This window comes from Gallinula chloropus, assembly GCF_964237585.1.
Source record: "Gallinula chloropus genome assembly, chromosome: 10".
NCBI classification, from domain to species: domain Eukaryota; kingdom Metazoa; phylum Chordata; class Aves; order Gruiformes; family Rallidae; genus Gallinula; species Gallinula chloropus.
Window position 1 is genome coordinate 14071546 of NC_140095.1, and position 142705 is coordinate 14214250.

The window sequence follows — 142705 nt, forward strand, 5'->3', positions numbered from 1 at the left end:
AAGAGCAGCTGGCTAGGGCAACATCGTAGATGTGACCCTTGGCCCCAAGAGCATGGGAGAGTGTGATCCTGCCTGCAAGCCAGGATGCTCATCCCAGCTCCACTACTGCTGTGCCCGGGCTGGGAGCAGGCAGGTGAGTGAAAGTGGAAGCCTAAGGCAGATTGTTTCTCAAAGCAGACATTTAATAGAAGAATAAGGCTATAAAATCCCCATCTTTTGGTAACAAAATCCCCATCTTTTGGTAATGAATCCTCTGTGTAAGAGTCTTAACACTCAGACATGATGTGCCTGTGGAATTCCTGAGAGTGCTGCAAACCAAACCTTCCTTTGGCACCCTGAAATTTCACAGCAGTTTACCCCTCCAAGCCATCAGGGATCACCATTTGCACGCATGGAGCAGGGGGATCTCCCATCCCTTGTCTGTCTTCTGCAGCCTGTGGTGCTATTTTGGAAATTGTCTCATTTACTGGGTGGTTCAACTGAGTACAACTGCTCCTTTGGCTAAAATCCTCCCCTGTCTGTCATCTGGTAATTAGAAAGTGCTGAAAAGCCAGTGGTGCTTAAGGCAGCTCTGGGATAACCAAGGCAGCTTCTTCTTTTGTGGATGAAGGATTGGGCTTTGACTAGTCCATGGAAATGGAGTTTTTGTTTAAAAAGCAGGGAAGGTAACACCCAGCAGCACAGCAGCGCTGCAAGAAGGGCAAGGCTGCAACTGAACAGCATGGGGGGAAGCAAATGCCTTCTGCTTGAAAACACTACAGCTGGGAAAAAGCAAAGGTAATTTTGAGGCAGGGGAAACAAAAGGACTTTGAAAGCCTGTCCTGTCCCTCTGGGTTTGCCCAGTTTTTACTGGTGCTGCAGTTAGAGGCAGTGTGTGGACTCTCACAGTTCAGCTGGAGCTGGGGCTTCATAGATGAGTGAACTCCTGCTGCTGGAGGGCATCTTCTCCCAGATGACCCATTGCACCTCACCAGCCACTGGTCCTGCAGCTGGCAGGGCTGACACATCCCTTTCCCAGCAGGTCACTGGCATCAGGGTGTCCGTGGTGCAGGAAAAGCTCCTCTTTGAGTGCCACCCTTTCCTGTTTGCATTGCAAACTGAGTTTTTCCCTGTCTGAAAACAGCCTCACAGCCCCTGTGTCTGGCATATTGTTTCCTGGGGAAATTGCTGTGACCACATTATCTCTGCAGGCTTGCTGAGGTCTCTCTCTCCATGATGTGCAAGCTGGGGACCAGTTTCAGGCCAGCCTAATGAACGAAGACTTTGAAGATCTTGAAGTCTGGCAGTGATTGGGCAAAGAAACTCTCCTTAGATGATGTCTGATCCTTTTAGACTGCATGAAGCAGTTGTTTTTAATCCCAAATCTTTTCTACAGGCCTCTCAGAGAGCCACCCTGCAGGTCTGCTCTGTTCAGACTCAACCATCCTTCCTTGAAGTCTCCAGCCCAGCTGAAATCAGCCCAAACCCAGCTGAAACACTGAAGCAATCAATGACTGTCACAGGGTGTCACTACTCAGCTCTGGCTGCATGTTTCTGGGAAAAGTGGCCTGTTGGGAGGCACCCTGTGCTCCTGCAGCCCCACTGCTTTAGCAGTGCTGGTGCAGAGCCTCCTGCGTTCCCTGTCCCAGAGGCAGGAGCAGCAGGACATCTTCCCCAAACACCTTATCTTATCTGGAGGAAAGGAAAGCAGGCAGAGAGAGCGTGCTGCAGATTGCCTGGTCTGGTTGAAACTCCTTGTACCCCTGATTAAGCCTGCAAGGTTGATGGGGGAGCATGTCCTGCTGGGCTTTTTGGGGAGAAACAAGGAGCAGTTTGGGCACCATCCTCCATCTCTGTTCTAACAGGAGTGGTCCTGGTTCTCTGGTGTTTCCACTAAATGTGCCTGGTGTGCTGGGGTTAGGGACCATCACAGCATTTCCCTTGCTGGAGAAGGAACTCTAGCAGCTCCCTTCTCCAGGGGGCTGGGGGGAAGGAAGAGGGATGCGATGGGAGGGTCTGAGCACTGGGACCACTGAAGGAAGGTTGAAGCAGGGCTCAGGGGAGCCCTTGGTGCTTTCCCAAACTGCTCACTCACATCAGCATCCTCAGGGGCTGGCACCAGAGGTGGCCTGTGCAGAACTGGACCTTCTTGTCCCCTCTGCTCTGGGACATGAAGTGAGGAGCAGAACATCAAATGCCATGAGGTACCAGGTCAGAAAGCTCACAAATCCTGCACACAGAGTCTCCATCAGAAAGCGAGTGGCAGGGACACCTCAGGGCAGTGGCTGTGGCCAGCTCCTGCTGTGCTGCACACAAAGGGGAATTACAGGGGCTGGAATGACACAGGGTTGTCATCAAGAACTAATGGACACGTAGGGCAGCCTGGTGTTAACGCTGCCTGCTGCCAGGGACAGCTAGAAGCACATCTCAAAGCCCAGGCAAGGAGCAGGAGGGGGACCCCCCCCCAAACCTGGACATCACTGCTCTGGTGGATGGAGACCAGCTCCGGGCAGGCTTTGTGAAGGGTCGCTCCACTCCCCTCTGGGCTGTATTCCCAGCGCCCTGCAGCCAGCTCAGGGTGACCATAGCCCACCACCCCAGCCCATTTCCACCCAAAGCTGCAACAGCCTTTTTGTCATCAGCTAAGAGCTTAAAAGCAGCATCCAGCCCCTCCACCCACACCCAACGGCGGAGGAAACTGCAGCCCCACAGCTGGGTGCTGGAACTGCAGGGATCTGCAGGAACTGGTCCTGAGAAGGAACCTTTCCTTGTCTGGCTCAGAGATAAGCAGGCTTTAACCAAAACAGGCCGTTTAGCAGAGCAGGGAGAGGGGAGCAGAGCAGCTGGGGGAATGTGGATAGCATGAGCCATGGCCCAGACATCAAGGACGAGCAGCCTGGTTTGCAGCAAGCCAGACTGGGAGTTATCCTCTGTGGGCACACCATGGCCTGTCTGGCAGACAGCAAGCAGCACAAGGACTGCTGGCTCCAAGGCCAGCTGCACCACCCTCTCCACTCCAAACCTACAGCACGTGTGTTCCCCCAGCCCACTGCCACCAGAGCAGAGCCACTGGGCAACCAGTTGCTGGTGGATGCAGTGGCTGTGCCTGGGAGGGCACATGTGCTGGCAAACAGCAGCTTAGACCAGCAAGGAGGGAGCTAGGGAAAGGGATTCTGTCACCCATCCAGGAGCTCAGAAGCATCGTGCCATGTGTCTGAGCACACCAGCAGAAAGCAGAAATAGACTGTGGTTCTTGGCCATGGCTCTGGAAACTTCCTGCCACTGGGAGATTTTAATGCAAGAAAATAATGCAGTGATGTTAGGCTGCAGCCTGTTAGCTTCCCTGGAAGGAAACAGTAATAAAAAGTGTCTGCAGCACCTCCCTTGAAGTGTCTCCAGGCCCTGCACGTGCATCTACAGCAATTCCTTGTGCTTTAGATCAATAGCAAAGAAGGACTTGGGATACTAAACCTCTCTAGGAAAGAAGAAACAGCAAGTACACCAAAGGTAATCTCTGTGCTCAAGTATGAAAGATTTCTTACAGTAACCTTTTCCTTCAAACTTTACTTGGTTTTCCTCTCCACAGAACAAGTCACATTTGACCCACAGGCAAGGGAGCCACCCCTCAGGGAGGACAAGAAGCAGCAGACTGGGACACACACATGCAATCCTTTCACTAGGCTGAAAACCTGAGTTAAGAGCAAAGCAACGATAAAGCCCATAACACTGGACACTGAGCTGAGAATTAAGAGACCTGGGAGAGACTCCCACACTCCTTCCTCCACTCCTTATCAGCACATTCTTCTGCTGTGTCTGCAGGTACACACGTTTGGTTGAAATTTTGTAGGTGGGTAGGGAAAGGGACAAGTGGGACATCTGCTAGGGACTGATCCAGGTGTCCTGAGCTGGGCCCAGGATCCAGAATGATTCCTCAAATTTATGTGGTTATGCAGTGCCTTATAAAGCACTGTACTAAACCTAGGCTGAGTCTGTGTTCCCTGCTTCTACTTGCAATGTGGTTGGCCTGTGAGCTCGATGACATTGCTGGGGTCTGGTGACTCCTGCCTCGTGGCTCTGCTGGCTCAAAAAGACACTCAGTTATCCTTGACTTCCTATGAGAGTCCCTTCTTCCCAGCACCTACATCCCAAATGGGAAGTCTGTCTGCTCTGTGATGGAAAGACATCTGCCAAGACACAGATTCCCTGAATCTAAGTGACATTCAAGCTCAGCTCTCCTGAGAGATGCCCCTCAGGCAAAGATGCAATCAACCTCTAAAGATAGGTGCAATTTCCCAGGAGACCTGTCTGGCATGTGATGGGTAGTTTCCCATCCCTCAGAGCCACCTCTTGAACAGAAAACCACTTAAAGCAGTACAAAGACACACGAGACACACAGACAGGCACTGAAAGATAGAAGCAGCTCCTCGATTTACTGTGGGACTAAAAACAACACAAAACACTCTCCCCTCCTCTCCACTTTGAAAGGCAGCTGTCTCCTCCTGCCAGCCCTCTGCGTTCCGACATCTGGCAGGGCAGTAAAGTTCAAGTGACAGCAAGCTGAGAGATACGCAGAGTTAAGCTGTCTTTTTGCTGAAGTCATGTTTGAGTTCCTGCAAGACAAATAAAAGACACCAACGAACAAATAAATAAATAAATAGGGAGGGAGAAAAAAAAAGTTGACCCACAAAGGAGATTTAAGTTGTACAAAGGTGCCCTCTACCGGCACCAGCCAAAGGAAAGCCATCCTCCTGGGTCGAATACAGTGATTTGCAACTTCCCTCCTTCCTTTTATAGATGAACCTCTTAAAAATATTACCTATGGAGGGAAATGTGCTGTAAAAGTGAAATTTAGTGGTTTGGTTTTTTTTTTTTCCCTTGATAGCTGAAGTGATGTAGCAACAAACTACCAGCAAGGGCAGTCCAGCCACCTCTCCCCTGTGTTTTGGATCTTACGATCCTTGGGGAAGTCAAATTGCTTCAGTTAAAATCCAGTAGGAAAGCAAATGCATTGGAGAGAAATATTCTGGCAGGGTGTCCAGAGCAGGTAAGGCTCCCTACCTGCCTTGATGTAACATAAAGAAAGTGGTGAGAATACAAGGTCAAGGAAAAAGAGGGACATGACAATGTTATTTGGGACTGGCTTTGTTGTAATGGTTAAATTTTGCCTGCAGGCATTTGAGACATAGTCCATGTGTCCCTGCAAGTTGAAACCAGCTCTGCAGTCAATACCAGGAGCTGAAAACTATTTGAGGCACTAGTCAATTTGGAGCATGTTCCTCTCTCTGAAATAGCAATGCTATTTGATTAAAGCTATGATTTTAAACAATTTCTTGGAAGTATTGAGAGCTTGCTCAAATGATACAAATTGGGGATTTAAAATCTGTTCTGAAGTCAGTCTATTGAAACAATGCAGATCTATTGCACGCGTGCATCAGTATCAGCTCAACTCTTTCTTTTATCAGTTAAATTCCTGCTGGTGTAAATCCCTGATTTAATTTGCTGACTGGAAATTAAATCAGCACGAGCTGGTTTCAGTGCATCTGTGCTGGGTATTTGTGATGATCAAACCAGACTGTTTTAAAATGTCATTGGTTTAGAAAGCTCCACTGACAGGAGCAAGCTCGTAAGAGACACAGTAGAATAATCCTGGACACTAAGGTGCAGTGAGTGGCCAGCCCTCTTCTTTTACTTCATTCTTTTCTGATGACAATGAGCCCTGTCCACAAAACATTTCAGAGTCAGAAAAGAGCTCTGTGCGTGCCCTCTTAGTGCTGGGACTCTAGGAAAATCGACAGGCTGCAACCATCAAGCTGTCTGTGGGACAGATGTCCAGCTGGCCAGAGGCTGAATGCACTGGGAGCTAGTCTGAAACCCAGGATTTTGTGTCCATGAGGGAAGCAGGGTGCTGCTCCTTCTCCATCCTCAAGTTTAGTGGATTAACAACGATTATTAACAGAATCAGACTTTGGAGGTCCTTGTGCTAACAACCACCCTGCATCACGTAGCCACAGGGGTCTTTGTGACCCATCGCCCTCCCTGGTATTCCTGGGGGGTGCCACTCTCTCTGGTCAGCTGGTAAATTCTTTGGGATTTGTTTTTATGCATGATACGTTACAGCAACCTCTAGGTTCACCTCTCTACCAGCACCACAGTTGGGATGACATGGGCTGTGGAGAGTAGCTACGGGGTCCCACACAGAAATGTTGCTGGCTTTATATGGTCCTGCTGCTTCTCTGAATTAGGAGTTTGCTGAAGCTGGACCTGCAAGTCTTTCCTACTTTGTGCTCCCTGAGAAGCAGCCTGGTTCACTGGGAGAGCTGGAAAAAGCTCGCTCTCTTCAGCATTTCATAGACCTGGTATATACCTAGCCTCATCACATCAGGCAAGGCTACTGCGCAGACTTCTCCCCAAGGTAAGAAGCGTTCTTTCCAGTCTTCTTTAGGGTTTCCAACAGGGTGTCAACATTGTGCTCTGAGTCAATGCACACCTTCTTGTTGGGCAGGTCAATATCAAACTGGACACCTATGAGGAAGAGTAAAACAAGTTCCACTGGTAAAGCAGCCATGCTAAAGGCCATCAGTCAAACACACACGTGCCTCCTGCCAGCAAACCCCAATACCACCACCAGCCAGCAAAACCAAACCGTGTTCCTCTTGCAAGACAGAGGACCCCAGGGCAGTGACATCCTGCCCTAGAGCTGGCGTTGCTCTGGTGAGCTGCCTGTCACACGCCCAGCACTGACTCACCTCCCAGCCTGTGCAGGACACGGGTGACTGCGTTGGAGCAGCCTTCGCAGGTCATGTCCACAAAAAACTCGTGTTTCTGAAAAGAGGTAGACAAGGGGTCAGGTGGGCACAGCTGGAAACACACCACAAGCACTCATCCTCCACACCTGCCTTTATCTCTGTGGAGGTGGGTTCAAATCCTCCCCAACCAAACTGTAGGTATATGTCAGTAAGGGCCCCTTGGCAAACCCAGGAGCTCCTGCTACTCCTCCCTATAGCATCCTTGTGCTGTCCCTCACAACATAATTCTGAGGGACCTGTCTGGCCGCTTCCCTAAGCAGGGCCACCTTCAGCGTCAGTGCGAGTTGTGGTGTGTGTCAGACTTACTCCACTTGCCCTGGGGAGCCCAGGAGAAGCAAGTCTCCAGCTACCCACTGTCCTGACTTAGTCTGCAAGGTTTTTGGTGCTTGCCCATCTTATTCTTCTTGTCTACAAACAAGGTAGTTTGTAGTCTGGTCCCCAACATAATAAAATCATGAAAACATCAACAAAACTGAAAACTGAGGGACATCAGTACTGTTTTTTCATCCTTTTGCTCCACCAAGGCCCCAGTGTTATCTTCTCTACATGTGAGAGATACCAGGTCAGCATACGCATGCTCACCTGTAACACTCATCATGGCGCTCAACCTTTGGCACCAGACGGGTCCTAATTACCTTTTCATCGGTGTTTTTTATTTCATTTAAAAAAAGAAAAGCCGTTTTTTATTAGTTACCTGCAACCCACATTGTTTCCTATTCAAAACTACTCTTTGCCCCCCAGTCACTGGAGACTGAAACCCTCACAGACACCGTTCACCCCGGAAAGCAGCTCAGGAACGGCGGTTCCCATCAGGATTTCCCAGTGTAATTCGGTTATTATTATTATTATTATTACTACTATTACTATTTTTAAAATGCTCTGCGTGCTCTGGGGCCACTGGTGTGCGGCAAGAAGGGGATCGGGATGGAGCAGGCGGCATCCCGGGGCAGGAGCCACCCTCCACGGGCCCAAGCCCCGGTGGCTGGGGGGAGCCCGGCTGGCGCCTCTCGGTACCGAACACCGCCCTCCCTGCCCCTCCGTCTCCGCCGGCGCCGGGTCCGGCCCCACCACATCCCCCGGTCCCGTACGGGGGCCCCCCTCGGCCCCCCGCGGGCCTTTCGCGGGCCCACACGGACCCCGGTCAGCCCCGATGCCCGACCCGGCCGGGCCCAGGCCCAAGCGTTGTGAGGGGCCGGCCGAAGGCCGCGATGGGCCACCCGCGCCCCCCCCCGGGCCCGGCACCCACCGGCATGGCGGAGCGCGGCGGCAGCGGCAGCTCCCGGCTCTCGGCGCGGCGCGGAGGAAGGGGCGGGCCGCGACCGACGCCTCAAGGCCGAGGCCGGGCCTTGAGGGCCGGCCCAGCATAACGCCCCTGGGGCCGCAGAGGGTCCCGGGGCTCCTGGGAGCCCCCTGTTGTTCCTCGGGCCGGCCCCAGTTCCCCGGTGAGCCGCGCTTGCCCCCCTCCCGTGCAGGACAGCAGCGGCGGGGCAGCCGCCGCCCGGTCTCCCCATGGAGGGAGGACCCTCGGCCCCTCTCGGTCACCTCACACGGGTAGAACCCGCCCGGCCGCCTTTCTCCCTGACCCCACGGCTCCATGGGACGGCTTTTCAGAAGGTTTTGCAAAATCACCCGTGGGCGAAGGCACCGGGATCAGCTGCGGAGAAACCCAGGGAGGGCAGAGAGGTCGGGGACCGCCGCACAGTGAAGGGTTCAGCACCCCGGGCGTTTGGGAGCCGGTGGCTTTTGTTTGCAGTGATACGCGCTGGCTTTAGGCTGTGGGATGCAGTTTGGGGGCTCCCAGGCGTGTTCCTCACACTGACCATATTGCTCTCGGTAGCCTTTTGGGGGCAGCGATTTAATTTGTAGGAGTATTTGTTGCTGAAACACAGCCCCACGTCTCACGGTTCTGTTTCTTTTCCCGGTTTTCTGGTACTAAAATGCTGTCCCTCCTCTTGAGGAGATGCACCCGGGCTGCGGCTGGACTGACACTGTCCTGGTTAAGATGAAGCCTCAGGTGTGAGTAAGGCTGAGGCTGGCAGAAGGCATGGGATGACAGAAGGGGTTGAGGAGAAAGCAGTGGAGAAAGTCTGTGCTCGGTGTGGACCCCAAACATCTGCCTGCACTCTGCCTGCCAGCAATACAGGCTGAGGACCAGCACACAAACAGAGCCGCTGCGGGAGGGAGGTGGGAAGAGTCATGAAGGTAGAGGAGGGTTGGCTGGGCTGCTTCAGAAAGCTTGTTCCTCTGTGTTTTGAGGTTTTGAGATTTGCTGGTTTAGGAAAGCTCTGGTAGACAGGATTATTGAATGAGGGAGATTTGTGGGGGTGTCTCTACTTCAGAGCGGGTTGGAAGAAAGGATGCCGGTCCCTGAAGATGTCTGTGTGTCTGCTTTGAGGCGGTTTGTCGTTTTCTTTTCCTGGCTGTTTGGCCCTTTGAAGGTAGTGTCTTTCTTAATAACTCCAGACAAGGTGCAGGGGGCTGTGGTGGGCACAGGGTGCAGCTCGGGTGCTTTGGCAGGCTGTGGGGAACCGGGAAAGCAACAGTGCAGTACATCAGGGCTGAGAAGAGCTGGGAGGGCTGCGTGGGGTGGTGATACTTCCTGACCACGTGCTGGGCTTCAGCATCTTCCTGTAAAGAATCCTAACCTGTAGCAGGAAAAGTAACCGGGATGTTCTGGTTATTTGCTACCACACCGTCCGGAGCTGGGATGTCAGCTGGCCTTGGCTAACCCTTCCCCTCGCACTGAGTTGCTCCTGCATTGAGCCCCAGCCAGGAAGACTTGAGAAGAGGATGATGTGAATGCCTTTCCTAGTGAGCTCTGGGTACACAGCCGGGGGTGGGGGGAGCAAGTCCCTTCGTTTTAACGTGTGTAGGGCCCTGTTGTTGGACTGACCTTTCCGTTGAAGAGGAATTACCGGTCGTCACATTTCTCTGGGGCGAGATATCTAGGATCCCCCTGGCAGAGTTTATTTTGGATGGCTGTTGTGCTGGGTCACTGGTCTCATGTTAAAACTTTGCAGAAGTCCACGCTACTGATTTATGAACTGGCGGATTGCAATGTGGCTTAAGTCTATAAATAGCTGGGCTGCGTGTGTGGAAGGATATTAATGCTGAGCGTGGCCCCGTGCCAGTCTGCTGGCTCTATCTCTAGCTGCAAGGCATGGCAGGGAGAGTTTTAGGCAGCGTTCAGGGATACGGCGGTGGGGAGGAAGTCACTTTTATAGGGCAAAATGTATCTCTGGCTGCTTCGTGTCATAGATACATTTGGGATGGGATGGGACACAATCAAATGGAAAGCCCTGGCCTTCTGGCAGCTCCCTTCCCCTCCCACTCTTCTCCAGCAACCTGGACCAGCACCTCCTGCTGGGGAGGGATGTGGGAGCTTCGAGGCCTTTCTCTTCTGCAGGACCACTCGGGCCTCGCAAGGTGCGTTAGAAAATGCCCTTGCTTGGCTTGGCTTCCCTCCGGGGCAGGTGCTGTAAAGGAAGAGCAGCTGAATGAGGCTCTGGGATCTGCCTAGGGTATCACAGGGACGGGCAGGAGAAGCCAGCCCGTGTTTTTCGAGCCTGGAGAAGCGCCAGGAGGCCCTTTAGTGCGAAAAGCTCCGTTTATCCACCCCGCGGGTGGCTCCTCTCGGGCGAGCGGGTCATCTCTGGGTGAGCGCCTGTGGTGCAGCGGAGGCGGCAGCAGCTGCAGGAGGGGCAGCCACCAAGGGGGAGCCAACGGCCTGTTCGCTGTTACGGCTTTTCAGCCCACTTCCTTGGGGGCCGGGGACTGGGTGCCCCCCGGGCTGCCCCCCTTACTCAGCCTCAGCCCGCAGCACCGCAGGTCCCCACCCCCCGCCGCCGCCGCCGCCGCCGCCGCCGCCGCCGCCGCCGCCGCCGCCGCCGCCGCCATGTTGGGCGCCGTCCCCTTCCTTCCAGCAGGGGGTGATGCTGGGCGCGCAGCACCGCCCCTCTTGGCGGGCTGCCTGCCCCTTTAAGGACGCCGAAGCGGTGGCCTGTCCGTCAGGGCCCGCTGCGCCCTCTCATTGGCCGCAGCTCTCCCTGCCGCACTGAGGGGCCCACCCCGATCTATAACGGGGTTTACCACCACCTTCTCAAGGGCGCTCCTGTGCGGTTCAACCATACTACGGGGTCAGGCTCGCCCCGCCCTTCGCGAGCGGTAGCGCGGGTAGCGTCGTTCCATTGGCTCAAGGAGAAATCCATCAGGTCTCGTCCCACCCTGACGGTGGGAGCGCGACCACCTATTGGTTCTTCTTTGGTGTCGATCGCGCTTACTGCCCCGCGGAGGAGAGACGTCTGGTTGGTGGACTGAGCTATCTCTCGACTCTCTGCCCGCCTATTTTTCCGCTGCGGGCCAATTAGCATCCGAGTGAAAGGGCCGCCGTTCTCTGATTGGCCAACCTACCTCCCGCTGGGGTAGGCTGCGCGCCGGATATATCTAGCCGGCGGCAGAGCACGCCGTTGCGTGAGGTGCTTCTCGTCCGCCGGGCAGGCTTGTGGTGAAGCGGCGCCTCCCGCTCCCGTCCCGCTCCGCCCGCAGGTGAGAGGGGGGGTCCGCGGCCGCGTGCCGTTCAAGGCGGGCGGGGGTGAGCGGGCCCCCGGGAGGGCCCCGTCCTGCTGCGGCCGGCTGCGGGCCGTACGCACGCCGTACGCGCTGGGCCTAGCCTGAGGCGCTCTCTCCCTTCGCTTCCCTCCCATCCCCGACTGGTAGGCCGCGGTCTGCCGGGGCTGGGGGGGGGGGGGGGGGGGGCGGGGGGGCGGCCGCCGCCGGGGCTCTCCCGCGCTCCCGACGCGGAGGCGCCTCTCGCTGCCCCGCTCCCGCGCGTGGGGCCCGCCCGGTCCCGGCAGCGCTTTGTGGCGAGCGCCCTCCCGCCCGAGCCCGTGGCCGGGCTTTCGCAGCCCCCCGCGGGGCTCCGGAGCGGGGCCTCGGGCGGGAGGAACCTCCCGGTCCCGCGGCGCCCTCAGAGGCTCCTGAGGCGGGAGCGGGGTAGAGCGGCGCGCCGCTCGGCCAGCGGTTGGGAGGCAGCGTTATTGGCGGGGGGAGGGGGGGGGGCAGGAGGGGGAAGTCGGCTGTTCACGGGTCTTCATTGTGCGAGTCGAGATGTGCAACTGCGAGCTTTGTTTCCTGCTCTGAAGGCTCCGGTGCTGTTCCATCCCCTGTTCTGTACGTGTGGGGTGCGTTTGGTTATTTTCGTGAGGTTTGGGTTTTTGTGGGGCTTTTATTTGGGTTTATTTTGGGTTTCTCTTTTTATTTTTGGCGGGCAGGGGGGTCGGTATGAGGCGGCCGAAGCCTCGCATGTAGCAGAGAAGAGCCCCTTTTTCCCTTCGATGGAGGGAGTAACACAATACCGGGTGCTTGCGTCGTGAGCTCGCCTGTACCAGTATATCAGATCGTAGGTGTTTTCCCTTCCTCTTTGTAGATGTAGGGAGTCATAGCTTGAAAAGGCGATAGATCTTACCCTGACTTACTGCATGACCTTGGCTGGAGCCGAGATTAAGCCAAGATTTAAATGGGAAGTAGTGCTTGTAAGAAGACTTTCCAGCCTCTTGTTAGGTCCAGATATACTTGCTGGAGGGAAACTTGCTGGAGAGAAAAAGCTTCCATAGATTTCTGGGGTATGTTTCTCTCTGGATAATCCAGTGTGTTACTAATTTAAGGGGCTTACTTGGTGAGCTTTTATGTTAAGGCTTATGTGCAGGTAGTAAGTATTTTACAAGGAAAATACTTTTTGCTTCCACAATTGGTTGAAAGCAGCATTTGCAGTGAGCGGCCATGTTTCCAGGGTATGCTATTTTTGTCTCCCCTGTGCTGTCACAGCTAGGAGTGACAGCTTTAGGAATTATGGACACTGCTATCAAACTCTGAAAGCCAGTGCTTTCAGGTGCTGTAAACGAGGGGTATGTGTTAGATTGGTTTAGCTAACAATACTTAGATTGATGTTGTAAAGAGATTTGCAGAAGTTGACAGACAAAAAACTGCATTAAAAAACGTATCCTCAAATCTGCCCTTTGACCAAGTTTTCACTTTTCTAATTCCCTCTCTGTAAATAATAAGTCTAATGATTTTGTGAAACACAGTTGTGTGATACTTCTGTGATGCTCATGCTAGTATATTCATATGCTGTGAACTGAACTTACCTTTTCCTGGGGTGTTTTAGTTGTGAAGTTCTGAGTTTAGCTTAAAAAAAGTTTAATGAAAGAAAATACATCTAAACTGAAAGCTAATTGTAGGTATTTATATGCTTATGGTTTTATATTCCAGTACCACAGAGCATCTTTGATGAAGACCTCCCAATGTTTTTGATAGTGGCACGTGTACCAGGGACTGCCTTGCCTGAAAGGCAGTTTTGAAACATGCTAGAAGGCATAATTATACAAAATCGGCTAGAAAAAGACCCAAATCAACACTGTAAGCTTTGCAAATGAGTATCTTATATATTTAAGTGTAAATCTTCTAACATCACATGCTGAATAGTGGTCTCCAGTTCCTGACTTGTGTGAATCGGGCAACTACCTTTTTTGCTGCCTTGTATTCTTTCAAGTGTAAACTCCTTAAATTGAAGGCTAGAAAACATAATTAAGATAAAAGACCTGGTGGACGAGATTTCCTTTGTGTATGTAGGTCAAGTGTAAACTTCAGGATCTTCTGTAGGGATTCTTTTTCACTTGTGGTCTAAGGAACAGCAAAAACATAAAAGACTTGTCTCATCAGAGTACCACTGCTCTGCTGTTCATTCTGATGCTGGCACAACAGCATCACTAGAGTTTGAGGTAGTTGATGATTCTCTTAAGTTTGAAAATCTTAATTTAAACATGAAATCTTTATGCACCTCATGAAGCAGGAAACAGTTCAGTAAGCTAGTGTTTTCTTCCTCACACTGCGGATCATAAGGTGAACAGGTACAGAGGGATAGTTTTTAATGGAAGTAAAACAAAGCAAAGATGGTGTATAAGTACATACTGCTGTTTATAACTGTAGTACCTATTGAGAGAGGACTCACAGGATTAGCATAAATGGCATGTTTGAGTTAGAGAACGTTTGAATTTATTCTAGTTTTTAATACTAGAATCTGTACCTTTTTCTTTGACTAAACAATATGAGGACTGAAGAATCAGAGGAAGCCGATGTAGAGCAGGGCTCCACCAGTGCTGTCTGTCTGTCTGCTGCTGTGCTTGAAATAAAGCAAAGCTAAAAGTGATATTTTTGTCTAGGAGGCCTTATACTCTTTTTATAGCTAACTATGTAAAATTGTCAGAGTTGAAGTGAACTGCTAGTAGAATTGATAATCCTCATGTAAGTACTGAGTAATCAAATTTTATTTTCAGCTACTAAACCAAAATGCCTAAAAGTTTGCAGGCAGTGAATATTATACTGGTCTGAGGTCCTAGTTCTGTTGTATTAAGTCTGGGCCTCTTCCAGAAAGACATAGCTGGTGGAATACTGCTTTCAGAGCTAGAAGATTGCAAGCTCTCAGCTATGTACAAATAATCTGTTACAAACCTGATGCCTTGCTGAGGCAAACATCAAGTACTGTATTCTCAAGTATTGGTGGCCATCTTCTGAGTTGCCCTGTACTGTTTCCTTCTTTCACTTAAGGCTGCTATTAGACACTTGAAAACAAAACAGAAATTCAGCCAAACAACTCTGTGATGGATCAGCCTTTAGTGCCAGGATTCAGTCAATATATGAAAGTTAAAAGTCTTCAGTGGCTACAAATGGGTAGAGGTGAAGGAGTTGAGACTCTTTACAGGTCTTAGTTGCTTGGCATGCAGAAAATATTTTATTAAATCTTAATCCTGGTCATTTTAATCCACGTGGGAGTGAGCTTGAATTTCACTGTAATGTCTGTGTACCTTGGTGTTCTAATCTGCCTCTTCTGACTGCTGCTGAGTAACTTTTGCTTTTTACTTTAAGAAGTTGCAGTGGATCCAAACAGAAAAATCACAGACCTAGGAGAAGACTGGACCTGCTGCCAATTTCATCCAGTTGTTGGGAGCACCTCTTGGATGTCAAAACAAAACCTGTTCTGATGGCAAAATTACAGGGTCTAAGTAGCTACTATATTGCAAAGCAGTCTGGAGGCATAAAGTTCATTGTCTTTTTCTTATTAAAAAGAGTAAACAAATCAATCAGACTAGCACTGACCTACTACCCTTTAGGTTGAAATTTACATGGTTAAAATGTAATTTTCAGAAAAATACTACTTCTAACTAGGGTAAATGAGGCTGGAATAGGTCCAGTTAGAAATGGGCAAGTCCTTCAGCCAGGTATAGGAGAGCTTCTTCATGAGAATCTGATTTAGGGTTATTAAAAGAAATGTAGGAGTACTTCTGTGAATTCTCAAGACTCTTGAGAAACTCAGGTTTTCAAGAGGACCTAATTTTGGGACCGTCAAATTGCAAGGGACAGTTTTATTCTGTATTGCTACATAACTATCTCTGTGGTGATGTGAAATGTTACTATTAGGCTTGGGAAGTCAGTTTAATGTTACCACAGGTCCCTCTTAAGCTTTGCTGAAGTTTTTTTCAGTGGCAAGATTATTTCCAGCTTTATCAAACTGAAACAGTATACGGTCAGCTCCTGAGAGTATTCTAGTGTAGAAAGGATGAAGAATGCTGCTGTCTGCCTTTCATACCTGGTTACAGCTTCCCAGAAATCGAGAACTATACTGCTGGAAGTCTGCAAAGGAATTCAAAGCCATTAGTGCATGTACAGACAGACAACTGTGACTGTTCTGGGGACAACTATTACCAGAAGATGATTCAATTGTCTATATGTGCTTTAAAGATAAAAATACTGGCTCACTTGTGTAGGGAGACCTATTACAGATGAAGTTGGCTCATGAAAAACCCCCAAATACTGATTGAGCTTCAGGTTTTGCTTCTGTGACTCTGTGCAGGTCTGTTTATCGCAGAGTCCTGCCACAGGAAGGATTCAGCAAAGTAGCTATCAGTCCAGGCTCTTTCCTTTTTGGCATCTAGAAGTACCAAGGAATAAGCTGTCTACTTTGGTGCTTCATGTTTTTTGTTTTAGGCAATAAAACTTAAGTAATAGGAACTCAAAATTGCTGTGTTTAGTTCTAGCGCTTCCACCTTGCCTACTCCTTTCCTACTCATTACACAAAGGAGAAACTTCTGGTGACTCACTGAGAGATGCAAAGCTCTATATGAGAAGACAATGATTTCACTTAGCCTATCATAAATCTATAGTGTACATTATTGACACAAAAACAAGCAATAAACTCCATGTGAAACTCTGTGCAATATAAGAAATAACTTGGATATCTCTTGAGTATTTTTCTGCTGTGACATAGTACAGTAGAACCTTCCAAGAAGTAATGCTAAACACCTTAGCTGTGGTTTAAAGGGGAACTCCAGATATTTGGTACTGAAAGGTGACCCTTGCTGGGTCATGGGCAAAGGGCAGCTGTTAAAAACATTAACTTACAGTAAGACCTGTTTCTTGCTGCCAATTCTAAGCAAGGACTCAAACGCTTACACTGTTTCTGCAGAAATGTTATCCACCCTCTCTTTGTATCACCAGCTTTTTGTGTTGCTGAATAGAGGTGATGATTGTGATAAAGGAGAACATTGAAAGCCGGTTGAGACAGCTTTAGAAAGGAGAACAGCAACAAAAAACCCTCCCAAACCCACACTAGAACAGGCCTGCTGCTTAGGGAAGGCAAAGTGTTTTGATGAGTGAATCCAAGAAAAACAACTTGGTGAGAAACTGTTGTGATATCACTTACCTTTAATAACAGATTTGAAAGATTTTTTTAATGTAGATTATTTTTTTCCTACCCTTTTAAACAAGACCCAATTTGCAGGTTTTGGACCTTTATGCCCCGAGCTCCAGGAATAGTATCTAGTATCTTTTTTGTTCCCCAGATAAACAGTCCTTAATGTGTATAGATGTTGGTCTTGACTAGGTTAAGTTATATGTGAGGCAGTCCTCTGTATTCTGTTTCTCTGCTTAATGCCCTAGAAATTATTTCTCCAATATGGTCACTGTTCTTTTAGATTCTGTATAACAGCAGTAGAAATCTTTATCTCTGTAGAGCTGAACAATATAAGGAGCACTGAATTTTGTCTAAAATCTGGCAGACTCCATTGTATCCATCAACTTGTGGATCACACGGGTTTGTTAGCAAAAACATGGAGTGACTTCTAGAATGACAGCTCTTCTGCAGCGATTCGTGGCTTGTTTATTTGTATTCTTATAGTGTTTAAAGGGCTGTGTGCTGCTGCTGAGTAAGGCTTCCCATCTGCCACTGGCAAGCAGAGGGGTTTTTCAGTACTAGGATGGGCAGTGTTGAATGTAATTCTGAATTATTTTTAATCTTGTAGTGAAAATGTTTTTCTTGTGCTTAGATTTGGATTGCTTGCTTGGGTACTTCGATTAGAAAATAGTTCAAGTTTCTAATTTGATTTTCCTTATCCGTATGTTAGTGTAATGTCTGGCTTTTATCTAGTGTCTCTTATCAGTATGTCTCAAAGAGCTTCAGAAAGGGGTTTGAGTATTGTGCTGCCTTTCTGCAGCATTAGGATAATAAAGCAGAGAGTAGGCTGCATTCCAGTTGCTGCACCCAGCTCCTTCTAACACTCCAAATAGCTTATAAATTTAGGCAACACCTATATCTGTACGTTGTATGGTTGTCATATGGTAGATACTAGTTGCTGTTGTGAATGGAGAAATGGCAGTGTTATGTTTGAGAATCCAGACCCATGTTTTATTAGGCCTTGGTTTTGAAGATTATTAATAAAGGCTTCTCTGGGCATGTGATATGTCTAGTGCTTCACGCTGCTACAGTCTTGCTTGGGGAGTGCCTGCTTCTGAAGTTCCTGGTGATTGTGTGTATCTTAGTGTTTCCAGGAGATGCTACTAAGAGTTGAGTGGTAGTAACACCACAGCTTGTTCCAATTTGATCTTCAGATACTTCATTAGTCATTGGATAGGTTATCCCATCATTCAGCTTTCAGGTTCTGGCTTCCAGGTGGCTTGCCTAGTGTAAAAATAGTGCTGCCTCTAAGGTAACTCCTTTCAAACAGAGTACCTTCCCTCTGAATCTGTCAAAATAGAGAAGATAACTGATTGCAGGCTGGCACCTGTCTGTAATGACTTCTCATAAAATGCAGAGTGTATTGGTGTGACTCTGGTCTCTGACATTGTCCACTCCTGCATCCAGTGTGAAGCATGGAACGATACCTGCTTTTTAAAGTAGATCTGTGTTTTGGGAAATCTGTTGCCTACCCATTTGGTGGTGCTTCTTCAGCACTTCATAATTTAGGCTTGGGGTCAACATCTGCATGTTTCCTTATTTTCCCCTCAGATAGTTATGCTTGTAGTAAAATAAGAAGTGTGTCTCACATCTTGGTGTAGCTGGTATCTTGCAGTGTTTCAAATCTGCATTTCCTTGTAAAGCTTTATATTACTCTTCTACTTGAGAGCAGGGTGGTATAGTGATATAAATCACCAGTCAGAATTTGCCTATTGATGTGAATTTAGGGCATTAGTGTTGTTCACTCTGTAATGTTTTGTATCATAGCTCACACAGTACCAGCACTAGGAGATGCTAGTTGTGTAAAATGTATGGAGAGTTGGAATTAAGTGGAATAGTTTACTGCTATTTAACTTTTTAGCATGTTTGTGAGAGGCATATATGGAGTGTTTTTCATGATTTTATTTGTAATGGTTTTTTTCTTGTCCAAAGCAGCAATAGTAACTGCTTCTAGTGCTGGTTATGCCATATAGATAAATGGTTTGTGGCTTTGAACATGCTCACCTGTTGCCAAGCAACTTGTAGAAATCCCAAATGACACTTAATTACACAATCCTATTAACTATTGACCAGACCTTTAATGTCCAGCAAAATTGCTGTTTGTCAGCTTTGTACTGTGTTGTATTTCAATAGGGACACCTCTTTTCCATGTGAGTTTCTCTAGGTGTTTTAAATTGTCAAAAAACCTTTTCATGTTAAAGAATTAATTGATGTCAAAATGAGGGGGTAGAGTTGAATGAAAAGTTTGGTTTAGAGGGGGGGAAATATCTTCATCTTTAGAACATACCAATCGTACTGTCAGTTGCTTTTATAAGGTTAGAGGTGAAGTAGAAATAGTAGATCAGAATTGTATTTCATAGAAGCTGATTAGGGTTGTTTGAAGCAGTGTAGTGGCTGTGTGAGAATATTTTAATTAAACCTGTAATTAGCAGGATGGAGGTGGGTGACAACATGACATGTTCTTGTACTCTGTAAGCTGCCAATTTATAGAGGTGGCCTGGAAATGTCGCGTGTCACCTTATGTAGCACATGAATAGCCCAAAGAGTGAACTGCTGTAAGGTGGGTTCCCTGTATCTGCTGTGTAGTATTCCATTCAAACAGAAGTATAATGCTGCCTGTGACTTTGGATCTTTTGTCTTTGGAATTTAAGTTCAAAAATACAGAAATGAAGATGGCAGGGAACAAAGGCACAGGATGATGTTAAAACAAACTATAGTCAGTTTAGAATATGCTCCAATGTAAATTTTAACTCATCTCTCTGTTGGAACTTAAGCTTTTCTTGACAGAAGATGTTAAGGTTGCCACATGCTTCAGAAAGTGAAGTTCAAAGTTTTTTGACTTGTGGGTTTTGTTTCATTGGAGTCTGATCCTCAGACTTGTTACATGAGTTCTGCAGTCACTGCTGTCCTGAGAGCCTTGGCACTGCATGATGTTCATTAGAGATTCTTGTTGTGTTTAGGTAGCGTGTTAGAAACAAGGTTAAATCAAACAAGGAGTTTTGTTTCCAAAACAAAATGAGTTGAGACAGCAATAGTTGGTTCACTTTCACTGTGTACCAATTTGGTGAGAAAATACTAGCTGATGCTAGCTGTTAGGCATTGAGTCTATTATTTTTCTGACTTACTAGTATGCTAACAGGTTTGTGGACCCAAATCTAAATTCAACTAATACAAAATTTACATAAATGGCTCCAATTTGCATAACATACTTTAGAAATTCAGTGCCTAGCATTGATTTTCTGCCAAGTAGGAGCATTGTAACAGATGGTGGAATTTTCCACAGCCAGGTGATAACCACTGTAAAGGAGGTATTTGCCTTCCTGTAAGTCTCTTGGCTTAAGGAAAGGGCTCAGTTATTAGTGTATATGTTGTAATTGGAATGATTCAATTTGTTTTACATCTGAAGTAATATGATTGCATGTTTATGAATGAGTTGTAAGTTCAAAGTTTCAGCTTTTCCTGTCAGTTTACACCCTTCCATCACTATCTCAGTTGACACACAAATGTGTGGATAAGCTTCTATCAGGAGTAACATAGTGACAGCTCAAGCATTTGGTACTATTATGTTCTGCACAGTAGAAATACAGTATAATCTATTTGCAGTTATTCTTGGGTCAAGGAATAGTGGAGTAATGAACTACTCATGAGTGGTAGGAAGCAAGTATCTCTCTGGAGATGCTTGGCTTCTATCATTCAGGTTGTGTTGGCTGGAGGAAAGAACAGATGGCAACTGGTAGTGTAGCAGCAGGTGCAGCAGGAGTAAAACCAGATTGTTGTCATCCTCTGATTAGGTCACATAGAGGTTTTTCCCCATTTCTTTTCAGATCTGCTTAATGAGAACTGGACACTGCTATTCCTATTTCTGTGTTACAAGTTCTGAGAATTTTTTCCACCATTAGGGAAGCCTTTTGATTTTTAGCATGTAAGTGACAGGCATAATCAGCACAAGCCATTGTCGTGTCTTTGGTACAGTGCTGGGACAGCTCAGAACAGCATTGAAGATGACAGTGCTAGTGAGTTAATACAAGTGAGTAATCTTCCACTGATGAAGAGCAGGCTGATGAAAGAGCTTTTGCTACATGATTTGTTGAGATTTGAGTGCTACAAGTAAAAGTTTACCTTGAGGAGGTCAAGCTTTGTATGTTTGTATTCTAGTGGCCATTGAAAATAATTCTCAAAAGAGCACTTAACCGAATTGAGTAGAAGACCTGCCTGTTGACATCTATAGGAATAAGCTTGGATTCCAAAGGAAATTAGTCTTTACAAAGAAATTAAATGCACACACCCCACCCCTCAAAAAAAATACAGAAAGAGGAGTGGAAAGCAACATGAGCATAGTTTTTTACATAGAACTCTTGTCATACTCTATATGGTGATCTTGGGGGATGTGGTAGGACTGTCTTTCTAGCTACACTCACAGCACAGAGGCAAGATTTAATTGCTTCACCATTACTGTCATTTAAATGCAGATGATGTCCAGCATTTCTACACCCACTGCTTTAGGGTTGTCCTGCTCCCTGTAACAGTAGAGCTTCCTAAACACTTGACAGGCAACAAAGTTAAATGAGGAAATCTGCAGAGGTGCAAATAACTTAGCCTTAGTTTACCTGTGATGTGTTTTGTTTTGTAGGGATCTAATTTAATATGCACTAGAAGGCAAACAAGTTCATATCTTTAATGTTTTTATCACTTTAGACTGTGCCTGGTCCTGGACATCTGTATCTAATAGATTATGCTTATAACTTGAAGGCTTCTTCAAAACCACAGGTACTGGGAGCTTCCTGAAATGAAAGAAGGCTGTAGAATCTGAGCGCTTCCTGCAGGCCAGACCCAACCACAGAGTATCGCTTTCTTTCAGCGTGGTTAGCTCTTGAAGATACCCTCAAGCAATAGAAAGCTGATCAATGTGTTCAAAAGCCTTTTTGAGTTCTGAGGTGTTTGGTCTCATCCTTTCTGCATGTTATCATGCAAGTAACGCTTCCTTGTATGTTGGTGTTATACTTGCTTCCTATGGAAAGAGCCCGCACTTGTGAATGTGCCTTCTGGAGCCTGTCAGATCTTTCTCCTCTGTATTTAAACTTAGGAAGAGTCCATTAGAAATTGAATGAGTAGACACTTATTTTTAAACTTACAGAGTTGAAGTGTGTGTGGGGGATGTTGTGCTGAAAGCAGAGCAAAACACATCAATATTTGCAAAACATAACAATTTTTGTTGTCATGTTAATACCATTTTAGTGATATCTTCTGCTTTGAACCTTAAACTGCATACCTCCCAGGGTAGGAATTCGTGTGCTCTATCTCCACCTAAGCTGGGTGCATGCATGCTGGCCATTGCTGGGAGCTTGGGTGTGATTGCATCCTCAAATATATTATCTGTATGTTTTGCTGGTATGGTTAAACATTGCTTTGTGTCTTTTGATTGCAGCATGTTGGGTGTTAGACCACGGTTTGAGATGTAAAGAATTTTCCAGGTTGCTTTGGACATAGATTTATCCAAAATACTTTCTTCAATGCTGTCTTTTTTTGTACATTCTGCGCTTTGAGGTTTGAAGCTTCTGTTTGTCATTCCTGGCACATCTGGAGAGTGGTTCTAACTTCCTTTGCAGTCCTATAGGTGATGTACATTTGAAACTGTAACAACCCTCCTGTAGTAGGTCACCTCTGTCAGCTGTAGTCCAGTGTAATTTCTTAGCACTTACAGGACTACATCTCTGAAATACAACAAATAAAATGAAAGTGCCAAACGAGTTCCTTGGGTAAACTGGAAGAAGCTTTAGTACAACTTGATGGGAGAGGCAACCTGTTTTTTTTCTTCTCCCCCCCCCCCACCTCGTTCAGATGATGGTTGTGGGGTATCTCTGTTTACATAACAGCATCCTGCATCCTAGGTATGGTGACAAGAGAAAGCTTGTCCTAACATAACTGCCTAGTCGTGAACTTTGCAGACTCTGACCTGGATTAGTCTGTTCAAAAAAGCTACTTAGTTTGACTTCCTTTTTTTTTTTTTTTAGTTGATGCTGCCACTTATTGGAGCTATTTATAGTTTAGGAGTCTTAAATAAAAGCGGATAAGTAAATGATTACTCTTGAATTGCTTTCTAGAGTGCTCAAGCTAGCAGTGTATTGGTTTTGATTTGCACAACACCTGAAGTATGTGCCTATTCAATTTGCATACCATGTGTTTAGGCAAGTGTTGTGCAGGGGAAGGGAGAAAGTTCTTTCAGTTGCTGTCTGTGGCCTTTTAATGGCCCTTTGGAATGCACTTACTTGACTTGTAGGCGATACTTCTGCTAGTCTTACTGTCACTAGTACAGAGCCTGGAAAATTAGCTATCACACACAGTCTAAGTGTCCGTTCTGCTGCCTGTTGGTATAATTGACTATGAAGCAGAAAATCTGCCTTTGTTTCTGTGTTAAGTAGCAAGAATATGCTCTGGTATCAAGTGTTTTTCCATACTACTTTGAACCTATTTTGTATGAATTTAAACAGTGTATATGAGTATTTCAAAGCAAGGCAACACAGGAATGTACGTTGGTTTTGGCTGACCTAGACTGAAAAGGGATACATATTGTGTAATCTACCTGCAAGAGATTTCTTTTTGTAACTTGTGTATCCATGGAAATTAGGTACAAGGTACCTACATTGATTTGTCCCTGGGCCTAGGTATGGGTGGTGCTGCTCATTTGACTGGTCTTTGGATTTGAGAGGTGACTTGCTGAGTTTGATACAAGCAAGGAAGAGCAGCGTGCATTTGTTTGTAGCTTAGTAATTTTAATATAATCCGATATTCATCTACAGTGCTTGTCACTCAGAAGCAAGGAGTGCTGTGCTGCTGGTAAAAATAGATCAGACTTGTTCTGACCTTTAAAAAATGCCCTTAATACAGCACCACAGGCTTTGACTTAGAGCATCTGACTTTTAATTCTGATTGTGAAGTCAAGTGAGGTAAGTAGAACTTGCATCGAATGTAAAAGACTTAGCCACTTAGCAAATCCTCTTGAAGAACCATCCTTGCTTGCCACCTGCTTTTTACTGAGGGTATGTAGGATGATTAAATACTGTTGTGTTATGAGGTAACCTCCCTTGCCTGTGCAGCCTCTCCCACTGCTTGTTTGGTACCCAGCAGTCCTCTCCTGAGAAGACTCTGAAAGACTGGTGACTCTGAAAATGTATTGGTTAAACTGCTGACTGTGATAAAGCATCTGACTGGTTTTGGTGTGCGTTTTCCACTGGGATTATTTGGATTTCGCAATCAGTATGGCAACAGCAATGTGAAATGCTTGTGTCTTACAGACCCTTTTTGGTTTTTCCATAGCTTTCAGTTGACCAAAGAAATGGTGATGGAGAAGCCAAGTCCCCTGCTGGTCGGGCGGGAATTCGTCAGGCAGTACTATACTCTGCTGAACCAAGCACCTGACTATTTGCACAGGTAAAACTGCTTCGCTTTGACCTGGCTGTGTGTGGATTTCTTAATTTGTATGTTAAAATTGGTGAATAAACTACTTAAGACATCTTGGCTTGCTGAATTTGGACACTTAAATCTGATTTACCCAGAACAGACTCTAGGTGTAGTTTCCTTGAAGTTTTGATCAGCTAGGTTAAAATAAGGATAATAAAGATGGCAGAGATTCTGTGTTCTAGCTGTTACTGAAATGCTGCTCTGTGAGTATTCTAAACAAAAAAAGTAAATCAAAAGTGTGTTCCTTGTTACTTCTGGCTGTAATCAATATAAAGTTCAATAAATATTTGCTTAAGCATTTTTGTAATTTGTTTAGATAACAATGCCTCCTGGCTAGAGGAAGAATGTTGAAAATAGTGCATGCTTGTATATTGGTATGTCTGTTATACCAGCAGCTCTTTCTTAAAGGTGAGGCACTATAACAGGCTGCCCACAGAGGTTGTGGAAGCCCCATCCCTGGAGGTGTTCAAGGCCAGGTTAGATGGGGCTTTGGGCAACCTGGTCTAGTGAGGGCGTCCCTGCCCATGGCAGGGGGGTTGGAACTAGGTGGTCTTTGAGGTCTTTTCCAACCCAAAGGATTCTGTGAAAATCAGAAATTATGAATGTGGACAGATCTACAATCTCTTATCTAAACAAATCTGTACTGTTTGATTGGACAGGTATCCTACATTGCTAGAACAAACCTCTTGGTTTTTTTGGGGATATGCATTGTTTTGCTGTGCTTTAAGTAGCTAGAAAACGATTTCTAAACTTCTTCCAATCTCAGGAATGTTTATTCAGAGCATTGCTGCACTTTGGTGGACAGTTGACATCATATCTTGGGGTCAGAGGAAAGTTTACAATGTGCCATGGAATTCTGTTCCAGTCTTTTATCTGCAAACTGAATGCAGTCCCGTGATGTCTATGACGTTTTTAGCTTGTAATCCCTCAGCTGTAAAATGGAAGGTTTACTTGCAGTACGTTCTTTACTGTAGATGAACAAAACAGTACCACTGCTCCTTGCTCAAGCTTCAAACTAGAATTTGAGTGGAGGCCTTTGGTGTCCAGGCTGTTATGGGTGCTATGTTGCTTTAATGGGGTTGGATTGTCTGTTTTCTGAATCTTCTGGTTTTGGCTGTTGGTGCTTAGATACTGGACATATCTGAATGCTACAGCTTATGGCAGGAGAACTTTGTATTTTCCCTCTGATCAACACCCTGCCCTACGCCACATCACTTAACAGCATTATGGATTTGTATGGCTGTATTCCAGTATTTCCGAGAGAAAACTTGCTTGAGAGTGTATTGCTCCTAATGCACTCTAATGTAGAGGCTCAATGTTCTTATGTAACAAAGCTTAGTGTAAAAATACTTCTTTCCAACAGGTTTTATGGAAAGAATTCTTCCTATGTCCATGGTGGATTGGATTCCAATGGAAAACCAGCTGATGCAGTCTATGGGCAATCTGTAAGCACTTTAAAAACGTTACTGTTATTTCCTTCATTTTATCACTTCTGTGGCAGAAAAGAGACAACATATCCAGCTGTGATTCATCCTTCTTTGTCCAAGTGGTTTCTCTCCCTATTGTGTTTTTTTTAGAGAACTATGTAACTGTCAACAGCAATAGTTAGGCAAGATAAATGTTTCCTCTATTAAAGATCATAATGTAAAATTGCTTGCAAAGCAAAGTTAGAGCATGCTGCCATGCTTTCTCCCTTACAGAATATATTTTGAAACAGTAGTTTATGCTTCTGTATTTTTTGAAAGCTTCTGGCTTGGCAGAATTGGCTTCTGCAGTGTAATCTGTATACCATCTTTCACAGGATATCCACAAGAAAGTGCTGTCTCTAAACTTCAAGGATTGCCACACAAAGATTCGTCATGTGGATGCCCATGCTACTCTCAATGATGGTGTTGTAGTGCAGGTGATGGGAGAGCTCTCCAATAACATGCAGCCTGTGCGCAGGTTCATGCAAACATTTGTACTTGCACCTGAGGTATGTGGTATTGAGTGCTCCTGCTATTAGAGTGATGTCAGGACTGATAAGGCCTGTCTGGCTCAGTGTTGGAATAGGGGTCAGACTGCAAAGGCAGTTTGCTACAAAATGCAGCAGCAGTGCACTGCAAACTCCTTTGGAAACTGCTACTTCTATATGGTCATAGGCTATTTACAGCTGTAATTATGATACTCAAGATTAACATAACTTTTGGCTATTTGGTATGTACAATGTGTATTTTAAGTGTTAGAGTTACTTTATCTTTGATTTGTGTTCCTAGCCACTGGTACCCTTAATGAAAAGAGCCAGTAAAGTACTTCCTGTCAATCAAGACATGGGTTCCAGACTCTTTTGTCATACAAAATGCTGATCTACCTATTTTTAAAAAAAGCTACCTCAAGGGTGTTTTTTTTAACATTTACATAGTTGGGAATTACAGTGAAAAAAGGAGATTTGAAAGCTTGCTTTATTTCTCAGTTTGACTTGGAGCTAAGAACTGTTACTTTAGACCTCAAAAGTTCTTGCTTCTACTTCAGTGTTGTGAGCTACTGGAATTAAAAGCACTACTATGAAATTTTCTACTTGTTCAATGCATACTTAACTTGCTAGTATGATTCATCTGTCTTTTTCCTGAATAACACACATTGTTGGAGGCAAGTTTGGACTGATCTTATGTGGGAAGAGTGACTTCAGCTCTTCTTGTTTTCTTATTATTTCAGTTTTTAAATTACTGAAATTGATGTAATTGAATCCATCCCTCCCTTTCATTTGCTTCTAGGGTTCTGTTGCAAACAAGTTTTATGTTCACAATGATATTTTCCGCTACCAAGATGAGGTTTTTGGTGATTCTGATACTGAGCCTCCAGAGGGTAAGTAGGAATAACTTTTTTTATCTTGCTACTGGTGCTTGTTTCTGGGTCCATTCCTAGATCAGAAGAAATCTTCTTGCTGGACAATTCAGATCAGCATTAAGCTTCATGTTCTTCTAGGTTTTTTCCTTGCTAGTAGTTTCCTTGCACTCCAGCAAGGACTTGACATGCATTCTGTTTCTATTAAAAGAACAGTAAGACTTATTTTAGCAGTGACAGTCAGATTTGTAGGCTATAAATCTCCAAAATACTTGGAATGTTTGGTTTGACCTTCACCAAAACTGAGTAATGGATGTGATAGCAGAAGTAGAGAGAAGTGTCTGTTCCATGTCACATCTCCATAGTGCTTTGCATGTGCTCAGCAGAGACTTTACCTGCATGGTACAGAAGATGCCCAACACTGGAACTGAGTAGTAAATGTGTGGTGTATTTTTTCCCTTTTCTAACTTCATTTAGAATCGGAGGAGGAAGGGGAGGAACCTGAGGAAAGACAGCAGACACCTGAGGCTGTTGCTGATGATACTGGTGCTTATTATGAGCAGGCTGTCAGGTAATACCTTACTAGATGAAGTCAGATGTTGTGTAATACAGACTACTTGTAGAACAGGTCAAATGAATTAATTCCTACTCATGATATTTCCTCTTTGATAGTCAAAAGATTTCAGTTTATTTGGCAGCTGAAACCAAAGTGCTGTTAGGCTGAATGCAGAGACTCTAGATTTTCAGTAGTAATGCTTTTGCTGCTCTCTAGGGTGCCACTGTGAAACTTGCAGGGTGGCCTTAGATTAGCCTTGTTCTTCCTCTCAAATGCAATGTACCTGACTTCTGTATTGGACATTTAACACTTCTTACCATGCAATAATAGAGCCAAATATGATACCACCTCTCTGTTTTGGCTTTTTTGTGGTGCTAATAGTAATGATATTGAGGAACACCTGGAAGAGACGGCTGCAGAGGCAGAGCCTGAGCCAGAGCCAGAACCTGAGCAGGAACCTGAACCAGAGGCACAGGAAGAAAAATCTGAGCCGGTGTTAGAGGAGTCAGCTCCAGAAGAGACTGTGGAAAAGAGCCCTTCTCCAGCTCCTGCTGATCCAGCTCCTGCAGTGCAGGAAGACTCCAGGGTAATGACAGTGCGTGGCTCTTCTGTGTTGTGGTGTCATTGGTGTACCTGACACTCCTGTTTTACAGTGCATGATTCAATCTGGCCAAAGGAAAAACATCTGGAATTGTGTTGAATGCTTTGTAATTCTTTTCCCTGATGCCCAAGCTACTCTTCTCATGACCAGTTGCCCCCTTCCCATTAGTTTCTGTATAATAACAGGGAGTTGAAATTAACTAGTTGGTTAAAATATATGGGCAGCCAAGATAAGTCTTTGTATATTTGGTAGGTTTGGGAGCTGTGGCAGCAGTGGGAGGCTTGCATTCTTTGCAAACAGAGCTGCTGAAAGTCTAAAAGGGACTGCAACCAACATGCTGAATGTTTCACCCCTTTCAACAAAAAGGGGTGAAATTTTACTTTATTTCTACCTGAGGATTTTTGTCACCCTTCAGTGTTAAGGGAGGCAAATGCAGACAAATGGGTATTCAAGAAGCTAATACTTAGGTTAACCTTGATGTGATACTTGGTCTTAGGCCACTGCTGTGTCCTATTTCAACTCCATGTAGAATTTAGAAGTATGAGTCCATTGTTGTTACACTAAGTCTTTTGAAAGGAAGTTGTGGGAAAATGTAGTGGCTGGATCCAGGATTTCAAGGACAGTTTAACTTGTTACTGTTACCCTGTATCTGTTAGCTGTACCATCAGGAATATAGTTCAGACAGATAAAAGCATCTGGAGTTCAGTTAGTCATCATCTCACTCTCTTTTTGTTTAGACATTTTCCTGGGCGTCAGTAACCAGTAAGAACCTTCCTCCCAGTGGAGCTGTTCCAGTGTCAGGAATACCACCTCATGTTGTGAAAGTGCCGGTCTCACAGGTAGGAATCCAGTACCTAGAGAAGTTTAAATGCTAAACTGGCTGACAGTAAACTGAGGTGTGGACAAATATAGTGAAATCTAATCGCTTATGATCTGAATTCTGAGACCCCCAAAGACTTTCAAATCCAGTGTCTCATGATAGCCTTCAAACTTTATTCCTTGGCTTTTTGGTTGAGAAGCTGTTCCTCATGGAGGAAAAGCAAGGAATGTTCACACAAGTGCTGGATGTAACTGCTGTCTAAAATGATGCACCCTCTTAAAGGCAGCTTTTCTAATTTTTTTGCTTATTTGTGAATGAGGTTTTGTTTTGAATGAATTTATGTAATGCAATGTGTGCAACTGCCACTGCACTTAGGGAGAACTCTTTACTGTATGTAACTGAATTGGGGCAACTTTGGAATTCTAGCTGGTCAAGTGACATGTCTGTAGCAGAAAAGCCAAGTTAGTTGCAGGAGAGATGAGCTATTTTCCTGTGTTTTCAAGTTACTTCATCAGTTACTACTTAGTGAGCTCTTAAAAGCTGAACCCTACTGTGATTTCTGATTCTTTCGACTCCTTTTTGAATTGACACAGCCGCGCCCTGAGACAAAGCCTGAATCTCAGACTCCACCTCAGAGACCCCAGAGGGATCAGCGAGTGAGGGAGCAACGAACAAACATCCCACCACAGAGGGGTCCTAGACCAAGTAAGAGAAGCTACAAAGAATAAACTGCCTTCTGCTGATTGATAGTTTGGGGGAAGCAATATAATGATTACAGCTCTTAAAATCTCATTAATTTTGTCAGTAAGCAAATGATTTCTTTGTGGATGGTGTGATTTTTAGATGATCTTGGCCTGAATGTCTGACGAGCTTTTTTCACTCTTTCTGCTGAAGAATCTTAAGTTTCATTTGAGTGCTTGGCTTCAGTCAGGTGATACACAAGCAAGTTTGTTTGCGTTGTAGAATGCTTATCTCTTTTAATGCATGAATGGATAGAGTGAATTCTGTTGGGTTTTTTTAATGAAATGCTAATTCTGGTCTTAACTCTGTCTTTCATTTATTGTGGGGACTGGCTTTTCTTAAACAACTCTTACTTTTCTGTTCAAGTTCGTGAAGGTGAACAGGGTGACGTGGAAACTAGACGGATTGTGAGATACCCAGACAGTCATCAGCTGTTTGTTGGGAACCTTCCCCATGATGTGGATAAAAGTGAACTTAAAGACTTTTTCCAAAGTAAGTTAGTTTCTTTGCTGTACACTCAGGGTTAGGGGGTTGTGGCCATAGGCGTGGTCAACAGGGCATTCTAATGTATGACCCAAGAACTTGGCTTTTCTCTTGCAGGCTATGGTAATGTTGTTGAACTCCGCATCAACAGTGGTGGGAAGCTCCCCAATTTTGGGTTTGTGGTGTTTGATGATCCTGAACCAGTTCAGAAGATCCTTAGCAACAGGGTAAATAAACTTCTAGTCAGTGAGTTTTGGTCTGTCAATAACAATGTTTTTCAGATGATTCTAACAAGAAAAGATTTTACTTGGTCCCTTTATCCTTAAACATCTTAAAGTAGGTGGGATGTCTTTTCTTCCTTTTACCTTAACTCTTGTGCAGCATTTGTACAGACTGAATCTTTTTGTTGAAGTAGGTCATAATAACTTATGTGAACATGAATTTATTTATTATGGAAGCTTTTTCCAATGGGAAGCTGCTGAGCTCTACACAGGAAGCAGGTGAAGCTTTCAGAAAGGCAAGGGGGAGTCTGACTTGATGGACAAGTAGAATCTAGTTTGTTTGAAAGGGAGAAGCTATGCTTGTGTGCAGGTTGAATTTCCGCTAACAAAGTAGGTACCTGCTTAGCTCGTTAGCAGTGATTGCTAATGCAGAATGTGTACCCCATGGCTGTACAGCATTGTGATAGACAATGAATCTGGAGGCACCATAGCAGCCATAGCAGTTGTGCAGTAAGCTAGCTTGAGTACAGATTAAGTGTTGAGATTGGATCTGAGTTTAGGATATTTCATGTGGTGTTAGACACCTTTCCTGTGAGATGCTGCCAGCATTTGTGGCAGTGCTTGATGACTTAGTGCATATGAAGCCCAGCAGCCCTAGAAGATCTCTGAGGGAGCTGGTGATTATATATCTGAACACTGACAAAGAGTTGCTTCCTCAAGTGTTTTCCTATTGTTTTGGGCTGAGCAATTCCAGCGTTAAGTCCAAGATCGGTGACTTGAAGCAGGGCTAAAAGCAGTTTGAGTAAATTTGGTTGATTTTGGTCTGAATGTGTGGGAACAGGTAGTGTAGTGACAGTGGGTCCTGAAGCCATTTCTTAACTACAAGCTTTATGTGAACACCTTCAGCAGTGACTCAAACTGGCATGTTTGAGTGTTTGAATGAACTAGAGATGGTCATTCTTGTGCTCTCTTGCAATGGGAGAGGTAGCTAAGAGGTGAGTGCCAGGCTGCCATGTCCAGAGAATGCCAGAGGCACACTCAGCAGAGGAATTTGTGGCCTTTGTTTACTTGTTCAGCTGTGCCACTCGCTGTAACTGGGGCCAGTGAAGAGAGTGGATGCTGGCTTCTTCCCAGTTAGACTTTGAATGCATTATAGACTTGCATTCATATATCTTCTAGCCCATGTGAATGTCTAAGTTGTTATGGATGGGCATGTTTTTTCTGAATTAAGTTTGTTTATAAATATAGGCTTGTCTATAAAAGAAGCTTAACACTCCTGCACTACTTTGAACAGCTAAATTCTGTTTGCAGTAGCCACAGTGTGAATTGTTTCACAAATGGGCCCAGTGCTTTGAGCAAACATGTCCTGAATTAGTAGGACTCTGGCTATCAATGAGTTTGAGGCTTTGGTAGATGTTAGCCAGTGATCTAAACCTGATGTCTGCTGCCTGATGCGAAATGTGGGAGTTCACATGCAGTTGTTAATCAGGCTGGAACATCAGGCTTTGATCTTTTGGTCCAGTACAGCAGATGACTAGAGAAGGGTGATGTGCTTCATCCATAGATCTGTTCCACTAACAGTCCAGTAGAAGTGAATAGCTCAGCTTTCATGTGATGAGAAAGCATTGTGCCTGTGCCAATGATGGATCAGGCTTTTATTTTCTTGTTTGTTATGCAACTGCAGGAGCAATTTGAAACCAGAGTCCTTAATCCTGTAGTTGCTGGATTCTTGCAGACCTCATCTTGTCCGCAATGAGGTTTGCGTGATGTGGTCTGTTCCTCTGTCTGCTTTGGGGATGTTTCCCAATCAAGTGACCACTTACTGCTACAGCTCTAAAGAATTGAGCTTGACCTAAGTGAAAGACTTCACTGGCCTGCACAGCAAGGTGGCAGGGAGGATCTGACTGAGTTTATGCAGTAAAAAAAATCAGCTGGGACTCTGCATGGTGGCAGGCTGCTAATTGCCACATATCATTGAAAGTAGGCTACTGTTAATAGTTCAGATCATTCTGTAAATGTGTCAAAGCTCAGTGATAAGCCTTAGATTGTTTCTCAAGTGCTGCTCTTTCACACCTTTTTTTAATATTTTTTCCAGTAAAGCACAAGACTGGGTGCACAGTTTGACTAGGGTAACTTTCTAGTAACCAGTCATAAAACACTTGAGTTTGCTTTGGAGAAGAGGATATGAGAGGAGGTTGCAGAAATCTGCTCGACATGAGTCGTTAATGAAAGTACCTCTCTGCTTTTGTTGCAGCCCATCATGTTCAGGGGAGAGGTGCGCCTGAATGTGGAGGAGAAGAAAACAAGAGCTGCCAGGGAGGGTGACCGCAGAGATAACAGACCACGTGGACCTGGAGGCACTCGTGGGGGGCTGGGAGGTGGGATTCGAGGGCCTCCACGTGGAGGAATGTCCCAGAAGCCAGGATTTGGAGCTGGAAGGGGGATTGGGCAACGCCAGTGAATGCATCATCGCAGATGTTGACGTGGTGGCGCAAACCCTTTTTCCTGCAGATTTGTGAATTTCAGCCTTGGGTATCTTGGAATGTGGCCCTAGCCTGTTATAGACTGCTACGTTTGATACTATTTTGGCCCCTTTTTTTTGTTTGTGTTATGGTTTTGTGAATTTTTTTTTCTAGTCCTTGTCCCAGATTCCAGCTTTGTGGAACAACATTTTAGGAAAAGTGGATTTTAAAAAGAAAAGAACTGAATTTTCTTGTTCACTTCAAACTTATGGACTGGATTTTTTTGGTACCAGTGGTTTTTCCTAAAGGAATGGCTTTACTTTTTTTTCCCCTTTTTTCTCCCCCCCCCTTTCTACTGAATTTGGGTGCATTTCAGTCAGTGGAATAATATTTCACGTGCATGCGTTCAAGAGCCTGTAGGAAAACCTAGTACTTGGCAAGTATTTCAAGGGCAGAAAAAGGAAACTATTGATTTATTCATTGAGGGTCATATGAACATCCTCTGGTCTGGAGATATTGCCACTTGAAAAATTGACATTGACCTTTCTCTGTGGCGCTGTAAAAGTGGAATAATGGGTATCTGTAGAAACTCTTTTCTTTTTGATACGTGATCACGGAGAGGAATTTGAACTACTGTTTTACCACTTTAAAATTTTGGATTGTGGGATAGGTTTTAAATGTCTAGAACTTGACTCTTAAAACACTTTTCCTGAACTTGTGAAATTTTTTATGGAAATAGGAAGTTTTTTTCATGTTTAGTTTGTATTTGTATAAAAAAAAGCAAAATTGTTGTGCCTTCTATTTATCTTTCATTCCAGTCTTGGCAAATTGTTTAAAAAAAAAATAAAAAAGGTCTAGATTTGCTTTATCAAGTCAAGAGTATGTTGGAATCTTTCCAAGGGCATGAAGCTCTTCCTTCAGTCACTAGGTTTACTAGGTAGAGCTGATCACAGCTGAAGCTTCTGTTCATCAGTTTGGCTGCATTCAAATTGCTGAAAATAAGTATTTTTTGGATGCAGAATTTAATACCTTTGATTTGAGGCTGGGCAAGCAAGCCCTTTTACAGATGTTTCAAGAGTAGAACTGAAAAAACAGAACTACTTCTGTCACATCCTTTATAGTTCAAACTACTGTATGTAAGAGTTATTTTTGCAGTTTAGGCATTTATTTAATCCCCTGCTTCTACCAGACCTGAAGTAGATGGATGACATATGTGTCAGAAGTACAGAACGTGCCTGTCCTGGTATTATGATGTTGAATGCTGTCTGCTGCCTCTGAAAGAAGATGAAACTGAAAATAAAATACAAATCTGGGTAATTGCTATCAAAGACCTTGTAAGATTTGCACAATGTAATGTGTGGTGTGTTAACATCTGGATGAAAAGCATTTCTGAGGCTACACCAGACCTTCAGAGCTCCTGGTAATACAAAAGAGCTGCTTCCTTAGTTTGCTTATCTGTGTGAGGGTTCAGTTTCCATGTTTTCTTCATTAATACAATTGCTGTGCATATGCAGAGTGTGTACCTCTTGACCTTTGCTTGCTTGAAAGCTGGAGCAAAGCTGCCCTTGCTGAAAGGGCAGATAGCCATCTCTGGTTCCAGAACAGTAACTTCTTGCTGTTTACTTGCCAAACTTAGTGGCTGAGTCTGGTTGTACTAAATGTCAATAGAGTTTTGGTTTGGTTTTATCTTCATCTTCACAGTTGTTATGCTCTGTCCCTTCCATATGCGTGTTTCTCAGATCGACTTGATTACATTCTACTCCTGAAAACTTAGTGTGACAGCAATTGCTGTGTGTGCTCTGACAGCTGGCATACTGGAAATGCTACTGCTTCCTCTTGTGGTGGTAACTGGTATTTTTGAGGATACAAAAAACCCATTAAAAGCTTTTTTTTTCTTAATCAGGAATGACTGTGAGGTGAAGGTATGCAATGGAAGCTTTTCACTGAATTCTATCTTTGTTGTTTGTGGTATTTTCTTCCTCATTTTTTTGGTTTTTACTGTTCTTGATGTTTAATCCAAGACTGTGGTAACAAGTTGTACTTCAGACTTAAAGTGCTATTAACTTTTATAACCCTTAACCAAACCTACAAAAGTTCCTGTAAGCCTAAAACACCATTTCTGTAGTGGGATTTGGGCAGTTCTGGCTCGCTGTCTGGTTTGAGAAATAGCTGAGGAATATCAGTGAAGAGCTTAAAAGCCTGTAAGGTGAACTGTACGCTTGTTTTCATATAAATCATACTCTCAATATGTTAAATAATAAAAGACCCAGAAAGTGAGATGTTCTTGTCCAGGATGACAGGCAAAATAAAATATTTACATAACATTTTCTTGGAATGTCTTACAGAGAAACACTTTTCAAAAGCAAGTTACATTGGCAGCACCTTTCTTCAACAAAGTCTAGAGTGACTCCTGGTACTCGTGTTTTGGTGGTTCTGTGACTAGCTAATACGTGTCCTGAAATGACCTGCTGTAAAATATTGTCACACTGGCTGTTTTGTTTAAACTTTCCAATACCCTCGAGCCCTTCCTTCTGGCTCTGCATTGACTGTGCTGGTAAAGCCTTGGTATTTCTCTTAACATCTTCAGTGCTTCCATGTGTTAAAGGTGAAGAGGACAAGGAAGAAGTCTTGATCCAGTTCGCCTCAGCTAGCTGCAGTGAGAGAGACTGCCTGCAAGAGGGCTTCTCTCTAATAACCAAGGTAGTCTGACTGCCAGGAAAGAAAATGCTGCTGGGGCCTCTCAGTAAGTCTCCCTTCTAGTGCCTCCACTTTAAACACAAGGAGGTGGTGGTTGGTGAAGCCCTCCTGATGTCCCAGTGCCATGCAGGGAGTAGGAAGTGCAGTGAAGTTGATCAGACCCATCCCAGGCTTCTCTTGTACCCACACAAGCCCCGTGGACAGTGTCAGGAATAACTGATGTTATACCCTTGTATCTTGATGGTCTGCCCTTCTCAGGGCATGGGGGGGGGTTCATGTCTGACCAGTGTGAGCTGGCCTCTTCTCTCTGGTCCTCAGTGTCCAGTGAGTAGAAATAAGACTGTTTAACTTACCACCTGCAGTTGTGCTGCCTTTGCTGTAGTTTCTTGGGTTAAGTGCAGTGCACAGTTAACCAGGCTTAGTTATCCCCTGATCTTGTGCAGAGAGAAACTCCTGGAGTGCTTTTAAGTACCAACAAACTTCCACGGGGGGTGTTGTGTAAGGGTGAACTGAAATGTGTGTTTGGGACTGTGGGTGTTGGTTCTGCCCCTGAGGATTCAGGCAGGGATCACTTGCTCTGCAGGGCCCTTTGTACTGGTGTTTTGGGGGTTTTGTCTTGAAAAAGAATTTGCTCAGAGCTGAAGCTTTAGTGTTCTGGTGTATGCAAGCTACATACAGGTGAGTGTGGAAGTGGTGAGCATGCTATTGGAAGTAGAGCTTTACAGAAGGTATTTACTCATGGAGTAGGAAGCTCTGTCTGTGGTAACAGAGCTCTGACTTGAACCTGAAAAAGTCTTCAATGTCACATGTGAGGATTGTCCTTTAGACCCAGGAGTCTCCTTTCCTTGGTGAAAAGGATGGGTCTGGGTGCAGGTATGAGGATTTGGAGTTGGATCTCTGCAGCTGCCAATTCTATCTCTGAGGAGCATCATCATTTTGAATAAAATGTGTTTTGTGATTGTTTCTCTCTTCTTCACATGCTGTTGCCTGGGGCTAAGACCACATGGCACCCTAGCAGTTTCCTTAAGTTGTGCATGCTTTAGCAGGAAGCAGTTATTTCAGTGATTATTTCATTTCCCAGCAGTTCCATGCTAACCCTGGCTGGTAACTTGATAAGCTGCTCCCCTAAGTTCTTGGTAATTTTGTTTGCAGGTTGTGTGGAAGGTGGGGTAAAGGGGGCTGTTTATAGGTTGGTTATAAGATATCAAGCAATTGAGTAAAATGCTTTCTAGCCTTTAAAAGCCAGCAGACTTTACAGTACTGGTGGGTTCTCAGAATAGATTTAAAGGGCAGGATGTTGCTGTTCTATCTTGTCACAAAAAGCCACTTGCCAAGCCAAGTGGGATCTGCTGTTCCACTGGTGATATTTCAAACTTGACAAAGCACCTGACTGTGGAAGGAAAAATACATTCTCACATCCATCTCTTGAGATGCAGTGTGAGTGGCTGTCCTTTAACTTCCTGAAATGCCTCTTTTTGGGTGTCTGTGCCAAGGTCAATTCATCTACCGAAGAATTTAAGGCTGTGTGTAAATAATGCCCTGTCCCAGCTTGTGAAGCAGTACATGGAAGTGGTGTATGTGGACCCTAAGCCCAAAGAGATAAGCTCCTTGTCAGAGCCTATTTCAGCTCACATGGCAGTTAAGATGACACACTTTGGCTCTGTGGAGTTGTAAGTACTGCTCTTCATTTGTGCTGGACTTCTAAAATCCAGGGTATTAAAAACCACTCAGAACTTTCTGTTTGGGTACCTGTTGCTGCTGTGCCAAAGACCAGAGCAACTTAGAGATGTTCGGCACAGGCTGGAGATGTGATTCATCCCTCTTGGTCACACCTGTAGGAAACTTCCTCCTGCTGCCTGGACTTTAATCCTGGGGAAGGAAGGTTTGGCTGTGTTAGGGTCTGAAGCAACAGGGAGTGGTTCAGAAGTCTGAATGCTGGGGCTCTCTCCATGCTACAAAGCAGATACTGCTCCTGTTGTAGGAATTCCTTTGTGGGGTGGAGCTCATGATGCCATAGATCAGAGAATTCTTTTTTTTTTTTCTCCCAAATAAAAAGGCTGAAGAGTAAAACTAGTCTCTTATTTTCATGAAATATAACTGGCAGAAACACACCAGCAGCGAGGGCTGGAAGCTCTGGCACTAAAAGTCCACGGAGAGAATTTCAGAAAAAAAAAAATCTTTATTTCTTTTCATTGGAGTCAGCATGATGTATGTTTCAGTAACTATACTTTATATACATACAACAGCAGAAACTTTACATTCCATCTTCAAACTGCTGAAATAGAACTTCTGTTTTGAAAACTTTTTTACAAGCCAGAAAAATAATCTGCCACTGTTCCTGTGTGGTCATGCACATCCTATGATACAGGTTTACTTCATCATGACGTAAAAATGCTGCTTTGAAGGAAGCAGTTGGTTTCCACTTTGACCAATGTAGCAAAATATCCTTAAATGGAGTGTAAGGCCATACCAATTTTGTGTATATGTATATATAATAAATTCATTTAGAAAAGACAAGAATAATTCTTATCAGGGTGGGTAGGGAGGAGACACATAAGCACTTCATGATTAAGTCTTTAGGAAGAATTTTGCATCCTAAGTTTTAAGTACAGGTACCACACTATATTCTGTATTTCTCTAGTCCTCCCCCCTTTTTTTTCAGGGAAGAGTAGCATGAAAATTAAGGAGCATTAATCACTTTTTCAGCTGTGTTAATGAACCAGTAGAGGTACTGGTGGGCACTTCACACCTTAACTCTGGTGATTTATTCTTGCTTTGTGAATACTTTTCCAGTTACCTCCTGCCAGATGCTGGTATTTTAGCACCCACTTTGCAAGGAAGAAAACTAAAACAGCTGAGTATCAACTATTTCAGTGCCTGTTTTGAAGAAGCTTGCTGGAAGGTAAAGGGAGAGATTATTCTTTTCTTAGTAGCAGCTGCCTTTTTTTCCCATGCTTAAGGAGTTGATTAAACCTGGGCAGTCTTAATGCCACTTGCTTCCTCCTGAGGTCTCAGATTGAAGAATGAAAGGAAAATGCTCTGCCCTTGTTGCCTGTCCTCTCCTGTTTGAGAACAAGCTTGAGAAAACAGTTGTATCCTGATTTACTGTGCTTAACAAGCCCACAAAAAGTAATTTCAGAATAGTTCTGGATTTAGTATTCACAACAGAGCATAAGGGGGCTCAGGAGGGGGTATGGAGGGTATAATTGGTGGTCTGTCCTGCTCCATTTTGGGGTGGGTGGGGGGATGTCTGTCCCCCAGCTGAGGTCATGGTCTGTGTTGGCTATCCCCTTGCTTTTACCCTGAGCTCCACAGAGTGGAGGGTGCTTGGTGTTGCCCTCTCTGGGGACAGCAACTGCTGGCAGAGGGGTGGGGTAGCCAGGAGCATCTTAAGCTGCAGTGGCTAAACCCAGCTTGGCTGCTAAACCTAGCCCAGCTCATCTGTCAGAGCCCTTGGCTGTCCCTGGTATAAACAGTATCAAGGCGCTGTTGTTTTCTGGAACAAGTGAGCTTTAAGCCAAGCTTTGGAAACAAGGGTTTTCTTCATACAAATTGCTTACAGATGGCAGAGAGACAGAAAATAGGGCAAAACAATGCTACTACTGAACAGGCTTTTGTCAGAAGCTTCTGGGCTGTGTCCTCCCTAGGCACCAGGTGTGTTAGGTTTGACCTGTGAGGTGAATACTTCTGGGGAAACTGAGGCAATGGTTATTACAGGAGGAAAACACTCTCTAGGTGCTGAGCTGTTCTCACTTCTCTGTTTGTGTGGTTTCCATTGGACAGTATTCCTACTCTGTGTGCGTGTCTCCCCTCCAAAGTAAAACCACATGTGCCATGGCTGTGCTGAAGAGAAAGATCTGAAGGGTTTTTATTTTTCTTCTGAAGATAATTCATTTACAAAACCATGTCAATGGGGTGTGCGTTTAGAGACTGGAGGGAGAAACTCCTGGCTCCTCCTCCCCTCCTTTTTTAACATCGCTTAAGTGTTAAGGTTTTCATTACTCCTCATCTCAGCTTAATACAATAAGCATGATATGCTGTACACTGTGGTGGAATGTGAGTAGACAACACAGTCCATAGAATGTCACTGTCCACGACAACGTCACGCCTGCTTATGGCTGTTGGCTGATCTCGGGTGGGTGGCTACAAGCGGCTGCTTGGGACAGGCTTGTGCATCTCCAGGATTCAAAGGCTGCTTCCAGAATGGTGTTTGATGCTGCAGGGGTGGTAAACAGCAATGAAATGCGTTGTGACCTTTGCGTGCCTGGCCATTTTTGGGTGAAGTCCTTAGTGTTTTGCTTCATCTTTATCTCTCACCATAACCCCCCTAATTCACTGAACTTGTACCTCAGTGCACGTGCGAATGGCTTTCAGTGCAGTTGCCTTCTATTTCAGTTCTTGTGACACAGCCATCTCTTTCCTGCAGCTCTGTAAGTCCATGAAGAGGTGAGCTCTTAGTGCTGTCAGTGGTGTGACCAGACTAAGGACCACACAAACTTACTCCATTTCACAGTAGGCTTGAGATGCTCCAGGTGGTTTGATTTTCAGGATAACGAATTCCACGTGCATGTGTTGAGTTAAATCGTGTGGCCTTTGTGCCCAAATGTCTCTGTCTGTCACCTCATGTGCCTCTGGAGTCGGTCTGTGTCTCCTGACCTACTGCACCAGGCTCAGGGTGTGCAGTGCTGGTTGTACAGCGAGATGCTCTGCAGTTGCAGTTAGCAGTGAGATGCAGCTCAAAGGCAGAGTTTAAGCATGACAGATCACTCGTCCCACCAAGGGGAAGGGGAATTACATAGCTCAGTGTCTCAAATTCTTGCATAACATCAGTGTTTGGAACTTAATGCCTATTTCCAAAAAACCCCACTGCAGTCTGGATACCCACAAAGCTGACAGATCCCCAAATTAAGCTGCTTGTCTTGGCCTGATTTACGGAAGGGTGTATTCCTCATGGTTTTGAAATGCATGCGTATTTCAACTGCCTTGTCGAGCTCAGTAAGTAACCCTGCTTGGTGCCAAAGGGCTGCACAGGGAGCATCGACCTGAGGGTGGAGGTGCTGTTTCTGCAGTTCTGCTTTGAGCAGGGTTGCTTGGGGATTTGTCAGCTTGGTCCATGCTGCTTTGGAGCAGCTTTTCCCTGGTTACTTACAATCTAACCCTGGAATTGGAAGAATGCAAGTGTTCTGGACAGATATGTAAGCAGACTTGGGAAGAGGTTTACAGAAAGGGAATGTTACAAGTTCAGTGTAGGCAAAAGGCAGAGCAGAGCTTTTCAAAGCCCTTGTTTCCCCAGCCTGGGCAAGCGTAAGGTACAAGAACCCGTGCTCCCTTCTGTTAAGACTCTGGCTCAGCCTCTAGCTGAGCATTTCTTGTAGGGCTGAGCTTTACCACAGTGACCAATAGCACTGGCTATGGTTACTTAAAATGGTAAGGAGATGATATATCAGCCTAACTCATTAGTGGTGGGTGGCTTTTAATTATTTCTCCTGATTAAAAAGGGGCATTGATGGCAAGTGGAGGCACGTATCTGATCAAGGACTTGCCAGCATTGTTCATTGTGCTCCCACCTGTGAAGGATATACCAGTGACCCTCACCTTAGCATGGAGTTGTTCAGCAAGATGCATTTCCAGCACTGCTCTTATGTTACAGAGGCTGCCTCTCCTCAGCTTCCTTTCTTTGCTGGTTTCTTGAGCTCTGTTTCTTAGAGGTGATACTGCCCACACAATACCATACCCCTTCCTCCAGAGGACAAGCTAAGCCTTGTGAATTCTCTTCCTAACCCCTCAAAGAACAAGCAGCAGTATTTAAAGCCCCAAACCCCAGCAAGACCACGTGGACTGGGGTTGCAATTGTGACTGTACTCACTACACTGTGGAGTAAGTACTACAAGGTCCTGTGCCTTACATGAGTCTTGATCTGCTCTTCCTTTCTCATCTCTGATGCTTTCCCCCACTCAACTCTTGGGTAGGGAGCTGAGCTTTTAGGACTCCTACTTCTAACACTGCAGCCTTGAAGGAGCAGAGCTGGCCCTGAAGCTGTGGTCACGATAACAGTTGTTCTGTGGCACATCACAATCTTCAGAGCTGGCTCTGCTGCTCAGGGGCTCTTGTGTTGGTTCTTTAGCCCATCACAAGAAACCTTTATGAGGATACTTGAGAAAACGTGTAAGTGCATATCCAGGGGAGGTGGCTAAGGCACCGCCCTTGGCACAATCTGTTCAGTATTGCATAGTTTCAGTTCAGTAAAGGTCAGTGTTTGGGGTTTAGGCATCAAGCAAGACACACTGAAGCCCAAGCCCCAATTCTGCTGTTGTTGGAAGTCATGGCCTGTTTATCTCTACAGGGCTATCACAGGGTGATGCTGACTCTAAGCAACACTCTCAGGCCTCTGCTATCAGTGTGACTGAGGGTGTCTTCACTGCAAAGTCAATTCAGGCTTGAACCTGAAGCTATAATTTAGTGCACAAATTCTATGGTGTGCTCAACCCTAATTCTTGTTTTTGACAGCCCAGTAGCCCAAGAGTGCCTTGGTATCACCACGTGCTTAACTAAGGCAGACCCCTCCTCTGCCAGACCCCCAGGGAAGGGGGTTTCAGTTTGCTCCAGTGCCAACATCTTGGGACCAGCTTCCCAAAAGCCTTAACAGCAAAAGCTTCTTGGAGCTCTGTGCCCCTCAGGCCTGGCAGCTCTGGCCCAGCTCGACCTGCCCATGCCTGTGCCAAGCTTGTCTCACCTGCCACAGCGATGACACACTTGCTGCTCTGAGCCATAGTACCTCGTGGCCTAGCTAGGCTCAGCCTCAGGTGATGAGGATGTACTTGTTTGGTTTAAGCTGCTTATGCAATTAAATGGCAAAACCATACATAAAAGCTAATTTCAAGCCAGGCTGATGTTTTGCTTATGGTAGTATCATCCCATGCCCAGGAAACTGTAAGCACCTTGAGCCTCAGTCTGGGAACAGGTAGTAGGGGTTTGTATTCTCCTTGCTGGGAACTACTGCTGTTGGGAAGCTGCTGAGGTCCCTCTCCTTAGTGCTTTTTGTGCCTGGCTCCTTCCTGTAGAGTAGAAGCACAGCCTCCAAGCCCCAGCAGTGATGCTCTGAGTCCTGATGGGATTGTTGACCCAACATGAAGCCATCCCTCCCTTCCCCAAGACAGCAACATCCCCTCATGCTCAGTCTGTTTGCAGTGCACACACTGCCCGTGCAGAGCTGGGATCAAACCCTGGCTAACCCACCTCCAGTGCTGCTGGGAGCCAGCCTGCTCTCAGAATGGGTTCAGCACTCTCTAACAGACCCAGGAGCAGGATTGTCACAAACACAGGACTCCCTTACAAGCCAGACTTGATGGTCATGATTGCTTAATGCAATCTTGTCATTCCTGCTGCCAGCTTTGACTCTTGCATCATCCCTGTTAGCCCTGTCTACCTTGAATGCCAGGACAGTGCTGTGGCATGCAAACAACTATCTCCTCTTGCTTTTCCTTCACCTTCTCTTCTGGTCTGTGCCAGGTTCCTCATTTGACAGTTTAACCAGTAATTTCCTCTAAGTGCTGAAATCACCCCTCTCTTTATAGGCTGCCGTGTGGTTTGTGTCCTTTACCGTGTTATGGTTACCAGGAGCTCTGGTCCTTTGCTGGCAGCGTGATGCTGGGACAACACGATAGAACAAATGGGGGTAGAGATGAACCAGGAAAGCTGCAGACTCTACAACCAAAAAAGGTCAACCTTCCTGTGCATGGGCTGCCTGCTGCAAAGATCAGAGGTGAGAATTCCTCACCTGGCTCAGCCTGTGTTTCCCTTACCAAGCAAACTCCAGTACCTCCAGTCTAGGCTGTGTTCCTCAGCATGGGACTACCTGAGGGCATCACCCAAGGGCTGCTCATCCCCCAGTTCAGAGGAGAAGGACTGGCCTAGTGCAAGCACCAGCTTCTCCCTGTCAGCTGCAGGCAGAAACTGGAGGAGCTTTGAGCAGATGCTCTCTGCAAAACGTGCAACAGCTCCTTCCACACTGCCTGGTTCAGAGCAGCTTATTTCTTCTGGGCCCCTCTGTTGTGTGCCATGGGAGAAGGTGACTGGCTGTGTAAGAACCTGATTCCCAATAAACAGCTGCTATCTAGCTGGATCATTGAAAAACGCGGAGCCTACAGCCAAAAACTGTCTGCTGACTTCAGCTGCTTTGACTGGGCTCTGGCACAGTCAAAAAAAGACTTTGGGCACCCTTGTGTTCCCCAGGAGCCCTCCCTGTGCATGAGAACACTTCCCTGTTAACTCTGTCACCCTGCCTAGTTAGGAGGGATGGTTTTACTCTCCTATCTTGCCCTGCATTTCCCTAGCTGGGCCAGGCCCTTCAGAGGTTGCAAAGCTGAGGAACTTACCCCCTGAACTTCCATTTCTACGGGACTGAAGGGAGGAACACAGAAAAGTGCCATATACTTGAAGTAAGAGACTTGAGTGGATTCATTTGAGCAAGAGAGATGGGCGACTCCCTCAAGGAATGATTGTTGAGAAGGAGATGATGGGAAGACTTAAAGGACCTGAAGTAATTTTGAAGATGCTAAAATTAATTAATATTAGCTTCTGCTTTTGTGCTCTTCCTAGCACTGTGAAGACCAATCAAATATCTCCATTTTCTACTTAAACAGAACACCTTTTCCATACAAACAGTGGAAATTTATTGAAGCAGGAGCAGCACAAGCTCCACCTTATGTTTCCCATTGAGAAGATGACAGGAGAGGGACGGGTCCTTTCTAGGACTGAAGGGATCAGATATTTCTGCCGTGGAGCTCTGTGGGAGGCTCCAGCAGGACAGGACCTGCTGCTTGCAGGGACTTGGGTGGGGGATGCAAGAGGCTGAGCTGGCAGGCAGGGACCCAGACCTGCAGCTGCTCTGGGAGGGTTGGATTTGGAGGGAGAAGGGGTCTTTGCTGCGCTACCTATTGCTGTTGGTAGTGAGTTTTTAGAGTAAGAAATGGGGTATTGGAAGAGATTGTCTGTCTTTGGCCCAGGGGTAAGAATTATGTTTTATTAAGGAATGGAAGCACAGTACAAAAATATGATTATATAAAATCTGTGAAAAATATGGCATCTTTTAAAATAGCCTTTTCTCCTTTCATGTGTTCCTTTCTTTTTAAAAATATATATTGTGAGTATTTCTAATCTTTTTCTACCAGTGTGAGGAAACCCAGGCAGGCTTTCAAATGACAGTAGAGATAAGGGCCAACCAACAGTGTACTTGGAATTGTCTTGGGTTTGCCTTAAAGGTCTTTAGAAGAGGCAGATGAAAAAAACCCCAACCAACCAACAACCAACTTTCAGAAAAATTTGGGGTAAACAGGGAAAAAAAAGTTTCTGATCACAGGATTTGAGAATACTCAGTGTTTTAAATTGTTTGATGCTTTTAGGAACAGATTCTCCTAGCCTGGACCAGCAAATGCTTCCAGGAGAGGAGGAACAAGGGTACTGCCAGACCCATGAAGCGAATGACCCTTCCTGGGGGTTTAAAGGCAAGCTGGTGCTTTGCCAAGGCTAAGCCTTGCAGTCTGTAGCAGACCATGTGCTTACTGGTCTGTCCTGGACCCTCTTCAGCACCTCTCTCGGATGATGCTGCGATCCTGGATGGAAAGCTGCTTTAATTAGGATTTAAACTAGGAAAAGCTCATCTACCTGATCAAAACCCAGTAAGTTTATCCTACTTTTTTCTTCTTTTCCACAGCCATATTTATATATAAAGGAAAAACAACTCCTGCTTGTGAAGTGATGCATTTCCAGCAACATCTGGAAATAATCCTGTTTGGGATAAAGCTCTCTTATTCTAAAGAGTCCAAGTGAATTAAGACCTTATTTTCTCTCTATTGCCAGACTGACTGCTGTCTTTTATTCAGAGGTTTTGTTCCTGAGCCTTGTTCCTAAGCCTTGTTCCTAAGAAGCACTAACAAGTACAGAGTTAAATTCCATTGACATGGCTGGGAGCGACTCTGCAATATCAAATCCTGCTCGTTCTTACTAATAAATGTAATTGCTGGCTCTGTTCAAGCAGCCTGATTTGGAGGCTATCAGAGCAGGTTCTGTTGTGCTACAGAGACTAAACACAGCCTCGTGCAAATGGAGGAAAAGAATTGATCTTGAAAAACCACACAGCCTTGCCAAGGACTCCCAGGGCAGCCGGAGGGTTTTCCATGAAGGGGGCAGGATGTCTGTGGGATGACTGTCTCAGCACCAATCAGACCTTCACCAAGACCCTGGTGTGTGGATGTGAGTGCTGCTTGCTGTCACCATGCCGGCAGCCCCGGGGCTGGGCAATGGCCTGAATGGAAACCGGCTGCTCAACGAAGAGAACACACCACTGCTCACGCTGAGCATCAGGCGTGCCGACGGGTTGGCAGCACTGGACTGGTTGCAAAGGCAGGCTGGTGAGCGTGTAATTCCTACTTCAGTCCCTGAACTCCCGTGGGCTCCCCGAGCAGCTGAAGTGCTTCTGAGCGAGCAGGAAACACAAGCATCTTTCTGATTATTTCTGGTCCCAAATTTGCCTTCCGCTGGCCTTACTCAGTGCCAAGAAGTGATGCTGGAGTGCTAACGAAGCAGTAACTGAGCTTATTGGCATCGCCAAGCAGTAGGTGTAGGCTGAGCGTGGGCTTCCTCTGCAGCTGGAGCCCTGGCTTTAAGCTGGAGCAGAATGAAGTGGTGTGGGAGCTTTCTCCTTGCTCTCTGGTCTTACCCTTGGGATCAAAACTCACTTGACTGGGAGGATGGTGCATGGGATTTGTTAACCCATAGGCAGCTCCTTAGAGCAGCCCCAGTTAGGAAAGAGACCTGCAGCTGGCCATGCCCTGGTCTGCCATCCCAGATAGCCAGGGGAGACCAAGAAGTTGTGTGACCTACCCCCAGATTTCCTGACTCCTGGGTATGAGTGTCAGGACTCTCTTTTCTGCCTCAATCACAGCGGTTTGCTGTTGTTCCCACGCGTGAGCAAAGAGCTGCAGTGTGTGGGCTGCCAACCCTCTGCCCTGGGGCTGGGCAGGGAGGGGAATTCCCTGGATTTGCTCCTTTATTTCAGTCAAGGACGCGCCGTTCAGAGCAATTGCACAGCCCGCCCCTGGCACCGCCGCCCGTCGCGCATGCAGGGAGAGTTCAATAATTTAGCAAGCAAAACCAGAGCCAGCAGCAGATCTGGGCTCCAGCCAAGGCTGGGGAAGTTGTCCTAGCATCAAATAACGGTTCTGCTCGACAGCTTGAGATCTCCCTCCTTGGGAAAACACTGTCTGCCAGGGGAAGGAGAAATCCTCAGCCCACAGGTTTTCTGCTGCTCCGATACAGGGAAGGGGGGGAAGGGGCTGATGTACCGGCTCACACTGGTATCATGTAACCTTTCCCTGTCTCAGCAGTGCAAAAGGAATCAGAAAGCTTAGTGGCTTTGCCAAAACATTGGGAAATATTTCCATTTGCCCTAGTCCACACAGTGACCATCACGTTTTTTCCTCTCTCCCTTCCCCCTTCCCCCCCAGTTGCTTTTTATCCTTTGTTACTTTCTTTTTTTTTCTTTTTTCTTTTTTTTTTCTTCTTTTTTTTTTTAAACAAAGTGTATTAGTGCTGGTGAAAGGTGCTGAATTGGCAACCTCAGAGATGGGTGTCCCTGTTCCCAGCCCTGATGCTTTCTCCAGGCTTCCTCCTCCTCTTTGCGCCAACCCTGTGCTACAGCAGGACCCAGGTTCCTGTGCTCTTTGGCCCCCTCCCAGAGCTGCCTGGTTGGAGCACCCATGACTGAGCATAGGCTCCCACCCCCCATCCTGACTTGGATGGTGCTGACCTGGGCCAGACTGAACCCAACAGTGCTGGAGGGCACTTTGCTGTGAGCTGCTTAGGGGGATGCGCCTTCTGCAAGTGGGAACCTGTCTGTTCCCAGGCCAAGCATCCTCTCTGCAGCCCAGGTCAGCTGTGATCCAGTCCTGAGCCGGAGATGGGAGGGAGGGGAAGAGGAGGGAGAGTAGAAGCACCCCTTGGGTGCCATTAATCTCTCTGCCTTCGTTTAGTGCCTAATTCAGACCTGACCCCAAGTGCTTCAGTGCAGACTGATTGTCTCTTCCTTTCACACCCTTTTACCCACCTCCCTAAAGTGCAAATGAACACGACTGAATCACCCCGGGTTCCATGGCCCAGCTTCTGCCTGGAGAGGCAAGTGGGGGGCTTAGCCCCTGACTTACCCAGGCCAGTCCTGAGCCAGGCTTTTGTATAACACCCTGGAGGTGGTTGGAGTGTCACCCCCAAATGCAACGCCAACCTGTGCTACCGCTTGGCCAAAGGGAAACTCCCTCACTGACCCTTCCCCACCTCCCTCCCCTGCTTTCCCATCCCCACCAACCTCTGCCAGCCTGCCCTGTGACTCTGCTGGGCAGCAGAGAGGGGCAAAGCAGCTCCTTCCATCTTCCTATCCATGTTAAAGCTAAATGCAGCACCAAAATAGATACAAAAATAGAGTTTTGGGTCCATTGGCCCAGCTTCACTATTAATATAACTGCTATGAAATGTCTGAAAATAAGAGCTGCTCTCTCTGTACACACCTTCCCCCCACCCACCCCTTACAGACAGTATTGCCATTCGCCCGGTCCTGTCACAACAAGGCATGAATATGCCAAGTTTCTCTATATTTTAAATATAATTTCTACTTTAATTCATCCAACGCTTCCATCCCCCCCTTTGTAAACAAACATGGCAGAAAGGGGCTTGGAAAAAAAGAAAAAAAGAAGCTGTTTTAAAAATCTTGCATCATTTCTAGTGTTCTGAGTATTATTTCTGACTCCTGGGACTCAAACCCTGCCAGGTCATTTAAAAGGACAGATGGTACCTGCGATTTCTGATGAAGGCCCTGATGTCCTTCCCAGGTTTCCCATTGGATGCTCTCCGATGGGGATGAGAGAGATAACGTATTTGCTTTCCTCTATCCAAAAGTCACAAAGTGTTTGATCAGCAAACCCGTGACTAAAAAAGTAAATATAGAAAATAAACAACGACCCACAGCCTCTTTCTTAAGTTTCCCCCTCTAGCCAGTTTTCAAAGTGCAAAACCTAGAGAAGCAAAGAATGATTTTTTTCTCTATTTTTTTTTTCTTTTTCTTCTTTTTGTTAGGGCTTTTTTTTCCCTCCCCCACGTGCTTGACTGGTATGGCCTTTCTACAGCAAAAGTCAGATAAAGCGTAATTGCAGTCGTTCCTGCACATGGAATTATGAATCATTCCAGTGACTTGAGAATCTAAGCTGTTAATAGGCTAAAAAAAAAAAAAAGGATTTTTTTTCTTATCTTTTTTTTTGATTGTTTTCTTTTTGCATTATAATTAAGCATGAATATATATTAATATATTACACTGCTTGGATTGCAGCTGGAGCAATCCAATCCTTCCTATGCTGTAAAACTAACCCCCACCCTGCACTTCCCAGATCAAGAGCTTTGTTTTATTTTTTTCTTCCTTCCTTCTCCCTGTGCTGGTTATCCTCAGTTCAAAGGATTAAAAGTCCCTCCCAGCCCCCCCACCCCACCCCAACCACCCCCCTTTTGTTTTTTGTTTTAGTAAATATTGCCACATTCTTAAATTCATGCATTGCTGCATTGCTATTGCACATATATAAAGGATTGCTCGCTCCCTCCCAGCTGCTCCCCTTCCCTCACTGGTTGTGCACATCCTCTCTGCGGACGATCTTGTAGATGATCCAGTAGAAAATGTTGAAGATGAGGAATGCCATGGGGAAGCCGATGCGTGAGATCTTGTCTATCTTCTTGGCTCGCTGAATGAAGAGCTTTCTCATCTCCTCGGGGGAGCGGGACGGCGGGGGGACCGGGTTGGCTGTGTTGTTGTTGTTGGCACCCTTGACGGAGATGCCGTCCTTGGCTTGTAGGCAAGCGGGTCCCATCCCGTAGGCAGTGAAGTTGAACCTGCCTTCACCGGTTTCGTCCTCCTGAAACAGATTCAGCATGGGACTCTACTTAAAATGAGATATAGACAGTGCACCCTCACTATAAGGCTCTCCACCGACAGCTTCCTGCTCTGCCAGGGAAAGACGCCTCTGCCATGCCCCAGCCTCAGCGCCCTTGGACAAACCCTCTGCTCTTGGGAGATCAGCCTTATAGAGGGGTGCCTGCTGTGTGATGCACAGATGCAAATCAGGGGATTCAGGCACCCCATGGAGAGCAGGACTGACTTCCACCCCACTAGGGTCTTTGACATACATGAAGGGTTTATGGTGCTGCTTTCATTTTTCCAATTGCATCCCCTGTTTTGCTTCTGCCTCTCCCTCTCTCCCCACCCCACCCCCATCAGCACCTTCTTTGCTTTGCCTGTGCTGTATCAGCTCGCCCAGAAGGAGTGGGCTCCATGTAACTCACGTACTCGAAGCCGCAGCACGAGGCTTCCTACAGAGTTACATGGATGTGCAGGTGCCGAGACCTGTCCAGGAAAAGACCTCTGCAAGCAACATACAACCAGCCCTACATCCATCTGTCCACGGGACCCCCGAGCCCCACAGCTCCTCCCCACAAGCCATCTTCTAGGTGAGTTGCCCTTCTGTGGGCCAATAATAAGGCACAGCTACTTATGCTAATTCCAATTATCAAGCAAGAAAAATAATTGGCTTTCCAGCCTAAGGGCAAATGTTATTGTTGGGATTTGGTGGGAGCCCTGCAGCTTCTCAGGATGATTTATCCCTGTTTTATCTAACACAGGGATGTAATCACAGGAAAGCACAAGTTTGGCCAAAGTAATGCAACCAAGTGAGTTGCAGGGACAGGAGCCCAAGTATCTTGGCTACAGGTCAGTCAGGCTAATTGGCACTAATTATCTGTCATGGAGGCTGATCCACGCTGTGTCACACAGTGCTGACCTTCCACTCCCCTCCCTCAGATCCCACCTGCCCCGTGTGCCCTGCTGCCCCTTCCTCTCTTCTTTGCAGAGTGTCTTTTCTGGATGGCCTCTGCACCGAGCAGGTAGCTGCGTGGGATGGAGGCACTGGGGTGGGGGAGCAGAAGGCAGAGCAGGCTGGCATATTTGAGCAAAGGGAGCCAATCCAAATAACATCAAACCTCCTTTGTTTTGGGGATATTTGGGTGGGTGGGGAGGGTTGCACGCTGGTGAGTTGTGTGGTCTACCAGTAGGCTTATTTGTTTTAGACTCCTGGCTGAGACAAGTTTGCAGGGCTTTGGATAATTCTTTCCTACTCTTGTTGTGTCTTCTTGGTGTTCTGGTCTCTGACAGATAGGACTCGACAGTCCTTAAATGTCTTTGCCTCCTAACAATGTGTCTGTGAGGTAGTGCTCTGCTCAGGGAAACTGAGGCACCACAACTTAGGACCCACCTGCTCTCAGGGCTGTGTGAGTGCAGGTGTTGAAGATTATCTAAGAGATGCTTTGTGGGCTAGGGGTTCAGGTTCACAGAAACTTCTGGAGAGAATTTCTCAGTTAAAAGGCTGATTTTTTGATACCATGTGAAGTAGGAATTCTGCTTTTCAGGCAGCCAGAACCTGCACTGTGGATGAGGCACTGGGAGGAGGGTGGATGGGGACTTGGGGGGGATTTTGATTTGGGCAGACCTAATAAATGTGGTCCTGTCCCCAGCTGCCTCCACCAGAATGGACCACTGCAACATCTCACTTGTTTTCAGCCTTGCACGTTATACCTAAACCAGACAGAGCTACCCAGACAAGTCAGGACATCAGGACGCAGCAATTAGGCTCTTTGGCAGCTGCACTGCTCCATTTGCATACTTGCAGTCAGCTCCCAGTTTTTTGAGGAGCCTGCAAACCTTGTTCATTGTGCTTCTGCAAGTGTTTCTGTTTATGCTTTGTTCCAATTAAATTGCTGTGAGATTGGGCAGGGATTGTAGTAGCAGCCTCGGGTTTAATTGAAGATCTCTGGTAAATATCTTTTAAAATCAGCTGTATATCAGCAGCTTTCCTTCTCCTTATTGTTTTATCCACAGCGTGATCTGCATAGGACAGCTCTCATCCAGAGATGGGATGCCTGGGGCTAGATGAAGAGGTAAATCACTACGAAGCACCCAGGTTTAACTTTGGCTTATTAAGCAGGGTGCATCTTCTGAAACAAAACTGCCCCTGTTCATTCTGAGGCATCAGGGTCTTTCTCTGGCCAGAGAAAATCAGTGAGCACTGATGGTCTCATCCCTTACTTCTTTGCCCTTGTGTCTGTCCAACACTTTTAATCCCTGCTCCTCACTGGGCTGGGGACAGGTGAACAATTATCTCCTCTTCTGCAGTTGCAGGACAACTGAGGCAGAAAGAGGCAAATTTACAGACAGACAGTAATGCTCCTTAGCCCCACGGCCTCCTGGAGCAGTGGCAGCTCTCCAAGTGCATGGTGTGACCTGCTGTAGGACAGCTAAGACCCTGGGAAGGACTTTTAATGGCTGGGACAGTGAAGCAATGGAATAGGGAGTGGGGCATCTCTGGATGGGATGGGTGACAGAGGGCTCTTTAAAACAGAGCAGGCACATACCTCTGAGGAGTGCTTTAGGCAGACCTTGGTGGTCTCCTAGGGGCTCTCTTGAGATTCAAATCAGCAAAGTTTTCTGGTTTTCTTTCTTAGCAAACTAACCAGTTTTTTAATGCTAGCTTGAGGGCAGCCTCTCAGGCCTGGTGCTGAAAATTTGATACCACTAGTTAATTAAGGACAATTATTTAGTGCCTTTGCTCCCGTGATCACAGTCATCTTTATGTTTCCTTCTAGTGCATCCTGTGAAGTGAAATCTGCTCTGGTACCTCAGCCTAAAAGCTAGTAGGGTCTGGGCTGCAGGAGATGAGTGTCCATGTGACACATGCTGCTCAGGTTGGCATCAGTCATGGTGGGTAAACAGGGAGCGAGGCTGAGCCTGAGAATAATGCACTTTCCTTCCAGAGGAATTTGCAGTCAGTGGGAGAAGCAGATGCTTTTGAACATGGAAATGACAGAGACAAAAGAGGTGTCACTTACCTCCAGGCTAATGCAGGCTGTCTTGTTGGGGGATGCTGTTCTCTGATAGACATCCCTCACACCCCCCCTGCCTGCCTCCCCCCAGCCCTCACTGTGTCTTCTGAAGAGGAGAACTGAGACCAGAACATGTCTGTGTGAAAATTGTTCTGTTGAGAACAACCCTTTTGGCTTAGACCACTTGGCCAGCTAACAAACACCGGCTTGCTAGACTCCTGGGGTCAGCAAGACGGTTAGAAGAGATACAATTCACTGAGGCAGCACTGCTTGTGATGTATGACCCTCTTTAACATCTGACCACATACTGAGGACTTCCCTGGGAGTAAGTGGCTTGGTTCAGTTGACCATGTAGTGATGTTTTGCTGGGACAGATTCCAGCTGTGTCATTCATGCTTTATGTATTACCTTATGGTGCCTCCTCTTCCTTCTGAACCTGAGCAGCTCTTTGTGCTGCCGAGACACGAAGTTGACGGCAGCGTACTCCAGAAGTGCAGAGAACACAAACAGCAAGCACACAGCCATCCAGATGTCTATGGCCTTCACGTAGGACACCTACAAGCCAGAGAGAGATTGAGACAGGGTGGCTTCTTCACCCAAGCGACTTTTTGCTTGCTATTTTACATGTTAAAGGCACTGGATACTGCCATCTGGGTCATTTAACATGAATGTAGTATAAGGTCACTGAAATTGGTTTTGGGCTTTTAAGTAGCAATAATTCCACAGTTTTTAATTTATCCAGGTCTTGCTTGTGATGATTTATATGCAAGGTAAACAGTGATCCAATCTGGTCAGACCAGAAGCCCTTTGTAATAGGAATTAAGTACTGTTATAAAAGCATGATGGTCAAGTGAGTAAAAACCTACAGTGTAGAGGCCATACCCATGTGTGGTTGTTGCAGGGTTTTGTAAGGTACAGACCTCCTTGGTACTGTGATCTGTGGTGGATCTTGGGGTAAGAGCTGAATCTTAGGGGAAGTTTTAATGCAACTCTACTAAGATTTTAGCAGGAGGGGACTGGAGTTTGTTCTGCTTGCCCTTAAACTGGAATAGGTCGGTGGCAGCAGAATAGCACTTGTGTTGAACAGGAGGATCTATGTGGTGACTTATGTATGTGCTGTCCCCAGGAAGGACATGTTTCATCCCTCTGTGGAGGTGTTCCCTACCTTGGGCAGTGATGCTCGGGAACCAGAGCTCTGCGTGGTCATAGTGAGTACTGTGGTGATCCCCAGGCCAACGCGAGCAGGTGCAGCATCCATATTGATCCAGAAGGAGATCCAGGACAGGATGACAATAAGGAGGCTGGGGATGTACATCTGGATCAGGTAATAGCCCATCTGCCTCTCCAGGTGAAAACGAGCTTCTATACAGGTGAACTTGCCTGAGGATGGCAGGAGATACATGAAGGTTACTGGTAAGACATGGTGAGCCTCATGTTTTCAGCTATTCTTTGGGGTTTTTTCCTTGCATTGCCTAGAACCAGAGTCTTGTTACAAAAGGAAATTAGCAGTTATTGCCCACTCCTGAAATATGAATGTACAACCAGAAAGCTCTTGGCAGTATGTCCTTTACCACTTAAACTTCAACTGCTCCCTTACATCAAAAGAAGATGTCATGTGAAAAGGTCCTGACCAAGCACCCTTGAACTGATGCAGATGTTAGTGGGGACAAGAAGGTTACACACATTAGCTTTATGCTATATATGTGTATATTTACTGGCAACATATGTTCCTGTATTTATATTTCTGTTGTTCCTAGCTGTGCAGGACAAGACTTCTATCACCAGAGTGCCATCAGACGTAGCAAGAGCCTCTGGCAAATGCACAGGCCTGATTTCTTCACTAATGAACCCAGCAGCCAAGGGTAGACAGCACTGACCTGTGTTGTAGTGCTTTGTGCAGTATCTCAAGTCTTTTTCTTCCTTGAGGATAAACTGAGGGAGCGTCAGCCCATCAGCGACTTGCACAGCTCCTTTTTCTTGCCACTCAAATATGAGATCATTCATCGTGTAGCCAACTGTTGAGACAAGGGGATAGAAACCATGTGAAACATTAAATGCTGATCTGGAAAGGGACAGATTTGTAGGAGAGAGCTATGCTTGGTGGCAGGGACTTATCCTGGCCCTTCTTGGCAGTGCTGTAATGAATGGGATTTGGGGTGAGACAGAACTGCCCAAGCACGTGGTAAAAACTAGGGTAATGACCTACACTGGAGCTGCAGTGGTGTGCAATGGAATTGTCTGCAATAAATCACATTTTGTTCTTGAATTTGGCTTGAAATAGCTTGTTTGCTATTTTTTCCAAACTTGCCCTCTTTCTCTGAATGAAGTTGATTATTGCCTTTCCCTCCTTTGGGATAAGGAGCATGTACAAGGGGCAAATGTTCATCCAGAGAGAAAAAAATCCCATTTGCAGCTGAAAATGCTTTCGCGCCTCTCCTCCAAAGTGAAAGGCCAATGTCAATACAAGCAAGCCAGGGCTCCTCTCAGGGGATCTTTTAAGGTTTGGCTTCTCTAGGAAGTCTCACGTGTGCCAAATGAATGGAAAATCCTGGCCAAGTGGTTCTTGAGCAAGCCTCCAGTGAGGGATGAACTGGGACTGGGTTGCAGCTGGGGAGGGAGGCGGCAGGGGAGAGGGAAAACACGTTGCCTCCTCTCCAGAATGGAGATGTGCACGGGACTCACAGCTTTCTAACTGCATGATGCACGTCTGCACGTCCATGGGGAAGTTCTTCAGGTCCATGGGGCAGGCCAGAGTCAGTGTAATCCTGAGGAGAGAAGACAGCACAGGGGAATGACAAGCAGTTTGTGGTACTGATGAGAGGGTGAACCCTCCCAGACATCCAGTGTTGCAAACAGGCCAGTACCTTGCCCAGGACACACTGGTGAGCTGAGGGAATGGCTTGTTCACTCCTTCCCTGCCTGTGTTCTCACATGTGGTGAGGGAAAGCATAATAAACGGGTCAGTGATATAATTCCCAGCACAGATGCCTGCTTCAAGGTGGCATTTCATTGCAATGTTGTTTTGGACTGTGCCAAACAAAGAGTTCCCACGCCAAACACTTTTCTTCTGTCTTAATTTCTTGCCTCAGGTTCACAAGAGTCTGGATTAGCAGCAAGCCCAAACCCAGCCCCTGAACATATTTTCCCCCTCCCCAACACATTTCTAGCGACTGGGATTGTTTGGAAATCTTTGAACAGAACGTTTCTGTGTCAGGGAAAGAAAGAACAAAAAGAATTTTGAACAAGATCACACATTTCTGTGGGGGAGAAGAGAGACTTTGGTGGGGTTTTCTGCAGGGAAAATGCCCTGTGGTAAATCAGTATGAACCTCTGTGTTTTTCTGAGTTCCTGCTGTGCCTCTTGAGACCTCTACTTTTGGGGCTCAAGCTCTGTTTTTCACTAGGTGCAGGCGATGTTTTTAGTGGTATGTTGCTGTGCTGCCCTATGCCATGGTCTGTACTCAAAAGCATAGATCAGTTCGATAAGCTGATACCAAATGTTTTGATTCTGATACCTAGACTTGTGTTATTTAGTTTGATAATGCTGAAGGTGCTGTTCCCTGAAGCATTTAGATTTCCAGCTTTTTGCCTTGCTGTAGAAATAGCAAGATTTCCTGGAGGATAGGAACTGAATTTGCCTGTCACCAGACCTATCAGACGCTTAGCAGGAGGGAAAGACGTTTCAACTTAACTTCCTTGCCTTGGAAGAGATTCTCTGCTTGAGTTCAGAGGTGTGTTGGGACAGAAGATGTTGTGACAGTAGAAAGAACTGAGCTGCTCAAGTTTCTTCTTTAATGAAGTGACTGTGTGTTCTGTATTGTAGCCAACACTGAGTAGAAGAGAGTCACCCTTAGCTTGTGCCTGCTTTGTTAGGGGATGCCACCTCTGATCGATCAGAGATGAGCCTTCAATTAGATTTTCAGCCAAGCCCCTTGAGAAGAATTTATTATAACTAACTACCAGATGTGAAACAGGGGTGGCTGTGGGTGTGACTAGGTCATGAGATGCTGGACAAGTGTGTGCTGAGAAGTGAACAGAGTGAAATCCTCAGGGATGATGTTGGGTGAACCCAGTGCTGAGCATGCTGAGCTTTGGGTCCACAGGACAAAGTCCACCTTCTTGTAAGTGCCTTGTCTAGAGTTTGACTGTTGCAAACAGTGTTAGCAAAGAGCCAGTTAGAAAGTGCCAAAGCACCTTAGATGGCAACTTATTTTTTTTTTTAAAAAGGAAATTATATTTTTCCCTTTGGAAACTTTGCATTCACATTGTGCTTTTCCATCATGAATGTTCTCTTTCTTTGTTGTTTTTCATAGGAAAATGTACTTAAGAAACCTGTATTTTCATTTGGAAATGAGGTAGATAGGAAAGTTCTTTTTTTAAAAAACAGTAATTATTTTTTCCCTTGAAAACAGCGATCAGCACAGCCACACTGCTCTGTGTCCCCTGCTGAGTCTTTGCTCTGTTTTGCAGAGCACCTCAAGGGCTGGATTGGCCCATTATTCCCTCTCTGTGCTCCTGCAAACCCACCTGGATCAGGACTCCGTGCCCCCCTCACTGCCAGGATGCTGGCAGCAGCTTTACTACCCGTGAAGTTTCCCTGTTCAGCCAACATGCATGGCAGCTCTCTCACTGTTCTGGCCATCGGGGATCTGATCTTTGGACTGGAACCACCTGGATGTTTGGTGGAGGCTGTCTACACTGCAGAACTGAGCCATTTATTTTCCATTTTATAGCTCCATGCTGCTTTCTCTTCCCCGTGGCTGCTGCTGGGTGCTGTGATGTGAGGTGGGGTCCACGCGCCTTCGGCAAGTTCACATTATGCACGAGGTGAAAAAGTTTTCAAGACAGAGTTAAACTTTCCCTCTCTAAGTTCATGAAGGTTTATTTTAATTGCATTGGTTTAAAATAAAAAGTATATGGGGTTGGAAGGGAAGTAACAGTGGGGGGGTTGGATTGATTTCCTGTGGGAAATTCAGTGCAATTAGTTTGGCTTCACTGATGGGTTCTTGGATCAAGTGATTAAGGGATAAATGGGCAGAGTTATACTGAGACAAAGCCATGGAGCTCTACTTAGCAGTTTCCCTGATTTTTTTTGTCAGGAAATGCTGAGATTTCAAAACTTAGTTTTTCATGGGCTTCTACTAATTTCCATGTAGTACAGCTGGCTTTAGGCTGGTGTTACTGTAATATCTCCAGTAATTTTATATTAAGGATCTTAAATCTACTAGTGAGGAGCAGAAGTCCGCAGACTGAGAAAAACAGTGATAAGTGATTCCTTCCCAGATCGACCCTTGATCTCAGTATGTTAACACCTCCTTGGTGATTATTTTTCTGCCTGTTGTAGAAGCACCAAGTGGTGACCATATGGCTGAGGTACCCACATCCCTCTCCTCCAACACAAATTCAACTGCTGATGTAAGGAGGCATTTCCTGTCCTCCCTGTTTCACTCATTTCGTTTCCCTCTTTCCCTTCTGCAAATAAAACTATTTCTGGACATAAATTTCCCAGTCATAATTGTGTCTTGAGGACAGAGCTTCCTGGGAGTGTGGAAATAACTCCAGCTATGCAGTGGTCTCTGCTGTCCCAGTGGCAGCTCACTTCATAGTGTGAGGCTTTCGAAAGGACCATCCTTCTCCAAGATCCTGACTTCTGGAGGGATGCAGGAGGCACAGGGAAATTTACCTCTGTCCAAAGCTCTTCTTTGCTGTGTGGTAGAGTACTGCCAAGCTGCCTGGTCCTTTTGGATGAAGAATAACAACACTGTCCTGCATGCTTTCTTCTGAAGTGAAGCCACTAATGCAAAATTAGGGCTTGAAGCTCAGGTAGCTGGTGGCACTTTCTCAGAAGGATTCCACACCTTTTTCAGCTGCTTCTTGGGGTGGCTGCAGAAAGATTTCTTCACTGGCAGCACATTACTCTGCTCCCAAAAGGATGTGTTTGGATGTGCTTAGATATGCAAACAGGGAGCTGTATACCCCACTGGTGTTAAGCATAGGTCAGTGCTGGATGGCAAGGTGTTGACTTTTTTCTTTCTTTTAGCTACACAAGCTAAAATATGTATTTAACCCCAAACCAAACCAATAGTGATCAGGGAAATGAGGATGTGTTTCACTTTTCAGTAGTTTTTGTGCAAAGGAATCTGCCCCAGAAGGAGGATGAAACACCAGTGCAGGCTGGATCTCCATCCATGGGGTATGTCAGTTTGGCCAGACAAAGCCATAGCTGACCTGATCTGTTGTCAGTTGTCAGGAGGAGGTTGTGGGGGAGGCCTCCAGAGGATCTTTCCCACCAAATTTCTATGACACTGTTAATTGTATGATCTCTCACTTTAACCCCTCCTCCCCAATTTCTTTCATGCTCAGTTTTCACTTTCTGACTTTAGGCTTGAACAGCTCTGCCCTCCCCTACCTTGGTGGAGCACTCCACATTGAGTCACCTCACCTGATGCTGTAGAGGACATTGCCGTTCCTGGAGATCCTCAGCAGCTTGTTGTCTGTGGTAATCTCATGGAAATGGGCCCCTTTCTCGTTAGCGAAGAACAAGTCGGGCTTCCAGATGGAGTCCAGCATAGAGGGGTCCAGGTCCAGAGAGTCATCAGGGTACTCATTGTACGCCAGCCGCGGGTCATTCCACTGCTGTCGCAGGAAGATGTTCACCCTGTAATCCTGCACGGTGCAAGCAGGGAGCAGAGAGAAATGCAGTTAGTGCTCAGAGGAGGCTGGAAACAGTGGAACATGTGCTAAAATGATTCTGAGAAACAAACCATGTCTAGGTCTTCTTTCCCCAGCTCTGGCAAGCCTCCTTGGCATTGTTTCTCAAGGAGCTGTCTTTTTTTTTACTTTTACTTTCTTTTAAGCTCTGTAGCTTGCAGCTATCTCACAGCATGAGCAGCTGCCTATCCTTGCATCCCTCTGTCACAGCGATTGTCAGCTGTGTGTGATGTGTCAGGACCTCTGGTCTGAACCTTGAGGCTGGAGAAGCGATGTTCAGTTGTGGAGGTCGTAAGAGCTGGTGTCAGCATGACCACTGTTGCAGAGGATTAAGGAGGAAAGGAGACCAGAGCCAACTTCCTTTCAGTGCTGAACTATCCCAGATTGTGGTTATCTGTGGTTCCTCCAGACTTGTGAAAAGGCACGGTGAGACAGGCAGACCATGGAAGGGACATTCCCTGTGTGCCTGCTAAGGGTAACTCAGATGAACTGATGGGAGCAGCTGCCCTCGGTGGGAGTATGTGAACATGAGAGGGATGCGTGTGAAATCTGCTTTCCTAATCCTAAATGAGTGTCTCTGTCTCGTCTCTAACATCAAAATGCCACAAATGCTACAGATTTTATAAGCTGGACATCTTCTTTAATTGAAGCCAGTCCCCCAGCACTATGCAAAATGTCATCTGCCTTGTAACCATGTGTGTTACAGCTCCTCTGAGTTTCCCAGGCCAAGGCTGGCTGCTGAGGTCGAGTTCAGACACTCTCCTGGACAATTAAAAGCAGTTTCTGCTCCCCATGTCTGACCAACAGCTTCCCAGAGAGATGGGCATTACCCTTTCCTGCTGGATGTCACATAAGAAAGTGAGCCAACAAGCTGAAAGGGGGAGACGACATGCCAGATATCAGGAGAGGGATAAAAGCTCCATGTCCATAAATTAATTGACATTTTTCTAAGTATAGAGGCAGGCTGTGTCTGAAGAGCAGCATATAATCAACCAATTTCACTGCCCTGGCCCAGACTCAGGGTTGCTATCGTTAACTGGAGTTTCTTTAGTGCGTTTCTAATACTGATGTACTTTGAATACTTTTATTAAAAGACAATTAATGGAGGGTGTTGCACATGCTTGCAGGTATCTAATACCTGCTGCAAGCGCTAGGACTTTTGGTTCTATGAGACTGTTTTGCACCTTTGAGGAGTTCTCCATGATTCTGCCATCAGGTCTGTTCTTTCTGCCTGGAGAGCACAAAGCTCTGGACTTGAAGGGTGCATGTGGACGAGTCTTTCTGACGTTGCTGCCTCAAGTGCTTGCTTGACTCTGAACCTACAGCCTCTTGTCTGGGAGGACGTGACTCCTGTGGAGTCTGGTCACATGGGAGGGTTGGAAGAGGGTTGTGTGTTGGGTGCCTTGTGTTTTGGATGGGGCAGTTCATAGCCAAGCCCCTGGTCTAGAATTTGTTTCAGGCCACTTAGTGCCATCTGCATCCTTGGAGCACAGAAGCTGCTAATGACATTAATGACTGTGACAACAGCAAATGGACCAAGGGCTTGATGCTGAGAGGAGCAGACCTCTGAACACCAAAAAGAGTTGCAACACTCTCTCCTTCTGCTGATATTCCAAATGTCACCTTCACAAATCCCGGTGCAATCCTCTGACTTAATTATTCATCTCTGGCCATCGTGGGTAATATGACTTGAGAAAATGTGAATAGCTGTGGCCAGCCTGGGGCCAGGGTTCCAGGGCACAACTACCCAATTGCACAGACCTGGAAAAGGAAAGCGACCCTCAATCTCCACTTCCCATGGCACGCAGCAGCTCCCTAAACAACTCAGATACTTTCATTCTCCCTTTTCTGTGTGTAAAGATGTGCAGCCATTGCAGTCAGAGGAAATCAATGTCACTGACCTAATAGGTAGAAAGCAAAAGGGTGTTTTGCTTATTCAGCTACAAATACGCTGGATACTAGCAGGTCAGCTCTGGCTGGGGGCTTATGTCATGTATAACACAAATTAAACTCATGTTTGGAAGAAACTTCAGTGGTAGCTGCCCAGAAGTGTTCTCAGCCTGATGGAGTGTTGTAAAGGGGAGGGGGAACGGAGCCAATCTCTCTCCAACAGCCTGTGTTGACACGGATAAGCTTTGTTGCTGGAGTAAATTCCCTGCTTCAGCTCCCAAACTTGCCAAAATGAAAAGGAAGGGTGAGAAGCAAAGAGTAGCATGGATTGCATTGCTGCCACAGCAGGATCGACAGAACGACTGCCCCAGTCTTTGTCACCACGATGGCAGATCTTAATCGTGTGCTTGTGGGCCAAATGAAAACAAACCTCTCACAATGAAAAAGATGTCTGTGAGAAAGCTGCTCCTAACTCATCTCCAGGGGACACTCAGCAGTGTGGGAAGTAACTCTGGTGTGCACTACTCGTTGTGCTCCTCCTTTGGAGACACCTGCTTGCAGTGGGCAATTGTTGTTTTGGAGGCACCTGAGCATTTTTGTTGTGACATAAAAAAGCGAGGCCAAAGAAATACAATACGTGCACTGAAAGCAGTTCTCTGGCTTTGCCAGTTTATGGCACTGGTATTTTAGCTCCCTGTGTGTGTGTTTGTGAAGAGCTTTATTCCAAAGGCCTGGCCACAGACAGCCCTTGTTGCCTCCCAGATGCCTTTCCCCCTGTGACAAACAGGTGCATTGCACTGCAGTGCTGAAGGTGCTGAGCAGGATTTAGGTTTCCTGTGTTCAGGCTTATTGGAACACAAAGGTAAAAACAAGCACACTGGCTGTAACCTGGATGTGAGGAACCTGAGGAGCCAGCACAAGGCACGGAGAGCCAACGGGGTACATCTGTGGCTGCCACAGCCCACGATAAGGGTTGCAGCATTCTGTACCACCTAAAGCAGCCCTTGTGTTGAAAGCTTCATGCCTAGGCATTGCAGTCAAGCTGAGAGATGATGAGCCACACAGCACTCATTTGTTGGCTACCTGGAGATACACAGTGTTCCTCCTGACTGCTGTTGTATCAGATCTTAATTAGCATCACCAAGAAGTCTACAGTTATTTTTAAATGATGGACAGAACGGGCCAGATTCTGATGTGAAATGAGCCTGCAAAGTCAGCAAACAAATCTCTTTCTCCATATCCTTCTTATCACTTGAGCTCCTTACTTTTGTGCCAATCACATCCAGGAATTGATTATCTTGTGCAGCCTGCTCTGCTGGCTTGGGAGTGGAGAGCAGCAGCTCTGTGTCGTGAAGGCTTTGGGAGCCTTTTGCAATTTGGCACAAAGGCATTTTACCCCCAAGGGGATATGACACAGGGCAGGAAGAAAATAACTGAAGCAATCAAAGTAGTTCAATTTGATAATGCAGAAAAGGGATTCTGCTTAGTGACCTTGCAAGGAGCCGGGGAAATGGAAGATCATTTCAGACTTCTCCTTCCCAAGATACCACAGTCTTGGCATCTGATGATGAAAGCAGTAGCAGGCTGGAGGTACTGCTGTGAAGAGAGGATGGAGGCTGCCAGGAAACTCCACAGGCTTCAGCCCCTGACTCAGAGGCTCTGTCAGACCAGCCTCTGCACTGAACAGTTTCGATAGGAGACTTCAGTTTGGTAGATTTACATTTTGCTGATGGGAAAAAAAAATCAGGATGGAGACTGAACTCCCTTGGGAAGGGATTCTGTTATCCCTCTTGGACAGCAGAGCCCAAAGGGTTAATTGAAGTTAATTCTCTAGAATGGGAACGAACAAACATGTTTAAGGCTCCTTGCCCTGCAAAGGGGCATCACTGCTCTCTGATCGTAAAAAAAAAAACCCCAAACACACACACTGGGATCAGACCTTTGAAGAGTTAATAAGGAACCTCATTCTCTTGCCACAGCTGTGGCCAAGTTGCCAGTTTGAAGCTTGGTGTAAAAGACCCAGCTGGGCTAAGAGAAGGAAAGGTTGCTGTCGATGCTGGGGAGGGAGCTGTTGTCCTTTGGGGAAGGTAGGTATGAGGGTAAGGGTGGGAGATACACCGTGGTGCTTAATAGGTGTTGGGGTTTTTGTGCTGAAACTCAAACCAGAAAGCTTTTATGTGTGTCCCTGCAAAAGGAGGAGGAAGCAAAGGATGGAGGTGCTGGGGAGTGGGCTGTAGCCAGCATCCTGAATTTCAAGTTTAGAAATGTAGAAGTGAGGGCTTGTTCTCAGCTTGGGTTGTTGTATTTGGTTTTTTTCCTGAACTTCTACATTCAGTGCAAGCTCCAACCACAGAGATAGCCAAAGCACTGCAGGTCTGAGGTTGAAACTGCAGCAAACTGTGAGATGTTGTGAAAACCTTTTCATTTTGCATTGTGTGACTTGTTATATGTTATCGTCTCTGTGGGGCTGATGGCTGGGTTTAAGAATGACTGACTGCAGAAAATGGAGCTCAAAACCTAGCCTTTACTGCAGGCTTTGTGTGTCCACACATCTCTCACTGACCTTGGGGTGAGTGGGCACAGTATTAAATGTGACCCATGTGCTTCACCAGTCTGATTGGTTATCTGCTGCGCTGTCACTTGTGATGCTGGAGTGAATTCCATAGTCTGTTTTGTGAGGTGGTTTGTTCTGTCATTGGGAAGCTTGTGTGCAGCTGTTTCTGAACAAGTATTTAAAGTCTGGGCAGTTCCAGCCTCTAGCTTCTCCTGTCCTCAAGAGATGCTGGGAGGCTAATTGTGTCTGTGTTGTAGTTGGCTGGAAGGCTACATTTGGGTTGCTCTTTTCAGAGGGGATAACTATGACATGAAATTGTTAGAAATAAATTTACATGTATATGCTGTGTCCAGGGGAGCCTGTGCTGGCTGTTCTGTGGCTTTATTTCTTTTCAGTCTTGTTTGCTGCATGTGGGTCCTCTTTAAAACCTGGGGCTGGGAGGTGTTGTCTTGAGCATTGAGTTCACCTCTTAGCAACTGTACATGATGTTAAAAAAAAATTCCTCCTTCTCTACGTGCCTTCACCATAGGCAGCTGGGAGCACTTTGTGTAAGTCAGCAAGAGATCCATAAAACTGCAGCTTCCATTGGAAGAGAGATCAAGGGCATTGTTTAATTCCAAGTTTGCTTTTTACAGCAGGAAATTTGTTAGATGAAATGCTTGGATAATCCTACCAGTTGTCTCATGCTGCAATGAAATGCCAAAGTCAGTGCAGTTTGTTCACATTAAAACAGAGACCCTGTTCCCATGGCACCTGACTTGTTTCAGTTTGGATGAAGAACTTGTAGTTTTGCTATAGGTTTCTTGCTCTGGTATGGCTTGGAGGCAGGTGTTTGTGATTCTTGAGGAGCAAAAAGGGATTTAACAGCTTCTGGTTGTGGAGAGGCTTTTTTGTATGGGATTTTTAATAAAGATAAATGGATAGAGCAGAAACATTTGTCCTCTGGAGCCCCTTGCTGTTGGATGAACTTTAGGACAGGAGGAGTCTGTCTGGACTTGTCTGGCTGTTGTGGACAGTAATACCTTTCTCTCTGAAGCACCTGTTGAGTTCACAAGGATCTGTTCCTGGTCATGGGCTTGCTTGTCCTTAGAGCTGATAGCAGCAAGGCTGGAGGTTATAAGCTATGAGCCACAATCTAACATCAGTGTCCACTCAATTATGTACACCACTAGAAGCTTTTATGTGGGGTCTCCAGTTTTACAGGATGCTTAAAGGATTTGAGCTAGGTAGGCTGCTTTGGCAGGGGGGTTGGACCTGGTGATCTCTTGAGGTCCCTTCCAACCCCTATGATTCTATGATGATTTTACTTCCCTTGCCTCAGTTGGCTTGGCTTTGGGGAATTCAGTTTGGTGGATGGCTTCAGTTTTGTTTCTGTGTGGTTTTCTTCCCTTCTATCCTTGCAAGAGTTTTCATGTCCTCACTCCCTGTCTTGTTTGCTTTGAACCCTTGTGGGGCAGATAGCAGCCTTCTGCCCACTCTGGGAAGTCTATGCCTTCTCTTGGCCCCAACTCATTATTCTCCCTTCTGAGGTTTGTAGACCCAAGTACCTGGATCAAATACCTGCTTTGTTCTATTTATATCTCTTTCCTCTTCCTCTACCTTCTGTGATGCCTTAAACTGTATGTGATCATTCACCTCCAATATCTCTAATCCTCTGCACAATGACCTCACAACGTGCACTGATGTGTGAGATACAGGCAGTGTGTGCTTAAATGGCAGCAGAGGTATTTCTTGTGGGAACTAACAGCCTTGCTGTGGAGATATTTTAAAAGCTTCTCTAACTGTACGTGTGGTATCCATCAAGTTTGTGACGCTTCTCCTGCAGGTAGTAGTGCAATAGTAACCAAATACAAGCTGATGAGTACTTGAACCTGAACCTGGCCAGCATGCCTAATGATTGAGGTTTAAACTATAATGTTTTTTCTCTCTTGGCCAGTGAAGTGGCTGGGGAAGTGACAATGACAGAGTGCTGACACCTTCTTTACGGTACCACATTGAACTGACTCTCTGCCATACAAGCTTTTTCCCCCTCACCAATATTTGTTCACTTGTTTGAATTGAAAGTAGTCAGGTCTATGTCTCACAATGCCTTCAGGACCTTCCACCCTTCCAAGAAACTCTGGTGGGGAGGTGACACTGCTTGTTTGGCCTGCTGCATCCTTGTACAGTGAGGAGAGATTGTCTCCTCCGCAGAGTAAATCCCAGGCTAGCAAGTCCTAAAGACTGCTCTAACTTTCTGGGCTCTCATTTTTAGATGTTTAGGTACGTGTCTTGCTCGTGTTCTTGTCAGCCATTTACAAGCAGAATTGCTGTCCCCAAAGAAGCATCTTATATTAGGTTGTGCGCAATGCTGCGTCAGCCTGACATCTGGACTAGCTTGTCAGAGCTGGCTTGGGTATTTCTAGACAAAGCAATGTGCCCAGAGGGTGTTCTTGGGTTCCCATGGGAATTTCTTCTCTGGAAGATAGACTATGAAATGAGTGGCATCTGGAGAGGATAGCAAGTCCCTGCAGCGTGTCTTGGAGGTGAACTGCGTCTCCCTCATGCTAGGCTATGCTAATTTTATGGAGCATCTTGCTTACTGGGATCCCATGGCATCTTTGTGTAACTGCTCCAATGCATCTTGCAACGTAGGACAGAGCTATTGAAAAACATGTCACTGCAATGTGCCCTGTATGTTGCACAAGAATCCCTTGTGGGCTTGCCTCTTCCCATCACAGTCTGTGGATTGTCTCTGCTGGATTGTGTAGGAACAGACTATTGCGTGTAACACCGAAGGAGGTACCCAATGAAACAGTACATTAGGAACAGATGTGTATTTTGGTTCTAGTTCTTTCTCTCTTGCTTCATATAGATATGAATCCATGAATACTCTTGTCATCTATGAACTCTGGCAAAGTCTGCAATCCAGCTATGAAACGTGTTTCTCTGTGGCTGGACAGAGTAACCACCTTTTTTCTTTCTACTGCTGGAACTGGACTGACCCCAAAGTCAAACGCTTCCAGAAGAACAGTGTAGAGTCAGAAGAGACTTACAAGCCTGGTTGGTCTCTTCTCAATAGCATGTGTATGACAAGTAACTTGTTCAAGTGAGGGGGTGTGATTTAGATGTAAAGCCCATAACATCCTGCCTGAATGCACAGCACACCTGAAGCTAGAGTGTGGCTAGAGCAGAATGAATACATTCTGCATTCAGTACTTTTCTAGAAAAAGACTTACCAAAGAGTAATTAAGCACTGTATTTCTGGATTAGCTTTAATTAGCACAGAGGTAAGGCACTGTACCTCCAGAGTTTTCCTTTGCTGTTCACTGATTATGTCACAACCAATCTTTAATAGTTTTCAGATGGAGCAATTATCTCCTGTTCTAGTGATTCCCTGCTCCTCGTGGCTTGCCAATTAGATACAGCCCTCAGCTATGTACACTAATTGTGTCTGAAGTGAGCCTTAACTTGCAAATATTGGTTTTGATTTTTTTATATTAAAAATCATTGTCTAACAGAAATATGTCTCCAAGAAAATAATAATAATCTAGCAGTTCTCTTAATCTTTGAGAATCTGAAACCTGGTGCAGACTGAAGTTGAGCTCAGCTGATTTCCCTTTGCCTCTGGCGTTGATTCACAGTTTTGGATTTAAGTGCACTTAAGCACAAAGTATCTACAACTGTCTCTGACCTTGGAGCCTTGGGCAAGTCCTCAGAAAATACAGTTCCCTTTTATGGCCCTGTTGCTTTGCCTGTACAGTGTCTTTGTAGAGATACAGACAGAGACACTGCGATCTTCAACTACATGCAGTGTGACTCTTGTGTTGACTGTTAATTTGTGTAAACCTCAGGTAAACTTGAGAACGTGGAGACAACACTTTCCTCTGGCCACGCTAAAGAGGAGGGTGGTGCTGCATTTACTGGGAGTGCAATGAGGCTGAGCAGTGGTGCTGTGATTTTTTTGCTGTTTGTTTTACTTACCATAGTTGTTTCTGCAATTGAACCAAAGCTGTTGATGAAAATGTTGCAGCTGACGTTCACTGGTGGGCCTGCATGACAAACACAGATTGGAACAGCAACTCACTGTGTGCTTGTAAGTAAGACAAAGTACTTCTACCCTGCAGTAGTAAAACCTGTAGTAGGAACAGAGTGGCTTCACAGAATCACCAGATTGGAAAAGACCTTTAAGATCATCAAGTCCAACTGTTCCTGTCCTGTGCTAAACCATATCCCTAAGTACCTCATATACTCTTTTTTTTTTTTTAAACACACCCAGGCATGGTGACTGACTGCCCTCCCTGGGCAGCCTGTTCCACATCCCAACCACTTTCAGTGAAAAATCTTTTCTTAACATCTGATCCTGCCCTGGCACAGCTTGAGGCCATTTCCCCTTGTCTTATCTCCTGTCACCTGGCTGAAGAGACCATCACCCACCTCTCCACAACCTCCTGTCAGGCAGTTGTAGGTGGTAAGATCTCCTTTCAGCCTTAGGGTGATATGGGAATAAGGACTGGGTGACCTGTCTTAGTCTAATCTTGGTTCTGATGCCAGTTTGACATGATATATCTCAGCATTGCTATATGAGTGCCAAGCTCACCTTGAAGATGACAGCAAAGTATCCCAGAAAAGAGCTGAGAGGCTATTGACAGGCTGCCTTACTTAGAGCTCTATACTTTAAAAATACTTATTTAAAGCATCTGAATGTTTCCAAGCTAGGACCATGGGCTCCCTACAGAGCCAGAGCAGCAGAGTGCTGTAGGGATGAGACTGGGAAAGGAGCAAGTACCCCGTGTGATAATGGGGGTGGCTGTTAAGGCTCACACACGGGTAGGAAGCTTCAGGGCTCTGCCAGTCCTGTCCTGGGTGAGGGTACTCCCAGACTTTGGGCCATGCCTCTCTTGGGGGTTGGCTGCTTTCAGACTGAAGCTTTGCTTAGCCTGCTTATTAGAAAAATTAAGGGCTCACCAAAGGAGAGGAGTGAGGATTAAGGGATTAGAAGATTGTGGTTAGAGGGCAGGGGGATCTGGTCAGCGTGTGTGGTACTGGTGCCCAAAGGTATCGCTATGACAAACTGGATCACAGCATTGCCTGGCAAATCTGAGGGGGAAGTGCTGTGTTTGCACCAAGGGAGGTGCCAAGAGACCAGTTTAGAACTAGAGCCAAGCAGCTTGTCCACATATAATGAGAGGCTTTCTGTAAAGGGAGGAGGGAAACAAAAGGACCCTCTGCTCTGGGATCTCCCAAAGGACTTGCTGCTGTCCATGGTGTGGTGGGGAAAGTCAGCCCAGATAAGGAGCAGAGGAGCCTCCCCAGAACCAAGGTGCCCCTTTAACACTGGGGAATTAATCTCCTATCATCCCTGTGGCAGATGCTTCTGGGAAGATAAAATCTTTGGAAGTAGCAAGTGGATTTTTAGGTTATTCTCCCATCCTTTATGGAGACGAGGATGGTGTCTGCATTTCAAACACTGCCTGATGGCTCAGCCTTGCCTGGAGTGATGCTTCCCTGTTTCAGGCCACATCTGCAGTCTGGCAGCTGCTGCAAGAAGAAATACTTGGGAAGGGGAATGGCTTTAACGAGAGGCTTGTGCCTCTAATCAGTGCAAACTTCCTCCTGTGTGGAAATTAATGGAATTTCCTGATTGCTAAGTAACATTTGGAGCTTGGTTTGCTCCTCTCCATTTCCCTCTCCTCTCCTGCTATTGGTCTCTCCTGAAACTTTGTGCCTGTCCTCTGCAGGGGTAGGATTGCAGCCACATAACAGTAATGCTCTCTGTGGCTGGGATCCTCTTGGTACGAGTCCCAGGCAGACTTCTGTATAACCAGCTCCTAGGTAGCCCTTTGCCAGCACAGCAGCAGCTCACATACTGTTCAATCTGTGCAGCTCTTCTTCCAGACTATTACACACAGACATGGGCTAAAATAGCAGGTATAAAATGGGGTCTTGGCTTTTTTTTCCACCCCACCCCTTCACCAGCCCCTGTGACCCATTGTGCTTGTGAAGTTTATCCAGCAGCTGAAAGCATGCGTTTAGTCAGGTTCTATCACTTGCTTTATCTCCTCCACAGTGTTCCTGTTGAGATCAGTAGTTTACTGGGACAGGCTGCCCAGGGGGGTGTGGACTCTCCTTCTCTGGAGATATTCAAGCCCTGTCTGGATGCCGACCTGTGTGACCTGTCCTAGGGACCCTGCTTTGGCAGAGGGGTTGGACTCAAGGATCTCTGGAGGCCCCTTCCAACCCCTACAGTTCTGTGATTATGTGACACTCCTCTCTCTGGGTCCACCTCATGGACCACATAGAAGGTCCCTGCATGTGTGCATTCCCTTCCCAAAGGGCACAGCATAAGGGAGATCCTGAGCTGCCCCCTGGATGTTGGCATGTCCTCATGCCTCTGACATGTGGAAGACTTTGACCCTGCTCATGTGCACAAGTGAAGTTGAGTATGGGAGGGGTTTGACCCAGCACAAGTAAGACTTTCTCCCTGGTGCAGCCCAGCTCTTGCTGAGGCGCTGTGCCCTTCCCACTGTGTCCAAGGGGAGCTGTGAGCACTTTGCAGGGGTTTTATTGGTGTTTTGGGCTTTTTTAGAGTGTGTGAGGCTTTAAAAACTTCCCCACCTGCCACCAAAAAGTGGAGGGATGTAGCTGTGGGGGAGTGTGGTTTTTCAGTGGCAGGGTTGAGGGCACAGACTGGAGGAGGGGTCCCTTGTCCCACACCTACTGGGTCCAGCTCTGTCCCTGCCTGGGTTACTGACTTCACCCTCCAACCTGAAGCAAAGCACAAATGCTTCCTCCTTGTTCCCAGTGCTTGAACCCCCAGTTAAGTCCAGACTTCCCAGCACTTATGGAAAAACTGCAATCTCTTTGTTAATCTTCCCCTCCCCAAAAATCAATCTGATATGGATCTTTGGTATTATTTTCATTTAGATCTAAGCCATTAAAATGCCCTTATGAGTTACTGCAGTTAATTTAAATGACGTGCTCTGAGAGCTACAACCTCAAGCTCTGTGAAACACCCCCTATGCTTCCCCATATAAATTAGAGTCTGATTTATGTGTGGGAGACTAAGCCAGCAAAACTGCCCTGTGGGGAAGGTGTAGTTCATAGAAATAAAACTGAAATTAAATTATCTCAAATAAAAATGCAATACAGCTGCCTTCAGAAGGAAGATAATATATAAATTTCATTAAATATTAAAGTTTAATTTCTTTTGTGTGTGTGCATAATTTAGTGGTGGGCAGGTTTTCAGGGTGTTTTCTTTTAACTCTCTGTGATTTGAATGAAACCAGCAGTGTTTTCTGTTGCCTGGTTGATTACTGGGACATAAGCTTCCCACCTATCTTTGGGTTTAAAAGCCCAGAATAGAGCTTATTTGTTGAAGCTGGGTGGTAGGTGCTGTTGCCGTGACTAATGGGTCCTGGGACTCCTGTGTTAACATTGCTAGTGTCTCTTGGGGTAAAGAGGAAATGGTGGGAGCAAACAAAGTGAATGAAATGAACACTGAGGAGGGCTGGATGGTGGCTGTGAAGGGGCAGGTCTTGCTTGATCTCTGGTGGGAATAGGGGCAAATAGCTCTGAGGAAGTTAAAGAAAACAAAAAAACCCACTCCTCTTTTTTAAGGAGCAAAGAAAGTTGTTCTGTGGCCTCTTCCAAGGCCTGATATGATGGTTCTGGGTTGCCAGTGAGCGTGGGGTGGACTGGGGAAACTGGGTGTGAAACGCAGCTGTTGCGATGGACCTGTAGGGGTTGCTGGCTTGAGAGCCCCTCTGCTGTGGGGGACAGTGATGGGTCAGAACTGTCCCTGGCATCTCACTGAATTCCTCTGGAGCTGATGGGAGAGATTCCTGTCAACTTCAGTGGGTGCAGGGGGGGAGCATACCCTGATGTTAGAAGGTTCTGTGGATGGTGACTTAAGGAGAAAAACTTCAATTTCTTCCCTATCTCTAGCTCAGCTCCTTGCTGGTCCCTTTTTGGTTCGGCATGATGCCTGGTCCCCATATTGAAGTGTTTCCTCTGTGTAAAGCTGTTACAAGATTGTTTCCATCCTGAGGGGAAATCAGTTGTCTTTCCAGACATCCACATGCCAAATCTCTTATCATACATATTTCATATGAATATAAAGATTGCTCATATTCCATATACAGGTAGAAAGGCATTCATGATTGCATGCAGTTTGCACTCCCAAGAAGAAACAAAGCCAAAACCCAGAGGTTTTTCTTACCTTTAAAATTTGGCCTGATCCTGGCATCATATCCTGAAGTTCGCCCCATCAACTTATCCAGGAAATCCGAAGGAGACATGGGTTTGGGGGCAGATCGTGCTGCTGCTTCAGCTTCTTTGGAGGCTGCCAGGCTGTTTGAGTAGAAAGAAATAGGTTTTAGCATACATCCCATATTGGGCAGAGTTTGGGGTCCAGAAACTGAGGAGTCAGCATCTCGTTCCCACTGTGAGGCAGGATGGGTACCCAAGTGAATTCCTAATGAGGCTGGTCTCTGCTAATTTGTTTGCCCAGCCCAAACATCTCTGAATACAGAATCCCAGCTGCCACCAAAGTAGAAGAGAGATGATGAGTGGAGAAAATCCTTTTGTGAGTTTAGGTATAGCTCCTTGGCATGCCACTAAATTACAAATGTGAACTCTGGCACTGAGCTCCACAGGAAAAACACACTCTGAGCTTAGCCTTGGGCAGCAATTACTGCTTAATTACATGGCAAATAACAAGGAGCGTATTTAGTGCTCTGACAGACTAGTTTTCCAAAAGGCAGGTAGGATCAGAACAATCTGGAATTGGAGGCTTAAATGAGCATCCTGTGATTGCACAGCTCCTGCAGAGCCTTTGGGACTGGAGTGGACAGATGTACTTTTGTTCCCTGCTTGCTGGTCGGTCCAGCATTTGCTATCAGCACCTGCAATGCAGGGGTCTGAGTTCAACACAGCAGCACGGGCTCTGGACTGAGAGGTGCCTGGAGTGTGATGCTGAAATGATAGTCATGTTGGGCTGGGGATGAAAGGAAATGAAATCTTCTGGGGCCCTGTATGGCCTCTGGGATGGAGTCAAACTAACAATTTTTGTTCTTGCGTAGAAGACAAGTCTGAGGCTGGCAATGTGATTTCTGACTCCAGGAAAGCCTGCAAAGTCTTTAGGGTGATGATCTGGGCTTAGGAAGCCTCTGTTGTTGCCATCCATGTGGGAACAAGTGACCCCTGGTGCTCATTCTCAATTTGGCAGGAAGGTCTGGTTCCTGAGGCAGGAATGGACAGTATCCAGTTCCTTCTCAACAATTATATATTGCTTCTGCTCAAACATGGATCTGTTCCCAGGATAAAAGTGTGGTGTAAAACTACCTAAACTAGCACCCCCTGCCCCACAAAAGTCCCCATAGGTGACACAATGTTTTTAGGGCACACTGTGGGTCCCTCACTACAAGAAGGATGTTGAGATGCTGGAGCATGTCTAGAGAAGGGCAATGAAGCTGGGGAAGGGACCGGAGCACAAGTCCTGTGAGGAGCTGCTGAGGGAGCTGGGGCTTCTTAGTCATAAGAAAAGGAGGCTGAGGGGAGACCTTATCACTTTCTACAACTACCTGCAAGGAGGGTGTGGAGAGGTGGGGGTCAGTCTCTTCTCTCCGGTAACAAGCGATAGGACAAGAGGAAATGGTTTCAAATTGCACCAGGGGAGATTAAGGTCAGATATCAGGAAGAACTGCTTTACTGAAAGGGTTGTCAGGCACTGGAACAGGCTGCCCAGGGAGGTGGTGGAGTTGCCATCCCTGGAGGTATTTAAAAGGTGTGTAGATATTGTGCTTAAGGATGTGGTCTGGAGGTGGACTAGGCAGGGTTATGCTGTGGTTGGACTCAATCTTGAAGGTCTCTTCCAACCCAAGTGATTCTATGATTCAAATACCTGGTGCTGGCTGAGGTCTGCAGACAATATTGCAATACAAATGTATAACAAGTCTGAGAAAGCTGCTTAGGAGGAAGTCAGGCTCAGTGCTTCACCCTCTGCAAAACCCCTGAGTTTTTAAAGTGCAAAGGCACTGGGAACTGTGAGAAGCTGCTGTGCCCAAGCAGCTGAGAGGCATAAGTGTCTTTACAGCAGGCACAAGATATTTAGTTGTATACATCCTCACAAATGGAGGTCTTCAGCATGGAAACCTCACCTTGAAGTTGCATTGTTTGTCTCCAGAGAGTCTGCAGAAGTCAGACTCTCTCTTTTTCAGAAGAGTAATGCTAAATACTGACACTTGGTCTGGTCTATCCAGAAGACTTTAGGGACAGCGACTACACATGGCTTTGTGACCCCTGCCCTCAAAGACCTGTTCATACAATGCAAGTTTGAGCTGAGACCCCAAAGGCACAAATCTTATCTAAACAAGACCTTGACAAGAGTGTTTTGATCCAGTTTCCCTGGAAGCTGAAAAATGAATGGGATTCATAAGGATTTGAGTGCCATAACTTAAAAATCATAAGTCTGTAGTAGCCTGTATTGCATTGACTTCTCCAGTGCTAGCAGTGATGTCTTGCCAAGCCTTGGTTTTCAGTTGTGCAAACTCACCTGCAGCCTGGCTTCTTTTGCAAGCTCTATTAGGGTTCCCTGTTGCTAGATTAACTGTTAAAAATTGTTTAATTTCTGCAATAAAGAGGGGAGATAGACTCTCACTGGAAGTGAGCTGGAATTTAAACTAGGATTTCATTCATCCTTTATATATTCACAATCCACTCCCTTGCTGGACCTCATCTGAACTGTCCAATGTACACTTATGCTTGGAAGTGATCTGACAAGTTGTGGATCTAACGTTTCCTATAGCCATGTGCTGCCGCTTGTCTCGTCTTCATCTCTGCTCTAAGAAATTATGCAAAGCCAAACCAGAGTGTTTTAGGGGTAAATTGGTTTGTGGGATGGGTGATGTTTTTTAATTTTTAATATTTTGTTTTTCAGAAGGAAAATAACAGGGTGGAATTGATTTGCAAACTCAGAAGAAAGCTAGGAGTGGGAGGACAATCAATACTGGGCTCGGCTACTGCATTCCAATAGAGTGTCTGCATGGCAATGAGTCTAGAGAAAAGATTTCAATTAAGCAGCAAATGACTTGGTAACCAAAGACTCCTGCCACTTCAGCAGCAAGATGCCAGATAGTGCAATACACTGATTTCTTCTCATTAACTGTAGGCTGGATGAAGTATATGGAAGTGGAAAAGTAGGGGGCTGGGGCAAAGAAGCAATACAAATCTAATAAGCTTTAAGTGCAAAAAGATAATTAGAAACTGCATTTCCCTTGGCATTCATTTTAAAAAATGAGGTGAAAAAGCCCAGAAATCAACGTTCAGCTTTCCTGTAAATTCAGTGTGAAAGCCCATGCTGAATGTGCTTGCTCCTTTCCAAGGAGGGAGTCTGCTGGAGTTGCCTGGCTGCCAGGTTTTTTGATTCTTTCTCCTTCAAAGTTGAAAGGAAAAGAACCTCACGGGCTTAGTTCCTGCATGGAAGGGTATATCCAAGACAACTGATCCCCACAAGCATCTGGGAGAGGATCATCCTCTTGCAGACCCACTGCTTTTTGCAACTTTGTGCCCATCCCTAGGAGTTTCTTGTGAGCATCTTTGAGGATGTGATGAAACTCTTAAACGTGGTTTTGTCCTTTCTGGTCAGTGTTTTAGAACCTCTGTTAGGTTGTTCTTAGGTGTTACCCAGGTGACCTAGGAACAATGCACTCCAAATTTCTTCTAGTTTCTTTTTAATTACTAAATGTTTTCCTAAAACTAGCTGGTGACAACTTCCCCTCTAGACCTGATGAGAAAAGGCATGAAAGCAGGGGACAAGGGAACAGCAAAAGCTTTCCAGCAGCAGCCTTGATGGGCAGCAGGGAGATGTCTACTCTTTAGCTCAGAAGTAATAGTAGAAAACAGCCTTGGGAGCTAGAGAGGCTGTCCCACCCCACCATGCTTTGGAGGGGTGGATGGCATCTAACACAGCCTGGGAAGTCCTGCAGGACTGCTGGTCTCCTGGCCTAGCAAAGACAATGAGAGGAAAACTGCAAAATTATTTAAATTATTGACAATGGAAGAGTATCAGAAAATTAGGGTAGGTTGTGGTGGTGTTCAGAGAGAAAATTTATTCTCCAAATAAACAGGAAGTGTCAAAACATTAAAAAAGCCCAAAACAATGAATATGGAAGATGCTGATTGCATTGGTGCAAGAATGGTGTCTGAGCCAAGGGTGTCTTGGTGCATTTTAATAGCAGCCAGACAGATGCTTATCTTATTTGCACTGGTGTAATGCCCAGTGGATCTGGCTTAGAGTGCCACCAGGCATCATCACAGCAACAACAATGGAAAGGATCTCTTTGAAGTCATAATCACTTGTGATGTTAGTTCTGGCATTCAAACAGATACTACCAAGGCCCTATGAGGTCTGGCCCACCAGCAGGTATGTGAAGGTGAAACCTGGTGGAGGTGAACAGCCAAGCAGCTCAGGATACCAAGAAATGAATTCCTTGAAAATGGAGCAGGCAAGCATTGCAGGACACCTATTGCTGGTTTCCCCCAGCCTATACAGGTGCTGCTTGCCCTGTCTGTGTTATTTTCTCAGCTAAGCAGATGGTATCATCTTAAAAGTTATTTGGTTTAGAAAATCTGGACATGTCAGCCTGCTTGGTTCCCAGCTCCCTGGTTGACTGTTCCCTCCTCCCTTCGGACTTTGTGTGGCCCTTGTGCAATATTTTCACATTGGGTTTTTTTTGGCTGTGGCCATGGTTGTCCATCTAAGTCCAACACTGCAAACTGCCCTGTTCTAATTGAATGCTGATACTGAGAAATATAATTTTTTCTTTTTTTTGTTTGCAAAGAGGAGAGATGCAGGAATTTAATTAGCACAGGGCCTCTATTCCCCTGTCAAATAATTTAATTGTTAATCATTAATTCTGAGGGTAAAATATAATGCCTGGCAGCAGAAGCACAAACTGTTGCAAAGCGAGTGTTTACAGAGGAAATGTTTCTCTGCACAGTGTGGAAGGCTCAGGTCCCTGTGAAGGTAAACTGGTGCAGCCCCAGTGGCTCCAGAGAATGGCACTGGAGTTACTTCTCTGGTTGAACTCTGCAGGTTGGGGAAATAGAAGATATGTGATTGTTTACCCCAGTGCTGCTCTGCAAAGGTTTCTGAAGTGGTTGGTTTGATTATTTTTGAGATGCAATGTAGTGTTCTGGTGAGCTGGCTCACACGTGTCCTTCAAATGTGATGTTTTCTCCAAGTTGGTATCCCAGGGGAAAGGAATGTCTGTCAGATCTTTGAGGCAGGCTGAGGTGACCCAACTGTTTCCTGCGTTACCTTCAAAGCCTGACCTTTCTAGAGCAGTGTGGGGGCTTAGAGGCACAGGGGAATTCATTGGGTTAGTTTTATTGACTCCAGCACTGGGAGTTGGGTTTTACTGATGCTGGGAGGTGCACTCAGAAAGGCAACACTGGATTTGCAGAACTGTAGGGGTTGGAAGGGACCTCCAGAGATCATCAGGTCCAACCCCCCTGCCAAAGCAGGGTCCCTAGGACAAGTCACACAGGGAGGCATCCAGATGGGTCTTGAATATCTCCAGAGAAGGAGAATCCACACCACCCTGGGCAGCCTGTCCCAGGGCTCTCTCACCTTCACTGGGAAGAAGTTCTTCTGTGTATTGGTGTGGAACTCCCTGTGCTCCAACTTGAGGCCATTGCCCCTTGTCCTGTCCCCACAGACACTGAAAAGGGGCTGGTCATTTCCCCTTGTGTCCCACCCTTCAGATATTTATAACCATTGATCAGATCCCCTCTCAGTCATCTTTTCTCCAGGCTGAACAGCCCCAGGTCGCTCAGCCTTTCCTCATAGGGGAGATGCTCCAGGCCCTTAATCATCTTCATGTCCCTCTGCTGGACTCTCTCCAGAAAATCCCTGTCTTTTTTGTACCATGGAGCGCAGAACTGGATACAGTACTCCAGGTGGGGCCTGACTAGGGCAGAGTAGAGGGGGGGGAAATGGTTGGGTACAGAAACACATCATGTCATCCCTGATTAACTAGTATTATCCATGGTGACTCTCACCCTGCTCTGCCTGCCTGGGTTTCCAGAACCATCTCCATGTCCCTGAGATGGTACCTCTTGGGCACAGAGGCCCCTGAGCACGGACTGGAGCTCAGCAGAGCCCAGCCTGTGTTCAGGCTCTGCTGATGCTGGGGATGCTGGGGCTGCCCATCCCCATCTTGTTCTTAGGAACTGGAGGGAGGAGGAGAAGGGACAGATGAGAGTTTTTCCTGGTGAAAAGCAAAAAGGGGTGGCCTGAAACTCTGTACCCAGAGTGTTATTTCTGACTGCACGTCAACATGTTATCTTGAGGGAAATGCTGCCAGACGCTGGCCTGGGAAGGCTTGGCAGAGACTGCAAGCAGACTTCTTTTAATGATTAGATTTACTATCAAAATGAATAGCACAATCAATATTGATATGCAATTCAATTAAAAAGGATGAAACTCATTGTCTGCATGTTTTTCTCTGTCACGTTGTCTGAATTCCTGGCCTACAGCAGTAGAGGTGGGCAGGATAAAAGAAGAATAGAGGAGTATGGGGACAGGAGAGCCCTGATGCTGTATTTGTAGCCTGGCATGGTGTAGAATAGAAGGAGCTCCGAGTTAAATGTGCTGGTTGCCCAGTACTAATTGCAATCCTGTTGCAGTTTAACCCTGCAAGCATCTCAACCAACCACACAGCCACTTGTGTGCTACCACCCTATAGTAGGATGGGGGAAAAGAATTGAAAAGAAAAAGGTAAAACTTGTGGGTTGGGATAAAGACAGTTTAATAGACAGAAAATAAAGAGAATAATTAAATAATATGCAAGACAAGCGATGCAAAGCACAATTGCTCACCACCTGGAATCGATGATCAGCTAGTTCCTGAGCCATATGCCTTCCAGCCAACTCCCCTGGTTACATACAGAGCATGACATCATATGGTATGGAATATCCCTTTGGACAGCTTGCATCAGCTGTCCTGGCCATGTCCTCTCCCAATTTCTTGTGTGCTCCCTGCCTTCTCCTTGGCAGGCCAGTACAAGAAGCTAAAAAGTCCTTGACTGCTTGGCAGCAATTAAATATCAGCGTGTTATCAACATTGTTCTCATCCTAAATTCAAAACCCAGCACTATGCCAGCTGCTAGTAGGATGACTTAACTCTGACCCAGCCAAACCCAGGACAAATCCATGTGGTCATGCTCAACTGCTGAGGGTTACAGTCTGTGCAGTATGGACGTGGGGTGTGCTATGGGGTGAATTTGCAAAGTTAATTTTTAGAGGTGGGGAGGAAGTTTGGACTTGGTTGTTCGCTTAATTCAGCTGAGAGTTTGTGACAGAAGCATGGAATGGGCATGGATATTTGGCCAGGACAAAAAAATAGTTGTGTATGGTGAGACTGGTGAAATACAGAGTTCAAGAACCTCTGAGAAAAGAGACTTCACTCCGAGTAAGAATTGGGCAACAAGCTGTTATTTATCCCTCTTCATGGGGGAAGAAGGTGATGGGAAGGAAAAAGTAGGCTTGTAAGGTGTTGCTACCTCTGTCCTGGATGTTTGTGCTCTGTTACTCTGAGCTGTTTAAAGCAAGTTCAGCTTTTGCACCGGCAGTAACTGCATTGCAGTACTCACAGGCTGTAATCAGTTAAAGTTTTAACCCAGACATCCCTGAACACTCTCAAAGCTTCTGCACACCACCTTATCACTGGTCTCTCTGGCTCTATAGCAGGAGAGGAGCTGGGAGGCACTTTCCTCAGGGAATTAACCCTCTCTAATCATTCCCATCCAGGGAAAACTGCGACAACCTTACTGGATTGAAAAAAAAAATCTCTTCAGACTACAGCAGTCAAATGTCTCTCTGTCCTACTGCCACGTTCCTGCAGCCATTGGCTCCTACTCCATATGGCAAAACACTCTGTCTAGAACTATAAAACATCCCAATTACACTGATTAACTTCATGGAAAGACACCAGCACTCAGAACAATTGCTGATGTTGCCTGGACAGAGCAATAAGAAAATAATAAATGGCTAGACAACCAGCTGGGGTGGGTGGAGGAATCTGCACATTGTGTATAGTTGATAGGAAGAGCACAGGGAGACCAACACGTTTCATGGGAATAGTGCTCAGGGGCATGCAAGATCCCCCCTCTCAGGAGGATTGTTGTTCAAACTCTTATATGCTGCAGAGTCACTCTTGATATTGCATATTAAAAAAAGAAAAGTGTGTGTTGAATTCAGTTTTGAAGCCAGAGGCATTCTTTCCAGTGATGTTTTCAACTAATCACTCTTCCAGAAGGGTCTACAGGTCTTGGAGCACAAGTAGTGACTTTCTGGAGACGTATGATCCTAAGCTGCTGAGACAGGTTTCAAAACAGAACTCAAACGATGGAGAAGTACAAGCCAATGCTCAGGTTTTAATCACTTGTGAGATAAATCAGCAGACACCAGCGCTGACTCTTGAGTGTGCATGTACTGAAGGGATTAATGAAAAAAGTCATAATTGCATTTATCATGGGGTAAAAAAACAAAGGAAAAAAAAACAAAGGGGGAAAAAAAAATCCCTGCAAAGACAAAAGCATGTAACTAGCTTCACACACACTGAATATTCCCTTTAAAGTCAGGGGGGCTACTCAGATATTTAGAGTTATATGTAAACAACCTTCTTGAATGCAGCAAATAAAGCGGGGGGGGGGAAATGTCTTTACACAACGAGGCTTTGTGTTCTAGGTAACAATAATCTCTTTGCTGATATGCTCTTGATTTCGTGTTTGGATGGAGAGCTGTGGTGGGAACCTCAATTGACGTCAGAAGGTTTTTAGATCACAGCCCAAACAAGTGTCAGAGAATTACAAGAAATTGCAGATGCTCTTCTATCTATAGCTCTGCAGTCGCACTCTCAGTTGCTTTTTCATCAGTTCAAATGTTATGGCAGCTTTTGAAAAATTAGTTTTAAGTTTAAGGATTTATGCTGCTTGTTAAGACTGGGTGGGAATATTGTAACTACTTTTTCTTCCTTTTTTGATAAATCAGAGGTGATCTGAATAGAGTTGTCTGAAAAAAGATCCAGCATGTGGTGCAGGGTGGTGGTGGGTTTTATCTTCTGCAACTTTCTGCTATAGATGGTTTGAAAAGGCCTCCTGAACAAACATGAATTAGCCTCCCTACAAAACTGTGGGTCCCACAGTAGAACCAGGGTGCTCTGATGCGTGTGCTCAGTGCTGTGTAAAACGAGTTGTGTGACAAGAGAGCTCATTTTGACATTTTCTGATAGAACCAGTTGTTGTCATTGCAACGCAAATACTCTGCGGGAGGTGAGAGCTCCCTCTGTGCTGCCTGTGATTCCTGGTGTGATTTATCAGTTTATTTATGAACTGTAACTTCTGGAACGAATAGCTAAGTGCTGGGTCCCCTGCCCAAGGGAGGTCTTCTCCTCCCCTCCTGGCTGCCCCCTGACTTTGGTCTCTTTAGCTCCCTGGCAGTGCTGCAGGACCTGTGTTGGTGCAGGAGAGCAGGCTCTGTGTGGTAAGGCTTGTACTTTGTCAGCCATGCTGCTTGGAGATGATTTCTAAGCCCATAGCTCTGTGTCAGGGTGTGATGGATGGGGCTGGAAGCTGGAGGATGCTTGTGATTCTCAGGCACGTGGGGTGGCAGGTGGAAGGTGCACGCTTTGCTTTGTAAATCAGATCTTGGGAGCTCTGGTGCAGAGGAAAGATCTCTGTGTGTGTGTGTGGATATGCTAGGAATCGTTGCCCTGCTCAGCAGTGCTTCCAGAGGCAAAAACACTGGGAGTGAACAAAGACAGGACTATAAAGACACCCCATGAAAAGTCACTTTTTTCATCCACAGCCTGTCTCTGCAGTTCTTGCAAGGTAAGAAAAGGCTGCCTCACCCAGGAATTCAGAGCATCTTGCTTCCCTAAACCCAACTGCAGTGACACATGTGGTGCACAGATCCTGCTGTAGTGGGGAACTCGACCCACCTTGTGCAGGGGCTCTTGGCACCAACAAGGACATTTGGAGCTGAGGATGTTTTTAAAGGGTGCTGGTAGCAGCTGACCCTCACACACTTTCAGGTTTTATACCTCATCCATAAGAGGAGGGGGGGAGGAGCCTGTGCTTGAAGCTTTGTACAAAGCATCTTTTTACTTACATCATCTGAATTTTTTTTTAAAAATTAATAAAAATGAAAGGAAATTGGTTAAAAGTGAGAAGTGATGAATTTACTTGGATCTTCTGCATAATCCCTGGCTTGGCTGCGTTTTGCTGCCGAACCAGACGTATGTCATAGTGGTCCAATCCACCACTGATCCCACTTCTGTGGCTACTTATTGACTGGTGTGTTTGCTCCAGCCCTGCTGGGTCTGAGAGGCAGGATCCGTATTCTGGGCGAGAGGCGGTAGGGGCAGGCATTGCTCACAGGGCAGGCGTGCGGGGGGAGCCGCTGTCGGCAGCGCTCGTCTCAAGGCAGCGTGTGGGATGATTGATTGTACTGCAAGCCCTGCTGTTCCATGCCTGCGACACTCCTTGTCTTGGCAACCTCTTGGTAGGATTTTTTTCCCCCCTCTTTTCCCACCCTTGCAATGAGGTGCTGATAAAAACAAGAGAGTTCCCTGGTTGTCTGCTGAGGCATTTGCCTTTTTGGGGCTTTTTCTTTTGGGCTTTTCATCATAGCAGGCTGTGAGCCACAGTAGAAAGATGAAGAGGGAGAATTCAAAAGGAAAGCAGGTGCAGAAGTGTGGTTTTTGGTTTCTTCCTCCCTCTCAAAAATCCAAATTTCGTGGGGTTTGGTAAATTAAGATTTCTCCTGCTTTTTCTCAGCTAGCACTTAGATCCAGCAGAGATGTATTTACAGGATGCCAACTGTGCCTCTGTACCAGCCAGATGTGGTGCAGTTCCCCAAATCAGCAGCTTACCATGGTGCATTATATGGATGAAATAATTGTCTGCATAATGGGGAGCGCTCAGCGCGTGTAAATGACGGGTGCATCTGTCTCTATCTATTTCTGTTCTCTGCAGGCTCACTCTGTGCTTTGGCCTTTACTGAGGGGACAAAAGCCATAAATCTTTTTTTGTTTTGTTTCTGTGCATCAGTCTTTTGAAGCATCAATAGAGATTTAGGAGCAGCTTGGAGGTGTGTAGCTGATCTATAGTACCAGCGGGATCAAAGCATGCAGAGCTCCAGGACCGGAGCAGGTAGAGCGTATCAGCAGCTTCCCAAGAGGTTACAGGGACTACATCACTTTGCACCGACCAATCATCTTGGCTAAGGAAATACCAATGTAACTAATTTCCCTTGAGGGGAGGTGGTCTCTTTTGTCTGGCTTTGTAAACACAAATGTAAATTGTTCGGGTAATTTGGGGGAAGGGTGAGAGAAACAAAGGAAAGGGGGATTTTGCTTTATTTTTGATTTCTGCTTCCTTAAAGGGAACTGATCTGCTGAATTAGTAGTATTTTATTATACCAAGTCCAATGCAAAAGTTGCTCTTTTCTGGACTGTGCAAGTCAGCAGCCAGACAGCCTGATGTTGAGTTGTCTGGTCATGGATGCTAACGATCCTTCTGGTGCTGTACGCTGGAGCAGCAGGAAGAATTCCTGCTTGTCTCACTCCTGCCTTTTTGTTTCATTTATCCCAAATTGTTTGGTTTTTCTTAGATGAAATTATCAATAGGGCTTGGAATTTTTTTTCTTCCATTAACCAAGAAATTGAATCGAGGTACAATGGGGAGGGTATGCCAGAAAGACAATTTTTAGCGTGTGAAAGACTATGATAAAGCCATTTTTCTTGAAAGGTGTGAGGTGCACCAGTGTAACTTGACTTCATAAGAATAGAAATCATTGTATTCTTGCTGATGGACAAAGGTCAACAGAAAGTATGCAAGGTAACGATAGCAAATCAAAAGGGTAATTTACTGGAAATAGTGAAACCCTGATTTAATGTGCCAGAACAGAGAGAGCTGATACAGGCAAATAAAAGATAGGCTGATAATGCATTTTGACTTCTATGTGTCGTCTTAACACTAGTCACTTTGAGCTTCTCAGAAAAGCTCTAGGTTACAGAAAATGAGCAAGTAAAAGACAATGAATAGATTTGGATGAATTGAATTATTTAAATGTTGTGGTTTGGATTGGGATGCTGTACGTTTTAAAGCACGACTTATTTTTTTTTTAAACCCCTTGTCTTTCATTGGTACCTAAATAGCAATTGTATTCATTAAGCTGCCTGACACCTTGTTCCCAATGCTGAAATTTGGAGAGCCCTTTTAACCTGCGTGCTAGAATGAAATGAGAACAGACTTCTCTGCTGGTTTTCTATCACAGATGAATGATCACTGGTTAGTGCTGGAATAATCAAGTAATTTAATTTTGGACATTGATTAACATCTTAATTCAGATGCTGGGATCTGGGGTTTTTTTATCCAGTCCAGCTCATGGGGATTTGGTGAGATGACTTTCATAAGCTGACAAAGAAAGTGTTTGCCCAAGAAGAGGGGAACTGCAGGGTGCTGTTGCTTTACAAGTGGTTTCCTTTTTAACTTGAATCACTTGGTCAGTAGCAGAATGGACTTCTGAGCCTTTAGTCTGTGCAATTAAATGAGATGCTTAAAACCGAGTCAGAGGGTCTAGCTACTGACTTGATTCCTACATGAGGGTCTCTGACTCCTCTTTCGTAGGAGATGAGGAATAAGGGAAGACCAAATTCACCTGCTTTGTTTTTGATAGAAGTCACTATTGACAATTGATATGATGTAATGCCCTTACATGGAAGGGCAGGATCCTACCTTTCCCTCCCCATACTGATCTCTTTCCAGAAGCAGCTCCCTTCAGGTATTTGAACAATATATGTGTTCTGCCAGCAGGACCTGCTGCAGTAGTGTAGGGCAACGTGCAGCAGGAGTCAAGGTGGACAGCTGGTCTATGCACCAGAGCCTCAGAAACAAAGGCTATTTTATTAGTGGAGGAAAAAGCAGGTTTTTTTGTCATATTTTTGTTAAGCAAGGTGATTATAGTTTTCCTGCTCCTTATGCCCAACATAAACAAAGGGGGAAATGTTTTTTACCTGGATGATTGTCGAGCCTTTCTTTAGTTCTGATCAGAGTTGTTTGACAGCTGCTTGGAGAGGAAGGTTAAGATTAGACTGTGTTAGAAAAAGTTGTGTGTAATTTATGCTGATTTGTTTTAACTGCCTAAAACACAAGCAAATTGCTCTGGGTGGGTGGAGGGGTGTGTGAAGCCCCTGCAGAAGGCAGGATCCCAAACATTTTGTGCTTCTACTGGGATGACACCAAATTAATCTTTCTTTTGTGGGATGATTTACAAGGGTTTCTAGGTAGAATTGTCTGCCTCATCACATTTTCAAACCTTGAATACGTAACCCTTTTAGCAGGGTCTCTAATGGGGCTATTATAGGTTGCAGACCAAAGAAGCTAAAGAGTGTCCTTACAGCCATCTAGTCCGAGTCTTTGCTAAATCATTTTTATTTCCTGGAGCAGCTGACAGGCTCAGCAGAGGCACAACAGGTCATAAGGCACCATTTCTAGTGGATTTTAGATAGCGTGAGGAAAATACTCTGAGAATATCTGCTACATTGCTTAGCTTGTGGCTCTGGAAGTCTCTGGTTAGCGCTTCTTTTTCAGATACCTCTGTAATGCTATCTAGCACTGCAGAGCTACAGCAGAAGGTTTGGAGATAACACCTGTGTTCCTCTGTCCTTCCTTTCCCTGTCTTTCCCTTTATTTTATTTTCCTTTTATTTCAAGGGGCTGAAATCAGCAAGTCTCAAATCACCTGCTTCACCTGCCAAGCCTGTTTTAGGAAAAAGTGTCTCTCTACAAAGAGGCATCATATTCACAACGGCCTCTTCTTAACTGTTTTAAAAACTGGAACCTGAGCGTTCAGTTTCTGACAGGAGGAAACACAAAAACGCTGGTCAGAGCAATGCAATAGGCACTGGCTGGCAGCAACTTTTAGCCTGTGGATCACTAGGAGCAGTAGCCTCGAATCACTCCTGCTAGCTGATTGCTGAACAGCAGATTGCTGTTCAGAAGGGGCCAACTCTGCTCTTGACTCAGTGAAGGTCATGCTGCTGATTCCTGAGGTGCAATTAAGACAAGAATCAGGCCCAAGTAATTTCAGAGCCTCACAAGACAGTGTCCAGTTGAGTAAGGTGCCAGTTTTAAGCTATCTTTTGTCTCTGAACTTGTATAAGGTGTATTCCTACCCGCAGGCTTAGGCAGTGGTGCTCCTGGACCACTACAGCTATTAAAATGCATTGATACAACAGAGTCCAGGCAAGATCACCCCAGGGTAGGTGCAGCTTTTTGTTCTGCATGAAGGAGTTTACAACTGAACCAGGGCATGAACACGCAGTGTTACGTGGTCAGACTTTGGGAGAACATTTGTGTACAGCTCCACAGATATAGGCAGGACGTCTGGAAGTCCCTGTGTGAATATTCTCCAACCTATTTTTATTTTCAAGAAATAGCACTTTTGCCTTGCAGAGACATGTAAGGAAAAGTTGGCCAAGCAGTCTATCTGCCAGAAGACCCTCTTTGTCTCTTGCTCCAACCCAGTTCCCATCCCTGCATCTACCCAGGTTCTCGGTAAATGTCTTAGTCACAGCTAAGTGACTGCAGTCTGAGAAGGCAGGTAGTGAAATGGGAAATGCTCTTCCATAAAGAAAGGCATGTCAGGATAAGCTGCTTATTGCAAATTCCTTCTAAAACACCCCAACTGTAACAGAAACAAATATCATCTTGGCAATACCATAATGTTTGCATTCACATACCAGCTGTTACTGTTTCCCACAGGGTCTTGCTTTTAAAAAGCCTGGTAAAGGACGTTTCTGTTAAGCAACAGATCTCCTCTTATTTCCTCTATTGGCTATATCTAATTTTCCTTTAAAACTTTGGATTTCACTCTATTTTTGTGGTGTGTCTGCTAACATATAATGGATCCTCTTTCCAGAATATTTCTGACAGGCTAACAGCAATGTGTGGTACACCCTGTAATTTAAAGCAATGCATACTTCTATTACGGATTATTGGATTATCAGCTTCTGGGTTCTTTAAACATTATGTCTGACTGAGTGCTGGAGTAATAGGCACACTAAATTTATGAATGACTGTTAATGAACAGCTTTGTTATTTCAGTTTTAGTAAGTGAAGTTTATTCCTGGACCAGAAAGGCTGGTAGATTTTTGGTCTTTAATAAATTGAACACATAGCACATAGCATAAACTAGGGTGGGGGGACAGGGGACACAGACACTGGGAGGGTGGTAGAAAAACATTGCTTTGAGTCAGTTCTGAGCATGGACTACTGAAGGGTTTGGGTTTTTTTTTTTTAATAATTTGGAGAACTATTGCAGTGCATAAAACAATTTCAACATCTCTCTAATTAAATATTTTCAAATATCCTTAGATATTAATTTTAGGAAATGTAGACTTCCAGAAACACCTTTTGCATGCAAAATGACAATCACCTATAGCACTTGTATGTATATGCATATAGTTTATAACAGTATAAACATTTACATTGGGACCTGAAGGGACTGGTTTGCCAAGGTTCTGAATGCTCAGGACTTTAATCGATGTGTTGAGAACCTGTAAGTGCTCACATGTGTTGTGTGATGCATAAGTGTGCATCACAGGACAGACTCAGCAAGGCAAGTATGTATCAATTCCACTTGTTTAGGCATTTCAGAGGAGAGCTGGTCAGATGCCTTAATGCCAGACTAAATTAAAGCCTAGAGATGCTCTTTATTTTCCTTTTCCCTTCTAGCTTATTTACGGACAGCATTCCAAAGCATTTGTGGTGTTTAATCTTGTTGGTTCTATTTTTAATCTCTGTGCTTTGAAATTGTTTAACTAGTGAGTTTAGAGGAAGCATATGTATGTCAAATAGTCTGCCCAGCTATATTGTGTAGTGCTGCTATCTGCTTGTGACAAAATAAGATGAGAGAGGATGGCTCTGAAGTGCTGGATGTTGTGCATTGCTTTTCAGATATCAGTGATTTAAGTTCTTTCTAAAACTTCTTCATCGGTTTACCTGGTGTTCTAGTCTTTCTGTCTTTTGATTTTCTGTGGCGTTACAGAAAAAGGGAAAATATCCCAATTTTTATGCCTGGAAATACTCTAGTCTTCAAAAGGAAAGAGACTGCTAGCTGGAAAAGTCTGGGCAGTATCAGCAGGTCTGCTGCTGTGGTTGATTAAAATAATACGTATTACACCAGTGATGTATATGTAAATAATGTCTGTTCTTTCATGCTAAACTATGAGCTGAGACTTCGGTGAAATGCAGAAGTAAGAGCCATGCAACTGAAATGAAGGCTAAGACTGATGAAGAAGCTCAGGTCATGAAAGAAGGGCTTTTGTTGTGTTGTTTGTTTGTTTTAAATGGTGTATATCTGGCATCTATCACTTGCTACAGCAGGCTGCATTGTTTATGCAAATACAGAAATTATGCTTCTACCTTACAGTATTTTTATCTCCATTTAATATAACACTACAAGGAGAGGTGGACCAGAAACAATTCCTTTAGATTAAAACTGTTCCTTCTCCTAGCTTAACCTTAATGGGAAACTGAGCACATCTAAGATAGTCAAGATACCCCTGGTCAATAACTGATACAATTGTACACAGCTCTCCACGTTCTCTTTGACTTTCATTTAACTCCTGCAAGGGAAAGATCTTGAAAACAATAAGAAAGAAGAAAAAGTTGGGAAGGAAGGTGGTTATTTCTTCGTTTTCAGTGACTTTAGACAGAGCGAGCTGAGGAGGTGAGGTGAGCCCTCCCTGAAGAGCAGTCCCAAGATTTCGCTAGATAACCTCGCTAAGCAGTGAAAGCATCCCACGGAACTCACCTTAACCTGCAATCTGAGCATGAGGAGGGGGCGAGGTGGGGATATTTACCCGGGCAAATTGAAGTGCAGCATTCCCAGCCGCCACTAGTTGTCACTTTGCAACCAGCCGGGGCCGGTGTTTTCAGCACTGCGGTTTAGCGAGATTGCGGTGCTAATTAAACGGAGTAACTCCCCAAACCGCGGAAAAGTCCCGAGCCCGGGGCTGTGCCGGGAAAACCAAGCTCGGGGAACCGAGAGCAGGCGAAAAGGCATTCCGAGAAAAGCCACGCGAGCTGTCTGTCCTAAGGCTGAGGCTGTGCCTGGGGCGGGGGGGCTGTGCCCCGAGCTTGGGGTGGGCACGACAGCCCAGCCCGGTGCGCGCACACTCCTCCCGTAAAGCCGAGCCTTACCTGAAGAAAACGATCGTCTCCCACACGTAGACTCCGAGCGCGTTGACGTTGCACATTTTTCCAGCTCTCGTTGTTTTGTTGGTTGGTTTTGTTTTGGGGTTTGTTTTTTTTTTTTTTGTACTCCGGGAGGGGTGGGCCGGTGGGGATTGGCCAATAAAGTAACCCGGCACTTGGGGAGAATCGGTAGGGGAAGCGAGCCACCCCTCCCGGGGCAGGCTGGGCAGGGGGAAGGCCGGGGGAAGCACCCGGGATAGTAGCGGGGTGGAGGGTAGGGCTCCGCTCAGCACCCCGGACAGCTCCTGACGGTCGCCCCGATCAGCACCCTGGAGAGCGGCGGTGCGCGGCGCTCCGCGGGCGGCTGCCGAGCGGCCGGCGGCTCCGCTCCGGCGCTGCCTTGGCTCGTCCCTCCTCTCCGCCTGTGCCCCCGCCACCGCCACTGCAGTGATGCTCGGGGCCGGAGGACCAGGCTTCCCGCACCGAAATCTCCCTTCAGCGGGATCTCGCTCCGGACATCAGGCTGGCGAGAGGGGGAGACGCAGGGGGTGTAGGTTTGCCATCAGGGTGGTGGGGGTAGGATGGGAGGGGGGACACACACGACCCTCAACGACCCAGGGCTTTAATCTCCGCTGCTAGCCAGGGTGTCTTCCTAATTACATCCACAGGAATTTGTCAGTGTGGAGCCGTGCTGCAGTCCCGGTTGTGTTGTTTTCCTGCCCGCTGTTTGGCTGCTGTTGATTCCTGCTTCCTGGGCTATTTTCCTCCCGAATAAGTTATTGCTGCTGTAGGGAAGGTGTCCCATTGCTCAGGGCTAGAGCGGAGGGGAGCGAAGGGGAAGTTTCTTGGGAAGCACTCCCATTGTGCTCAGAAAGAAAGTGGCTCAGTGTCCTCCTAATGCATCTCATTTCCCCTCTGCCCTCTCTCCCCTGCTAGGACTCGCCAGATCTTGGGAGTTTCTTGCTGCATTAATTTACTAAACTAAAAAAAAAAAAAAGAAGAAAAAAAAAAAGGGAGGGGGGGAGTGAGGGGGAAGGTGGAGAAGAGGGAAGGCAGAGGGGAGGGGGCAACTCAGCCTCTCCACCATCCCAAGGCCCTCCTCTTAGCTGTGCTCATTGGTCTCGGGGCTGAAAAAACTACTCTAGGACGTGGTTGGATAAACGCATGTTGTTCAGCAGAAGCTGTTAACCTTTAAAGCGCTGATACGTTTTGGTTTATTTCAATTTTTTTAACCCGAATTGCTGTCTTTTTAAGAAGTCTCTGAAATCGTCTCCCTTGGCAGGGCAAGCGTAACGTGCCTTAAGTCTCCATCTCACAGAAGACCTGCCTGGCCAGCAGTTGCTGTGTGTGGCTGTTGGCTTTTAAGGAACACCTCCGTGGTATTGGGGTTTTTTGTGCTTGTTTGATTGTTGGTTGTTTTGTCTGTGGCTTTTAAAAACATATTTTTTTTTTCTTTCTGCTTTATTTATTTTGTTCTCTTTTGTATTTGGTTTTGCAAAGAGGTTTGGCAAACACCAGAGCCAAGGCCAGGGCAGGTAAGGAGCATTTAGCAGTTTCTTATCTCAGCTCCATCACCCTGGGCTCCCTGTGCTCGCAGGGTGCTGAGTGTGGTGGTCAGGGTGGGGAGGGATGGGCTTCTTAGTCACTTTGTCAGCGTGTCACTCTGCTTGGCTTCTCAGCAACTTCTGAGAATTGAAGCTAGAACTTAGCTCCCCCAGATAATCTAGTGTTTCTTTCTTCTCTCTTGTTCTGCTGTGAGATTTTAAGTTCCATTTTATTTACTTGTCCTGTGCTTTGCAAAACTCCCTGTGGCAAAGAGAGTTGCTTTTAACCCTTGAAAACCTGTTTTTAATCTCTGCAAAGGTGTGTCCCATCCCATGCTGGGAGGGTGGGTGTGAAATGGGCTGCTTGGGCTGCTTGCTCTGCCACTACTATAGCCCCCAGACTAAGAAATAACCAAGTTCTTCTTCTCACTTTATATCTCAAAGGATGTTATTACAGTAGTCACATTCACCTGATATTTCTTGTCTCCTGTTTTGTTTTGCAGTTTGTTTGTTTGGGTTTTTTTAAATTTTATTTTTTATTTGCATCCTCTGGGTTATAATCCAAAAGACCTTTCTGGCTTCTAGCCACTGATATAGTATGAGTTTAATCTGATTTACTCCAGCTACTGAGTCTTGATGTCTAGCTGGATTAATAACAGGCTTTGATTTCAATTCCTGGAGATTCCTGGGGATGCAATTCCAGGTAGCATTTCTTACCTGCTGTTTGCTGGCACACCGCTGTACTTTCTCTCCTGGTCTTTATTCCCACATGGATGAACCTCTGTCACTGCTTTTCCAGCCCCCTGTGTGCTGACACACCAGAGGAGGAGCTCCAGACTGGGAGTGTTAACAATGACCTGCATAGAAGGAGAGAAAGAAATGGTGTTTCCCTGCATTTTTATGGGGAAGTAGGACAAAGAGCAGGAGTCAGAATCAACTCATGGTGTCCGTGGGTTAAATCTAGAGGCTAATCAGCCTTTTGGTTCCCTTAGAAATGGGTGCTGTAAGACATGTGACTGTCTCATGAGGTTTCTCTTGGTTGTAAGTTTGATCTTTATACCAAAGGAATTTGGACATGTTGCCTTTTGTCCCCCTTTTCTCTCCTTGCGTTACCTTGGCTTACAGGAGCAGGGTGGCAGTGCACAGTATTGAGAAAGATGAATCTGTTTGTATATGACATAAAGAGGCTTCACAGCTGTGCCTGGAAGGGTTTTCCAGGGAAAGAATTTACCTGCTTTACTGTCATCTATCCTGGTGACGATGGTGACTGAGTGCGTTTGTGGGCCTGGGGACTCTTCTGCTGGTCTTCAAACATCTCTTTTTACAGGAGAGCAATAGTATTATTTGCTTTGGCATCTGAGGAAACAGAGGCAAATCCAGGTTGCAACAGATGCTTGGAGCAGGTTTAGGCATCAAGATGGTTTAGACTAGGGAGTAAAATCAAAGGAAACAGGAATGTAAGGGATGTCAGCTTTGCACATGTTATCAGTAGGACCCCAAAGAGATCTCTGCCTTCTGTGTTATGTGTTTTGCTGTGAATAGAAAAGGAAAGCCATATGAAAATGCTTTTGAAAGGCATTTGTCTTTCTCTGGAAACGCCTGTAGAAATGACAGAGTTGAAGATAATTTATGATGTCAAAAGAAACACTTAAAATTAGAATTACCTGCTGTGTGTTCATGTTGGTTTTATTAGTTTGCTTCTAAGCAGACGAGTCTTGTAAAACTTGCAGTAGGTGAAGCTTTCTGTGTCACTTTCTTTCTGGGCCTTGAGCAATGGTTTCTGATCAAGGTGAGACATCACAAAGATGGTTATTGCAGTGTAACTGCTGGAGTAGGATAACATGTCCTCTCATTTAAGAGGTCAGTATTTACATCTAAGCTTTCAGGTGCAGGTCAGAGTTTTAAAAGTCATGCCTGGCAGTGAAACATCACTAGTGCAACAACTGACGGATGGGACTGCATTCTGTATAGTTCTGGGCTTACCTTATTGGAATGGAAGTTGCTGGGGTTGCAGGACACTTGCTCTATGACAGAGGGCTATATCTTGTCTCTGTTTTATCATAATAATTTCACTACTGTTTTCACTGGAGGTGAACTGGATTTTTATCCTTCTTTATGGTGAATCAAACCTTTCAATTGGTGCTGATGGCTGAGGACTCAGTAATGACTCGGTCCAGCCAGTGCAGCTGGTGTTTTTTCTGTTTCTCTCCACTTGTTCTTTATGTTTTAGATAGATGGACAACTGGTTTTCATTTTTCCAGGCACTGGCTTCTGATGCTTTCTATATGAGATGCTAATCTTCAGTGATATCATGGCTGGCTAGTCTACAAATGCTCATTACTAGAAATGGGATATGACTGTAATCAAGAATGGGCCATTAGGTGGCTGGTGGGATGAGATGCAGCTGTGGAGGGAGATAAAGACAGGGATATGACACAGGCTTTGTGAAATAACACTTTTGTCTTGGGGTCTGTGGGCATGAGGACTGACAAAGTTAGAAGTCTTTCCAAGACTGTGAGGGTTATGGCCTTGAAGGGATCCTCCAAGCTGTGACCCTTCAAGAAGAAGAAGCTGCTGTTGCTGGGCAGATGTTGTATCCCCAGTGCAGAAACATGGAACTGCCACAAGATCCACTGGAAGTCAAACATGTAGGCTGAACAAGGGGATAAATTGAAGTCATGGTTAATTCTATAAGGCAATTGTACGAGATACTGTCTTCCAGCCTGTCTCCTCTCCCAAAAGCTCAGTCACTATGTCTGAGGCTTTCCAAATTTTATTCTTCATAGAGTGGCAAGTAATAAATAGCAAAAAATAATTGAGTGGTGTTTATTTATTAATTAAAAGTCAAAGACAGAGTGTGATCCAGAACAGTTACTGAAACGCACCTGTAACCATAAGTGTTCATTGCAGTATGACTTTTTTTGATTCCTTGTATAGTAGAAGCAGATCAGGTCTTTTGATGGGAAGGATGAAATCAGTCTTTTCAGACAATGACACAAGGAGCCATGGGAAAAATAATGCTTGGAAAAATAAAAAAAGTGCATAATGCTTTTAATGTCATTTCAGCACTTAACTAAATATTGTGGATACCTGTAAAAAGGGTGAGCATGAGGACCAATGTCCACACAGGTGCTATGTCTGTCAGTACATACAAGTCTTTTGTGGCTGAAAAGATTGACTTCCCAACTATGGCCTTTTCTTTTTTCTTCCTTTTTTTTAATCTATGAGGGTCAGGGAATATCTGCTCCCCCAGTTTCCTGCACGTGGTTCCTCCCTGGTCCTTTCCCTTTGAAGAATGCAAGTGAGTGCCTTTGTGAAGGTAATGAATCTTTCAATGTTCCTGGTAGCCTGTGAGTTCGTTTTCTTTTTGATAGTTGACAGTATTTCTGAAAGACAAGGGTAACCCAGAAGGTCTTGGAAATGACTGTGTGGTGAGCTGAACATGCATCCTGTGTGAAGAATTGACCTAAAGCCTCATTCACAACTGCAAAGTTGATTTCATTCTTGATGTGTTTTTCATCTCTGGATTTTATGGCAGGCAGAGCCAGGTTTAGTTACTTTTGCCTCTTTAAAATTAAAATTCTCATAATGAAGTCACATATGGGGATGAACTCCTTCAAGCTGAACAGGGACACACAGATACTTCCTTCTCCAAATAAATGACAGGATTTTCGGTGAAGAAGTGGCTAGTATAGCAGTGAAGTACACTCAGCATATCTTGGGAATGCTAAATCCATTACTGTCAGTTTGTTCTTTGGAGAATGGCTAATGAGGGAACAGTGCCCCAAGAACTTGGATTGTGCTTCCCAAGATAGAGATTCTAATTGCTACAGCAGCACTACTTGTCTTTTGACACTGAACAGATGAAAAAAAATTTAAATTAATGTTAAGTTCAGGGAATTTTACAAAGATTTCTATGAAATAAGTTCCTATTCAGTTAATTTCTACATGTACTAATCTATTTCAGTGCAAGATGGTTCAACTAAATACCATTGTCTTAGAAACTTAACAACCCAGGACACTTTTTTTTTTCCTTTTCTCTTTTTTCTTTTTACCTTTTTAATTTGTTTTTTCCTTGTTTCTTTTTTCCTTTTATTCTTTGTTCTCCTTTTTTTTCTTCCTTTTTTAATAATTGCTGTTAAAATTACAAGACATTACAGGAAGATTTTATGCCATTGTTTACTCAAGAATTTATACTAAAAACATACAGAGATAAAAAAATTCATTGGAACTAATGTAAAGGTTCCTTTTATCCATATTTCAAAGATATGTTTAAAATTCAGCTCTGGTGAAAAGTGTGATAAATTCTGTTTTGATGTGCAGTGGATCCGTGGAAAACAATTGGTGGAGATTTTTGCACGGGAAATTCAATAGAACTCACAGACTAAAGCTAGAAGGCCACTAGGGATGGACCTGAGGGATTTGCGGTGTAGGTGATTGATACTTTTGGCTGAAATTCAGACCAAATATCACTGTTAACACTCTTTTGCCTCATTTGTTTAAAAATTATAGGTCTAATCATAGAAATAGAACTTGTCTTAAAGTTACAAAGCCAAATTTAGTCAATACATTAGAGCTTAGTGAAGTCCTCCATCATATATGGTTTATCCTTAAAAAATTATCTCCTAGTTTCATAAAGACCCTTTTGTAGGAGTTGTACCCAGGATAAAGAATGCTGAGAGGCACAAAACTCTGAGGTACAGTACTGGCAATCTGAGCTCTTGATGGGATGACCCAAAGCTGAAGATACAGAGCAGATAAAAAAACATTTGGGGGAACCAAGGACCAGACTGCTACCCATCAACTACTTCTAAACATCTATTTATTTATTTAATCTGGAGGAAAACTTACCTTGATACTTTGAGCTACCTCCCTTTGAGGAAGCTTTTTACAGCCATGCACACCCATGTGGTGTTCTCTGCAAAAAGCACCATTACATAGATTGTCCTTGGCCTTCACACTCCTGGACAATATATTTCTTGACAAGTAGATTAGGGGCTGTATTGATTTCTCATCACTAGAAACATGGCCTCCATGAGACTAGTGATACCCAATCTGTGATCGTAGACCCTTTGGAAGTGATGTGAAACCCTGTGCTAGAATGACTTCATGACAGACTATACATTTGCAGAAGGCTGAGTGAAATGCTTGCACTCAGATCTTCCTGACCTGAAAGTGTGTTTGCCTCCCGTGTCAGGTGCATGAATGAGGTTAAGGCAGTAGTCCCTGAAGAGGAAGAAATAAAGAAGGGATGGTTGTTTTTTCCCTAGTGGTCCTGATTTCCATGTCCTGTATGTTGTACAATGACACTTGAGCTGTGAGTAGTCATGCCTGCATATCGTAGGCTTCTCACTGTAATAATTTATATTACAAGAAAGCAGCATGGGCCTTGTAGCCCTAAGAAAACCCAAACAAAACCCCACTTCTACTTCCAGGTCATAAATTAATTATTTTCTGACTTGTACAGAATAATTACCAGGCAATTCCAGGGCAACCCAGAAGTCCTGTTTCTTTCAAAGATCTTGGCCAGTGAGAATTTTTTGGTTATGTTACTCCATGAATGAAAAACAAGCTGAAGCTGCTTTTACAGCCAGTCCTGCCAGAACTTCTCAGGTGCTGAACATGATGTTGGAGACATTATCTTAGCTTCTGGTTTTGGGAAGCCTATTGCTCCTGCCTGAACAGCCCTCAGGTGCCGCAGAAATTAAACTCTTCTACTCTGTACCTGGCTTATAAATGAAAGAACTTTTGAGGTGAGCAGGCACCTGGTTTAGAGATGCTTATGCAGAGGTAGAAGCGTATGGGGCAGACCTAGAGCAGTTCACATCACCCCTTTCATTCATGTTGTTGTGGATTAAAAAACAAAGCTTGTAAAGATAGAGGGAAACAAACCCATTGTGTACTGGAATGGATTCAGTTGTCTTGTGAGCTCAGTAGACTGTGTGAGACACCAAGATGGGGAACCTTTTTTAGAGGAAAATTTTTACTGCAAACAGCAAATTTGGAAAGTAAATCAGGAGAGGACAGTCAGTGATGCTTGAAGTGGCCCCTCACTGTCCAAGTGTTTAGATACTCAAACATCCTCTTACATGCCCCAATTCACTCATAGGACCAACCAGCATAATTTGTCTTCTGGAGTGAAAGAAACAAGCTGCAGCTTTTTTTTTCCTTCTCTTTTTTTTTTTTTTTTTTTTTAATAAAGCTTTTGGCAATGGAAATATTTACATGTCAGACATGTAAAGGATAAAAAGAAGTCTTGTAGAATCCCTGTTCTTTTAATGAATAAAAAAGGAGTCTGATCCTCCATCCACTTTAATGAAGCTTTTTCACTCTGAAGGGAGTTATGAAACAGCTCCATTCCCAAAGTATGAGAAAGTGCTGATAACAGGGCAAGTTTTCCCATTGTAATATCACAAGAAAGGGCTTTTCACCCACCTGAGATGCCTTCAGGGTTGGTAGCACTGCTGAGATGTATCAGTAGTGGCCTCCTTCTGATAGAATGTGTTTCTTGCTTCTGTATCACAGTCCTCTTGAATTGTCCGAGTTAGTGGATGTGATTTGAGGTTATTTTACTCATAAGGAGTGGCAGCTCTGTCTGCTTCTCTGCCATCCAAAACTGTCATTCCATAATGGGGTAAGCAGTGGTTTTTGAGAGGTCATTAGGCAAAAGACTTATTGCTCAGGTTTATTTTATTGCTTGCAACTGTCACCCTGTGGACTTGCAGAAATTTACTTGAGCATCACAGAATTGAACCACTGGTTCGGTCTTCATAAAAACCAGTGCTTTTACCCTTCTTGCTTTTACCCCACTGTTCCTGGCAGAGAGCTGATGTAGGGCTGGGTTACTAAGAGCATGTCTGCACTAGGTTTAGTGATAATTGTTTCTGGAAATTCTAGTGGAGGTGAAAGGGGCCGCTTGAAAATTTCATCTGGGATGTGTGTAAATCGAGATGCTTACCTCACCTAAAAATCCTTGCCTCAAGGTACAGTGTCTCATGCCTCAGGTGAAAGACAGGGAACAGAGATTTTAGCACATTTGCTAAGTAGCTTGTCATTGCCTTGGGCTATATATTTCTTTGTAGTTTACCCAGTGAAAGCCCATGACAGGTGCATGCCATCTTTCAGCCTACTGTCTGCCCAGGGCTTGGGGAAAATTCCCACCACAGAAGGCCTGCAAAGTTTGTTGGTTGTGCTCTGTTTTCCACACTTCATGGGATATCATTGATTCACCAGTTGGAGAAGGGTGTTAGACATTGGACTCACCAAAGGGAATTTGGCAGTCATCTTTGACTTGTCCTCTGCCAAATCTGAATGGAGGGAACACAGACACAAGCTTGGAAATGCTCTACTTGATGAGGCTCCATCTCTAAATAACTGCTACCATTAGTGAGTGGATTCTTTTGATTTTACTGAGATACTCGTGATTGACAACCTTTCAATTGTGCAGTGAGTATTCTTAAAGGCATACATTGAAGAACACTGAATTCCCTAGATCACAATTCTTTTTGCCTTGACTACAAGATTGCTTTTCCTACCAGAATTAAAATTCTCTTCCCTCTTGAAAATATCTAAATATTTGTGGGTAGCTTCTGTGCCTATGGTCCAGCTACCACAAAGTGCCTTTACCTGCTGCATGCCTGGCAAAGATAAGTTGCAAAGCCTTCACAAATTCCTGTTAAGCATCAGTGGCCTGTATTTATTAAAAGAAATGGAAGTGTAAAACCCAGGATGTAAACAGAATAGATTTTCTTTTTTTGGTAAAAATATGCTAGCTCTGATTTTATTTTTTTTTTCCCAAACATCAGTGCAATTCTATATGGTAAAAAATTGGAGTGGTGTTATGCATTTCCTTTGGACAAATCAGAGAAAAGAAACTGCAGCCTGCTCATGATGGTGAGCAGTGCCAGCATTTTTCTTTTATATAGCTTTCCTTCCCCATGAAAATAGTTCTTTACCAAGGCAATTGAATTGGACAAAAGTGATTTATGTGGGCTGTGCAGAGAGAAAAGGCTTTGTTAGGTTTCAGGGAAGACATGGAACACTGAGAGTGAGAAACAGCTTGGCTGAGACATGGGGAATCACAATCCTCTCATTAAATCTCCATGCCTATGACCAGACATGGCCTCACTTTGCATTTGCTGCTTGATTACCAAATCTATGAAGCTGTCGGCTGGAAACAAAAGGCAGTAAATCAAATCAATGGGCATCTTTCAATGGGAACCCAAGAAGCTGGTGATGTTGTATTCCCCTTTGGCTTGTTGTCTGAATATAGCAGATGCTAAAACCCGTCCTTGCACGTTTCTGCTTGTACATGGAAGTGCAAATACAACTCAGTTTTTTAACTCTTCATGTAATGTGTCACGGTCTAGGAGAGACTCTTACTTATGAGAAGAAATCTCCCCCTCTCCTCTTAAACAACTTACCCGTAGGAAAATCAACCCTTTCAACTACTGATGGAGAATTTTATTTGACAGCATCTTCCTTGTTTCTCTTTTTCCTTCTTTTTCCTAAATTGTTTCAGCTGTGTGAGGGAGGTTTCCACACATGTTGTGGGAACCCAGCATAATATCATAGCTCCCAAACCCTTGGCAGTATGGTATGTAATCTTTATATATCATTGCATGACATGTAGTGTGATATGTAATCCAGAGAGCAGTTCTGTATGTAGAAACATTCCTGCAGGTTTGGTAAAAGTTTCCTCTTTCTAATCCTCCAGCAAAAATGGGCAGGTACCTTTCCAGAAAGGTATTTTGTTGTACTTCCAAGATATCCCCTCGAGCCTCTCACAGGGGAAGTGCTTGCAAATCTGAGCTGTCTCATGTGTCCCGCCCCAAAGATGTGTATATTCATTCCAAGAAATATTGAAGAACTTCCAAAGCCTCTTTCTCCCACATAAGTGTCACCCATCTCTTCAGAAAACCTTTATCACTTCTGGATTTTTAAACTAGAAAACCCCTCTCTTCTAAATTCTGTGGCTGCTAGATTGCAGCTTTCCTACTTGTTGAATTCTACTGGGATAAAGAACTGACATTCAGATTTGATCCATTTTGTGGCTTCCAGAGGTGAATTGTCACATTGTTTACTTTATCCCACATGCAAATAGTCTTCAGGTCCTGGAAATGGGCTGCTTCTCATTTAACTGTTGTTCCTGGCAAATCTAGGGAATCCCAGAGAAGTCTCCTGCAAGTCTCAGCATTCCAGAAATGGAATATCTTGGATATGAGAACTTGAAGACTGTGCAGGAATAACTACATCTGCTTGTGTCCTTGCTCTCCTAGGAGCTAATTCCAATCCAATGGAGTTAGTAATACGTAAGAACTTCTCTGAGGCTTTCCAAGGACTCATAATTTGACTGAAGTTGGGCAAGTCTCACTGGGAAGCTCCACCAAATCTAAATCTAAATTATTCATAATAGGTTAGTGCCTATATAAATTATATGGAGGGATGGGCTTTTTTAGCCTTGACAAACAACATATTTTTCTCAAAAACTCTGTGCTATTTTGGTGGAAAGCTAAGAAGAAACCCAGCAGAGAAAATGTTGTGACAGCAGAAGGTGGGCAAAGTAATAAACAAATGAAAGAGGGTGTTACTATGGACTTCAGGCAGGCTGAGGTACAGGCTCTGCTCCTGGCACTGGGTAATATGATGCATTATCTTGTAAATTCCAGTTAACATTACATCAGCTATCTATAGAGGGTGTGTCTATGCTCCTGTATAAAACCTGGGACCTCTGGGACCTTGTCTGTTAAACAGTTTGTTGGCCCAATAAAATGGGTCACGTGGCAGTGCTGTGTATTAGAAATCAATACAGCTGCACTTTCCTTGTCTTAGCAGAAGGAGGGAAAGCTCAGGGGACTGATTAAGTTCTCTCTTCTGAAAAAGCTGCTGCATCCTGAAACACTTTAAATAAATGCAATGTGTCTACAAGTAGTTCTGCATTTAATTCAGATTTTATAAGAGGCTTGCTGTACATTAAATAAATGCACCTTGATTATAAATAGCTTATTCACTCAAAGCATGCATTTAATTTCATAGATCTGAAATTGCATTGTAATACTGGTTTTAATTATCATGATGAGCTGTCATAGTGTATTTTCATTGGCCAGATTTTCTTGGTGATGATGTGAGTATCTAAATTCAGTTATCTATTTACTATCCAAGGCCAGGTTGGATGGGGCTCTAGGCAACCTTGTGTAGATTCAGGCCTGAAGGTTGGTGGCCCTGCCTGTGGCAGGGGGGTTGGAACTATATGATCCTTGGGGTCCTTCCAACCCAGACCATTCTATATTTCTATCACAGCTCCAGAAATAGTAATTTACTTAGAGAGTGTTTTAACAAACCAGATAACGTGCATGTTTCTTTTCACTTGGTCTGACAGACTCAGAATTGATTTACTTTCTGTCCAAAGCCTGCAGTGACACTGGCTGGTTGGGCTCTTCCCTGGTCCAACCGGGTCTGGTGCTCTTAGAATCTCAGCTGTCTCCCAGTTGTCTCTGTGATTGCAGAGGTGATGGGGCTGTGGAGTATATTTTGACAGATTACAGAGTTTGTAGGTGGCCACAGATTTTGGTGGTGAATGGGGATTTTTAGTAGGGACCAGCATGTCTTGCTCTTCTGGACTTAAGGTACTTTTGGGTGCTCCTGGTCAGAGCAAAGTAGTCAGAGTAAAGACCCAGAGATGTCTGGCTGTGGCAGTACATGGGGTTTTGTGTGGTGGTATGTGTGCTGGGGTACTTTCTGCCAGCCCTTGTGATGCTGGATGTAGGTGATGTGTTTGATGATTCAGGTCTGTCCCTGAATGCCCCTTAAGGATTCAGGGATAAAATATCATAGAGGACTTAGCTAGGAATAACTAGAGCTGCCTCAGGGCCATCATGTGGTTTCTTTCCTGTTCCAAGAACCATACTGGAAGGGTCATGCAAATGGGAATGCATGTGTACTCTCATGCTGACAGGTCTATATGTGCTAGAAGCTTATGTGCATGTGTTCCTCACTGAGCATTGCCCCCAAAAAGAAATGGAGGGAAAGTAAGTCTGTTGATTTATGCTGCGCAGTAAATTATTTGGGTGAAGCTTTAAGCATGTGACTTATGTGATTCTCAATTAGCATTCCCATAGGAGGAGCAGAAGGAGGGAAGGGGAATCTGCCTCGTTGGTAAGATGGGAGTTAATAATCAATTTAATTCGCAATCACCAGCTCTTCAAAGGAGTTGCTAATAAGTGTTTGTCTTCACTTTCCCTCCCACTCCTTTCCCCTAGGAGCTAGTGAGAGACATAGACAGCACTGATCACAGAAACAAAATTGTAAAGGAGAGAAGAAATCCCCAGTGGAAACTCTTTAATCTGCCTCGGGAAAGGGCAATTTGTGTTAATGGGACAAAACTGTAACGTTTAATATTAATTATAGGGATTTGGGAGGAGCATGTGAAGGATGGAGGCAAAGAACAGGCTGGAGAGAAGAAGAGATCTGTTTGTGATGGTCTGTTGGTGCAGTAGAAAATAGAAAAGCCAGATGAGCCCTGTCTCTTGGGTTAGTGAGGGGAAGTTTATCTGGACCCCACACCAGTTGCATCCTGGCAGCAGAGAAGCTTCACATGTTGCAGACAGACTCAGTTTCTCAGTGTAACCCTGACGGGCATTTCAGAGATTGTGGAGTTCAGTCAGTAAATAATAGGCTGTGTAAAAGATGAGGAAAAAGTATGTAGATTGGATTTCATGGTGTTTAAGTCCCTGTTTACTTGGACTCTAGACATATACATACAACCTTAGCACCCTGGAAGCACTGTAGGAAGTCCAGCTATAGCCTAGGCTTTTGTCTCAGGCAAGTTCCAATAGCAGATGCTGAGGCAGGGGGGTATGAAGATGGCAAGCAATTCAAGGTACTACCTGAAATCTGCAGGACTTCTGGAGAAACGTGTGTGAGAAGCCAAAGGGTGTAAGGCAGAATCCCCAGTGATCCCCGTGCTCAGGGTACCTGCAGTTGTTCCTTGGCCCCTCTTATTGTGCTGCTTCCCACTGCTTACTGCTGCTTTTGGTTTACATCAGGTCAGGATGAATTGGGAGGCATCAATTTACAGCTGCTGTTGCTTCTCTTTGTGGTCAGGTTTATTCTTTGTCCAAGTTCTTAGTCTGTTTAAATACTTCCAAAAATCCTAATTGTATTTAGGACCAGTCTAGGTGTGTTTGTATGAGAATTGGGCAAGATGAGCACACAGAACCTCACTGATGTCTAGATGAGATAAGGAAAGTGGGAAGAAGGGGATCTGCTGGCTTCCCCAGTTGGTCAAACATCCAGGGAACCTGACCTTGTGTATTGACTGCCTCTAGATGCTCAAAAAACTGTAAATGGTGGGAACAAAACTAGTTTAACTACACATGGAATTGAGGCTGTTTAGATGCAGCTACATTGCCACATCCTTCTGAATGGAAACAGTTTTTCTTCAGCATGTGATGATCTCAGGGTTTCAGTGCACTATTAGCCAAACACCCTGGAAGTGGCTGCCTTCCAATGGCCACGTCTTTCAGTTCTCATCTGAAAATGGGGCACTGAGGGGGAAAACCGGTCTGGTCCAACATATTCAGTTCTCTGGAGTTTCTCCTTTGAGTTTGGATCCCTGAGTCTCACCACAGAATCACAGAACATTAGGAGTTGGAATGGACCTCAACAGATCATCTAGTCCAACCCCCCTGCCAGAGCAGGATGACTCAGAATAAATCACACAGGAATGTGTCCAGTGGGTTTGAATGTCTCCAGAAAAGGAGATTCCACAGCCTCTCTGGGCAACCAGTCCCAGGGCTCCATCACCCTCACAGGGAAAAAGTTCCTCCTTACACTCACATGGAACTTCCTCTGCTCCAGCTGCACCCGCTGCCCCTTGTTACTGGCATCCCTGAGAAGAGCCTGGCTCCATCCTCCTGACTCTCACCCTTTACGTATTCATAAACATTAATAAGATCATCGAGTCATGCCTACCATGAAAGGCTTGTTTCTGCTGTGGTGCAAACACCCTTCTCTGATACAGTTTATTCCAATGTAAAAAGGGAGAAGAAATAATTAATACTTTTTTTTTTTTTCATTTAGTGACCTGAGAAAACACTGGTATAAATGAGACCTGACATTTGGCTCCAATCCCAACCCTCATGGCTTTTGGGCCCAATGTCAAGCAAAGGGATGGTGTGGGCATCTGAACCTGACTGGTTAAGAGCATCATGGCACAGGCCAAAGGGGAAGGAATGTGTTTGGGTGTAGCAGTAATTTGTCTTGTGCTCATCTCTTGAGTGCTTGAATTAATGCAGACCGATCAGTTTCAACTCTTGCTTCTGCTGCTCATGTGAATGCTGCATTTTGTTCCTATTTCTTGTCTCCAAAGCATGATAAAAAGATGATAGGAAATTTAATTTCCAGAAAGGGACACCCAGGCAGGCAGCTGTTGGGTAGAGTAATGTGGGAAGGTTTCCTATCAGGCATTTGGAGTCTCTGTTACAGATAAGCAATTTTTCTTAAAAAATAATAAACCTCCCTAAAACAACATACAAAAATGCCCCTTTGCTGATGAAGCATCCTGGTGATGTTCCATTATAGGCAGGATGAACATGAGCTGGAATTCATCTGACCTTTAAATTACCTCCGTTTTATCAGTTCCATTTTATCAGCAGCTCTTTAGAGAATGAGCTCCTACTTGGAATTAATAGATTCCTTCATTGCAGGAATTTTACACAGGCTTGTGAATAGCCCAGCCAGAGTGTGTTTTTTCCAGAAGAGATCACATCTGGAGCAGAGGAGTACACTGACGTGTAGGAAGGGTGTTTCTGTAGGGTTATTTTTGCCCTGAGTTGCCAGTGCTCCTTACAGAAGAAAGTTCCATGCAGGCAAACAGTGACAGTGGCATAAAATCCCACATTTCTCCTCTCTGTACTGCAGACCTGAGGGCAGAAGATGGACTATCTCCTTAGCATTCAAGAAGGAAAGCAAATAACTTCCTAAATTCTGGACACAGCTAACTAGGTGTGTGAAGAGGCTGGATCTGGGGATTGGTAGGGAATGATACTGCAGGGTTTTTTTTCTGTGATGTGTAGTGCTGACTTGTGTTACACCCTACCAAGGCTGACTTTGACAGTAAAGGTGATTGGATGTGGGAGGAAAGTCAAGCAGCCAAGCATAGCCCTTGCAGTGGAGTGATTTTCTGGAGATGGGTGTGTGTATGTGTATGTGCAGGGGCTGTCTTCCTCTCAAGCCTTGATCTACCAATCCTGGCACCAATTTTGGGGCATAAACATCCCCTGGGAAACACTGAGTCTGCCACATACAGCAGATCAGATCCAAGCCATGGTGGTAAACACAATTTAAATTTCACAGAGACATTGTGTCCAGGGGATGAAATGATCCAGGAGCGTTTGTGAGGACCAAACCTGCTTCACTGACCACAGTGGAGCTGAGGATACATTCTGTGTTGGTGCTGGTGGTAAATTTCTGTGGTTTAAGGGACAGATCTTGGGACCTATATGGTTTTAAAAAAATGATGTGAGAGGTTGGTGTGGGCTTTCAGCAGAAAGTTGCTTCATATTTAGTTGAATTCTGTTATTAACTGACCTTTTGTTGTGTGATTAATCACTGATGCATGTGTCAAGAAACAGTTTGTGTTATCTAGACTGTGATTTGTTGTATCAGTTCCAGGCAGCCTCATCCAAGTTAAACTTGTTTTTTTTTCAGTTGTAGTATAAGAAAACTCCAGAGTGAATCATAGTCACAATGCCATGTGTTTTCTTTCACAGTTGTTTTTAGATTTATCCATATGCTTATACAGCAGGATGTCACCTCCCTGGTTGTCCATCCCACCTTGGATCACCTTAGGGCTGCTTTAAACAATGCTGCTCCTGCATCTGGTGAGGAAGATAGAGTTTTATAATGGAGAAATATCCTGTTGGTAGTAGTTAATCTCCTTGTTTTTAAAAGATAGGCCCATTTCATCTTCTAATTTAATGATAAATTGTAGTGATTCATCAGGGAAGGACGGTTTATTAATAGAATAATAGATGGGCTGCAGACAGATAAGAGAAAATAGTTCTGTCAAATAAGAGGCTTAGGGTGGAAAAATGCAGATGGTGAAGTCAGAAGTGAAATCTCCAGAATCGCTGCTATTTCTCTGTGCCCCACATGTCACCACACTGACCAGATTCTATCCTTGTCTCAGAATTTCTACTTCAGGTTAGGCTTATACTTTAAGTGGTCAAAGAAAAGAACTACTTGGGTGTCCCCTGTATGCTCTTCAGGTCAGTGGAGGTGACTCCAGATCCAGAACAGGTGTGAAAATACTCTGGGACTACTCTGAGTGAGGGGAACTGAAACCATCTATGGATTTGGGTTGAATTTATGGTGCTGTTTCTGACAAAGCTTCAACCTTAAGTTGAAAAATACCAAATACTTTAGCTCTGTCCTTGCAAATGCTGATTAAATTTGCTGGGGACAAAAATTGGGAGTGGGGTTTTCATAAGGTCCTTGGTAGGAAGTTTTACTTAGGCATGAAGATACAGTTCTTATTTCTTCAAATGGAGAGGGAGAAATGATTCTGCATTTCCCCTTTTTCTGGCAGGGCTTTTATTGAGCGAGGGACAGGCAGAAGCTGTTCATTTCTTGAGAACATCTACCCCTTCAAGCCCTTCTCCTCTCTGGGGAATGACCAAGGTGGAATATTTTTCCTGTAGGCTGCTTGAAAGATTTCATTTGGCAGATAGATAAAATGCTTCAAAGCTTTGTTTTGGTGAGGAAAAAAAAAAAGCTAAGTTTTTATAAGATTTGTGTTGCCTTTTTTTTCCTGTTTGGACCAGGAACTGAGCAAGTTCCTGAGCACTCAACCCCTTTCCAAGCCCCAGTACTGGTTCTGTCTGCCCAGCATTTCTGCCTACCACGCTTGTGAACTGATGAGTGATCCTCCTGGTGCTAGTTAACAAACAGTTATTAATCATGCTTGCTTTCCATATCCTTTGACAGAAGGAAAAGGTTGCAGGGTGCAGTACTCTGCCTCTCTTTCCCTCAGAGGAGAGGAGAAGATGGGTCAGGGAGAGGCATCACCTGCTGTGGCTTGGGAAAGCTACTGATGTGCATGAGGCTATTTAAGGAAACATAGATTAGAAGAGGGGAGGGAGAAGGAAAATCCCTCTATTAACAAACTCATTAGTGCAGGGAAAAGTCAAACCAAATTGCTCTTCAGAAAAGCACTGTCTGGCTGGATTTATTATTCTCTGTAATTAGGGCCCAAACAGGATGGAGTGTGGTACAAGCAGGGGCTGAGAGAGAAAAAGTGTTCTATTCAAAGCCTAATTACTCAAGTTGAGAAGTGACATTTGCACCAAGGAGGGAATAACATCACAATGCTATTACCTCACCTAAAGAGGCTGTGCTTTCCTTGTGGATCTGTAGATCAGAGAAACTGGGATGCCAGAGAGTGGAGGGGAAAGTTTTAAGGGATTTGAGCATGACAGATGAGAGGGTTGAAAGCCTGGACACACTTCTATGCTGATATTCAGACTGCACCCGGACATACACAATGCTAGCTCTGGGGACAGACTGTCAGAGGTCAGAGTTGGAAATCCTTGGTGAAACAGAGCCTTGTGTGGAAGTGATCCCAAGCCTCAGTCATGGATGTTGGCACATCCCATTGATTTCCAGGGAGGTTCTTCTCTGTTGGTCTTCAGTTAATGCCCTGTGGTCACTGCCCTGTACAGAGCAATGAGAAGAGGAGCAGAACCTCCCGTAGCAGGGAACATGGGTTTGGGCTTCCTCTGCTCAAGCTGAAGTGTCCTGGCTGAGCTGCCAACAAAGTTATTCTCTGTAGAAACTGATGCTCAAGGGAGAAGTGGGTTCTCCAGGGAAAACTGACGTTTAGTCGCTGCCCAGGAGAGCTTCTGAAGACTGCACTAGTTGCAAAAGCTTTTGTCTCTGCCTCTTCAAACACAGCCGCCGGGAGGTTTTTCTTTGAAAGCGGCTTTTTGGTGTGTTTCCTTTCAAGTGGCAGGAGTTGTGTGTTTGAGCTGCAGGTGGGCTGCTTGGAGTCTGAGCAGAGAGTGTTTGTAGGGGCTGGGCAATTTGAAACTCCCCGAGTAGAGAGGAAACATCAGAGACATTTCAGGCTTATCTGTGCTGGGATGTGGCGCCGACTTCAAAACCACAGTGCAAATTTAAACTGTTTTCGTCAAAGCAGCATAAGCTTCTCTGTGGAGGTTCACAGCTGGCTTTAAAAGTGACTTCTCTTTTTTTTTTTTTAATGTAAGTTATTGATCACAGTATAATCAGCTTAGTTTAGTTTAAGTCTTCTCGAGTCTAGCAGTGTCTGTTTAAAATGTATTTAAAGCAAATAAGGTAATAACAGCTTAAGCTGGTATCATTCCTCTTCCCTGACGCCTCCCATCAGTATGCATTTGTACTCTTCATCCTGCAATAGTGGAAATCTCTTACATCCCTTACACATTTACTTCTAACACATTTCCTTGTCCATGGAGCCTCAGCCCAATGGCCAGTCATGGGTATGGAGGGCTGAAAGCTTTACGTGCTCTCCCTGCCTGCTAGAAACCCCTGTGGAGCTCTGGAGCATTCTGTTCCTTGGCTGATCCTACTATTCTTGAGCCAGAGAGAGGTTCAGCTGTGAAATGTGGGTCTCCAGCAGTATCAGAAATGGGTGGAAGAACAGGCAAGGGTTTGAAGCTGTTTGCAGCTCAGCAGCTGCTTAAACCAGCCATAATATCTTTGTATTGATGGAACTTTTTTCCCCCTGAGCTTTCTAGCCCTGATAAGCACTTGGCATCCTGAACCTCCTGGGGCAAGCAGTTTCATAACTTAACAAAGCACTGTGCAAAGCTGCTTCTCTGGTCTGCTTCGAACCTGTTGCTTGCTAGTCTGTTTGGTGCCACCTTGTATGTTGGGAGGGATGGTGAGCAATTTCCCTTTTTACATTGCTTTATTGTTATGAACTTCATACTCCTACTCACCTGTCTCTCCTCTGCTCTTGAGTATTTCCTGTGCAGAGACTCAGGGGACTGACTAAGATTGCAAACAGTGTTGGAAAACAGGGCTTGGCTAGAGTGTACCACAGGGTACGGGCTGGCTGGGAGTCGTCTTCTCTCATGTTTCCTTCTCTTCTTGACCCCTCTCACCAGAAGGCAGCTGCTGTCTGAGCCACAGAAAGCCTGTGTGGCAGTAACCAGCCCTGATGGAGTAGTCGGAAGGAATAGGGATAACTTCTATCCAGACGTCACATTGATCTGCGTGGAGGGGAGGGAAGGAAATGTCTCTGTTCAGCAAGATGAACGGGGTCCTCTCCCAACTCATTAAAACTCAGTTTCACATGAAGTGCTAGACACACGTACGCACTCGTTCAGTCACTCACTTGATAGATGCCTAGAAAGGAACAAAGTCCTCATGCTGCTCTCCCTGGCACTCTGACCTGATCTGATACTGTCACTAAGGCTTGTGGGCCTTTATGGGTAACATAAATATCCATAAGGCTACTCAATTAGCTCCGTGTCTTCCACTTGTACAGCTCCTGCTGCTGTCACAGCTGAATGCCTTTTGCAGTATCTAACAGCAGCATCTGACACAACCCCTCTACATTAACCACATCATGTGGAGGAGCCCGGAGAGGCCTGGAACCCATGGCAAAGGGAGGGCCTGGTATGACTAAAGGTGCAGCAGACTTTGGCAGAAGTTACCTTTTACACTAAACATTTTTCCAGGGATTGATAATATGCTTGTGACATAGGATATACTGACTTCTACCTCGCTTCTTCAGGAGCATCAAGCTTCCCAAAGTCCAAACTCATAACTGGCGAATGCTTTGGACAGCTCCATGTGGTGGTGGTGCTCCTCAGAAGTATAGAAATAATATTGTAGCAGGTATCAGCTTCAACAGAGATATTAGTATGCAGCTGGCCTCCCTCAGTGCTACTGAAATACTGGCTTTTTCTCAGCAGATAAATGCTAGAATTTGTGCAAAATTCTACTGACAAGAGTGGCACAGCTTCAAAGTGATTGACAACCCCCCTGCCTTAACCAGGCAACATGCGCATCAGGGAAATAGAGTTCATAAACCTTACTGCTCTTTCTAGTCCTGGTCTCACATCCATCCACTGAATCCAACAGTATGGAACAGCTCAGTGCTGCTTCTACTGCATGTTGTGCTTGGAGATACTGGCCTGTCTCCATGGAGGTGGATCTGGAGAAGTTTCTCTGTCAGCTGAACCTCGAGTGTGAATTGAAACTGCTGTGGACACGGTCTCTCAGCAGGACTGGTAAGGAATGAGAGTGGTTTACAGGGGTTTTTCTTGTATACCTTGTTGCAATATTCTCCTGAGCTATGGCTCTGAGGTGCTTCAGGGAGGAGCCAGAGCATGCATACAGGAGAGATATGTAGTGAAATTTCCCATGGTAACCTTGCTGAACTGCCATGTTTGAAGGCATGTTCTTCCATTGTGATTGACAGCACGTTTGTGGCATCTGAATACCCAGGCACCTTTATAGAGGATCTGGAACACTGCTCTGTGTTTTGTTCTTCGTTGATCTACATGGTTGTTTTCTTGAGCAAGAGTCTTAGTGAATAAACTGAGAGAGCTCTTGTCAGTTCTGTTGCCATGTTTGAGATACACTTGTGGTATGGCTTGTGTGGGTGCATGCTATTCCTCATGACTCTGAAACAGGGATGTAGAGTTGACCTGACAGCTTCTCACTAACATGTTCCCTTTTTGTCCAATGCAAAAGAGTTTCCACCAGAGATCTGATGCTGCCTCTGACACGCAGCCAGAACTGGTTGCTTTTACTGGCCGTATTTCCCCATCTTAGTTGCATATGTAAAAACCTGGCTTGGCCACAGACAGTTCTTTTTATTCCCCCCTCCTCCTCCTCCTCTGTTTGGAGGAAAGAGGGGAGGTTACATCTGACCCAGAACCATTTCATAGGCCAAAGGGGCCCCAAAGATGATGCTATTAAATTTGTGGGCTGCAGATAAACTCAGTAAAATGCAGTCCCAAGCTTTGTCCCCCCTCTTTTCAGTTGTTTGCTGAGAGTATGAATTTTGCATTGGAGGCTCAGTACTACACAAATGGGACAACTACTTCATCTTTTGCTGTGCTCCTAGATGGTGTGAGCGCTGCATGCATTTCCCAGTGGTGCCATTTCTCTGGATACATCAGTGCTGCAGCCTGGAGAGCTCCAAATCTGCTTGCTTGGGTCTGTGCAGCTATCAGAGGTTTTGCAGCAGTTGGTGCTGGTCTCCACACTGCTGTGCTACCAGGACTGCTGTGTGCCAGCTTGGATGTTCTGGTGCCTTTCAAAGTGCCACTGCCCTGCAGCAGGCAGTGGGACCACAGGCACTGGGACCGCAGTGCAGTCCTAGTCACTGGCTGCCCGAGCACAAACAGGACTGTGTGACAAAGCTCTGCAGAGGTTATCTGAGTTCATGAGGTCTACCTAGCCAGCATGGGTAATGGTAGCAATGAAGATCTCTGACAGCATGAATAAGTGTACCAGGGTCCTTTGAGAGTTGTTCTGCATATGTTTGAAAGGTCCCTTCTCTGGCCTCAGATGAGTTTAACCCTCTGGTGTGTAGGACAGAAATCTTTTACTTGCAGCCTGGCAATTGCCCATGAGGAAGTATCACACTCAAGGATGCTTCTGTGGAACAGTCTCCATGCTAACCAGGTGGTGCTGCAGTGGAGAACCTCTCACATTGTATGTCCCTGGTACTTAAGGGATGGGAACCCTAATGCAGTGGTGGTGTTCCAGCACCTTGAGCCTGCAGTTCAGTCATCCTGTTTCTCAGGGTGCCTTCTAACTCAGGAAATGTATAAGCTAGGAAAAGCTTTCTATCTCTACTTCTCAATCATTTTAAGTTAAGAGGACTTGATGACATCTAGGTTGCATGGTTGTGGATGCATCTTTCTGTTTGAAGACATCTGTGCTGCAGGGAGCTGCAGGGCAGGAGTCTTGGCAGGGTGGATGCTGTACTGTGGAACTCACCTGGTGCTTTGCAGAGGCACCACTGCAGGGGCTGGATGCACCACTGCAAGGGCTGCATGCAGCACTAGCCCAGATAACCCCGTGTGGTCCCTGGAGAATCCTGCAGCTGCCTCCAGTCTCTCCCTGTCCTTCCTCTCCATCCTTGATTCAACAAAAAACTCCTAATTAATTTTGCTTTCTGAAGTCATGTCACTCTGCAGCACAGAGCTGTTTCCAGAGATGCTCTGAGAGTACAGTGAAGGGGGAGACAAATTTCTGATTGATAATAGCCAACTTTAACTCTACAAATATCCAAACCTCTGAGGAGATGTGCCTGAGCTGATGGAAGGATGGTTTATGTTGGTCCAATTGACAGGAGCGTAATGCAGAAAATGTCTGTCTCTAGGAAAGCAGAGCATGACTTTGTGCTTTCTTATATTTCCTTTGGGGAAAACAGTGTTAAGAGCTGATTTACACAAAAAGGAAGAAAAAAGGACCAGTTCAATACAAGCAAGGCTGAAGTCCTTGTGTTATGAGCTGGCTGCACTAACTAGTGGGGGAGAGGACAGGAGAAATGGGGAGCTGAACTGTAGAGCTGAATGCCTCTCTGGCATTGTAAGCTTGGCTCTTGCACCTAGTGGGACAAGCATGCAGAGAGGATGTGTTCCAGTGGGACAATGGGCTTGTTCCCCCTCTGGAAAGCACAGGTTTGGCTCCTGAAGTCAGTAAGCCAGGAGAGGGTGAGCCAGTGCCTGGAGCCTTGTGGGGATAGTGGCCAGGCTGCCATGGAGCCACCATGCAGAGGAATGGTAAGGGATGGAGGGAGGCAGTGGGAAAATCACAGGGATGATGTGATAGTGTAGAAGGGGAGAAGGTGGTTGTGTTCTGAAAGCTTTGGTTTTCTGTAGGGTCAGATATACCTCATCTTCTTTGGCTGACAGAGACAGGACTCTGAGTTAGAAACTTCTGCCAGATACTGTGTGACAGTTGTTATTTTCTAATCAAGTTCCTACTGCAGCCTGTCAGGGGCCAGTAAATACGGGTTCTCTAGCCTCCAATCACATGTGAGCCATTACCCCATCCTGCTGGGAATTCAGCAGCTAGATCAGTGCACTTTGGAGGGGGACATGTGTGTACATAATAAAAATAGGGATGAAATGGGTGTGTAGAGTTGAATCTTTACAACCTAAATAATGAATTTAGCTCTCAAAACTTGTAGGTGTAAGCAACTTTAGTGACTGTACCGATCTGTTACAACGTGCCCTTAAATTTGACACAGATCCCCAGATTGTTTGCAAACTGTTCCCTTTGACCAGGTCTTGTGCTATCCATTACTCTTGATGTGTGAGCAGCCATTTCAAGTCCACGGTGTCATTAGTGAATCTGGACTGGAAGAAATCCAGACTAAATTATGCCTGAGCTATTACAAAGATGGTGAAAGAAATTAGGTGTTTCAGATGACTTCATGCATGTGATGCTTCTAAACCTATCCTTCTGTTTGTGCATTTTGTGAGCTCTTTGATGTCCATGGCTGCCTCTGTGGAAAAAAAATAAAATAGCATTTCTACCCATGTTTATAGATGCTGTTCAATAGCACAGTATGTTTAGGCAAGTCTCTGCTCTTAGTATTGTTTGCGAATGCTCCTTTTCCCCCTCTTTTTCTTGCACCTTTAATTCCAAGGGTTACTTGCCAACACATATGCTAAAAGCTTCTTCCCCACTCCATTGCAGTGGAAACGCTCATTAATGAACTCATTAATAATCTCTGGCTGGACACTACCCAGGGAGATCTATGTGCTCTGAGTTAACATGTCTGTGGCTACCTCTGCCAAGTGGACATCTATTATTTTCTCACCTCAGCCACAGAAATGGCTCCCCTGACAGAGGCACTTTGCTATACCACAATACCCAGAGACTGCTGAATATTCATTATATCTGACTGCCAAAAGTGCTTCGCCAGCATATGGTATTGGAGCCAAGATGTTTTATTGCCTCTTGCCTTTTGCTTTCCTCAGAGAAAGTGGTGTGGCTTATATCATCAGTTCAGTTAACTTTCTCAACTGAGCTCCTTCACTTGTGCTTTGCTTTGAGTAGGGAAACAGAGGGAAAAACTCTGATTTAGCCCTAGTGCTTTGGTTCCATGAAAGTGAAATTTACTGCCCTGTTAGTCTGCTGCAAGATTGATTAAAGAAGACAAGCCTTTGAACTTTGTTTCAAACGAGAGGTGGCTGTAATAACTGTAATCTTCTGTTTTATATTTCCCCATGTGAGGGCGGGAGGAACTCCATTTACCTCTGTCACAGGGAAAATGAGAGATGTAGGTGGCCTGCATTCAAACAGCAGCAGCCACAGATCTTCTTTCTACCTCTCACAGTCACATATGGCCATTTTCTGTGGCTTAGTGAGGCTTAAAACTAGCCCACACTGCTTTGTGTGCCTCTAGCCTGAACAAGGGGGAGCGGCAGAAGTGACCCTACAGCTGTGCTGTGGGATCACTGTCTAGGAATTGTGGGCACAGGACAAGGGGCGATGGCTTCAAGTTGGAGCATGGGAAGTTCTGCACCAGTCTGGGGAAGAACTTCACAGTGAGGGTGACAGAGCCCTGGGACAGGCTGCCCAGGGGAGTGTGGAGTCTCCTTCTCTGGAGATATTCAAGACCAGTCTGGACCCTGACATGTGCAACCTGTCCTAGGGACCCTGCTTTGGCAGGGGGGTTGGACTCAGTCTCTGGAGGTCCCTTCAAACCCCTACAGTTCTGTGATTCTGTGAATTCAGTCTTCCAGGTGAAGTTAGCTTTAACTCCCAAGTGAATATTAATTCCCGGGTGAGCAAGAGCCCTGGGGGAAATGTGTGGCTTATCTGTTGGTTTTACACGGTTCTTGAGAAATGTGAAGTTCAATACCATTAGGCAGAAGAAGGCACTGAATCCCAGTCTCTTGCCTGCAGCCTAAGGCATGGAGGAAAACAGTGCTGTTAGCTCATTACAGACCGAATACATCAGACAATGCCTGCCTAACACATGGCTCAGATCACCCATGACCTGATAGGCTGTGTCCACTGTTGTGTTAATTCTTGTCTTTCATAAATTCTTTTCAAACACAAGGCCATGCCCAGTGATTTCAGGGTTTGCACTTGCTGAGCTGCTGAGAAGTATTTAACTCTATGAAATTGTTACAGCTCCATTGCACCCATCAAGACATTTGTTACTGACTGTGTGATGAGCTTTGACTTTCTTCTTTTTCTGCAATTGAGGGGTTTTTTTCCCTCCTCAAAAGGCATGTACAGTACAGTAAACATGGGAATGGAGTGACAAATATGTCTTATTTCTTGGATACTCTGTAGAGATTCCTTCATGCAAAATTTTATGTGCAAACAACAGAGGCAGGAAGATGTACACAGAAAATAGTACCAGTGGTGTAGTTCTGTGGAGCTACTCTGTTTTATAACACTAGTTCAGATGGGGGTCTCTAGTCAAACTCTCCCAACATCCCTGTTGTAAGAAGTTAATTCAGAACAATTATGCCATATTTTATTCTCCATAATTCCTAGAGTAAAATTTCTCCCATTGATGAAACCAGCCACATCCCCTAGTTCTCAGTTCAGTAGATACGACTTGACAGTTGGAAACAAAAATATCTGGGTTTTTAAAATACATTTTCCCCATGTTTAAAAACTGCTTAACAGGTGGTTTGTGGAAAATCTGTTCCAGTTACAGAAGCAGAACAGGATAATCTGTGTGCCTGACTGTAGGCTTTAGAATAACAGTGGAAGAACTGGATTTTTTAGTTACTTTATCCAATGTTTGTCTTCACTATATTTAGGCACACTTTGCAAAAGATTAGGCTCATGTACTCTCTCTGCCAACAACATTAATATTTCATCATAACAGAGCTGAAATAGCTTTATTTGTTTCACAATTAATTCTTTCCATGCAGGTACATTGCCTGTAGCTTCGTGGTGCTCTGTGGAGAGCCTGTATTCTGGCTCTGTTCTGCTTTTACCTCAGCTGAGCTGGTCAGTGGAGAGGATTTGTTCTCCCTTTTGATCCTAAGCACATCCCAGTCACATCTTGGTTTACAATGAACTGGAGACTTGTCAAGTGGAGGAATTATAACAGGAATAGACAATGTCTGTGTGTGCACCCAACTTGCTTTGCAGAGTGAATTTGCATGGTATTTATGGGTGATGTGCTAAGATTTTGGTCTTCACCTGTGGTTCAGCTGGGCATTTTGCTGTGTAGTCCTGTGACAAGTGGATGTACAGAGTAGTTCTTGTAATGAATCTGGGTTTTTTTTAGCATGAAATCTTCCCAGGAGGTACTAAAACTTCTCCTAAAATAGTTAAATGTACCTGGCATGTATAAAGCAGGGCTGTGAAAGGGCTGTTCCAGAGTGTCATCTGCAGGATGGTGGCATTTTCCTTGACTCTCATGAAACATGGATTATATTATTCTGCTTGCTTTATCCTTACTGAGTTGCCAACCACTGAACTTTTGCACCTAAAATTTCTCAACATAGTGGTGTCCCCTTCCTTCTCAAATAAATCAGCTTGCTCTGATTTTTTTTTTTTTTAAGCCTTTTCCATGCCAGGTTTCTGTTTATCATTCAGATGTCTCAAGTGTGGTTGCTACAACACAGACTCATGAAACTGAAGGCTCAAAGTGGTGAAGAAGCCCTGAATGGCAAGTTTTCTTGGGAAATTTAGGGGAGACCTATCTCCTGTTCAAACATGGGAGCAAGACTACTCCTGTTGAGTTAGGCACAGTGCATCCAAATGAAACTTTGCTTGTCAGTCACTAGTGGTGGTGTGGAAGGTAGAGCTTGCAGAGCAGCCAGAGGCATCTGTGAATGGCTGATTTTACTTATATAGTCAGAAGAATGATGCTGGAGATCTGTATTTATTGCCCCCTTCCACAATGTATTCAGACCATTTACATAGTTAATTTTTTTGAGGGGAGAGAAATCCCCATTTCCTTTGATGCAAGAAGCTACAAGTGAAAAGTTCTCTCTGTGTTTAAAAGTTCTACTTCCCTAAGCATCCTGCCCATCTTCATGGCACCTTAGGAGGTAGGTTTGACATAATGAGTAGAGAAGCAGCTGTGTAGGCAGGCTTGGTTACCAGCATCACTACTGGGTGTCCCACATCAAACAAGAAGCAGGGAAACAAAGCAACACTGTGTGAAGGTAGAAACGTGTTCTTCGTTACCAGACTGCATTGAACATGCACGACTGATAAAAAAAGGATAAGCCACAATGTCAAACAGAAACACTGTCTGGACTGCCTGGGGTCAGGTGATGGGAATTTTAGTCATATTTCATATTTCCATTTTAGGCACTTTCCAGCATTGGAAATTTATTGCTGTTATATGACTCTTGAGTTCCAAAATAATTTAGAACTACTTTTGGGATCAAGATGTTCTTAGATATTTTTTTTTTTCTGGGACAAAAATATTTAACCTTTGAAGGAGCAATGCCAACTTTCTACCTTTTATGAGTCAGTATATTTTTAGGTAAATCACAGCAGCCAAATAGAGGGTTTTTTTCCTTCAAAAAGAATTTTTGAATAAAAGCCCCTTCCCTTTATCAGTAAGGAATTGAGCCCCTGTGAGGATCCTTTGATTTCTTCACTGTACTAAAGGTAGGGCACAGGGGATTTTTGATTTCATGGTTTGGTTTTCAGTTTGGTATTTCAGAAGCAGTGAACACCAGTGGTTAGATCTGCTGATAACAAATCAGAAATCACAAGATGCTGTGGAGCTTTTGTCAAGTACTTTAAGTATTCTTTTGCCTTATTAACCCCTACTGATAGGATGTTATTTATACCCTATTTGAAGATGGGGATTAGTCCTCCCAAATGGAAAATTCATTAAGACTCAGGAAAAAATTATATGTGATTTAAAGTACCAAAATGGAAGGGGGTGGGCAGGATTTCATCTTGGACTAGTGCTACTAAACCAAGACTCCAACACCATCTTGATCAAACCCACCCCTAGGATGGGGTGTTCTCTCTGAGGTTATGTGGGGACACTCAGACCAGGCACACACCTCCTTGTACGAGGATGAGTGTTCTTTACAAAGTGGGATGTGTAGATAAAGGGGTGTTTGGTGACTGTGTGTGGTACTGGCATTTCCCATGTGGCACTTGCTTGCAGATAGCTAGAAGAGGTCAGCCCCAGGCTGGCCTTTTCTTCCATCACCTGTAATGTCAACAAGTTTGTGTTTGGCTGTGGCGTTTGGTTTTGGTATCTTTGTTTCCCCAACCCCCTCCATGTGTAGTAGAATTGGAAAGGAATTAATGAATATCCAGAAGTCATTAAAATCCCCTTCTTTCTATACATGAAAGCTTGCTATCCAGAACTCTGAAGTTACAGTTTCATGTTGAACAAGTGTCCATGATGTCGTGGACTACTTCTAAAACCAAGCCAGTCTTCTCTGAGGTGATCATTCAAGCTCCATTCTGATAATGGTTTAGAGAAGGAGATTTTTAGATGCTATAAAATGCCTAAGTAGCATTTGTCATTAGAGGGGCAACAGTTTTATGAAGATCTTTAAACTCTGAATTTGCAGATCAGATTCCAGTGAAAGTGTCTGCAACGCTTCAAGCAAAGCAAACGCCACTTTTAAAGATTTTTATTTTCAAAAAGAAGATATGCCAAGCACAATATAACAATTCTAATTTGAAGCCGTGACTCTGAAAATGGTTTTGTCAAAAAGCTATAGAAATCCTAATGAAAAGAAAAATCACCAGAAAACCCAAATGAGGGCAGTTTCCCAAAAGAAAATCGCCACCTTTTAGCAGAAAATACTTTACCTGTTCTGATGTGTACACTTATGTTAATCATTCAGAAATTATTTAGGCTTTTATGACACTCCATATTTTAATGACCAATTGACATTTAACTGCCTTGTGATTACTAATGCATTTAATTAAGCTCTCTATTCCTTCCTCACTTGAACAGAGGAAGCCTGGGTACAGTAACAAAGCTATTTCCTCTCCTTGCAGCAGGACCCAGTCTGTGTCTGCTGGATGTTGAAAATCAAGTTTATTAAGCGCTTCTAGGTTGTAATAAGTAATTGTTCTCAAACCTTCTATGACTGTAAATAAGCAACTAGGGCAAAGGGGAACCATTGTTCCATCACTAGTAACACCCTGAAAGAACTTCAGATCTTGCTGAGTTGGTGCCTGTGGTAGACTATGGCTGTGAATAGGTAACCAGGTCAAAAGGGGAACCATTGTTTTATCACTAGCAACATCCTGATAGGATTAAATGAGTTAACCAAATAAGATACTGAACACAACGTAGAGAAGGACTACGGGGGACCAGGACGACCCCCACTACCAGCTTACACAGCTACAGAAAAACACCGGAATATGCCACGTGTACCTGGAACTACAGGACTATAAAAAGGGGACTCCAGAAGGGTGAGGTGCGTGCCGTTTGCAGGAGCAAGGGTCTCCTCCGGACGCCCAGCGCTGATATTTGCCTATATCTTGCGGGCTTGCTTAATTAATAAATTGTTGTTTGGCTTTATCAACTGGAGTATGTCTCAAATTTATAACAATTTGGTGCCGTGACTCGGATGCAACTCACGAGATGGGACTCTTGGTCTTATCAGGGAGGCGCCCCGCCTGTTGTTTGGCGGCCTTGGTAGCCCATTTCCCATCTCGATTGCACCGACGAACCCAAATTCCAAGATATTAGGCAAAGGAGGCCGGCAGACCCTATAAACTTTGTGCACAAAGGTCCGGACGAAGACGCAGGACGCGTGAGTATCTGGGGGGGGAAATCCGTTCGGTCTGGGTCGGGGATCCTGGAGGCGCGGCAAGTGTGTGTGTGCATGAGAGGGGGACCGGCAGCTCGCATTCCCCAAGCGAGTGCGGACCCTCAGTAGTGCGGTTCTCATTGCCCGCGAGGGCGTGAGCCACGAACCAGGGGAAGCGAGTGAATATATTGTTGACTGAGTGCGCTCCAGATGATGGGACAGAAGAAGAGCAAGCTGTCTGATCCCATGGGTAGCCCAAGGGTAGTGCTACACGGTAAGCCGCCAGACAGTCCTTTGGGGTTAATGATTGCCCACTGAGGGGACTAGCTGTCTAGGCGATGAAAGAATAAAGAGTGTATGATACAGGTAACGTAAACTGTGTAACTACAGTGTGACCTCCTGAGAGTGAATAGGGGAAATTTGGATACTACAGTGTGGCCCTCTCAGGATGTATTGCCCCTGTGAAGTTTGTATGTAATTATAGGATGGCCGCCTCTAAGGCAGTCAGTATCTCTAATGATGCTTCTTCCCTGGCCTGGGGGATAGATAAGTTTTGCAGTCTTGAGATGCACTGATCTTGTCCCTTACCCCAGGGACAGGATTGGGTGAAAAACTGCTGGCTCCATTAAATTATCTGGGCTGGCAGAATCAGTGCAAAAAGGCTGTGTGCATTCAAGCATGTATGAGCCATGGAGGCCGGGCATTCCCCTTGCCACTCCGGTATATCCAGTCCACCTTAAACCACTGATTAGGGGTCTCCCTGATAGCTTGAAAATCTATGTGCAAAGCCTAAAGGAAAAGATTCTGCGAGCAATTGATCACAATACTTGCTACCCCAACTAGCAGAAACAGCCTGTTTTAACATGGGAGATTTAAGAAACCTAATCATAGAAGGTATAAAGGAGGCTGCTCCTAAGTCTCAAAACTTTACTAAAGCCTTTGAGATTGAGCAGGAAAAAGATGAGACACCCTCAGTGTTTTTACAGCGACTGAGAGATCAAATGAGAAAATATTCGGGTATGAATCCTGAAGATCCTGTAGCACAAGGAATTCTGAAAGTTTATATTGTGACAAAAGCATGACCTGATATTAGGCGAAAGGTACAGAAGATAGATGGTTGGAGTGAAAGATCTTTGGAAGATTTACTAAGAGAGGCTCAGAAAGTGTTTGTGAAAAGAGAGTAAGAAAAGCAGAAGCAGAAAGCAAAAATGATGGTATCTGCTGTTGATGAGGCAGTAAAGAAAAGAACAGAGCCAGTCTCACAGAGTGGTAGAGGGAAAAGCTGGACAAAAGGAAGTGGGAGGGTGTGAGAAACATGAATGAAGGAGGAATTGGCGGAGGTAGGAGAAAACTTTGGCAATCCCTATGGGCTGGTTTTCTCTCAGCAGGATGTTATGGGTGTAGCAAACAGGGACATCTTAAGTGAGAATGTCCTGAGCTAAGAAAAGAAGAAAGGGTAATTCCCTTCATGTCCTTTGAACATGAATAGGGAAGTCAGGAGTTTATTAATTTAAGGTCCTACCAAGAATCCTTGATAAAATTGAAGGTGGGACCCCAGGAGGAGGACGTTGTCTCCCTGGTTGAGCTTCTAGGACTTCCTTAAATTTTATACAGACCAAAGTATAACTGCATCGGGGTAAAAGGGAAAGGATTCCCAGTCCCCATGTTTGAAAATACCACTTTAAGATTAGGTGATGAGAAAATTTGTGGGCAATTTATATATCCCTGATTCCGGAACTAATTTATTGGGAAGAGATTCGATAATACAATTAGGATTGGAATTGAAAACCCAGGATGACCAAATTGTGGTATCCATGGCTTTACTAACAGAGGAAGATGAAAATCAAATTGATCCAATAGCGTGGGTGCGAGAGGGTAATCGAGGTGGATTAAACATTACCACTTTAAAGATTAAACTTAAAAGGGACAATGACATTATTTGCCAAAAACAGTATGCTATTTCATTGGAAGGCTGTAAAAGTCTCCAACCATTTATAGAGAGTTTAATTAAGGATAAGCTTCTGAAACCATGTATGTCTCCTTTTAATACCCCAATCTTATCAGTAAAAAAAAAAAACAAAAACCACCCAAAAACAAACAAACAAACAAAACCCCCGATGGGTCATATCCTTTGGTACAGGATTTAAGACAGTTAAACCAAATAGTTCAAGTGCGTCACCCAGTAGTTCCTAAACCTTACACTCTATTGAGTAAAACACCAGATGACCACAGATGGTTTAGTGTGATTGATTTAAAGGATGCTTTCTGGACCTGTCCACTGGACCCTGATAGTAGAGACATGTTTGCTTTTGAATGGGAAGATCCTTTCACAGGACAAAAGCAACAATTTATTTAGATGGACAGTTTTACCTCAGGGATTCACTGAATCACCAAATTTATTTGGACAAGCATTGAAACAAGTATTAGAAAAGTTTAAAGTCCCAACTGAAGTCACCCTTCTACAATATGTAGATGATCTTTTAATCTCAGGGAAAAATAAGAGAATCGTAAAGGAAACAGCAAATGCTTTGCTAAATTTCCTAGGGAAACAGGGACTAAAAGTATCAAAAAAACCAAACTGCAGTACATGGAAAAGAAAGTTAAATATTTAGGACATCTAATCAGTGAAGGGAGACAGAAAATAAACCCTGAGAAGATGAGTAGTTGAGTTACTTCTCCCGAAAACTAAGAAAGAGCTGTGAAAATTTTTGGGATTGACAGACTATTGTCGCCTATGGATTGAATCATTTGTACTAAAAACAAAGGGATTATATTTTAAATTGTTAGAAGAGCCTAATGACTTGGTATGGAGTAATGAAGAAAAAGAATTAATACAAGGATTAAAACAAAACTTGATCACTACTCCTGTGTTGGCACTGCCCTCCCTTAACAAACCATTCCACTTGTTTGCTACCATAGATAAGGAAACAGCCCTGGGGGGGAGGTTACTCAAAAGTGGGGAGGCAAACGACAGCTAATTGCCTATTTATCTAAACTGCTGGACCCAATATCCCGAGGGTGACCTGAATGTGTACAGGCAATAGCAGCCACAGCCCTCTTGGTGGTAGAAAGCAGAAAGCTAACTTTTGGAAGAGCACTTATAGTAAGCACTCCACATCAAGTAAGGACAATTCTGACTCAGAAGGCAGGAAGAGGTCTCACTGATTCTAGGATTTTGAAGTATGAGGCAATTTTAATGGAAAAAGATGATTTAGTTATAACTGCTGAATCATGCCTCAATCCTGCCACCTTTTTATCAAAAGGGGAGACTAATAACCAAGAACTTGAGCATAACTGCTTAGACATAATAGAATATCATACTAAAGTGTGACCTGACTTGAGGGACATACCCTTGCCAACAGGTCTCCGTTTATTTACCCACTGGGTAGTACAGGCACTAGTGGACCACTTTGGAACCAAGTATATGTGTATTGAAATTTATAAAATCGCCAAAAGGATGGTGGGAAAGTGCCTGACATGCCAGAAGGTCAATAAACAACAACTCAGAAAAAAAGATACCGGGAGGGAGGGACCCTTTCTTGTGTTGCTTACCACAGATACTGCGGTTTGAACGGCTGAAAGAGGTTGGACACACACGAGCAGAATGAAGACCAGTTCCAGAATCTCTGTGGGAAACTACAAACAATCCTGACAACTTAAACGCCACCTTTCGAAGAACCAGCGAGTAAAACGGTCTATGAATGACAATTTATTTTGATCAAATGTTGGATGTATATGTTATACTTTCTTTTGTTTTGAGTGTCGAGTGTGTAAAGACAATTGGTGGGTACATTATAGAGAAGGAGAATATACCCCAGACATTTGTGAAAAATGTTATTGGGCAGAAAGAAAACTAACCGAATTAACCCTTAAATTAGCAGTAAAAATTGGAGAGATTATCCAAGGGTCTGAAGAGTGGTGGAGGATATATACAAAAGGGATAAATCCCAAATTAGGTTGTACATATCCTAATGAATATAAACAAGGTAGCCCAAAAATAATTTGGGTAGTGTGCCGGTCCCAGGTGAAACATTTGGATTGTTCAGCCCTGGAAGTGAAACATAAAAATTGGGAAGCCTATAACACTTGTAAGCTGAGGACAGGAAGAACCCCTGAAGACTATGACTGCTGCCGAGAAGATGGAACACCTTGCTGCTCCAAGCAACGGAGTAGGCAAAGGAGGCAGAGGCATAAGGAAATCGTGGGGTATTAAGCCCTCCAGTCCTATCACGAGGTGGCTCCATACACCAAGGCTGAAAAAGGCACCAGATACCCAAGAACCAGAAAAAACCAAACAAAAACGATTGAGTCCAAGCATCACCACTCTAGAATAGTTATTATGAACCCACCAATTGCCTTAAATAAAGGGGGGCTAATAATTGTATTTTTATAGATTTATTTTATTTTGTATTTTGTTATTTGGGGACTGGTACCGCATTAGATCCAAGGCAAAACGTATTGGGTTACATTATCTCAAGCTTTGAATGCTACTACTTTTTGTGCTAGTCTTGCCACACCAAGTACTCCATTTATCACGTGTTTGGTAGGAGTGCCACTGAATAGTTCCACCTGGAAAGTTTTTGAGGTTGCAATGAGTAAAATAGCAAGATGTCCTTATATTTATAATGCCAGTGAGGGCATGACAAGGTATGATTCTTGGGATGATAGAGTCCCCATTGGTCCAGAACCACAGGAACTGGAATTAATGGATTCTTTGAATACCAGCTATTGTATATACATAGATGCTGCCAAGTACCCATGTAACGAAGGTGATCACGTTAATGTTTCTTGAATGATGACCTAAAACCGATTTAGAAAAAGAAGAGGCATCGATGCTATTATCTCAAAAAGCTGTTAGTCGGTTTGAGAAACAAATTGGTCAAAATTGAAAGGGGGGATTGTAATAAGTAATTGTTCTCAAACCTTCTATGACTGTAAATAAGCAACTAGGGCAAAGGGGAACCATTGTTCCATCACTAGTAACACCCTGAAAGAACTTCAGATCTTGCTGAGTTGGTGCCTGTGGTAGACTATGGCTGTGAATAGGTAACCAGGTCAAAAGGGGAACCATTGTTTTATCACTAGCAACATCCTGATAGGATTAAATGAATTAACCAAATAAGATACTGAACACAACGTAGAGAAGGACTACGGGGGACCAGGACGACCCCCACTACCAGCTTACACAGCTACAGAAAAACACCGGAATATGCCACGTGTACCTGGAACTACAGGACTATAAAAAGGGGACTCCAGAAGGGTGAGGTGCGTGCCGTTTGCAGGAGCAAGGGTCTCCTCCGGACGCCCAGCGCTGATATTTGCCTATATCTTGCGGGCTTGCTTAATTAATAAATTGTTGTTTGGCTTTATCAACTGGAGTATGTCTCAAATTTATAACATAGGTGAAATGAAATAAAGAATAAATATTTACTAGGTTTGAAAAAAGTAATTTAGAAACTTCTGCTGCTTCCAACAGCACTCAGGGGGTCTGATTTGTGTGTCTCGTTGACTTCGTGCCACTAATTTCAGAGGAGTTGAGCCTGTTTCTGTGTAGGTGTGAGGGGAAAATGAAGTTGTTCTTGCTTGTGCTGAAGAAGACATCCTTAGATGTAGCCAGCAGTGCTCCTTGCTTGTTCCCAGTCAGAACAAGGCCACTGAGGTGATGAAAGACCCTAACTGCTGGGTGCAGCGTCCTGTGCTGTGTCTGAGGTGCTTTGGGTGCACTTTGCTGTGGAGCTCAGTGTAGCTGGTTGCAGATGGGCAATCCCCCAGTTCTCTGCCAGCCACTGAGAGGTTTGCTTACCTCCATACCTGTCTTAACTCCTGGCACAATAGTGGTAACACCAGTATTGGTCTCAGGCTTCCCCTATTGAAAAAGGGAGGATCTTCAAGTTTGCAGATCCCCAAGGGTGTGGAGCCCCAAACGTGGCTCTTGCACTGAAGTCTAACCTCAGGCCATCCTCTAGCAGTGATTGACACCTAGCTGATGGAGGATTGTAACTTCGAAATGAGACTGTGCAGTGGGAGCAGATGAGTGTTTAAATAACAGAGAGTCTCTTTTCATGCAAATGTCCCAAGCAATGAAGAACAAAGAGAGGATCTCATCCTTCTATTCTCGGAGAGTCTGGGAAGCTTAGGTAAATTGCTCCTTTATAGAAGGGGAGGGTTTTGTCTCTTTTCTAGTAGCCATTATGTGCTCTGCCAGGAAAGCAGAGAAGAGATGAACACCCACCTCTGAGGTTTGGCTTGGAGGGAGGGGAAGCAAAGTAGGAGACAAGGCTGGGGTTCCTTCCAGCCTTCTCCCTCTCCCTCTCTTTTTTGTCGAAGCAGTACTTGATTTACTTGTTCTCTACTGTCCTGGAGAAGGCTTGCCTGCCTCCAGAGTCAGAGAACTACATATCTGCAGCAAAATAGGAAATGGAAAAATTGGATTAAAAGGCATCTTCCATTGTGGGGGAGCCCCTGTGCTCTCTGTTAAACAGAAATAGCCACAGTGCAAAGGAATGTGAATGCAGACAAACATCAGAACTGAGCACAAAACTCCATCAGTCTTTCATGCCTTTGATGAAGGCTCAGGAGTAATGTGATGGGCTTGTGCCTGTGCTCAAGGCATGGGATTAATTGCACCTGATGTAGCACCCAGGTCATCTTGAGTGGGAGGGTCTGTGATGGAAGAGCAATGAAAGCTGTCTGCAGAACAATTGGTTTATAAACCTGGAGCCCTCTTGCTCTCTGAGGGTTGTTGATTCTGTTGCTTCTTTTGGGACTAGTAGAAGACAAGCCTCTGGGGTACCTAAAGCCTGGACTATCGCTGAAGATTTGAACGGGGATTCATGCATATGAAAAAACTCTTTCAGCTGCAAATGTGCCTCTCAGCATCCCTCCCTTTACCTCTGGAAGGAGGAATTTTCTTCTAGACTGCTCTGTCTACAGCCTCTTATGTTTGGGTAAAGAGAGCTAAAGGGTCAGAATAAAACCACAAAGCAACAGCAAAGCTTTCTCAACCAGACCCCTGGGCATCACTAGCTTGACGCTTATTCTTCAAGGAAGATTTGATTCCAGCAAAGGACAGTCCTGTGAGTCACTGCCCCTTCCACACTGCTGGTCCTCATTGGAAAACTCTCCCTATCTCCACTGATTAGAAAATCTTATCTGGCTTGACAACAGCTGATTTATTTACCAGCTACAAAACCAGCATCAATGGTTCTGTTGATGGCACAACAGAAGATATTGCACTTGAAAGGTGATGATCTAGAGAGGTGTTTTTCTGCAAACAGAATTTTGATTGAGATTTGATTTTTGGAAAGGAGCAGGAAGGAGTTACTTTCACTGTTGCAGAGGAAGGTCCTGTGAACAGGCTGCTGGGACTCCTGTGACTCTTCAAACACTTCCCAATCGCAAATCTTCTGCACAGTGGTGGTGGGGAATTGTCCCTGCTTAAAGGTACGTGCCAGAACAGCACAATAATACTGTTTTTTGGAGTGGACACTCCTATTTACTGTCTGTTCCCAAGGTCTGTAGTGCAATGGGATTCTCTTCCTAGCTGGCATGAAGATGTCTCTAAATATTCCTTCCGTTCTGCATGTGTGCACTTGAAATGTTGCTGGAGTGGGGGGAGAAATCAATCATGGTTCCAGTAAAACCCATAGGCAGGGAGTTTTGTTGCTGCCAGTTCCCACGGGCATCCAAATCCCCACGGCCTCTTTGATAATCTCAGCTTGTAATTATTATTAGTAAACATTTTGCTGTTGGGAGCAGGTGAGTGCAGCTAGAAGGAACTGGCATAAATCCAGGAATTTACATGCCCCCTTATTACAGCTACTGTATCAGGGAATAGATGATGTGTTTTCTTATTATGTTTCACAACTTCAGTGAGTGAGGCACAGAAAAGCCCCTAGTCAGAGCAGAAACCTCTGTCCATTTGGGAGTTTGAATAGAAATGTCCTATATTCCAGACCTGTATCCTAACACACACATTTCTTCTCTGGTGTGAAGCGTAAAGGGCGAGATGGATGGTTTCAGGATGTCTTTTTCATGAAGAAAGTTGACGTTTCATTATTTTCCTCTCAAAATTCCTATGAAATAATTTCTGAAATTTTTCCTTGTCGAAAATTAGGTGTGTTGGACTTTCCTTTTTCTTTTTTAAACAACTTTTTCTTACCTTTTTTATTCATGGTATTTCCAAATGTGAATTTGAAAACTTGATTTACAGTCAAACTATTTTAATTCAATCTCACGATTTGTCCAAATAATGATCTTCAGTGAAAGTTTTATTTGCAATTGATTTCATATGCTCATGTGAAAAGAGGAATGTAGCAGTAACAGGAGTGAAATGTCAACGTTCCAAAATAAAATTAAAAAGATCCCAAAGCACAAATTCAGAAAAGTTCCTTTTTTTCTTCAATGAAACTGATATAACATCACAGAAACATAAAAATCAGTTTTGTGCAAATAATTCTCCCAAAGTGAATCCATTGAGATGAAAAGGTTGCAGTTGGTGCTGAAAGCACCTAAAACTAAACTCCCACAAAACAGATATAAAAGAATAGAAGTAATATTTTCATAGCAATAACTAGAAAACCTCATACAAAGCCACTAGTCAGCAAAAGTTTTGAAACAGAGCAAAGATGAATTTAAACAACAGAACTCTGGTATTGAGTTAATCTTCTTTACCTCATCCTGCCTTGTGAACCACTTCCATGAAACCTCATCCCTTCTGTTCTTGCAGCAATGAACCTGGTAGGAAAAGAGAATGAAAATTAATTTAATGTAACATGGGTAATCGTGTCCCATTCCTCTGCTCTTCCCAGCCCCGCAGTGTCTGACTGCCTCCTGGGAGTGCACTGAACAGTGTGACTCGCATCTGGCACGTGTTTACTCTCTCATCCCCTCCTCGGGGGAAATAATTTTCAGTTGAGTGATTTGTTAGGAATCCACTTAAAATATGTGCATGTAGGATGCTAAATTTTTGCTTGAAAAAAGCCAGGTCAAATAAATTCCTCCTAGAATGGAGGGAAATGAAGTTTGTGGGGATCATTATGTCTCATTAGAGTTAATATTGTAGTGATTAAGTAAAGCAGAGGAAAGTTGTTATCAACACAATAAGACATAGTGTTACTGATCAGAGCTGCAGGATTGTTTCAAGGAGGTGTGTATCCTTGAATTTAAGGACGAAGATCCAGAGACTGACCTGTGCCATCAGAGAGAGAACTTGGATGAGCTTGTGGTAGCCCAGCATTAACAATGGGAGCTGCAGAAGAGCCTTGTGATGCTTCAGTCACGATGGCAACCAAGAACAATCCACCTGGTCCTCTGCTGCCCTTGGAGTTCTTTGAGTATCCTGGTGTCCGTGATGCTTTGCTGCATCACTGTTTCCCAGTGGCATCAGGCCACCATAGCTGACGATCAGGAATTTTTGTGTTGAAATCTTTGGACTGTGCTTTGAGCTTTGCCATTGTCTGGGTCTTAGAATTACAGAAAGGTTTGGGTGGGAAGGGACCTCAGACAGCACCCAGTCCCACCTCCTGTCATGGGCAGGGACACACACTCTCCATTAGCCATGGCTGCCCAAAGCCCTATCCAGCCTGGCCTTGAACCCTGCCAGGGATCCAGGGGCACCCAGCACTTCCACGAACTATTCCCACAGTGGGCAGTGGCAGTGCAGTGCCAGCATGTACCTGTGGCTTTTTTGGAGTTTGTTACATTTACCTGTATACTCCTGGTCCTTAGAATGGCATCTTGGCTCTGTTTACTAAAGCTGTGTTTAGCTAGTGAGAACCACTGAAAGAGTTTAGACTGGTTTCAGATGCCCTTGGTACGATTCATGTTGTTGTAACAAAACCACCCCAAAACACACTCTCCTTGCCCCCAGTCATTCAATTGGAATTACAAGTATATTACTATTACCCTGTAATTCCTCAATATTCCTTTAAAATATTGAACTGAGCCCTGATTCCACTGTCACTTAATTTAATTGATATATATGCAAAGAATTTTGCTCCTATTAAAAGGAAAACACTTTCTATCCAGAGATGTTATGTATTTTTTTTTAAGGGTTGGGAAAAAAAATTTTTTTAATTAAAAAAGAAAAAAGTGCAACTTGAAAATGTTTGCCTGTTACTCCTCATGACTAGGGGAGTGCTGAGGCTATGTGCTGTCTGGAGGCAAGTATCACCCATGGAAAGGTCTCACAGAAGGGTCAGGTCCCAGATAATTGTATTCTCAAACTGTTCCCAAGTTATCCAACGTGCAAAGTGGGAGCAGGACTCCATCTCAAGGGTGTTCCAGGGTAATGAACATGGTGTGTTTATTGCCCTGTGCATGTCACCACGCTTTGTCCTTGACAGCTGTTGGCAAGTGCCTGTCAGGTGGTAGGAACTATCCTCTGCTCTCCTGTGGGACTCCCGGTTGTGCTTAGTGCATCGAATCTCTGCCTCCATGATCCTGCACCTATCCAGAGGCACTGAGTGCTTGGAAAGCTTTCCTCTCTCACCTCCATGCTCTGCCAGAGAGAAAGCAAGGGGGCAGGCAGATGCCAGATGTGCTGATGAGCATTTCACTGTGCTCTGCCTCAGCATCCTGAGCTGTAAAATGGGAAAGCTATCTCCTCTGCAGAGTTCTAGTGGGCTTCAATTTATGGCTGTTCATAAGGGCAGAAGCTGCTGTAGAAATGGATTTTTTTATGAATTCAGTTAATTAGTCATTTTAAGAATTACCACTGGTCTGAACTGGGTTTTGCTCTTGTTTGACATTTAACCCAGCAGGCAGCTAAAACAACCACACAGCTGTTTGTTTGTTCCTTCCCCCCTCGGTGGGATGGGCAGGAAAACTGAAATGAAAAAGGTAAAACTCATGGGGTGCTCAGTTCAAGGAGGGCTCTGGGCTCTGAAGCGCTCTGTGAAGCTGCTGTGCTGGTCAGGTTGTTGTTCATTGCTAAAATGAAGCCTCTGGTGCCTCCTTGGAGGGGAATTAAAGGTCACAGGGAGCTCTTGGGAAGTGATGAGTAGCATGAAGGGATGGTGCTGCTGTCCTTGCTGTGTCCTGTGAAATGTTGGACACCTCACTCCCAAGTGATCTTGGCTTCTGGGGGCTTTGCCCTAGGACTGGCTCAGTTCCTGTAGGGTACAAGTTGTGGCTACACATGGGAATCCAGCTGTTTGGTGTAAGGCTGAGTTGTTTCCAGGCACTGCATAAAATGCTGCTCCCTTTCTTTCGATTCCATGCATTCAAATGGACACCTCTGCTCCTTATCCACCTTTCCCCACAACTGGCAATAGGCTGGAGGGAAAGCTGAAATCAGGAGCTTAACCTCATATGCTCTGTCAATATGATACTTTTTGATGAAAGTTCTTATAGATGTTACAAACAAAAATCAAAGTCTCTCATTCTTCGGGCTATTGACTTTCCTCCAAAGAGCAATGCAGAGCGGTGTCCTTCCTTCAGAAATCTCAGAGGCAGTTTAAACACCACCCCTTGGGAGGGCCTTGTTACGATCTAAGTATTATGGTTTTCTGACTAATTTCAATTTATACCTATTCAGCTTCATTGCTGTCAGGGCTGCTACTCAAAATAGAACTGAACTGGCAAGAGACAGGCTTATGCCAGATCTTTAAAATTATTGCTATTTAAAATTCCTCTTTAAAAATTAGTAAAATTTCAAGCTGCTATATCTATAAGAAATGCCTTTCAGGTAAGGATTTTCTTCTCTGCTTATGCTGTTGCTTGTTCTGTATCACCCTGTGTGAGCATCCCTTGAAATTCTGTGCAGCTGGATAATATATAGTTGTTAACTCTGCTCTTGGGTTCATGGATGTATTCAGTACTGAGGTCATGTTAACCCCTCTGTAAGGCAGCTGAAAGTGGTTTATGATAGCTTAATGTGATTTATTTTCTGTTCAATAAGTTTTAAGGGATGGTTTCACAATTTTCTGGTATTTTCTTTAGAGAGATCTTTTTCTCTTTGTTTGGCCCTCTGTGAAGTTCATGATTTGCTGTATCAGAAAACGTGATGTTTTGTGGAGAGGCTGGCTGGGTTAGATTCTTAACTTTTCCCTGCTTCTGTTGACACTGAAGTGTCAAAAAAAGATTCAGGATCTTAGGAAAGGAGAGATTATTTTCATTGCACAGCAAAGGTGGCATCTTGAGTGAGTTGTGGCATCCCCTATGAGCCTTCTCTGAGCCCATGACATGGTGGCTTTCCTAGCCCTGTTAGTCTCCTTTTAGTTTGCTACCACTTTTCAGTGGTTGCTCAGTTTGCCTCGTTGGTGACATCGTATCCAGTTGCTGGTGAGCAGAGTGTGAAGTCAAGGGAAAAAATACAACTTGAATAAATTGTATGATCTGGTTAAGCTGTCAGCAGATAACAAAGCTCTTATCTTCCATCCTGGTGAAAGGGAGGAGGAAGGAAGACAGAAGAAGCAGTGACGGCAGCAAAGCTGAGTGGTTTTCAAAAGGATTCTGTGATAGTTTTGGGTAAAGAAAGCAGAAACTGAGAACAACATTACCATAAAACAGACAATTCTGAGCAGTAACATGAAAAATTGTGATGTACTGTGATAAAAATTGTCATGCTTATTTCTTAGCTCGTTTGGCTAGTAACGAACTGCTGTCTGTCCAATCTCTGTTGGCTTTGGGCTTTTTGCATCATCCTTTTCCTGTTCATAAATGGCCTATGATATATCCATAAAACTTTTCTGAAACAAATCTGGGATTATCCTAGCCCAGGGACCATCTTGGTCTGTAGTGATGTGCACTGTGCAGTACAAGGACACTAGGGGCTCTTTCTGATGCACTGGTTGCCCAGGGAAGTGGTTGAGTCACCATCCTTCGAGGTATTTAAAAGATGTGTAGATGTGACACTTCAGGACATGGTGTAGTGGTGGACTTGGGCAGTGTTAGGTTGACAGATGGACAGGGTGATCTTAAAGATCTATTCTAAATGATTCTGTGGTCGGTGTCCTGGGCTTGGTTTAAAACTCTGACTGAGCTTGATATGTGGGTCCAGCTGCTCCTTTTTTGTTGCAGGCTCTTGGGTGTCTAACCTACACCGTAATTTCTCTTCACTGGGAATATTAATGAAGTCTCTTTTCCCTGGCCTCCAGTCCTAGTGGGACATGTCAGATTTGCATATCTTTGAGATTCTCTCCCCTTTTCAAATGAGGTTTAAATTATCCAAAAGAATTTCACTAGGAAGCTGGACTAAAACTATAGGAAGGTGCCAGTTTTCTCACTTAGCTGAGACCTTGGCTTGTACCTAGGAACCTGTTGTATGGATATTTAAATGAAAATGTAAATTTGCTCTTGCTTTTTAGGTCCTCCACGCTTCTGCTTTTACTGATGCTGTTGACCTGGGTTCCTTGCATGATCCTTTGCACTCCATCAAGGTGCAAAAGTTGACTTCTCTACTGTCTCTGATCACAGCCTTCTCCTGTCATGGGATGCTCCGTCCAGTCTTGTCTGGTAAGTCTCCTTCCTTTCAGATTCAAATCCTGCTTAAAATGTCATAATGCCTATGGAAGTAGATAGGTAAATCCAGGAAAAATGGTCAACCAAAATGTTTTTCACTCATTCAATGTTTTCTTCAATGAAAGCGAAAAAATGAAGAATATGAGAATTTTTATCTTCTTGAATGTAAAGCTTGGAATAAGCTGAAATGCTTAACTTCAGTGCATCAAAGGTGTGGAGTAAAGCTCTAAAAATCTTGAATAAAGAGTGATATTGCTCAATTTGTGTGGAAGATCACGGTGAACATGTGAATTGCTTGTAAATCACCTTGTTTCTCTGGTGTCCTGGCAAATCAGCAGTGAACACTGCACTGGCGTGTTGTCTGGAGGAGTCCTGGATGGTCAGGGCTGGCTGGGATGCTGATTCCCTCCCTCCCTTGTGTTTTTTTCATAGGGGCCACCTCAGATGGTCACCCAGAAAAGAGCACACAGGCTTTTGACTGTAGACAATTTATTCTTCCTGTTGGATGTACAAATACTGATTTGCTAAGTAAAGAGAAAGTTACGTGCTTGCTGTCTGAGGTCAGAGCTGGTTTCAGCACATTTCCTGAACACATGATACTCAAAGCTGTAGAGAGCTATTAATGTAGGTGAATTGTCTGGGTAGCTGCTTCTCAGCTCATATAGCTGTCCTACCTTCATATAAACTGCTGTTGAATATGCCAGACTGTCAGCATTAAAGAATGCTCTAGGCTACCTCTCAGAGGATCCAGCACTTTCTCTTGGTTAAGGGGGTACCTCGGAATCTGCTGGTTTTGCCCTGCTAATTTATAAAGATGAGAGTTTTGTTTAAAAATTCTCAGCAGCATTTTGATCTCTCTCAACGTTCAGCTGAAGAGGGAAAGTTATTAACCTTGAGTGAGCAGAGCTTGCTTTTAAAAAACCGAATCAAAAGAACATGTTTTGATACATTAACAGATGCATGTCATAACGCGGCTGTTTCGGCGCCTGCCAAGGCTGAGAGCTGTTCAGGTGTGGGAAAGAGCAAAGAGGAGAAATAAAAACAAACCCCCCACAATAAAAACTATCCAAGCCTAAAGGAAATATTAGGAAAGGAGATGAAAGACAGCCACCTGGGATGCCCATGAAACAACTGATTTTAATCCCCCGCCAGTGCTACATGTTTCCTTAGAAAGGGAATTTATAGATGAAAGAAAGATTGCACAGATAATGTGCTTGGTCACTGTAACCCTCAGCTTGGGGCCGAAGGCTTGCCTTAGAGCCAAGAAAGAGAGCTTTCTTGCAGAGAGAGCAGCAGTTGCCCTATTTCATGCATGTCTGCAGACCTGCTGGTGCTTTAGCAAAGGGATGTTGGCATCCGGGTTTGCAGGAAGGAGGCAGCAGCAGTTGCAGGTGGACAAGCACAAGGAGGACTTGGGAACCACTCAGTCTTTGATAAAATGTTGTAGGTGAGAGAAATTTGTAACTGGTTGGAAAGACTAGGAGGAGTTTGGGAATGGCAGCACCAGCTTTGTGCTGCTGAGAGTGTTTCCCACATAGCGGGCTTATGGAAACAGTCAGGATTGCAGTTTTTGTCCTTATGCAGCAGTCGGAGAGGTTGGATGGTGGCCAGGATGCCATCTGCAAGTGTCCAACAAAAGTCCCAAATGCTTTGTAGAGTAGATATTCCTCCTCCACTCCCCAGCAATGTTTCCAGCTAAGTGGGAATGGAGGAATTTTGTAAGATTAGCAGGCTGTGGGCTACAAGCCGAAAGCTAACCTTGCCTGCCTTCAAAGCCAGGGGTATGCTCTCTAGTAGAATTTATGTGATTTATCACATCTAGGAAGGTCAGTGAAACAGCCAGAAAAACTAGAGGAGAGGGGAGGCAAGATGATAGCCGTTGGACTGGAGGGGTTTTCTCTCATCAGTGGTAAAATGCATAACTCAAACTGCTGAAATGGGATTAGCACTGGGTCCCCAGACCAGATTTTTCTGAAACACAGAGGTGTTTAATATATTGCTATCAAAATGCAATATTTCAGGACAGCAACCCATCTGTTATCATGGAAGAATCAGATGGAAAGTGCATTAGAAGTTGGAATTTGTCCCCACTGGGAGAACTGCACTGAGTCATGGTGATATATGGGATCTGTGCAAAGGGAAGAGAGAAAATATTCTCCCTATGATTTATGTATTGCATAATCACTGCCACTTTCCACAGCATTTCTATTCTGTTGGCTGCAGACACCAGCAAAGAGAGGTCCCCCTGGCTCCTTTGCAGTTTGATTATACTGGGGTTTTAGTGATGGAGAAGCTCTGTAAAGACCGTGGAAATGTGTTTGAAAAGCAAGAAGCAGCTAATACAAAAGACAAAGGTGAACAGAAGCCAACCAAAGAGATGAAATAGCAAATCTGATGCATTTTATTCACTTGATGCCTTAATGTATAGAGTTGGTACATGGGAGAATGGTTTGGTTAAGAATTTAATGTATGTTGTTTCTGCACGGCCAGTTTCATGGCATCCCATAAAAGGCATTGTGCAAATATAAATCCACAGAGAACTGACAGGGAATTTGGGCTGTGCAAGATCCAGGCTGCTTTCAGAACAGTGTGGGTCTCCAACCAGGCTCAGTCCATGGGTCTCAGAGAACTAAAGCCACGTTTACATCTGTGTAGCTAAAATAGGATCTAAGCTCAGGACAGTTGAGTAAAAGTAGTTTCCAGCAATAACAAACTCGAATAAGGGAAAGCCTGAAAACACTTTATCCTTTGCTCCCATCCATGATCCTGTCTACTGCCAAAGTAGAAAGAGAATTTCTTCTTGCTGACTCTGGACACTGAAGCACGATAGTGATATGCTTTTCCTTTCTGCAACTGCTGAACTTTTGGTGCTCCTGGTAAAACTCACCCTGTCTTCCCTTCTGTGACCCCTGTGACATTACTTTCCACTGCTACTCAGCTACAGAGGCGATTTGCTTTCATCCAGCTATATACCTCTGGTTTTACTTCGCTGATTCTTCAGTAACATCTACAGCTAAGGTAGAAATAAAGCTGTATCCTGAGGACTTAGCCCACATGCTTCGCAAAGGGACTGATTAAAACTTCTGTGTTATCCCTAGGAAATCTGAGTACCACCTAAGAAAGAGCTACAAAATGGTTTTGCCTGTTAACAGCTAGGATCTTCTTAGGAATCCTATCGTATTTCATTTTTATTATCTGTTACTAGAACTACCCAGGTGGCATATTGAAGAACACTTGTCAAAAAATGTAGCATTGTTCTTTTATCAGGAATAAATTAAATTTATCTCATAACCCAATCGTTCCTCCTGAAATTACTATAGATCCAGGCAAAAAGGAATCGAAGTTAATGTATTTTTGTCATTTATTGCATTAACATTCATCATCTTTCCTTGTATTTTCCCATCTTTTTTTCAATAAAGCCCCAGGTATTAAAAGGCTAGCGAAGATCATCTTGGGGGTGTTTGGTTTTTGCTGAGTTTTGCTGGTTAGCTGAAGCTGGCATGGAGCCAGCCTCACACACTCATCTCTTAAAGCTCGTTGATGAGGTGCCACTCCTAGGAGATGCCTCATTAAATTCATGTTGGGAAATGTTTGCCCCCTTCTTAGGAGCTCTGTGGTGATTAAGGTTGAGATTTCCCTCACCTAACTTCATCTCTCTGAGTGTGTTTGAGGCAGTTCCTGGATTCCTGCTCACGGGCACTTTCACAGGGAGCCAGGGTTACTTGCCCTCTAATGTGTCTTTCTACTGCTGTGGCTGGTTGACCAACCTCGGTTACATATTCAATTTTTTTGATGCTTAAAATGAGACAAATACCATCCTCTAATTCCTTCAAAGCTATTTACTTGACTTTCTCTTCCCTGGTTGCCTTTGGCAAGAGGTTGTTTCAGATCAGGTCTCCCCTGCACAGAGATTTTCGCTCAGTTCCTCTAAGACTTGACCTTTCCCATGCTTTTTCATTTATGCCACCTGCTTCCCATGTTTGACACAGCCCTAAATGGTTCCCTTTAGAGTTATGTTTTACTGTGGTCACTTCAGAGTCTCCTCTCTCCCAATAAATACAGCTCATGTTTGCCTTGTGCTCCTGTACGAGGTGCCATGCTGCCAATCAGCCTTGTATTGCCTAAACCCCTTCCTCATGGCAACATCTCCAGGGCCAAACTATTGTTTTTGATGAGTGAGGGAGAGGAGGCACACAGGGAAACTCTTTTTTTCCTTAACTGGGACACACATACTGTAAGAGCCTTGATTCAGCTGAATGTCTCCAGAGATGCAAAGAGGTTGCAGGTTGCTAATGGCAGCACCACAAAGGCATTCCTGCCAATACTTATACATGGGAAGTTCTGGGAAAATTGAATGGATTAATTGTTCTCTGGGTTTTATTTTTTCCTCAGATAAGCTTTTGTGAGCCTCAGGCACATTCAAAAGGAGCTTGGAGGGCTGGAGAGCAGCTTCCAGGCCACATACACATTATTTCCCTCTTCTTTACTACTTTTCCTATCCACTCACCCTGAAGTTCACTTTCCTGTTGTCAGGGTTATTTCTTTAGCTTGGAAATCAGAACCAAGCAGAGCATGGTTCAGCATGACCTGATTGGCACTGTGACAATGTGCTCTGTAGTTTGCCTAGTTTGGGGCTGGTTTTGCCTGATGACTTACCCAGCACTGTATTTGTAACATCTGTGCTTGCTCAGATGCAGAGGCAGAAATTAGACTTCCCTCTGGTATGGGGGATGGTGTAGACTTGTCCTTTCTCTGTCCTAGCCTGTTCCTGATGCCATGGGGCTGAGGTCTGCAGTGAGGCCAACTCATTAGCTCTGTCTCTGCTGCTGGAGGAGTCATAGGATGTGTTTGCCAGAGCTGGGCAACCTTATAATGAGAAGGAAAAAATATCCACTGTAAACCTCACCCAGGGCATCACTGATCTGGAAGAACAACTTTTAGGAAGCAGGTGAGCAAATAATTTATCACAAGGCAGTTTTGACCCTTGCCAGGGTCTCATTAAACACCTTTCTTTATGGTGCACTGTGCTTAGTGTTGAGATACTGGTCACAGGTGTTGATACACATTTTTTCCATCTTATTCTTCATTACTTGAGCCATAGTAAGAGAGTTTCAGTCTTTGAAAATGTGTTAGGGAAAGCCTGAAAGGGAAGGAAATGTGTGGTCAGAAAGGTGGTGGGCTCTGCTGGTGCAGTGTGGGCTTGGTGGCCTGTGCCAATTAAAGGAAATTACTCATTTGGACTCAGTTTTGTTTACTCATGGGGCTGATGCAGCTGTGGAGGGCCTGTTGGTCCCTTTTCAGTAAAAGACCTGTGTGTAGAGAAGTTCTGGTTAGTTCCCATAGAAAGAGGTAAAATACAAGAGTGTTTAACTGAGGTGGGGTGGGGGGTTACTAGCTGCTGCTCCCTAGGGACATGAGAGATTCCCTCTCATCAAAATCCCCTTGGAAACCTCTCATGTCTCATGCCCTAGGCTCTGCTCATCAAACTTCGGTCTGGGAGCATGTATGTTCACCTCCAAATAACCTCCCCTTTCAGTCTGGAGGGTGTGAGAGGTACCTGCCCAGGACCGAGACCTCAGTGGAGTGAATCATCCTTTGGAGATGTCTCTCCCCTAGCAAGGGGTGACTAGTTACTGTTTTCTAATTCCAGCATCCTAGTTAGATGCCTGCAGTCCTGTGGGGTGAAGCTGTGTCTGCTCTCCCAGTAAAACTGCTGGTTTTCTATAAAGCACGAGGTGTTGTCAGTCCTTTACTGCCATGGGTGCAAAGAGAGATCCTTGTAATTCCTACCTCAAGAGGGAGGTCTCCCTTGTCCTGTGTCATTAGAGTGACAGAATGCTTTGCCCCACAAGGGCTTTAATGCAAAAAAGTAAGAAAACTCTAGATCTCCTCTAAAGGAAAGCTTTGAACCTGCCAAACACTTGTCAGGCAAGAAAACTTGTGAAGGGCCTGGAAAGGGCCTGATTTACAACTGTTTCATGGGCATAATTTTCTCTGCTTTCTGGTCCTAAGCTGTATTTGCTTTGGGAGAATACCACTGTGTATGTTTCTGTGTGACATTTACAGTCTTCCTCATGCAAATTGGCCTAGTGGCAGCCTAGGGACAGCAGACCGTGAACTTATAAGTGTTGGCAGGGAGGGTGTGCAGCGAGGTCAATATGGGGGTGTGATTTCTCCTCCCTGCAAGGGGGGAACTGGATCAGTTGCTGTGGAAGGATGCTCTGGAGAGCTGATGCAGAATTATTTTCTTTTTGCTTCAGTTGCCCTTTTTCTCAGTAAAATCAAACAAGTATTTTAGGGCCGTGCTGCCCAGCTTCAAGCCTGCCGGTATTATTTTCACTGAACGATGCTATTTAGTTCATTATTTATTTGTCTGGCTATTTTTAAGAAAAGCTGTGAGAATATATTTTGTTCCTCCTTCCTTCTTCCCCAGACCCTTCCACAAATTGGAAAATCATCTGATATAATTTTGTTAAAAAGAAGAAAGGAAGAGAAAACTCATTTCAGAGCAGAACTTCGATGTCTATTTAGAAACAAAACATTTTGGAAGGAGGGAAAATTAGGTTCTATAATGGGAATTGATTTTTATGGTTCACTGTGGAGTGTGCTCTTGAGTCCCCATGGCAGTGCAGGGAAGGAAGATACAAAATAGGAGTGATGATACAATGATATCGGGCGCTGCAAAACTGGGTGGGTGGCTGTGGTGGTGGTAGAAGCTTGTAGCTGCACGGGGTGCTGTATGGGGTGAGATACCACAATATTCTGAAGAGATGGAGATGCTGGTTCTGCTGATATCTTGGAGAAAGGTAAACTATACAGCAAGAGCTGGCACAGATTTTGCAGTGGGCTAGATATGGCACTGATTTATATCAGGAAGAATTTTCGTGCGGTGGGGCACTGTAGGGAGACAGTTGCTTGTGATTTACTAATTGTGCCAAACCTGCTTTGAGTTTTATTTTTAAAAACCCTGTGTAGTCTCTTTTTCCTGCCTCCCTCTCCTGCACTGAGCAGCACTAAACGCTGTTTGCCACCGAGGACACTGAAACTCATTTTTCAAAAGTGCTGATGAAGCAGGACGCACTTTTATTGCTGTCATAATATCTCTCAAGCTTGCTTCCTTTATTATGTTTGTAAAACACTGACCTTAATAAGTTCAAACCCCAAGGAACGGATGGTGCAGACGGTGGCCCCTGAATGACAGCCCATCTGCTTGCAGTGTCTTGCAGGCCAGAACGACTTCATTACCAGGCAGTGTTAAGCTGAGCGCAGAGGCTGGCAGGAAAGCTCAGCTTTGCTCTCTATCTACTGCTGTGCTCTTGCCCCATTTGCTCCCATGGTGCGTGCCAAGGTAATTGGCAAAGAAGTCTTGTCCCTCCTGCTGGGAGGCCCTTTCGTTACGCAGCGTGTTTTCTGTGAGCAGGGAAACGTGCTCCTTGCATGTCAGCGTATTTACACGCTGGTGTAGGATGGAGCTGGGTGGCTGCCCCCTGATGAAGGGTGCACGGAGTTAGTGAAACATTTTATACAGCAAGGTGGGGGGGCAGGACATCATGAACAGACTGCTGTGATAAAAGGAGACTGCTACTCCTGAAGCCTGTCTTTACCTGCCTGGGAAGCTTTTCAGATTAATCTCCTCTGTGCTACAGCAAGCAAAAGGTGGAAGTTTGGAGACCCCACTCTGGACCCAGTAATCACACACTACGAGTCTGGAAGACTCCTGATGCATGTAGTTCAGCATCCCAGCGTTACCTAACACATACATCCTTGTCTCCAGCAGTCCAGGCTGCCAGTGGGTGGGAACAGCCAGCTGCCCCCCACCCAAAGTAGTCCAAATCAGGACTGTCATGCCTGTATCTTTTGAAGAGGAGGTAATTCCATACTCAGGCTTGAAACTATAGCATTTAGTCTAGCGTCACAGGCAAGAGATATTTCTCTTCCCTTAGCAGAAAATGGCTTGAACCAAGTTCTCAATTTTCTGTTGAAGTCTGCAAATATGTTTAAGCTCCAACTTGTGGCATCTCCTGTGAGTCGAAGCCAGTCTGCAGCCCTGTTACTGTCTCCTGGGTTTGACCTGCAGGTATGGTGCTTCTGACTTCTTCAGCTCTCCTGAAATGGCACGATTTCTGCTCAAATTCGTATCTCCCCCTTCCCTCAATGCCTCTTGCCCTTACAGTCCTGCCATTGCGCCTGTTGCCCAGTCAAAACCCTCTGGCTTGAGATCCCTCTGAGCGGGCTGCTGGAGTGAGTCATCTCAGTTCTCAGCTGCAGCAGCCTCCCTGGGCACATTCACGACAGCAGCACGCTCTCCTAAGCCAGAGGCACTGCTATTTTGGTCTTGGCCTTGGTCTGGGAAGACTGCGGTGGCAGATTAGGTTGTGATTCTGTAATAATGGTAAAAGGTTGGGTGTGCACAGAGCTGTGTATGCTTTTAGCTGAATTAACAATAGTTAATTAATTTTCCTAGCATTGTGATTCACTGGGGCATCGTTTTGTCCATCTGTAGCTAAAACCCTTTCCAAACCTTTGTTCTGTCAAAGTTACTGAAACAGGATGATAACAGACCCTTGTCCTGTGCTTACACCCTCTAATTGCTGCTACCTGTTCCTTGGCATATATATTATTTTTGGTCCAAATGAATATGGAAGTTACCTCTGAGTGAAAAGATTGGACTCTGCTAAGTCCTACTGAGCTTTCTGTGAGTAATAACTCCTGGCTTCTGTGCTGCCTCTCCCTCTTGCTGCATCTTGGGTAGGATGCTCTACCTACAAGTCACGTTTCTGTGAGAATCAGGCTGGGTCCTGGGTCCTGCCAGGGAATCGGCGGCTGGGGACAGCGATTGAAGCTTTTCGGCAATTTGCTTTCAAATGTCTTGGCAACAGGGGTAATTTAGATCTAATGAAATAGATGTAGAGGAGAAAGGAGGTCATCTCTAAGGCCAGAAAAGGCAGTTTATGCCATTTAGTCAACACTGGCTTTGAGACAATCCAGTCATCCCAGAGTGGAAAATCTTGTGGGTTTCTTCTCCCTTCTTCTTGGATTTTGACACTCACTTGGGAAATGAGGGCTGCAGGAGTTGTTACAGCTTATCTGAGCTCCGAGGCTGAGTGGGGCTCTGCTGGGGCCAGCTAAGTGAGGATAAAAACACTGGTGACACAGACAGCCTTTCTTTGCCATTGAAAAAAAACAGGAAGACAGTAGAAACCAAGTGCTTGTTTGCAAAGTCATTGCACAGTTTGCGTGTGACTTGTCATTGGGTAAAGTACTCTAAGGTGCATCTGGATATTAACAATCTGGTTCTTCCTGTGTGTGACTCACTTTCCCCTCTTTTGTGCTATGTATGGTAAGGTGTCCAACCTCTGCACCTTGCCACAGCAGCTGTCAATGTAACAATGGGGATTGTGTGAGCAATCCCCAGCCCCTGTCTGTGGAAGAGGGAGCAGCAATAGTCTGGCAGAACTTTCCATTCTGCCTAGAGCCCAACTGGTATGCTGTTTTCAGTCCTGTTTACCCAAGGAAGCACAGAATCCGTGCTTATACCTTGCCAATAGTCTTGCCCTCCTTTTTTATCCTGCTCACTCTTACTGCTCTCTCCAGTGCACTTGTTTTATTTTTCCTTCTCTTGATTTCCACCTCTGCTCCTTTGTGGCACAACCTTTCCACATCTTTAAGTTCATGGCCCTTGTTCTGTGTGTTTGATACTGCTTTAAGTAGCTCTGTAGTTTCTTTTTCTTCCTCAGTCCCTCCAGAATTGATACCACTCAGTCAGGTCATAATTTTTTTCCTCCTATGGATTCTGGCTCCACTTCTCTATCCTGGTGTTGTAACTAAGGTCTCTTAGTCCCAGACTAATTCGCTTCCTCTCTGTCATAGCTTCTGCATGTCTTTGTAATGATCTTTTGTCAGACTGCTGTCAGCAGCTAGATGTGTTTTCAAATATTCTCTCTGTCTGCTGTTGCTGAAGTTTTGCTGGGGAATTTCACCTCATGCCCTGGATCTCTGAGCTAGGAGAACACAGACGTTCTCATCCCTATTTCTGACCCTAGGGAAATAGTGTGGTGAGAAATGGAGGTGGGAATTAGGCTCTGATTTGTCCAGTGTCAACACCAAGCTTGTGATGGGGTCTCTGTTGCTGTGTGGGATATTGCTTTGGCCGAGGGAA

At 44.9% G+C, this 142705-nt stretch overlaps 3 protein-coding genes across 5 annotated transcripts; 1 reads left to right on the forward strand and 2 right to left on the reverse strand.

Moving 5' to 3' along the window:
• Positions 1-4390: 4390 nt before the first annotated feature.
• On the reverse strand, positions 4391-8075 carry ATOX1 (antioxidant 1 copper chaperone). The gene is made up of 4 exons (XM_084268527.1): positions 8032-8075; positions 6726-6801; positions 6344-6501; positions 4391-4589 (listed from the first exon to the last, which is right to left on the reverse strand). The coding sequence occupies exons 1-3, from the start codon at positions 8035-8037 to the stop codon at positions 6368-6370; spliced, it is 216 nt and encodes a 71-aa protein (XP_084124653.1). The 5' UTR covers positions 8038-8075; the 3' UTR covers positions 4391-4589; positions 6344-6367.
• Positions 8076-11264: 3189 nt separating this feature from the next.
• G3BP1 (G3BP stress granule assembly factor 1) lies at positions 11265-33606 on the forward strand. 2 transcript variants are annotated; one of them, XM_084268756.1, is made up of 12 exons: positions 11265-11330; positions 23884-23997; positions 25391-25472; positions 25829-26002; positions 26781-26871; positions 27328-27421; positions 27788-27992; positions 28745-28846; positions 29421-29532; positions 29935-30060; positions 30148-30278; positions 32527-33606. In XM_084268756.1, the coding sequence occupies exons 2-12, from the start codon at positions 23903-23905 to the stop codon at positions 32731-32733; spliced, it is 1419 nt and encodes a 472-aa protein (XP_084124882.1). In that variant the 5' UTR covers positions 11265-11330; positions 23884-23902; the 3' UTR covers positions 32734-33606. The 2 variants fall into 2 exon arrangements, with proteins under 2 accessions (XP_084124882.1, XP_084124883.1); XM_084268757.1 differs by having other exon boundaries at positions 30169-30278.
• A 15480-nt stretch (positions 33607-49086) lies between these two features.
• Positions 49087-88855, reverse strand: GLRA1 (glycine receptor alpha 1; the record flags this gene model as incomplete). 2 transcript variants are annotated; one of them, XM_084268606.1, is made up of 9 exons in its annotated part: positions 49087-49377; positions 52802-52948; positions 53559-53773; positions 54271-54408; positions 55076-55158; positions 58835-59058; positions 67511-67578; positions 71748-71878; positions 88800-88855. In XM_084268606.1, the coding sequence occupies 9 exons, from the start codon at positions 88853-88855 to the stop codon at positions 49087-49089; spliced, it is 1353 nt and encodes a 450-aa protein (XP_084124732.1). The 2 variants fall into 2 exon arrangements, with proteins under 2 accessions (XP_084124732.1, XP_084124731.1); XM_084268605.1 differs by having other exon boundaries at positions 49087-49401.
• Positions 88856-142705: the final 53850 nt, after the last annotated feature.

Excerpts from the sequence above, each read along its gene's own strand:
- G3BP1 (XM_084268756.1), top strand. The coding sequence starts at position 23,903 with ATGGTGATGGAGAAGCCAAGTCCCCTGCTGGTCGGGCGGGAATTCGTC. Across the intron at positions 26,003-26,780 it reads CATTTGTACTTGCACCTGAG|GGTTCTGTTGCAAACAAGTT; the intron begins GTATGTGGTATT and ends ATTTGCTTCTAG. Across the intron at positions 28,847-29,420 it reads TGAAAGTGCCGGTCTCACAG|CCGCGCCCTGAGACAAAGCC; the intron begins GTAGGAATCCAG and ends GAATTGACACAG.
- ATOX1 (XM_084268527.1), bottom strand. Across the intron at positions 6,502-6,725 it reads TGTCCTGCACAGGCTGGGAG|GTGTCCAGTTTGATATTGAC; the intron begins GTGAGTCAGTGC and ends TCTTCCTCATAG.